Genomic DNA, 130,671 nt, shown 5'->3' on the forward strand with positions numbered 1-130,671 from the left:
AAGAAAGCCTTTCTTTACTCCTCGCCTCACATAACATTAGATCTTTATCGGATGATCTAAGAAATTTGGCCAGAATTGATCGGGGCCTGTCTCCCTGAACGGATCGCCGAACGGGAACACTGTGAGCTCGCTCGATTTCCAGCTTATGGCCTGTTATGTCAAGCAGACTCGGGAAGAGCCCATCCAGGAATTTCACCTTCTTCGTCCTCAGGAATTCCAACAATTCGGACGTTATTCCGCCGGTTACGATTCTCCAAATCCTCCAACTTCTCCCAGACGCTCTCCAAATCCACCTTGGTCGCTAGCGGATTAGCAGATAATTCCCTCTCCGGTGACTCCAGATAATCGATCCGTTTCTTGACATCCCCCACTCTTGTAACTAGCTCAGTGAATTTCGTCTGTATGGCAGTGATCGATTGACGTATTACAGCAAGATCCTCCAAGTCAGCAACGACCTTGTCGGCATTGCTGACATGTTCAGCAATTCTCGCCGAATTTTCCTCACTTCTCCGGCCACATCGGCTCAGGGGCATCAGCTTGAGCACATAAGTGTCTTTTAATGTCTCCAGAGCCCGAGGATTTTGAATTCTTTGACATATTGTCTTTCTAGAACAGTTAAGGAACAGGATGACATAGAAAGTAATAAAACTAGCAAAGTGCACAGAGCTCGACGTTCACATGTCCGAACCTCGCATGGCATCACGTAACTCCCCTATTTTAGGTCTTCTAACGTCATACAATAGCTGTGTGTGAGGAACAGACTGAAATCTTAAACATTATTCAATAAAAAATTATAATGTTGTGAATACTTATGGTGCATTCCAAACAACTCTGAATTTTCCCTCCTCCTACTTAAAAATAATGATTGGAATGCTGCTTGAAGTCAAGAGAAGCGTAATTTGATGCAATTTCCAAGATGACAACAACCAATGAGCGTAATGCCGCTGGGTTTTATAAAGCATAAAACAATCTTTTAAGGATTTTCACTGCACATGTATAAACATGCAATATGCAATAAATATAAATATAATTTTTGTGTATCAATGGCTACGTTTTCATATCTTTTTTTCTCGTAAAATAGCTACTAGATAGCCAGCTAGCTAGCATCTGGAAGACCGTGCATGCCAATATATTTGACGTATAGATCTGACCTTGACGTATGATGATTGACTGGAACATTGAGGATGGAAGTGGGAAATTTAAACTCGGGTATTCCCACCTCCAACTTCGTATGGAACTCTGCATTATTTGTTATAATAGTTAGAAGTGCAGCGCACTCAACACCATATGAGGAAACAGAGAAAAAAGAGTGCACAAATTTAGTTTCTCACATTTACTGGTGCTTAGGTAAGAATGGTTTTGTTTTATCTCAGTCAAAATGTGTGGTAAAATTCATCACATGATGGTAAATTTCCAGGTAACACAACCTCTGTTCATATCATACATGGGATATCATTCACAGTTTTAAAATGAGGTAGCAACAGCATTCAAAAACGTTTTACAGTTGTCATGAGCGGTGCAAGCAAATTTCACTTTCTGCTAGACAAGCAATAGATTTTCATCACGTGTTTCTAAAAATAGTCGTGTTTCACACATGCATCTTTATTTGGGTTGTATTTTCCCACTACATGGAGGAATCTAATGAAAGTCAGCTCTTTTTCCAACCCATTTTGCCTTCTATCGATTTCTATCGACAGCTCAATTTTCACATCTGAAGCTAAATTGTTCATGCAATCCCTGTATGCCATTTTACAATTCTCAAACAGATGAAACATTTGGGAGGAAAAGCGGGTAACTCAGACTGTGGTAGTGATCTGAATGCCATTGTGCCACATATTATAGTGTCCTCTGTTGGCTGCCCCCTGAATTGCTTTAGAAGCAGACATGAGGAGAGAGGTTCCTCTGTTTATGACACAAAACCACAGAATGGAATAGAGTTCCTTGGTCTGTTTTGGCGACCCTATTAATGATAGCATTTTTGGTGGTCAAAAGTTATGACTCATTAAGGGGGAGAGAAAGCGGGCAGCTCTTCACAAGCAGTTCCAGCTTCTTCCAGTAAGAAATCCAGCTTTGATGCATAATTTGCCCTGTAAAACATCTACACAAACAATCTATGATGTTTTGTGGGATACCTTGAACCTGCTTTTGTGTGCACCAGATTTATTTTCTCTTTAATTGTCATGCAGGTCTGTGCAGTCTGTGGTCAGGGACATCAAATTAAAGAATTAGAAAAAAGAAACATGCTTCGTAAACAAGTGTTTTGTCTAAATATGTGGGATTCTGTTTATTGTATATTAGAGCATTGACCTGTCAGTCCTTTCCCATGATCCATTCACCCGGGATATTTAATCACCAGTTTTTCAGCTCAAGCACTCTAGGTATGGATAATAGAGGGAAATGTGATTTCCCCTGCTGTGTGTGGCAGACTTATTGACTTTCTTATATGCTCAAGAATAATTAACTTACATTCTGAAGGTTTTTTGTCAAGCACTTTTAAAAGTGTGCCAGACAACTCTATCCAGAATAAATCAAGGACAAATCCTGCTATTTTACTGTGAGTTAGTTTCACTGCCTAAATAAATTGCGAGTTTTGTATCATTGTAATTTTGTTCTGCCCTGCTGTCATTCATGATGTGCGTAACACAGCACTACATAATTGAAAACCATGTGCTGCATCCCAGAAGGTCTTTCTCAGCAGATTCTGATGCTGTAAGCCCTTGACCAGCAGAGAATTAATAATTGTCACATGGGTTCCATTTGCTTCAGTCACCCTCTATTTGGAGCAAAAGATTTAACCCTTTTATTATTATAGTATTATATATCTATCAGCAAATACATTGCAGAAAAATCTTTTCAAATCAGTTAGACATGTAACATTGGTATGTGAATATGGGTTCTTTTCATTTAAGCCCTTTAATTAGCTATAAGCCTTTCACTATCAAACAATATGCAATTAGAATAATATGAAAATTGTTGTCTTACGCAAATTAAGCAAGCAATTGACAGTGAGAAGAATGTGTACCTTTTGGTGCATATGTAAAGTTGAAATCATGGTATGTGTTTTTCTATGAGTGTTAAAGGGATAGTTCTCTCATTATTTACTAACCCTCATGCTGTCCCAGATGTGTATGACTTTCTTTCATCTGCAGAACACAAAATGAAGATTTTTAGAAGAATATTTCAGCTCTGTAGGTCCATACAGTACAAGTGAATGGTGGCCAAAACTTTGAAGCTCCAAAAAGCGCATAAAGGCAGCATGAAATGAATCCATAAGACTCCAGTGGTTAAATCCATGTCTCCCGAAGCAATGATGTGGTGGTGAAACAGATCAATATCTAAGTCCTTTTTTACTATAAATCTCCACCTTTGACCAGCCATTACCAGTAGGTGGCGATACGCACAAAGAATGTGAATTGCCAAAAAACAAAATTAGTGGAGATTTATAGTAAAAAAAAAAATTTAAATATTGATTCTATAATATTGCTTCTGAAGACATGGATTTAACCACTGTAGTCTTATGGATTACTTTTATGCTACTTTTATGTTGTTTTTTGAGCTTCAAAGTTTTGGCCACCATTCACAGTTTATGGACCCACAGGGCTAGGGTGGCCAGACGTCTCGTTTGTCCCGGGACAGTCCCTTATTTAAGCACTTTTTCTAGTGTCCCAACTTATTCTGAAAAAAATCATGTTGTGTCTCGTATTTCCCCTCTCCTAAAATGTCTCTATTGCCTATGCGGCTTTCTCAGTCAGGTGAGTATTCTAATCAAAGGTAGCCAAGGATACGACTTGTAAAACCAATAAAATCACACATGTTATTTGAAGTACATGACTGGATTAAACTATCTAATCACAATCCCCTATCAGTAGACATCCAGTTAGTGAACTGATTGAAGAGTCAGTTTGAAAGAGCACACCGATGAAATTGTGGCTGGAAAAATGTCAAGGAAGCATGCATGTACATTTAATGAGGATCTTCAAAAAGAGTTTACATTTCTAAAAAAGGAGTCACAGACAGAGCCTAGTAAAGTGAGGTGTGAGATTTGTGGAGCTCGCTTTTCCATCACCCATGGAGGCCGCACCGACATCACGCAGCATGTTCATACAAAAAGGCATGTGGATGCTGCTAAAAGTAAGTGTGCCACACCAAGTGTTAATGATTTTTTTGTGAAGCAAATTTCAGAATCTGACAAGGTGCATGCAAGTGAAGGACTTTTTGCTTATCATTCTGTTGTGCACAGCCATAGCTTTGGTTGAAGCTGGTAACATGTGAACGGATGATTCCTTTTGTGCAGTCAGAAACTTTTCTTCAGCATCAGTGAATTACCTCCAAAATTGGAGCCGCTCTTTGGAGAACACAGGAAAACTTGAGTGGGCCCTACTGAAAGACATCCCAGAGTGGAAAGACATTCAGAGCATCCTCGAACTCTTCTATTCCAGAATTCCCGCTCTCAGTTTGACTGATGAAACCATGCACTTTGATGAGTGGGCTTGCATGAAAAACTTTGTCACTTGTCGCATCACTGAGTGGAACATGAACAAGATGGCCGTGTCTGAGAGATGGACAGATGTTTTTCGTGAACTGGAGAGCAAGACCATCAACTTCGGAATCTTAGCCAAGGTCGTGGAGTTTGTTTTATGCCTGCCTGGGACATCTGCATCTGTGGAGTGTGTATTCTCATTAATGAATGCAGTATGGACACCGGATAAATCTTGACTCAGTGTAACAGTCATGAAGGCAATGCTTTTCATACGTCTTAATTTTAGACTGGACTGCTCTGCATTTTATGATAAACTCTTGAATGACAAGACTGAGAAAAATTGCTGCCAGCGAAAAGTACAAAGTGACAACAGTTACAGATGCGGATGCACCCTCTACTACGCATTGATCTGCACCTAGGTAAGGATACGTCAGTTTCATTTTTGCTGGGAGGGGGCTGTCCCATTTTCCACAAGCAGGAATCAGATCACCCTACACAGAGCTGAGATATTCATCTAAAAATCTTTGTTTGTGTTCTGCAGAAGAAAGAAAGTCATACACATCTGGGATGGCATGAAGGTGAAAAACTAAGAATTTTAATTTTGGGGTAAACTATTCCTTTAGGTTACCCCATTCATTATACCAACATGATCATAGGGAAATCGACATGTTGCTTCTGAAAGCTGCCTTAAATTGAACCACATACTTCCGAATTACTGAAGCGCATCTACAGTCAGACATTTTTGCATCGATTCAACCATGAACACTTTTCCTTCTAGCGCTATTGATAGCACATTGTGAGAGCAACTTCTGAGACACGGGTTCTGGTCCCATAGGAACCAGGAAGTAATAAAGTAATAAATGAAAAATGTAACCTTCGATTCATGTCCACCATGGTTTATGTGAACATGAATCGAATGTTACATTTTCATTCTAAAATTACATTTTTACTCCACTGTTGGTTAGGTCTACGGTTGGGGTTTGTGTTAGGGCGTATGGTTAATAATTTATACATCCCTGTCAGGGGCGGATTATGACTAGCAATTTTATTTTCAGTAGTTCTGGCTCACACTGCTATATCTTTTCTAACTCATCTGAATGATGGAGTACGTTCCATTCATAAGTGATCATCCCTACACCCTATTTCCTACAAATGCTTTACCCTCCATTGTTAGAGCTTTGAAGGGCTGAAAGGTGTGGGGCTCAAAAATAGTGGTAATGTTTTGGGGAAATTCTGTTTGGAATGACCCTACAGCTTGGCTACCATTATTCTTCTTCCATCGAAAAGCCCTGTGAAGGCATCATTTAAGCCTTTTCAAAGTGTCAAAAAATCCTCTAGACTATATAACATTGACAGAATGTTAAAATGAGCAACGAGTCTGTTTTGGAATGTTCGTAATTTCAAACTTCAGCTGTCAAAACTTACAAGAACTTTAATCTGCTTTAAGATGCTCTCTTTTCTTTCTTTCTTTCTTTCTTTGTTTCTTTCTTTCTGTTAAACCTGTTAAAATGTCCAACTTCAAGCATTTAAAACTATTTTAAACTTTCAGTTTAAAAGGTTTTGCCAGACCAACGTTATAGTTTGTCTCAACAAACTTTACATATGTAGTTTAATCAATACTTTTGAACCACACAAAGTAAAATATCAATATTTTCTTTTTCCCAACTACCTAAGCCAAGTTGTTTTGTAATGTAGGGCAAACATGCAATTATAGTAATGAATAGTATAATAAACTTTTTTTTAGTTGTTTTTATGACAGCCCTTTTATACAAAGAATAAAGCTTAACCATTTAAAACATATCAAATAATAGTTAGAAAATTATATATTTTAAGCCTGTTTAAACCTATTTTTTCTACAAAAGAATGACATTTTAAGCATGTTGCTTGTGTGCTAGTGACCCCTCTGTGATTTTGAAAAATGTATGACATAATGTAAGAAATATTTAAGATTCCACACAATTTCGAGATCAGGAATCAAATAAGAAATTTGTGACATTAACTGTGTTAACTCATTTTGTACAAAAGGACAGGGTTTCTTTCATTAAATCCTTACACATGGATCATGATTATATCATAATCATTGGGTTTTGCACAAATTTTTCACTCAACTCAACTCTCTTTCAAAAACCACACTGGGTACATGGAGTTACAAAAAATAAAATCACATACATACAGTAAGAATACAACAAGTATTGAAAACCGACAAAGACAAGATAAGAGAAATTGACATAGTACAATTTATAATGCAATTAATTAAAAGCTAAGGAAAATAGATAAGGTTTTAAGGCCCCCTGGAAAGACACTAGAGATGGAGATGATTTCATGGCCAACGGAAGCTTGTTCCAAAGTCTAGGGGCTGCCACCGCAAAAGCTCTATCACCTTGAGTTTTAAGGCGAGATCGAGGAACCGACAGACACAGCTGATCACCAGTGCGGAGAGACCTTGAAGGTTGATGCAAACTTATTAAATCAGATATGTACTCTGGTGCTAGACCACTCAAACTGTTACGCTGATAATATAAATTGTACTGAAAAATAAACAATTAAATTAGGAAAAATGCAAAATAGAAATATTTGTGGACTCAAACTTCGGAAAATTACATCCATGCGCTTGTTTTTGTTTTTTGTTTTTTTTGGGGGGTGGGGGGGGGCACTCCATGTTAAAATGGATGCTGACCCCTGTTATACACGCATAATGAGATCTCACCAATATGTTCAGCTGATATAGAATGAGCAGATTGGGTTCAATTTTAAGTGTTTCCTCTGTCCTCTGGAAGCAATTAGCCCACTGCACAGTGAGCTCTCTAAAAGAGGTCACAGTAATTGCTAGGAGGTGGGTGATAAAAACGAAACCAGTTAAATTATTATAGCCATACAGGCACACGGTTTGCGACATCAGGTCTTCATCATTAAACTGCCTCTGTCGTTAACAGGGCCTGGGAGGGAGATTGTAGATTTAATATGGGTGTTATCTCCTTTGAAAACCCTACTGAGGCATGGATTGTATTTTAGATCGTATGGCGGTCCTCTTTTTCCTGGTGTTATAGATTCATTGTACATTCGTGTCTCATAAATTGAAGACGACTCGCTTTTTATGTCAATTCTGTCCAAGCCTTTCTGATGTTGAACGATATTCCTTATGAGTGAGTGAAGTTTTCTCGGCCCCAAAGTTAAAGCAATTTAGAGATTTCAATAGAAAGCCAAACAGAATGACAACGCAGGAAATGGGCTGAAAGCCTAAGGAGCAGATGTCATAATGGGATTTACCCATAGGCACATGACCAAAGGTTATACCCAATCAAATGCAAGTCTTTGCATTTTCTTCATTTGAATAAATAGATCAGAGCAAATTTACAGTATTCTGAACAGAACCTCAGTATTATTTCATCAGTATGCATATTTACAATGGATAGCGGAGTTTAATGATACAAAGCTAGTTTATCCATTAGCATTATATATGCTTTCTTCCTCAATCACAAGCCTGTAAAATGTTTATATCAGTCTGTGTTGTGCTCTGGTTCACAAATTGGTTCTCATGGGGAAATCTTTATCTAGCTGTTTATGAAATGCCATGCACTTTTCCATGTCTGGGTTTATGAGGCTTTTCCTGTTCTCTTGTAAATGGAGACATAAATCTTGTTATTCACTGAAATATTAACCAATTTCTATCAAACACCATTTATTCAATCCACAAATTGAGTCTATAAAATCTAAAAGCATTTTGATGCATTAGTGCTGCAGCAGAGCTGAGCAATTTTTTTTAACTTTCCAAAGATGAGCTTTGCAGTTTTAGTTTTATCAAGACCCATGCCAGATGTTATTGTTATGGATTAAATAAGCTCATTAGAGGGCTAATTGTCTTGTATAGAATCACTGTTCCCAACGGAGAATACTCCAGATGTGTGAGCTACAGTGGTTTTATTTCCTATGGTGTTCAGCTTGTCCTTAGTTTTGTGTTTAGAGAATTTGAAATTGTAAGTGCCTCAAAAACTGTCAGGACTTTGAGCTTGTGAATTCATGTGCTTGTTGCAGAGGAACTCCACCAGGCACAGTGTGCCACAGCATTACAGAGCATTTCATTGATCCGCTCACATTAAATATGTCCAACACCGTCTGCCTGACAACTGAAAAAATTTCACTCACAAAGACTCAGTTTGATCTCTCTTGCTTTTCCCAGAGACGTGTGCCATTTAAAATCACACAGCCTCTTTCATTATTCCGTTTTGAGATTCGCCTGTGACATCTACAGTATGTTTCCATATTATACAGGCGTCTGTTCGCTATCCCATACCTACACACTCTCACGGCGAAATTGTAAGTATTCATATGACTTTTCTAAATTTGGCAAATTCATATAATACTCGTATGAATTCGTGCGACTTTCACTACAGCCAATGTTGTCGCTGGACATCGTTTCCATCTAATATGTGACAAGTACTGTGATTTTGTCATACACAACAGATTTTTATCATGTTTACACACTCTAATATTATGCCTTTGGGTAAGGGCATAATATTAATAAGCATGTCCTTAATGCCTCGTGCTCAACTCATGCTTACTTCCGCATTAGACATCCGGGCATTTATACGTGATGAAATCGTACAAATTCATACAAACGAACTCATATGAAATAGCAATATGTCGTAAAATATGTACGAATTTTCATGAGACTCGGTTGCCTGTACTGCACTTATTTCCTGCTGGACAGGAGTTTCTTTAATCCATGACATTAAGTTCAGGCATACTGTTGCTAAAAGTATTTATTTGGTTTCTGTCAGCAGAAAATCTATTTTTTAACCTCAGAAACACCTTAAGTGGCAAGGTTCCCATTCCTTATAAATCATTAAATGTAATTCTTAAGCTGCGCAATTGAGAGATCTGCATTCTTTCAGTTTATATTTGCTTAATTTCACTGGTATTTGATTTAATCCTCATGTTTTGTTCACATTCTGAGAGACCATGTCTTTTTAATAGGCTATATCAAAAAAATGTACTTATTTAAGTATTGGGTTAATAATTCATGATTTTTCCTCATCTTATGAGAATCGATTATGGACAAACTTTTAACTTGACAACCTGCTTTAAAAGTCCTCCATGAAAAATTACCTTTACATTTCTTCAGTTTAGGGTCTTACAGACTCCAGATATAAAACATGATTAAATGCAATGAATTTTCACCTGCTAAGACAATCTGATTTTTATTTTTTATTTTTTTCTACAATGTGTTTTTACATTGGGTCAAACCCACAAACAGAAAAGAAAAAATATATATTTTCACATTTATGAACATTAGGCCTAACACAAGATTAAAGCTTTCATCATTCCTTTCCATTGGGCTTTGATTAGGTCAGAGGAAAAATACAATAATCTAATGGGAAAATGAGAGGTTAATATTGAAAATGAAATAATTATTTTTACATGTACATCATTGTGGTCTTTAGGACCACAATCATAAAGACAGTGAAGTCAGTCCCAACAGAGCATGAGGGTTAAGTATAAGCCTATACTATCACTGTGTAAATTTTTCAAGAGCATAATATTGAAAGTATAGTTGCAATGCTTCAACTCAATATTAATCAAGTAGTCTTTTAGTTCTTATTTCCTGCCACTATCTGGTTTTCTGTTCATCCCTCCGTTTGTACATTAAGACTCACTGTATATAAAAGAAGATTGTATTTTAAGCTTATGAGACAGTTTCACATCCTCAGGCTGTAATTCCCTTTTCATTTTAATCTCAACTCATGCAAAATGAAGAAAAAAAATTCACCCATCTAGAGAAAAAAAAAAAATGAAACAAGAAAAAAATGCATCAAGCATAGACTGCTGCCGATCGTAAGCAGTTTAATAGTCTTGACTTTTGTATAATTTCTTTAGATACTGTTGTTGCTAGGCTATGTGCAAGAACCACAAAAATAGCTGCAACAAGTAGTACATAAAAACACTAATAAACCTCTGGCATTTGTGAAGTTTACAACGTCTGCCAGAGAGAGTACGGGGTCTGTCTTCAAACTCATGTCAATGTCGCGGTTGGGGAGGCATGTGATAACTGTAGCCAAAGTGTTCCATATTTACAGCAGTGTTTGAATAATCCAAGGAAAGTGAAAACCAGTGTGTGTCATGGAGCAAACCGCAAGATTGGAGCTGACAGCTTCTCTGAGGTAGCGCCTCGGGGGAAATTGCGGAAAGTGCCACTAGTGGTCTGTTTGATAAATTGGAGGCCTTAAACCAACGCAACTGACGTGTGCCCAGTAGCCACTGTCAGAGGTGATTCAAACAGAGATTAAATGGTCTGATTACAGAGCAGAAAATGAACAAACTTTAATTAGGAGAACACAAGATTCTCCTGCTTTTCCTCTGCCCCAGCCCCCATGCTGTTAATCAATAATTGATCACTGTCATCTCTAAACCAACATCTCAGGACATATCGTGTAACTGTAGATACTCTCAAAGAATGTCTGATTCTAATGATCAGAGAACAACATGAAAGGCATGATATTTTCATTGACAAGCACGTGTTCTGTCAGATCGCATATGTCTGTGCAACAAAAGCATTTTAACTTACAGATTCTCAATGTCCATTATGAATACTATAAAATATTTACTATTTCCAGTAATGACAGTGCAGCTCCTATCTACTTGAATGGATAAAGACCAAAATCTCAAAAACGTTTGGTCAAGATTACTATCAAAGAACATATTTCAAGTCAGCAATAAAATCTGACAATACTGGAATCATAAATTGTGATCCTTTACCTCATATTATGCTAAAAAACTCAATTCTTCAGATAGCTAAGGCGCATTCTAGAATTGATTGACAGGTGATGTCTGTATCTAAAAGTTGATTGGCTCTTTTAACTGTAAGGTGGATCTTCCTTTCTACATTCATTGACAGTTGGGTGCTCAGAGCTCCTTGGTTGAGCGTTCCAATTTCTCCATTCATTTAAATAGAAGTGGCCCATCTCTGCTAAATAATCTCTGGTCCGTCTAAATCCACCAATCAGAACATTCATTTCAGACATGGATATTTGCTAACCGGTCATATTTTCCATTTCAGTAAGGGGCAGGATATTTCGAGCATCTAATGATGATGCACAAGCATCCCAGGAGTAACCATAATTTGCGCTGTAAATGTATTTCCTTGATAAACGTGTGTGTGTACACACTACTGGTCAAATGTTTTGAAACACTTACTTATTCTTTGTTTTTATTTTTTATTTTTTTATTCACATTTTAGAATAATAGTAAAGTCACCAAAACAATGGAATAACATCAATGGAACTATGGGAGTTATGTTGTGACTAAACAAAATCCAAAATAAATAAAAACTGTGTTATAAACTCAGCAAAAAAAGAAACGTCCTCTCATTTTCAACTGCTTTTATTTGCAGCAAACTTAACGTGTAAATATTTGTATGAACATAAAAAGATTCAACAACATAAACTGAACAAGTTTCACAGACATGTGACTAACAGAAATGGAATAATGTGTCCCTGAACAAAGGGGGGGGGGCGTCAAAATATAAAAATGTCAAAAGTAACAGTCAGTATCTGGTGTGGCCACCAGCTGCATTAAGTACTGCAGTGCATCTCCTCCTCATGGACTGCACCAGATTTGCCCGTTCTTGCTGTGAGATGTTACCTCACTCTTCCACCAAGGCATTTGCAAGTTCCCAGACATTTCTAGGGGGAATGGCCCTAGCCCTCACCCTCCGATCCAACGGATCCCAGACGTGCTCAATGGGATTGAGATCCGGGCTCTTCGCAGGCCATGGCAGAACACTGACATTCCTGTTTTGCAGTAAATCACGCACAGAACGAGCAGTATGGCTGGTGGCATTGTCATGCTGAAGGGTCATGTCAGGATGAGCCTGCAGGAAGGGTACAACATCAGGGAGGAGGATGTCTTCCCTGTAACGCACAGTGTTTAGATTGCCTGCAATGACAACAAGCTCAGTCCGATAATGCTGTGACACACCGCCCCAGACCATGACGGACCCTCCACCTCCAAATTGATCCCGCTCCACAGTACAGGCCTCGTGTAACGCTCATTCCTTCGACAATAAACGCGAGTCCGACCATCACCCCTGGTGAGACAAAACCGTGACTCATCAGTGAAGAGCACTTTTTGCCAGTCCTGTCTGGTCCAGCAAATGTGGGTTTGTGCCCATAGGCGACGTTGCTACCGGTGATGTCTGGTAAGGTCCTGCCTTACAACAGGCCTACAAGCCCTCAGTCCAGCATCTCTCAGCCTATTGCAGACAGTCTGAGCACTGATGGAGGGATTGTGCGTTCCTGGTGTAACTCGGGCAGTTGTTGTTGCCATCCTGTACCTGTCCCGCAGGTGTGATATTCGGATGTACCGATCCTGTGCAGGTGTTGTTACACGTGGTCTGCCACTGCGAGGATGATCAGCTGTTCTTCCTGTCTCCCTGTAGCGCTGTCTTAGGCGTCTCACAGTATGGACATTGCAATTTATTGCCCTGGCCACATCTGCAGTCCTCATGCCTCCATGCAGCATGCCTAAGGCATGTTCACGCAGATGAGCAGGGACCCTGGGCATCTTTCTTTTGGTGTTTTTCAGAGTCAATAGAAAGGTCTCTTTAGTGTTCTACGTTTTTATAACTGTGACCTTAAACATCTGTAAGCTGTTAGTGTCTTAACGACCGTGGTGCATGTTCATTGATTGTTTTGATTCACTGAACAATCATGGAAAACATTGTTTAAACCCTATACAATAAAGATCTGTAAAGTTATTTGGATTTTTACAAAATTATCTTTAAAATACAGTGTCCTGAAAAAGGGACATTTCTTTTTTTGCTGAGTTTATTTTAGCATCTTCAGAGTATTCACCCTTTGCCTAGAATTTACAGGCATGTACTCTTGACATTTTCTCAACTAACTTCTTGAGGTATCACCCTGGGATGCTTTTTAAACAGTACTGAAGGAGTTTCCATCTATGTTGGTCACTTATTGGCTGCTTTTCTTTATTATTTGGTCCAAGTCATCAATTTCAAAAACTGTTTTGTTTTTTTAATTTTTGTTTTATAATGAAATAAATTAATATGGTGGCACAATTATATTTTTGTCTACAAAACTAATTTCAAACATTTAAGCATACACCTTCAGATCAAAATATTTTTAAGATCATGAGAAACATTTCAGTCAAGTGGTTCAAAATTTTTGACTGGTAGTGTGTGTATATATATATATATACTGTATATACAGGGTTGGGAGGGTTACTTTTGAAATGTATTCCACTACAGATTACAGAATACATGCTGTAAAATGTAATTTGTAACGTATTCCGTTACATTACTCAAACTCAGTAACATATTCTAAATACTTTGGATTACTTCAGCACTGGTAGATTTTTTTTCATTTGATTTGACTATAAAAACTCTGCTAGTACAGTAAGACAAAATACACATGTAAAAAATACATTCTCTGAAAAACCTAAATATCTTATGCAGTGTTGTTTATAAAACAAGATCAATCAAACTGATCTTGTTTTAAGGATTTTTAGATATTTTTACAGGAAAACAATAAAAAAAAAAAAATATCAAGAATATGATTTTTGCCCTAATATCAAAGGTCTTACTAGAAAAAATTTATTATGATCTAACTTGAATTTTCTTGATAAAAAAATATAATCGTGCCTGGTAACATGTGCATGTAAAATGGCTAGAAATAGCATTTTAGCTTAGTGTAAAGCTGACAATTTACACAAGGTTTATTTCTATTTCTTCTGCTCCAAACTTACTTCTCTGTCTGCTCGTATGAATGTAACACATCATAAGAAAGTGTTTCACCGCTGTTCAAATGCACTTTGGATCACATCATTTATATGTATAAATGTTTTCCATCTGAAAGGACTAAATATTAAATGAAACAAATGACAATAAAATGCAAAGTAATCTCTTTAGTAATCAAAATACTTTTCGAATGTAACTGTATTGTAATTACCAATTATTTTAACTGTAACTGTAGTGGAATATAGTTATTTATATTTTGTATTTTAAAAACGTAATCCTGTTACATGTATTCCGTTACTCCCCAGCCCTGTATGTATATATATATATATGTGTATATATATATATATATATGTGTGTATGTATGCATATATATATATATATATATATATATATATACCACCGTCCACCATTCCATTTCGGCAGGTTTTGCGCTCCAGTGGCGGTCTCCCTGCCCCTGCACGCCCAGCTGTGGCACAAATCCGCCCCCAATGTGACGGTCTCAACGGGTCATGAGGACAAGCCTCTTCCTCCCCCGTCCCAGACTGTTCCGGGTGTGGTCACAAGGAGCCAGGTAAGTGCTTCGATGTCCCTGAACTCAGCATGGCCACAGCACGACGTGGCACCTCAGGCTCCGCCCCGACATGAGGCCCCACCCGCCGGTACGTCCGATGAGATTGTCCCCTTGGTCCCCCTTGCCCGGAGCTTGGACGCGTGGCTTGCACTTTCCAACCCGTCGCGATGGCTGGTCTGGACCATCCGACTCAGCTACGCGATTCAGAACACCGCTACCTTGCGCGCGGAAATTGCTATCCTCCTACGAAAGGGTGCGATAGAGCCTGTCCCTCCAGCCGAGTTGAAGAAGGGGTTTTACAGCCCCTACTTCATTGTACCGAAGAAAGACAGTGGGTTGCGGCCAAACTTGGACCTGCGAGTACTGAACCGGGTTTTACACAGACTCCTGTTCAAGATGCTAACGCAAAAATGCATTCTAGCGAGCGTCCGGCATCAAGATTGGTTAGCGGCAGTTGACCTGAAGGAGGCATACTTCCACGTCTCGATTCTACCTCAACACAGACCCTTCCTGCGGTTTGCATTCGAGGGTCAGGCGTATCAGTACATGGTCCTCCCTTTCGTCCTGTCCTTGTCCCCTCGCGTCTTCACGAAGGTCGCAGAGGCAGCCCTTGCCCCGTTAAGGGAAGTGGACATTCGCATCCTCAACTATCTCGACGACTGGCTAATCCTAGCTCACTCTCGGGATGTGTTGAGTGCGCACAGGGACCTGGTGCTCTCGCACCTCGACCGAATAGGGCTTCGGGTCAACTGGGAAAAGAGCAAGCTCCTCCCTGTTCAGAACATCCCTTTTCTCAGCTTGGAGTTGGACTCAGTCTCGATGACGGCGTGCCTCACAAACAAGCGTGCACAGTCGGTGCTGACCTGTTTGAAGGCGTTCAGACAGAAGACAGCGGTTCCACTGAAACTGTTTCAGATGCTCCTGGGGCATATGGCATCCTCAGCGGTGGCCACTCCGCTCGGGTTGATGCATATGAGACCACTTCAGCACTGGCTCCAGACTCGAGTCCCGAGATGGGCATGGTGCCGCGGGACACATCGCATGGCCATCACGCCTGTCTGTCGCCGCCTCTTCAGCCCTTGGACCAACCTCACATTTCTACGGGCAGTGTTTCCCTAGAGCAGGTCTCCAGGTGTGTCGTGGTTATGACAGAAACCTCCAAAACAGGCTGATGCAAAGTAGATGCAAAGCATAACTTTTAAATCATGATAATTAGCCAATTCTAATTGGGATCACATGGTTCATGTGGAAAAGAGATCAGGATTAGTCTATAAAGCAGATTTAAAGACAATGCTAGTGTGAAGGCCTAGGAGTTTGTTGATTATTTTGAACTGAGCTATAATGATAAAATCATTAATCATGAAAATGTTGAAAGGTCATGCCATTCATGAACTGCAAATAGAAAATTTACTGCACTAATAATATTACAGCCATACAGCTAAATACATACATTCATGTTTAGTAGTAGTACTGTATGTGTCTCTGGACTGTCATGTGTGATTTGCCTGATGGTATATAATGTCTTTGCTGCATAATAACTTGTGCAGCCACTTATTGTGATTTCACCAAGTAGGACACACCCCTGAATAAACATCCTTGGCTCCTCTCTTAACCTTATAGATTTTAAAGGTTAGGTTTTGGCTTTTGGTTTTCATTTTTATGAAAGGAAAAGGGCTATGTTTGTTTGACAGCAGTGCTGTTCCAGAAGTTATATAATGTTAGCGCAAACAGCTCTGGTGATGTAATTGCGCGTCTTCCCAAACCTCACACCAGCACCTAAAGGTTAATTTGCTCAGCCAGGCTGCTTGTGCCTCATCAGCTTTTCTGTAGCCCTGATGTTAAATGATGAAAACTTCCAGTGCCAAGTCAAACAAGAATTTTGAAGTTTACTCCTCTAGCTGGAGATAAGCATGTCTCACTGTCTCTGTTTTGATATTTAAATGTATTCCCCACTGAAAGATGATGTTTGACTGAACTGGGACAACCCAGGCTTGTTTAGAAGAGTTCTGGGAAGGACTTCTGGAAGTCACTCAAATAAATGGCATCATGTGCAATCTGCATATGCTTTAACTGACAGAAATTATGTTCCAGCGTGGATGGACAATAAAGGCTAAGGACTGCATGGTTGAATTTTCTTGTCAGTGTACAAGACTGGCCAACAATTTAAATGAATAATGGAGGAAATGTGACATTTGTGGCAAAATTAAGATTTTTGTGCATAAGCATCCTCCGCTGTTCATTGGTTGGAATGCACTGCAGTGTATGAGAGTAACATAGTCATTTTGTGGATATTTTGGACGTAAAACCTTATAACAAGAATGAGGTTGTTTTTCGGAGCTGACCTGAATTAATTATTGTTTGGCACATTTTTTTCTTCAGATATAACTCCTCAGCCAGCTGAACACAAGGTTTATTTTTACATCGGGAACAAAACAAATTTATTATGAATCAGTTTGGCATGCTGATATTGTGAGAGAATGGAGAGAGTGCTGTTTAACAACAAAATCTTGATATAAATCATGTTGTCTTCTGCCAGTATGTTCACTATAATTTTTGTTGCTTTGTTCTGTTTTCTGAAACACAGAAGAGTACCCCTGTCATAAAGAAAAAAATAATAATAAACAAAGTTACATAAAGGGTCTGGAAACCTCTATGTCTGACGGAGCTCATTTATTAAAGGAACAGTTCACACAAAAAATGTACCATCATGCTGTAAGACTTTCTTTCGTGGACCAAAAAAGGCATAATGTTAGTGACTGACTGCCTCAGTCACCATTTCAACTTAGTATTACCTAGTCAACCTAGTCAAATGAACAGTAGTACAATTAATTTTTGCAAACTGACTTTTATGTGCCACGTTTCATGTTTCGCTGCAGTTTACTGGTAAAATTAACTCTAGATGTGCTATAACAAGTGTACGTTTTATTAACTTTCACACAAGTCATGCCTACAATGGTTGATTATAACCACTGCTAAAAACACTGCTGTTATGAACACTTTTGAAACACTTTTACTATAATGTATCATTTGAAAAACCATACATTTTAACACTTGTATGACAGACCCACCTACATTTACACACTAATTCCAACCTGATTAACTTCCATGGTAGCTCACCACATAGAGTGTTGGACTTTGGACTTGGGAGACACAAGCAGACAAGTGAAACGGAAGTGTCATAGTGACTTGAAATTACGTGGTTTCCCTCTTGCAAAAAACTCAGGGATTTCCTCAATGTACCAGCGCATATATGCAAACGTGAAGGACAGTCACTATTTTACATTCGTTTGTACTGTATAAATGGGTATAGTTTACTTCTGTATGTGATTTTCCTACTGTACTTCCAGAAATGTTGAATTCTTTCCGCTGTGTTGACTTGTTGTTGGGCTCCATCCCATGATGTTTGTTATCCCTGTCTGTTACACGCACATGCACTCTTCAAACACACATCAGAACGGCGCTTATTTGTTTACATGACCACATTAAGCCGCGTCCTCTGAGAGAAACCTTGGTGTGTTAAACCGCTTTCTGTTATTCCCTTAAACGCCGTAAGGAAATCAGCGTTCTTGTTTACATGACGTTTCAGAACACCGCATTCTGCTAAAACCCTGGAATAAACCATTTCCTTAAGTGCATGTAAACGTGGTCATTGTATGAACAAAGATGCAATGAAATTGATTGGTGATGACCTAGGTTAACATTTCCTTTTGTGTTCCACCAACACACTCTCACGGAATCGTACGACTTTTCTAAATTTGGCTAATTCATATGATATCGTGAGACTGCACTCATTTGAATTCCTACGACTTTCACTACAGCCAACGACATCGCTGGACATCGTTTCCATCTAATACGTGACAATTACTTGCTTCTGTCACACACAGCAGCTTCCTATCATGTTTACACACTCTACCAATCATTTAAGTTTAGATAATGGGTTTGGGTAAGGGCATAATATTAATAAGTATGTCCTTAATGTCTCGTGCGTGGAACTCACGTGATGAAGTCATACGAGTTTATGCATCCAACATCATGCGAGACCATACGAAATAGCCAACTCGTAAATTATGTACGACTATTCATGAGATTGGGTTGGTTCCACAGAAGAAAGTCTTGTGGTTTTGGAACACATGTGGGTGAATAAATGATGACAGAATTTTAATTACTTTTCCTTTCCCTTTAATTATTATGATTTCACAGTAATAACAAATAACTTGAGTAACTCATTTTGGCAGAAACTGTTACCATGGTAAATGTTTAAAAGGGCACCCTATATATGATTCTTATTTATTTGTGTTCTGCTTTTCCCTTTTTTATATTTTTGCTGAGCTCATTTCCAAGCCATGGCCTGCAGCTAACATTTTGTGCAAATAAATAAATAAAAATGAAGATATCTTCCATCAGCCCTCTCAGGTGAATTATGCAACCATATTTCCATTAATCTGAAACATGTATGCTATTTTCCCATTGTAGCAGGTTTATTGTAGTTGAAGGGCATGGCCGTCACAATTACATTAATCCATACAAAATCCAGTGCCAGGACTTGTATTTGTTGCATGTGGTTTGCTAGGCAACATTTTCAACACTTTGGGCATACTGCTAAACAAGAAAAAAAAAAATCTACCTCTTTGAAAGTGGCGTCATTTTTTACCTGTCACTTTAGCTTTGTTCTTTCAAACTGGTGCTACAACACAAGGGATGGGTGCAGTAAAACACGCATCCATTTCCACATCGGATCAAGTAAGTAGATCTGAAACACAGGGGTGTCTCTGAAACACCTGTTAACAGCTCTGTTGTATCGCCTTTGGGGAGGAGGAACATCAATAATCCGCAGAATATCCTCAGGCAGATCTTTAAAATAACTAATTTAAAGGGGTGGAGTAGGAGAGGAGAGTGTGAGACAGGGCGGCTGATGAAGCTCTGGAGGGTGGGCCGCAGCGCTCCTTTCACGCTGATGGGAGATCGAGTCCCCAGCCATCTGCTTCTTGGCCCACTCCAGGGACGCCTGTCAAGCTGAATATGCTCAGCTATCAGAAAGTAAGACACTGTGGTAGCACTCCTCCTCTCCTGCCCTCTCGAAACCTACCGCTACAAACAACACAGGACTGCAGCGCGTGAAGCGAGTGATGGGTGACGTGACATTCGTGGTGGGGGTGGGTGACTACCTTGCCTTGGCAGGGCTCCATCAGATAGTCGCAGCCATAGAACTGCCAGGCACATCTGCTCACACCATTCATAAGAAGACATACCCACAGATGTACCACACAGGTACAGTGGTTTCTGTTATCTTTGCATGTATTTATCACATCAGCATACTCTTGCACTAGCTATAAATTGCAAGATTCAGCATTTTAAAAGCAATAACACCTTCAGTTTCTTTGTTACAAATTAATATTTGTGCTTTGGGTTTCTTAAAAGGAAGCAGGAAATGGTATAAATGCATTAAGGTTCCTTGGCTATTTTTTTTATAGGTATTATATATTTTCAACTATATAAAAAAATAAAGATTTGTCCAGGTTAAATACAAATTAAAGGTGCACTCAGTAACTTTTTGATCCTGTCATCTTGAACTTACAGTGATACCTAGTGATGTGGATGCAGCATCATTCAAAATCAACAGTTTTCAGTTACAGATGCCATTGTAGAAATTCACTATTCACAATCAGTCAAGTCGTCATTTTTATTTGTATAGCGCTTTTCACAACACACATCGTTTCAAAGCAGCTTTACAGGAAATCATGCATTAAAAAAAAAAAATAATAATTAATATCTGTAATGTCTTACAGTGATCATTGTGTAGTTTGATTAAATATGATTATAAAATATGTATAGAAATTAAATAATTAAATAATAATTGTATTTAGAACCACAGTGACCAAGCCAAAGGCGACTGTGGCATGGAACACAAAACTCCATAAGATGTTGGTTAATGGAGAAAAATAGCTGTGGGGGCCTGTTCACCTCTGGTTAACCAACATGAATATAATGCCAATATTAGTTATTTGTGTGCAGTGCAAGTCGTGGTTTTAAATTTGTAAATTAAGTAAGCGTTAAGGTCGAGTTTTATAAAAATACAAATAAAAGATTTTTTATTAACTGCAAGATTAATGACTAATGTCTTTGAAGTCCATCCTGGATTAACTGCAGAAGTTCACATAGTTGCATTGTCCTTTGTTAGTTGGCTGATGAAGGCTTTTGTTGGCAATTAATTGATAGTATATGTATTCCATTTCAAGAGTGTAGTCCATCAATAGACAAAGGTGAAGCAGGCAGAGATCAATGAGGTGCATCACAGTTTAACCGGCAAGTCATTTCGTTCAGGTTCGGTGGGGTCCATCGTAAATCCAAGGTTCAGGCAGTGGCATATAAAGTATCCAATGTCTTACAGTTGGAGTTGGCATCAGTTCATCCTCTGAAGTCAAAAAACTGAAGTGATGTCTGGCTGGCACCGGCTGTAGTTTATCGTCATCTCTCAGCGACACGTAGCAGTGGAGTGCGACACCAAGCAGGAACGGAGCTGGTTTTGGTAACCTCGGGATATGAATCAAATAGTATAATATTAGCGTAGATGCCATTCAATTAATCAGCCATGATTAATTTAATCCAAGAGTGAAAGTGTCCAATAACAAGATGGTTACTGAGATCAAGTGAGCAGTATGCAGCTGGTCATGTGATTCTAAAATGGCAGCCCCCATGAGGGCGCCCCTGCCCCATGTAGAATAAAACAGCTTTTATAAGGTTACTGATATGACTTGAGTCCTCATCTCATGTGAGTGGTCATGATTTTATAAATATTTGTGTTTCAAAATTATAATTAATTTTGTTATGAGTAAAACATTTTTTAATGGGGAAAAAATTACTGAGTGCAACATCTGTGGCATGCAATTGTTAAACTTGTCCCTCCAGTTGTAAAAACAAACAAAAAATGCATTACAGTAGTGCACCTACAAAAGGACCATATGTGACAAGGCATTCCGAAGGGTAAAATGTGAGGATCATAATTTTTTCAAAGCAATTTCATTTATTCTTGTATACAGAAATGTGTAATTTTAATCTGTAAAATTGTCTAAATCATATTTGCAAGTCAGTCCACTCGTCAGCCATCTTGAGAATGCCCCTGGGTAGCTATTTTAGATGCAAGCAGCATAAAGGTATAGCCCCCATATACTTGAATGGGTAAAGGCAGAAATCTTCAAAACGGTTGGTCTATATATAAAAGGAGACTGGCTCTTTTACCTATAAGGCAGGACTTTTCGACATCCGCCATAAAAAGCGCAACAGTGCCCGCCCATTTTTTTAGTTGTCGGGTTTCCGGAAGTATTTTTCCCATTCATTTCTCCCATAGACTTTTCATAAAATCCTTCATAAAAGAGTTCTAATTCATGAACCAAACCAACCAGCTCCAAGGTAAATCACAATATTACAAACTTCTTTTTTTTTTTAAGCAAATTTGTTTTTTTTTAATCGGACAAAAAGAGAAAGGTGCAATACTGAAATTACTGAAATAGAGATACTGACATTGAGAAATACAATCCCATGAAGCATTGCAAATGATGTAATCGAATATAAAAATATGGCAATATATAAAACTATTCATTTTGTGTTGTTGATTATAAGTATAGAAACAATATAGTTTGTTTATGTGAAATATTCCGATATATACAAATATATAAGTAGTTTGAGGGTGAAGGGAGACTCGTTTGTGTCTTTCACAGTGCGTCACGAGAGTGGGTGGTCGCTTCCGGGCTTGTCTGGAGGGCTTTCTTGACCGCTGTTCTCTGATTGGTGGATCTTTCTCTGCTGGACCATGGGTAGTGTAGTTGTTCACCAGGAATTCTTCTATTAAACATGATTTTTAAACAATGTAGTTGAAATAACGTGGACTGATGCTTCAACTGAAACATCTACCATCAATTAACAACCTCTGCGCTTACTGAAGGTCTGTCTTTAAAGGTTTGTATGTTAAAATCTGTAAAAATCAATTTGTCTATGGAAAGAAATGAATGGGATTTTTACTTCTGGAACCAGACTCTTGTGCTCTACAGGGCATTCTAATTTCTCCCATTCATTTTAATACAAGTGGTCTGTCTCGGGCTAAAAATTCTTTATTCATGAGTTCACCCACCCATATAATCGTTGAGTAATAAAGGGTAAATATATGTGGCTTGCTGTCCACAAAGGAGGGGCTCGAGGAAGAGGCTTGACTCAAAGCTGCTACTGTAATGTCAAGTCTTATGGCTATACTTTCGAAACCATGTGATTTTTAATGTACGAGTGCATGGTTAAGATAACACAGTGGATGGGGCTACCCAAAGTGCTGCTGCAAAATAGAAACTAAGCCTTTAATAAAATGTCTTGTTGCTTGTTAGGACAAAAACACAGATTCAATTGTATCAGATGTTACTTTATTGCATTATTTAGGACACTGTTTAAGGCAGTTATCTGCATGAGCTGAAGACATATTGGAAGTTGAACAGTATTTGTTAGAATGCATTTTGTATTTTGTATGATCTCTAATTATCCTTTCGCATTTAAATAAATTATATATATCCAAATCTGTACTGCTGTTGGCCTACAGTATTTGGTTCTTCCATTTGCAGTTGCAGTGGTTTCTCACCTGTTCCCTCCTCTGAGATGGTACATTTGAATTTCATTCCATCCATTTACCACCGATTGTGTGAATTTCTGCAAAAGACACACAGATTCAGTTCCTGCTGAATGTAAAAACTGCTATGCATGAACGAGCCAGACATAATACACTAATGGCTCTGTGTGGGTATGTGTGTGAGTGTGTGTCTCTCTTCTGGTGTATGTAAATCCCTAGAAGGAGCTGGACTTGTGATCAGCGTGTTAGTTTGGTTAAGTGTGGAAGCTGCAGAAAGCAAAAAAGCTATTCAAAGCAGGACTAGAGCAGAAGCATATCAGTATCCCAGCAGAAGTCTCAGTGCTGGTATCAGGGGAGTCTGTAATAAGAGCTCGCTTTCTGTGGGCTGATTAAAAGGCCTGTCACTCCATTAGCTTAACACTCACATAAATGTGCACACAAACTTAGTAATGGGCTGTAATAACATGTTGAGAAGACAGTCTTTCTGTATCGACATGACGGATGGTCTTTCCATCTGAGCATGTTCAAGCTGAGAGCCATGTGGCTGCTAAATATTACCATTACAGGATTTGGTTAGTGATGCAGGCAGCAGAAGCGAGTGGGGCGTTCTGCACATCTGTCGTACCCAGGGAACTCAGACTTGTAAACTCCATTAAGTGTTTGTGAGGGTAATAACTGATTCTTGTCTGATAAAGCAGAACTGCAGCCTTTCTCATCTTCTGCTTCTCGAACACAAACATGCCTCTGGTGTTCCAGTCCAGCAATTTTCAAAACAAAACAATACCACAGCAGGTAGTGCTGTCTGTGCCACCCATGTTCTCTGCCGCCCATCTTCAAAACCTTATGGGTTCTTACAGGTATTTGGATTATATCCTTTCATTTTCTCCCTGTCTTAAATATGGCTCTCGGCTATTTATTTTTGTAGGCTTCCCCCTTTTCTTCTCTGAGGAATTCCATTAAGATAATTACATCGAGGCTGTGCATCCTCACACCCCTACAAACATGTTTACTCCTGCGGGCCGCAGGTTATTGCAAACATTTTAAAATCAAATTATTAGAGTGATTGGCGGCCTGTGGAGGGATCGGCTGTTATCAAAGATCCCATTACACTCAGAGATACTAATTGTGTCTGAATCACAGGGGTACATGAACACCCAAATCACTGGCATCTGAGCTCCAATTCTGCATTCGTTTTAACAAACATTAGCTATTTAAGTATGAGGAAAAGGGAGTGTGATCAAATGCAAATGCATTTGTCCATTTCAAAGTGGACGAATGCAATTTTGTTGCCCTCCGAACCAATTTTACCCCAGGCTTGCCCATAAAAACACATTCACATTCTGGCTGGACATGATCAGAATAATTGTGTATTGCCTGACATTTATGTGCAAAAATGGTTTTAGAACCTCCGAATTATATCAATTTATTATACATGTGTTGATGAAAACATTGTTTAAATCCCACATGATGTTTTTGGACAAACTAACAAGGCCTTTCTTTCACTAGGCAGCCATGTTGTGTTTTCTAATGATGTTGCTCTGTGGACTTCTGAATACAAAATAAAGTGTAAATGTTGTTTAGAGCAGAACTCTTGTTCTCTGATTGAAGTTTGGGGCATATTAAATCCAGTAATTAGACATGCAGATATCTTCCCTGTAGAAAGCCTGTGGCTGTATTTCACGCTTAAACTAAGGGCAAATAAGATTTTGTTTATAGCATCCATAATTTGTATCCAGTTCAAAATTTGGATCCTATCTCTATGCACTGTAAATTTAACAGAAATAGAATTTGTAGAAATGCTACAATAAAAACCTGATACTTGGTTAACTGTGAGTTTACTGTACATCCAGCCTAATCTCATGAAAATTATACAACTGTTGCAAAATGTTTGCAATATGTCATTATGTGGTTCCTTTCATCTATAGCGGCAGTTCTAAGTTATCCACTTAGTGACACTAAAAACGAGTTCAATTGGATGAGGACAACGATTCTACGGTTAATGCTTTATCGAGTTTTAAATCCACAAACCAACCTGCCTACCCTAAACCTTAAACCTGAACCTAATCGATAGTGTCAAAAGCAAATGTGAGGTGGCACCTTAAGAATGACTTCACACTAGGCTGAGAGCTAGGTGGATAGGTCAGTCCTTCCACTGTTCCTTTTTAGCTAAGGCCAGGGGTACTGCTGTCTTAATCCCCTTTAAACACAGGACCACAATTAGAGGGATATAGAAGGATGATTCATCATAGTCGCGGGAGAAATATTTTCAATGTCAATGACTCTGGTTAACATTTGCAGGCCACACTTTGACGACCCACGGTTTTTCCAAAAGGTGTTTTCACAGATACCTGATTTATCCCTTACTAACTTAATCATAGGGGGGGATTTCAACTGCATTCTCGACCCCTATTTAGACAGATCATCCACTCAACGTGCCACCCCCCCCCTTCCCCCAAGACTGGAGACTTCCTTAACAATGGGGAGAGAATACTCCTTCCATTCGCAGGTCCACAACATATACATTTGCATAGATAATGTTTTAGTCGATATGAAACTGTTACCTCTTACTCTCAACGCTACCTACCATGATATCCTAATCTCTGACCACAGCCCTCTCACATTCACATTACAACTAACCAAAATTTCTCCAACCCAGCCGTTATGGCGGGCAGACCCCTACCTATTAAATGATACCAAATTTTGCGAATATTTGCGTGCACAACAAAATCATTTTTTGATATTAATGATCAACCAAATACACCCCCCTCGCTACTGTGGGACACTTTCAAAGCCTATCTACGAGGCTGCATAATCTCCTTTGAAGGAGCGAAAAAATAAACAAAATAAAGCTGCCCTGCAATGTCTAGAGAGACAGCTCACCCTATTGGATAACGAGAATGCTATAACACCCTCTTTAGAATTACACAAGAAAATATTAAATCTCATATATCAATACAATAAGATTACATCTGAAAGGTTTTCAAGATGTTTAATATATATTAGACAAAAATATTTTGAATTCGGTGACAAGCCCCACAAGCTGTTATCTAAAAGGTTACATAAACTCGAAAATGACCACACAGTTCACAGGATTAAATCGGAATAAGGCACGTACATGTTATCACCTAAAGAAATTAATAATCGCTTTAAACAATTTTATGTATCATTGTATACAAGCAAACCAAGCAAGGATTCCTCCATTATGGAGACTTTTTTAAAAGGTTGTAATTTACCAACACTAGATCAAGACGATAGTTAGCTTCTCGGGTCAGACTTAACGTTGGAAGAGTTAAACAAAACTATAAAGTCACTAAAAGGAGGTAAATTACCTGGTCCCAACGGAATTCCTAGCAAAATATATAAAACATTTAACAACTTACTTGCCTCCTACGTGCTCAGAATGTGTTCTGGGGGCTTTGGAGGAGGGAGGCCTCCCCCAGTCATTTAACGAGGCAGTAGTTACAGTCCTACCCAAGAAGGGCAAGGACCCAGAGGAGGCTGGGGGTACAGGCCAATTTCTCTTATTAACGTTGACCAAAAAATCCTAGCTAAGTCTCTTGCCAACAGACTTAATATGCTATTGGGGAAGCTAGTGAAAGCTGACCAGACCGGCTTTGTTTTGGGCCAGAGCTCCTTTAGTAATCTTTGTCACCTGTTCAAAATTCTTTACTCTTCTCAGACCAAACGTACTGATCTGGTGATTCTGTCCTTAGACACTGAAAAAGCATTTGACCAGGTGGAGTGGCCGTACTTGTTTGCTGTACTCTAGAAATTCGTTGTTGGAGAAAAATGTATCACTTGGATCAGAAATTTTTACAAAAACCCCAGGGCACATATACTTACAAACAGAATGCTGTCACCTTCTTTTGCTCTTCACAGAGGAACCCAACAGGGCTGTCCGCTCTCTCCCCTTCTTTTCGACCTGGCCATAGAAGCCCTGGCAGAAGCAAATCGCTCAAATGAAAAAATTCACAGGTTCTGTACTAAAACTACTGTTCAGAAAATCTCTTTGTATGTGGACGACATCTTGTTACATGTAACCAAACCCGCGTCGAGTATTCCCATAATCTTAGATGTTATTGAACAATTCAGATTATTCTCTTGTTATAGAATAAACCTAAACAAAAGTGAACTCATGCTGGTAGGGCTTAAAGATCTCTCTCAAATTTCTCAAGTTCCCTTTAAATTAAAGAAATATTCAGCTACCTCGGAATCGTTGTTACCAAATTGTTTAGCTCCCTACACGCATCCAATTACATCCCTTAGGGAAATTGCAAAAAAATATTTAGTTCTGGAGGACCCTTCCCATCTCGCTGATTGGTAGAGTCAACGCTATTAAGATGGTCTTTCTTCCACAACTGTCATATCTATTAAAACATCTCCCTCTATTCCTCCCAAAACCTTTTTCAAGCAATTACACTTAATTGTTTTGCCTTTTATCTGGAATTATAAAAAAACACCGGATCAAGCAAATGCACCTTTGTAAGACCAAAAGCGAGGGGGGCCTGGCACTCCCAAACGTCCGTTTCTATTACTGGGCTGCGAATCTGAGAATTATGACAATAATGTTAAATGATAGAAGTTGACAATGGGATTGGCTTAGGTTAGAACATGAGGAATGTTCCCCGTATGACATAGGTGCCATGATACTTTCACCTATACACTGTAAAAAACAAAACAATCTACAGAAGCAACCCTATCATTAGGGATCTAATCTGCATTTGGAAACAACTCAGAACTCACTTCAGGGTGGAGATGCTATCTCTATCATTTACATTTGGCAGATGCTTTTATCCAAAGCAACTTACAGTTCCAATCCCCCTGGAGCAACCTGGAGTTAAGTGCCTTACTCAAGGACACAATGGTGGTGGCTGTGGGGATTGAACCAACCTTTTGCTTACCAGTTTAGTGCTTTAGTCCACTACACCACCACCATTAATCAATGCTGTATAAATTCCAGACACTGCCTCATCCAATCTATCACTTCCCATAGCCGATAATCCCACATTTCCACCCACCCTACTAGACAAGGGCTTCAACCAATGGAAGCATGCATGTATTTGCACAGAAGGTGACCTCTGTATGGAGGGGAATTTTGTCTCCTTTGAAAAGATTCAGGAAAAATACAAACTCCACAGGAGTAATTTTTTTAGGTTTCTGCAATTCAGAAACTATGTACAGTCTCATTCAAAGAGTTTGTAACAGTTGACTCCTCCTGTCTAGATTGATGTCTTAAGGATCATTCTGGCAAAGAAAAAATAATTTCCTGAATATATAATACCCTTCAGTCCTCCCAATTACGATCTACATCCTCATTTAAGGCTGCTTGGGAGGAGGAACTAGGGATGGAGATTCCCAACGAGCTGTGGGCGGATAGCCTCGAGGAAATTAATCAATGCTGTATAAATTCCAGACACTGCCTCATCCAATTTAATATCTTGCACAGACTTCACTTCTCAAAAACTAAACTACAAAGTATCTTCCCAGATGTTTCTCTGATATGTGATAAATGCAGGGCTGCTGAAGCGACCCTACTTCACAGTTATGCACTTTTTTCCTAGCCTTCACGATTTCTGGCACAAGATTTTTAATGTCATCTCAGAAGTCGTCAGACATCCCATTGACCTGGACGAGTTTCTAATGGTGTTCGGGGTTCAGAGGCACCAGATTTGATTATTTAATGCTCAACAACAATTTCTTTCATACAACTTATTCTCCAATAAAGCATATTTGAAAAAAAGCAAATGTGAGGTGAAACGCAATTGTTTTTGAACCACATCATTTTGTGGTGATTTTAATGACACTTTCAACTCATGTGTCGACTGCTGGACACATCCATCCATCCATCAAATGATATTTTGTTCTATAGAACAAAGCTTGACAAATTGTATTCACCAGATGCACTTGGTGAATACAATGGATGAACTGCTGTAACAACTCGACTGATGGCAGTGAGGGGTCTTGACTGAGAGAATCTCTGAGCAGAGAGAAAAGTAGACATCAATGATTCAAATATGAGGGCCCATTCTACATTTATCCTCCCACGCTCTCTTATGGCCACACTCAGCTGAGCAGCGACACAAGGCCACAGAGATACATAGCAGGGAGCTGTAGCCAAAAAGAGCTCTCAAAGATGGTGTAACGTTGTTGGCTGCTGACAATGATGACAAAGACGAATATGACGTGGAGATGAAGAACCCAAGTGCAGTTTATTTACAAACGTGAACCAGTAACCCTGACTACAAAACAAAACATGAACATTGGCTTGACTATGGCTTGACTATGGCTTGACTATGGCTTGACTATGGCTTGACTATGGCTTGACTATGGCTTGACTATGGCTTGCCAAACACATCCCATCACATTCAATACTTCACAACTACACAATGGAAAACATGAGGCTTAAATACAAGACATGGGAGAACATAAACCAATGAACAAACAGAATTCATAACAAGCTAATTAAACATTAACCCAATGAAAACATGACACAAGAACATGGAGGGAAAACAGGAATCACATGACAAGGGAAACAGGAACATATGACATGAACCAAGAACTAGAATTTCAAAATAAAAGACATGAATCAACACAATACACGACAGATGGAGAGGAGGTGCTGACCATGAGCACGCTGTTATGGAGTGGACACTGAGATTAAGTGCATACTTACTGTTCCCTTATTCTTGGAAAAATCATCCCATGTTCTCATGCAGATGCGCTACAAAAATGTTGATGATTGAGAGGACCGTGCACAGATGATCAGATACTATAATTGTCACAGAATTGATGGTTATTATTTTTTGTTAAATCATGGTCCTGTTGAACTTTTATATGCTACAATAAATAAACACTGGATGTTTTTCCACAGATGAATTGATTTAACTCTCCTGGTTTTCTCTTATGGTTACACTGTTCTAGAGTTTCTTTGATAACCTGTCTGTCTCTTTCCTTGCACCTGTCTGTCAGAGGCTGATGACTCATTATTAGTACAAAGTGGAGCTTATTTTTTGTGCACTAGACCCTCCATTAAGAAATCATTTAAATGCCAACATAGTACATGAAAGTGCAAAGAGATGAGTCACAGCCACTGTTTCATGACAAGCTGACAGAATAATGATAACGTCTAAAAAGGAACTTCTTTAATGTTTCTCGGGGGAGTGACAAGAAACGATATTAAGAGTCTGTGGAGGTTTTCAATAAGAACTTGGATGGATGGTTATAAATTAGTTTAAATTTCAGGAGTGAAACTACCACAAGCAGACATCTCCCTCATGCATGATAAATAGACTATATCAAGCACTGATTTTTAAACAGGGTGCACTCCACATACCCCAGAGGGTTTTTGTTTTGTTTGGTTTTGTGTTTTGTTTTGTTTTTTGTTTTGTTTTGTTTTGTTTTGTCTTTACAATAAGGTTCCATTTGTTAACATTAGTTAACATCATTAGTTAACAGGAACTAACAAAGAACAATACTTATTAAGCATTTATTAATATTAGTTCAAGTTAATTTCAACATATACTAATACATTTTAAAATCAAAAGTTGTATTTGCTAACATTAGTTAAAGCACTATGAACTAACATGAATCAGCAATGTACAATTCTATTTTTATTAACAAATACTAAGAAAGATTAATAAATTCTGTAAAATAATTTTTCATTGTTTGTTCATGATACCTAATGCATTAACTAATGTTAACAAATGGAAACTTATTGTAAAGTGTTTTTTTGTTTTTTGTTTTGTGAAACATATTAAACAGAAATAATGACTTTGAAATACAGTTGTCAATATCATCAATAGTTTTGGTGTCAGTGAAGAGGACTTTTGGGCTTTCCTGATTGTCCTCCCCTGACAAAGTCCTGCAAGTAGGTGATCTTTCTATACTGATACATAATGAATTTTGGTGGTTAGGCAGTGTTCCTAACAATGTTTTTCTTTTTTCTTTTTTTTAAGTATTAAGAGATCTAAATGCATTTTCATTTTTCCTTTCCTTTATGTTACAAATGAAGATATGACAAAACTTATTCATTTTGTAAAGAGTGTGGTAAAAACCTCCAGAAGAATGTTTAGTCGCTCATGATTGATAGTTTGTGGGATTGTGTCATTATTTGTAGATTAAATTAGTGTTATTGTATGTCCAGTGAAAACATTGGAAAACACAGGTGACTCATTGTACACAATACGACTGACTGAATGGGAAGTGAACAAATCATGGAATTAATGGAAAATGACTATGCCACATCGTGGTAAAACAAAACCAATTTGAATGCTGAACAAAAGTGATTTATATTAGTGCTTGATGAATAGCTTAAATTAGTTTCTTAATTTATGTTAATTCATAGTCTCACGGTAATTCAAGTCTCCTGCCAAAACACAGATTTGATTAACAAACATTTAAATGATCATTTAGCCTAAATTATGCAATGAATGTCTTTGTTCCATTGTATTCTGCTTCTCTGCACTTTACTTGGCCACATCGACAGTATGTGTGCTGATAAATATTGCAGAGGGTTTTGTGGGTTATTGCGTACTGCGCTGAGCCAGGAGGACATTGCAGAAGGCTTTGGATAATTTACTGTGCCATAAAGGCAGCATGAGTGATTTTCCCTAGTATTTATTACCCCCACCCAGTGAATTGCCAAACCATTTCATTCAGTTTATTGCTTTATGCTAATGTACAAAAATTAAATTAAGTTGAGTTTATTTATTTGATTTTGAGTTTGTGCACTTTGTGATTTATTTGACTCTTAAAGAAATGGCACATGATGGAGAGCTAATAGCATTTGACACCTGGACATTAAATAGTACTCTAAGTTTCCAAGTAAAAATAAAATAAAAAGTTGCAAAATCTGAAAGTCATGTCTATTACACATCAATGAAAATATTATTATTTTAAATTCAACAAGAAATTATAATTGACCCTATTTATTTCTTAATACCAGTTCTTGTTCTTATTATGGACCATGCATTGGTGGGAGTTATTTCTAAGAAAAACATTTTTTCTTCGTAATCTTTTATCAAAATGTAATAACTTGCTCCGCCTTTGAAAAACTTTCAGTCACAAAGCCTTGTTGAATCTTCCTGGTTACTTCCGTAACCTCCATTCCCTGATGGAGGGAACGAGACGTTGTGTCGATGTAGTGACACTAGGGGTCACACTTGGGAGCCCCAAACACCTCTGATCTTTGAAAAAAGGCCAATGGGAATTGGTGAGTGGAATTTGCATGCCACTTTTATGCCCGGACATACGGGTATAAAAGGAGCTGGTATGCAACCACTCATTCAGGTTTTGTGCTGAGGAGCCGAGACAAAGTCCCGGTCATTTCAGCGGGTAGTTCAGTATTGTGGCAGGAGGGACACAACGTCTCATTCCCTCCATCAGAGAATGGAAGTTAAGAAAGTAACTAGGACGTTCCCTATCTGTTACTCACTCAATGTTGTGTCGATGTAGTGACACTAGGGGTCCCTATACGAAACGCCACAATAAGCTGAACTGTGTTACGTGGACTGGCAGTGTGTGACGGACAGACCGCTGTGTGCCTCGTAGCAAGCGCACCAGGCCGTCTCGTAATCTCCCCCAACGCTCTTATGAGCGTCAAACGGTCCTTCGGGAACAAGTCGAATGCCCAAAAAATAGGGACAGGCTAGCCCAGTCGTGGCCTCTTTTGCTCTCTTTTCTCCCCAAAAAGAGTGGAATTTGTTTACCGACTGGGGCCATAAGTGTCTACGTCGGGAGGGTGTCACTCCCAAGGGGAAGACACCGCGGAGACCACACCCCACCCAGGGGGGGGGTATTTTGAGTGGAAATACGTCACATGGTCTTACCGAGTCTTGTCGGAAGTATGTCATATGGAGAAGTCCCATGGTAGGTCCTACCCGAGACGGGAGGAACTCTACAAACATGGTGAACGTCCTCCCAAGGAAGACGCAGTTTACCAACAGGGAAACGATTTAGCGGCAGATATACATCACATGGGGCCACCTATGGAGAACCAGCACATGTGGAGCACCTACGCCAGTACAGGGCTTAGTTAGCACATGTACTGGGCTGGCAGTGAGTTTCTCCGCAAACTTGTCTGCCACAGGGCTAAGGAGGAAAGTCATCCAGGGATCACCACTTTGTGAACACTACTGGGAGTCAGCAGCACACGTCTTCACCTCAAAGGAGGGAAAGGCGCTATGCACAAGTGGTACACCCGGCCAGCTGTCCCAGAACTTACATGTTCGTACCTGACAAAACACGGATGAAACCAGCTCAACCCGGAGATTGTAGAACCTCGCAAAGGTGTTGGGTGTTGCCCAGCCCGCTGCTCTGCAGATGTCTGCTAGAGAGGCACCATTGGTCAGGGCCCAGGAGGCCGCCACACTCCTGGTAGAATGGGCCCGTAGCCCTGCCGGGGGTGGTACGTGCTGGGCGTGATATGCCATCACGATTGTGTCAATGACCCAATGGGTGATCCTCTGTTTGGAGACAATGCTTCCTTTCCGCTGTCCGCCAAAGCAGACAAAGAGCTGCTTGGAGTTTCTAAAGCGCTGCATACAATCCAAATAGATGCGTAAAGCGCACACCAGACACAGCAACGCCAAGGCTGGGTCTGCCTCCTCCTGGGGCAGCGCTTGCAGGTTCACCACCTGATCCCTAAATGGGGTCATGGGAACCTTGGGCACATAGCCCGGTCGGGTCTCAGGATCACGTGAGAGTAGCCCAGACCGAACTCCAGGCACGTTTCGCTGACAGAGAACGCTTGCAGGTCCCCTACCCTCTTGATGGAAGTGAGCGCAGTCAGGAGGACAGTCTTCAGAGTGCCTTTAGCTTGGCTGACTCCAACGGCTCGAAGGGAGCTCCCCGTAGTCCCCGAAGGACTATAGAGAGATCCCATGAGGGAATGAGGTGCGGTCTAGGGGGGGGTTCAACCTCCTAGCGCCTCTCAGGAACCTGATGATCAAATCGTGCTTCCCCAAATACATACCATCCACCGCATCGTGATGTACCGAAATGGCGGCTACATACACCTTCAAGGTTGAGGGGGACAGCCGCCCCTCCAACCTCTCCTGCAGGAAGGAAAGCACCAATCTGACTGCACATCTCTGGGGGTCTTTGCATCGGGAAGAACACCACAGCAGTACTGCCAAAAACTTGAGGCAGTTGATGTGCCAACGTAGCTGCAGGCCAGTCCAGGAGCCGGCAGCTGTGTGCCCGTTGCATACGGCACACCAGCCTGACTTGGAGGCGTCCGTCGTAACCACGACGCGCCTGGAGACCTGCTCTAGGGGAACCCCTGCCAGTAGAAATGCTAGGTCGTTCCAAGGGCTGAAGATGCGGCGACAGATCGGCGTGACGACCACGCGATGTGTCCCGCGGCACCATGCCCATCTCGGGACTTGAGTTCTTAAGCCAGTGCTGAAGTGGTCTCATATGCATCAACCCGAGTGGTGTGGCTACCGCTGAGGATGCCATATGCCCCAGGAGCCTCTGAAAGAGTTTCAGTGGAACCGCTATCTTCCGCCTGAACGCCTTCAGACAGTTCAGCACCGACTGTGTGCGCTCATTCGTGAGGCGTGCCATCATCAAGACTGAGTCCAACTCCAAGCCAAGAAAAGGGATGCTCTGAACCGGGGAGAGCTTGCTCTTTTCCCAGTTGACCCGAAGCCCCAGCCGGCTGAGGTGCCTGAGCACCAGGTCCCTGTATGCGCACAATAACTCTCGAGAGTGAGCTAGGATCAGCCAGTCATTGAGGTAGTTGAGTATGCGAATGCCCACTTCCCTTAGCGGGGCAAGGGCTGCCTCTGCGACCTTCGTGAAGACGCAAGGGGACAAGGACAGGCTGAAGGGGAGGACCTTGTACTGGTATGCCCAGCCCTCAAAAGCAAACTGCAGGAAGGGTCTGTGTCGAGGTAAAACCCGAGATGTGGAAGTATCACCACCGTGAACCAATCTTGATGCTGGATGCTCGCTAGAATGCGTTTTTGTGTCAGCATCTTGAACGGGAGTCTGTGCAAAGCCCGGTTCAGTACTCTCAGGTCCAAGATTGGCCGCAACCCATCGCCTTTCTTCGGTACGATGAAGTAGGGGCTGTAAAACCCCTTCTTCATCTCAGCCGGAGGGACAGGCTCTATCGCACCCTTCCATAGAAGGGTAGCGATTTCCGCACACAAGGTAGCGGCGTTCTCGCCCTTCACCGAGGTGAAGCGGACACCGCTGAACCTGGGCGGATGCCTGGCGAACTGAATCACATAGCCGAGTTGGACAGTCCGGATCAGCCATCACAACGGGTTGGAAAGTGTGAGCCACGCATCCAAGCTCCGGGCAATGGGGACCAAGGGGACAATCTCGTCGGACGTACCGGCGGGTGGGGCCTCATGGCGGGGCGGAGCCTGGAGCGCCACTCTCGCCATGCTGAGTCGAGGGACATTGAAGCACTTACCTGGCTCCTGATACCCATCATAGGATCAGTCTGGGAGGGGGGAGTAAGTATATCGTCCCCGCAGTCCTTCGGAACCATCCCCGTGAGGGCATGCTTGTGCCACAGCTGGGCGCGCAGGGGCAGGGGGGCCGCTGCTGGAGCACCAAACCTGCCGAAATGGAATGGTGGATGGTGGTCGTGATGACAGCCGTGTGCACTGGATATGTGACTCAGGGAACAAGAAAACCACTCTTTTGTTGAACTTTTGGGTACCACAGCCTCTTGGACATGTGGCGAATTTAAATGAAAACGAAACAAAAGATTCTCCTCCCGGCCATCCACCGGGGGATGGAGTGGTCTGTTCACCAGCTCCAGAGCAGCGGGTCTCCTCGTCCCTGGGTCACCCATCTCAGGGGCGCTTCGAAGCCTTTCTCGGGTTCTTGGCAGCTGGCCGTGAGACGGGTGGCATCTGCTTCCTGCGGTGGGCTCCACACCGGGGCCGGGCAGTGGGGGCGGGCTGCGGCGGAGCCGGTGCTGTTGCTGCAGGAGGACGCCCTTGGCGATGAGCAGACGGGGTGCGGGGTCTTGAGCACAGGATATGTTGAATGGCCTCCATCTGCTGCTTCACTGCCGAGAACTGCTGGGCAAAGTCCTTGACGGTGTCGCCGAACAGGCCAACCTGGGAGATGGGGGCGTCAAGGAACCGTGCCTTGTCAGCCTCTCTCATCTCGACCAGGTTGAGCCAGAGGTGGCATTCCTGGACCACCAGGGTGGACATTGCCTGCCCGAGAGACCACACCGTGACCTTCGTCACCCAGAGAGCAAGGCCGGTCACCGAGTGCAGTTCCTGCATCAATCCCGGGTTGTAACTACCCTCGTGCAGTTCTTTCAGTGCTTGGTGTACCTGCAGGAGAGCCATGGCCTGCAGGGTGGAGGCAGCTTGTCCAGCTTGTCCGTAGACCTTAGCCGTCAGAGACGATGTGTACCTATAGGCCCTGGACGGGATCTGCAGGCGCCCGTGCCAGGTGGTGGCACACTGCAGGCACAAGTGCACCGCGAGCGCCTTATCCACCTGGGGGATCCCTGAATATCCCCTGGCCGCCCCACCATCGAGGGTAGTGAGGGCGGGGGAGCTGAGAGACTGGGATCGGGTCGTAAAAGGTGCCCTCCACGATCTTGTCAGCTCCTCATGCACCTCCGGGAAGAAAGGAACCGGGGCCGGGCGTGGCCGTGAGTGGCGCTCCGAGCCGAGGAACCAATTGTCGAGCCGCGGGAGTTTAGGGGAGAGTGGAGGGTTCCACTCTAACCCGACACTCACGGCTGCCCAGGCAAGCATGTCGGCCAGCTCGACATCGGCCTGCAATTGGGTGACCGTACCCAAGGCAGGAAGCCCAGCCGAAGTCTCCGTGTTGGACTGAACGAGCCCGCTCTCCGATGCTGCGCTCGAGAGCTCATCGTATTCCCGGGCCCCGAATAAGAGGTCGAACTCACCCTGAGACGAGCTGGCGGCCTCATCCGAGTTCCCGACCGGGGCAGTCGAGCGTGCTGAGGAATGGGAGGTCCGTGGGGGGATATCTGGCGGAGGTGCTCCCATTGAGGTCCCCAAGTCGCCCCCAGTGCTGACCGCCGCGGCATCATACCCATAGGTAGAAGGACCGAGGCAGGGCAAGCCGCGACCGCAACGTTGCCATGGTCATGTTCTCGCAACGAGGACAAGACCCATCCACGAACGATATCTCCGCGTGGGCAGCACCCAGACATGTAAGACAACGATCGTGGCCGTCAGAAGTCGAGAGAAAACGACTGCAACCAGGAATAACACACAAACGGAAAGGCATCTTTAAAAAGACGTTCCGTGTGTGCCGCTCTTTTAGTGAAGAAAATATACTTTTTGTTGTTTGTTTGTTTCTGCCGAAGCACCCAGGGGCGTTCTCTGCACTGCACCAGTGCAAAGGGGGAGAGGCCGCTGAAATGCGCCGTAAGAATCCAGCAGAGGAGGTGAATGAAATCGCGGAGAATTCAGCTCAATGAATAGAACCGCTCGGCTCCGAAGAGAAAATCTGAATGAGTGGTTGCATACCAGCTCCTTTTATACCCGAATGTCCGGGGGAGTGGCATGCAAATTCCACTCGCCAATTCCCATTGGCCTTTTTTCAAAGATCAGAGGTGTTTGGGGCTCCCAAGAATGACCCCTAGTGTCACTACATCAACACAACGTCAAGTAAGTGACAGATAGGGAAATGCTGTTTCCCGGAACAACGTCAAATGACAGAAATCAAATGGATTGTGAAAGGCCTATCTTTGAGGCCTTTGATAAATATATAAATAAATGTGTGTGTACAACAATGCATTAATTTACAGAAATCTGCCTCTGACCTTTTCAGTGGTTAGTTTAAAAAGGGCCCTGCTTTAATTTAGTATCATCACATGGGCAATGTGAACAAATGTTTGGACTTATTCAATTAGACCTGCCACTGGTAGCAAAAATTTATATTATTTATCCATTTGCTGTTGGTCTGTTTCATCTCAGAATGTGATGATAAGTCAGCCAAGCACTTGAAGCCAAGCCATCAAAGAAAGCATTTATTTAAGGCCAGGGTTTTCAGCCAGGGGTCCATGAAGTTACTGCAGGTGGCATGGAATTATACATAAAACATATAGAAATTTCTGACAAAAATATAAAAAACAAATGTGATATATTTAAATAGGGGTGGTCCCTGGGTCAGAAAAGATTGATTGCTCCTGATTTAAGGCCCTGTTGGATAGGGTGGTAATGTGTAGAAAGCTAATAAAATAAGAAGTCCGCAGAGACCCTAAACAAGGATTTAAAACACAAGTGTTGTATAAAAGCAAACATATTAAGAGCCAAATAATTTACTGACCATTGAAGAGTTCCATATAAAAGCAATAATTAGACTTAATTTAGGTGCTCAGTTCTATTGCTCTATAGGTTTGAAAGATAAAATGAATAACGATTGTTCTGTAAATGAATACCTTTGTAAATACTGTACATTAATGCTGGTTCAAGATGAGCTACTTGTTAATACAAGAGACTGCCTACCCCCTAGTGGACATTGTGGAAGCATGCAAATCAGTTATTGCATTAAATAAAAGGATTTTCCTGGGACCTTTCTGTTAAACAGTACATTTTGAACTCTGTAACTTAATCTTAACTTAATTTAGGCTTAATGTAATTTAAGGAAGTATTTCTATAAAGGGTATACCAGACTCTCAGAAAACATGCTCTGAACAAGCTCAGACATTTAATCTTTTTACACAATTGCAAGAAAATCAACAGGATGTCTGAAAGAACCTAACAGGATGGAAAAAAGACCTAAAGTTAGCCACTGCACACTGAGGGATTGAGAGTTGGCTTAGATGAGGGTGTCAATTTTAAGTTAATTTTGATATTATTAAAAAGCATGCAGTAGATTTCTGTAAATCAGAAAGGACGGAATGTTTTTTTGGACAGAATAAATAAAACACAACAATGAATATAGCAAAACATCAGAGAATTCAAAAATGCATTGCTAATACTTACAGATGTTTGCACTGTTGTTTTCCCACCAAAAAGAAAATTTAAAAAAATGATGTCACTTCCTGGAGGTTGATATCATGAAGGAACTGACTTTTGTTATTTATAGGGATATAGCAATAGAGTAACAGGATGAAAAGTGATATTGTAGACTTAGGAAAAACCTATAAAATTAATGTCAATTAAAACAATATTTAACAAGAAAACATTTTATTTTTCTTAATTGCCAGATTTTCATAATAGAAGTTAGTGCACAGAACCTGGAGGCATGGCACATAGGGCCTAAACAAAACAATAACTAAAACTACAGAACACTACTTACAACATTCCAGACAAAAACAATAAAATCTAATGAGACTTTTAACCACCACTAAATCAGACAAATTGATGCAGAGTATTATGAATGAGCAGATTTATTTCTGTAGCTGTGAATTTCATTGTTTCACAAGCGTGTGTGTTTATTTCACCTCTCCCTGTTGGATTTCTCACAGGGAGGAGTGTTGCAACAGTCTACCATGTGCTGAATCAGCAAAATGGTAATGCAATGCAAAAGGTGTGACAATCTATACAGTACGGTCCGCTCAGTACAAGACTTCTTCTTTGATTAAACTGTGGCAGCCGGCAAGCTTTAAAAAAAATTGCAATATAAACAGAATGAACAAATCTAAAATAAATGGACAGTGTTCAGACACAGACTGGGTAAAGGGTCTAAATCAGTGTTTCTCAACCAAGGGGCCTGGGCCCACTTGGGCAATAATGTAACTTAAATAAAAGGCTAAAAATTGCTTATAGTTATGGAGTAGGCCTACAATATATTATCTCACTGTTCCTGAATCTGGCTTTAAATACGTTCTTGGACAGTTGGGGGCCTTGGAATCAGAAAGGTTGTTATCACTGATGTCTAAATAAAGAGTCAATAGAAAATGCTTTGAAACTTTTAAAATACTTTTCTTTCCAAAACCTCCAGCAATCCCTCTAAACGTGTACTCAGTTCAGTAGAATCTAGATGAGTTTTTAGTTTTGCACACCAGAGTACATTCTTTCATCTGTCACGTATTCCTCTGAACCTCCTGAGGCAAAGTTAACTAACAGAAGACTCATTTGCTGTGGATGGGAGGATCTGATCTGCGGCGGGAGGAGAGAAGAGTAGTCGTTTGTAAAAACTGCCAGAGTCAGTTTTTTTCTCAATTGGATACATTTCACAGAATCATTGACTCATTTCCTCAAACTACATACACAAAGCACATTATAAATAAAATACCACATTTCCAAAATCTTACACACACAAGGAAAAACTCACTATTTGCTGAAAAACTTTACCCACAGCAGTCAAAACTAAATTATCCAGTCAGAATCACACTCAAAGGAGTGTTTATGTTGCACACACTAAGCATCAGTTTACACACAGTGCTGCAAAAGATAACCCTTTCTCATATAAAATGAATTTTATTCAGATTGCAAAAAACAAAAAACAACAACACAAAACCATTGTCTGACACTCAATTTGCTGTATTTACTGCATACTCAGTTCTCAATGTATTTAATGTCCCCTTTTGAAAGAAAAACTTGGCCATGTACTGTAAAATGTTGCCAAAAAATGTTGATATCATTACAGTATTGGCCATAACCATATTGACAATTTGAGCTCCTTGATTTGGGGTGAACCGGCGATTCTTTTTCCAATATTTGATGGTCTTCTCTCAATTCTGTAGAGGTTGAAAAAGTTGGGTTTCCCAGACATAGGAAAGCAAAGTATTGTGCAAATATGAAATACTGCAAGAAATATCTGTAACCAACAACTTACACGTTCTCAGTTCGAAATGTCCTACTTATTCTGTAACAATTTAGATGAGGCAGCACTCTCTGTCCAGCTTCCCTAAAGCTCATGGTTTATGACACTATCTTTCACAGTAGCTCTCACTGTATCTCATTTGATATATTTCTGCATATTTGTCTTCCTCCACCACCTCATGCTCTTTGTTGTTCCATGGTTTTTATGTTTCAATGAGCAATTGTTTGACTTTTATATATTTGAGACAGCGAAGCATTCAATTTTGGTTGATTGTGTTTGCACGGGTGAGATGTGTTTGCCGAATTATCTCATTGAGTTTTGTTTGATTGACTCCTTTGGTTTTAGATTTGAAGCAGGTGTATTCACAATAACAATTGTGCTGGAATGCGAGTTGTGAGAAGAGTTTTGCAAAAAGAATGCGTGAGAACTGCAAATTGTGTGGAAGCAGGAAAAGTGTTAACCGTTTTGCATGACGGGTATACATTTCTGGCACATTAGCAAGAGAAATTGATGAATTGGTGAATTGTTTCAGTCACAGTGTGTTTCCAATTGCAAAAAAATTTAATGATGGCTACTTACAGCAGGGTGTCCATTTGTGATTAGACACCATCCATCACACGGACAAGGGGAACACATTTGGTGTGATGTTGAAAAATCAAATCAGCTCCTAATGATATCGCTCAAGGGGTCTTCCTCCTCATTTATAGATGTGCTTATCTTTTTGTTAATCTCACAGAATCCTCTCCCCATCCCATAAATGACATTAATTTTAATCAAACATGTTGCATACAAGCATCATGCTTACTTAACCTCTTTTAGGCCTCTCTTGCACTATAACTAAATTTTGCTATTAATTCAACAAGAACTATCAGACCATTCAAAATTATTTAATAGATAGCTTCAGCCTTAGGTGTGTGTGTGTGTGTGTGTGTGTGTGTGCGTGTGTGTGTGTGTGTGTGTGTGTGGGCAGGTTGCATTCAACACGTAACACAGCAATGGCGTCATAATAATATTTGCCTAATGAATTGCCATTGGTCTTCTTTCTTACAGATATTTGCATACTAAATTATTTAACTATATACATTTACTATAACTATGTACTGTAACTATAGATTACACTGCACACTGACTATATGACTACATTCACATCAGTGTATATTTTTGTGATGATGACCTTTTAAATGTGCTCATATCAGACATTAAACTGAATAGGCAATGCTCCTAAACTGAGCCACGTGTGAAAAACCCTCTACCCTGGCATGTTCATCACAAGTAAACAAATAGAGATCATGATAGCAAAACTAATCTGATTTTTGCTGTTCACACTGTCATCCAAACACAGAACTGTGTCGGATTTGGGCCAGATTGAGAGGCAGTGTGAATGTTGCCTATATGTTCATTAATTTGCATAGCCAACTGGAAACAAAGCGCATGCTGAATGGCATTGCGATAATGTTCGGATTTGGATAGTTTATTACAAGAGAGGAGAGCAGTGAGTGTGTGCTCCCTTTTCTTTTCCCACAGTATTTATCATCAAAGTTGTATAAAGTTGATTGGGTTGATTGTTTAATAGCTCCAGCTGAACATGTACAGTGCATGCTCTATAGGTACACTAAAATAATAGAATTAATTCTGCCTGCATTTAGTCAAAAAAGGCCAGAAAATTTAAACGAGTTAGACACCCCTGTGGTTTCCAAATTTGTTATGGGTTTATGAGATGGCCTGGATAAGTGTGAGACTCCCGGCCTGAATTTTTGCCCAAGTCTTGCCCTGGTCATGACAACAGAAAAGCAGCTCTGATGCATAATTTGATTTACACATAACCAACGCCACTATACTAAAAGCTAAGCTTCTTAACTTTAGCTTTGGTTAGCCTAATATTGTATTTTTGTTTAATGCATATTTTCTTTTCATTTTTTTTTTTTTTTTTTTTTTTTTTACAATTTATTTAGCATTTTGTTGTTATGGCAATTTTGTTAATTTTTTATGTAAATTATTGGTGGACCCTCATCAGTGCCTCTGCGGATTCACTGTGTTGACCCCTGTTTTTAAGGAATAGTTCACCCAAAAATGTAAATTCTCTCATAATTTACTCACCTCTCATGCCAACCCTGATGTGTTTGACTTTCTTTCTTTTGCAAAACACAAACAGTGATTTTTAGCTGAATATTTCAGCTCTGTAGGTCCATATAATGCAATAGAATGGTGAGTAGGATTTTAAAGGCACGAAACGCACAAAAAGGCAGTATAAACGTAATTCATACGACTTTAGTAGTTAAATCATGTCTTCAGAAGCTATGTGATAGGTGTGGGTGAGATCAGATCAGTTTTAAGTCCCTTTTTACTATAAATCTCCACTTTCACTTCTACATTCTTCTTCTTTTGTTTTTGCCGATTCACATTCTTCGTGTATATAGACACCTACTGATCAGGGCTGGTCAAAGGGGGAGATTTATAGTAATAAAGGACTTAAATATCTATCTGTTTTTCACCCATTATATCACTTCTGAAGACATGGATTAAACCCCTGGAGTGTTATGGATTAATTTTACACTGCCTTTATGTGCTTTTTGGAGCTTCAAAGTTTTGATCACCATTCATTTGCACTGAATGGACTAATGGAGCTGAGATATTCTTCTGAAAATCTTCATTTGTGTTCTGCAGAAGAAAGAAAGTCAGGGATGGCATGAGGGTGAGTAAATGATGAGAGAATTTTCATTTTTGGGTGAACTGTCCCTTTAATGCATTAAAAAGCACTTGCTGCAGTAGACGCAAGATGTCGCTGTAGTGTCACATTGTGCACTGACATCATGCGCGCTCTACCCTTCCCAGAATGCACTTCTGTGCTGCTAGCGCGGTTAGCCTTAGCTTACCGATCACATTCATTACTACAAATACGGTATCTGTAATTCTTTACTTTATAGTGGTCTGTCTAAACCGATATGCCTCCGAAAAAGCCAGCTCAAGCTACAGGCAATAAGAAAACCCAAGAGAAAAAGAAAGAGAAGATCATTGAGGTGAGATTTATTTAATTTAGGAACTCAAGCCGCATGCTGAACTCTGGGCCCTGTGCTCTGATTCACTCACTGACACATTTCGGCAAGATTTCATGATGTTAGCGTCTAAAATGAATGCGAGTTGCTGGATAATGCGTTATGTATTTGGCAAATAGAGCTAGGCAAAGATTTCCGTCTGTTATTGTCATCTTGATGAATGTTAAAGAGGAAATAAAGCTGTGAAACGAGCTAGCCACTGCTGCCAACAGCACACATTAAGGCTGTGTGCTAACATCTATTGATCTAACTGGAAAATATGATGGATATGTATTAAATAAGCGTTTGCTTTAAAACTTTAGTGAGGTGTCAGCTAAAAAGAGCCCGAAAAATAATCTGCGGACCTTTTTCATTATACAAAGGTTTCTGAACATCACAGTGCCTAATATGTCATATTAAGTTGTCATGAAAAGTGCAGCTTTTATGAAGAATTGGCTTTTATGAAACACAGTGGTGTAAAAAAAATTAATAGAGGATTAATTTTGGCCTCATTTTACAAGCATCACATATTATTGTGTTCTGCCTTATCAACTGATTATGTGACCTGTTGATTTCACCAGTTGTTTGCTGGACTGCTTTTATAAGAAGGCCTTATTAGTGTCATTGTCACTTAATCATTTCCTTCAGGATAAAACCTTTGGACTGAAAAACAAAAAGGGAGCTAAACAACAGAAGTTCATCAAAGCGGTCACACAGCAAGTCAAGTATGGACAGCAGAATGCACGGCAGGTAACATAACGCTGATGTCAGTGTTCTTATTTTAAGTTTCAAATCCCAAGACGGTGATCTGGAGTTCTGTGATGTTTTTTTGTTTTTGTTTTTTTTGTCTGTAGATTGCTGCCGAAGGTGAAAAGAACAAAAAGAAGGATGACAAGAAGAAGGAGCTGTCTGAGTTGAACGAGCTCTTTAAGCCAGTGGTGGGCGCTCAGAAAGTCAGCAAAGGTTACTGATGATGGATAAATTGAGAACTGAATGAGAGAGAAAAACTTATTTTAAACTTTTCTCCTAATCTATAGCCAGATGAGTGAGATGTAAATCGGGCAACCACTTGTTTATGTGGCATTAAAGGAATATTCTGGGTTCCATACAAGTTAAGCTCAATCAACAGCATTTGTGGCATAATGTTGATTACAAAAAAAAATTATGTTGACTCGTCTCTCCTTTTCTTGAAAAAAAAAAGAAAGAATCTGGGTTACAGTGAGGCACTTACAATGGAAGTGAATGGGGACAATTTTTGAAGGGTTTAAAGGCAGAGATGTGAATCTTATAATTTTATAAAAAGCACTTAAATTCATTCTTCTGTTAAAATTTGTGTATTATTTGAGCTGTCAAGTTGTTTAAATTGTCGTTTTTACAGTCGTTTTAGGGTTTGTGTTGACATAACATCATCATTGGCAATGAAGTTGTAAAATTGGCTATAACTTTACACAGAAAAGGTTTGTAAGCAATTTATCACTCTAAAATCATGTTTACACACACATTGTGTATGTCTTGTGACTATACTTGGCCCCTATTCACTTTAGGGCTGCAACTAACGATTATTTTGATAATTGAGTAATCTAACGATTATTGCAACGATTAATCATTAGCTCTCAACTGATTATTCAGCTTGTGCCCTGACTTAAAAGGTTGTATTAAATGTTCTTACTAACAATAAAGAGGACAAAGTCATCTTTTAAAAAATACTTCTAAATGACATTCACTGAATTAAAGGGAAAAAATACTTTTTATTAAGTTTAATTCAGTAAAGAAATTCACTGCAAAAAATCATATTGTTGTTGAATGTTAATTACTTTTGTCTTAGCTAGAGTTATGCAGATATGTGTTAAAGGAATAGTTCACACAAAAATAACAATTCTCTCATCATTTATGCCATCTTATATGTGCATGACTTTCTTCTGGGGAAAACAAATGAAGATTTTTAGAAGAATATCTTTGTAGGTCCATACAATGCAAGTGAATGGTGACCAGAACTTTGAAGCTCCAAAAAAGAAGGCTGTAAAAAAAAAAAAGTCATCTACAAGACTCCAGTGGTTAAATCCATATCTTCAGAAGCAATATGCTAGGAGTGGCTGAGAAACAGATCAATATTTAAGTCCTTTTTTACTATAAACGTCCACCTTTGACCAGCCCTGACCAGTAGGTGGCGATATGCATGAAGAATGTGCCAAAACACAAAAGAATGTGAAAGTGGAGATTTATAGTAAAAAAAAAAAAAGGACTTAAAATCGATCTGTTTCTCACCCACATCATATTGCTTCGAAAGGTATTGGTTTAACTGCTGGAGTCAAATTGGTTACTTTTTGGAGCTTCAGAGTTCTGGCCACCATTCACTTGCATTGCGTGGATGTACAGTGCTGAGAAATTCTTCTAAAAATCTTCATTTGTGTTCTGCAGAAGAATGAAAGTCATACACATCTGGGATGGCATAAAGGTGAGAAAATGAGAGAATTTTCATTTTTTGGGTCAACTTTTGCTTTATTGAATATTTTTTCATGTTGAAATCAAATCATTAACAGAGTTTTGTCCTGCTTTGGAATTATTATTACTCATCAGTATGTATTGTTTGATTTCTGAACGACACAGTTCTACTTTCAGTGACGATTTGATGTTACTTTTTTTGCTTTTCAGGTGTGGATCCCAAGTCAGTGCTGTGTGCTTTCTTCAAGCAAGGCCAGTGCACCAAAGGTGATAAATGTAAGTTCTCCCATGACCTCAGCTTGGAGAGAAAATGTGAGAAGAGAAGTGTGTATGTGGACGGCAGAGATGAAGACCTGGAGAAAGGTGAGTTCATTATTACTTTCATAAGGTAACAGTGTATTAGTGATCAACTGATTTGGGTTTATGAATAGCCCATACCAATTTCTAGAGTGCAGAGAGTTCAATATAATGCAGATAGATTGTTTATGTAGTTTTATCACAGCAAATGAGATGAACCATTGTTTTGCATATTATAATATTAAATATTTATCAAGTAATATTTACCTAAAGTTTACTGCAAAAATAAAATAACAATAGAAATAGTTTAAAATTTTGGGATTGTTACAAGTAAAGATTTTTTTAATTAACATTTCTGTGGCTGGTTGATTAATCAGTCTGGCTAATTAATAACTATATATATATATATATATATATATATATATATATTGGTCTGACTGATGTATTTGTTATATATTTGTATACTTATTTAATTTGCAAGGAGTTTTTTAATATGTAATCTAGTGGTTGACCGATACATCGTCGAGGCCAATAAATCAGCCGATATTCAGAATTTTCCGATTTGATTTTTTCCTTGAGGGCGCCGAGAATCTCTTGCTTGCACATGGAGGAGTCGTCTGAGACGTAAACAACCAATCAAAGTTTTTGTTGTTACGTGCCATCTCACTACTACAAAAATGAGACTGTGTGCAACACAGGTCCACATATCAGAACTGCGGCAGAGCTCATGATGTGAAAGTGCTCGCCTGTTTCATTCACTCTCTCTCTCTCTCCTCAACAGTTCCCTGTAACTTTTAATTTTCTTGTCTAATGATAAAAAGGCAATTTTCATACTTCTGTCATATACCGACTGCTAATAGGCAGATATCTCGTTTAAACAGAAGTTATTCATGAACCTCACAAGAATCCACCGTTTTCTTCCTGTCAAGCGCTCATAATGTCTCCCTCTGAAGTGTCTATCAGCCAGGATCAAAACTCAGTTCCTCTGATTTACAGATGTTGCATGACTGTCAGTTCAGGACAATCCAAGCAGGCGATCCAGGCTGCGTAAACTGTTTGCTGCTTGCAAATAAATAGCTAAAATTGGATGACTTAACAGAAATCTGAAGAAACTGCTATCTACCAATTAAAACACAATCTTATTTTTAGTTTTAGTATTAAGTTTTGTGTGACATTAAGTAAATATAGTGCTAAATAAGAGTTTATTCATTTTTTGTAATTTTTTTGTTTTTTGTTTTTGCAATTTTATATAAATGTTATTTACTATATTAAATTGTGTGGTATATCGGCATTATTTCGGCCTATCTGCCACCCTGCTCTCTCGATATCAGCATCGGCCATTAAAAAAACCCATATCTGTAGAACGACACTATTTTAATCATTGTATTATATAATTCAGTTTTTAACTTGCATTTTGATTTGGAAATTGCAGATACCATGGAAAATTGGGATGAAAAGAAACTTGAGGAAGTTGTGAACAAGAAACACGGAGAGGATGAAAAGAAGAAGGCAAAGACACAAATTGTAGGTTCTGGCGAGATTGATAATTTCAGACATCACACCAGGTCTGGGCGATAGGACGATGTTATTGGATATCGACAATATCTTACAAAGATCCCAGTGCCGATTGTGACACTAAATTGACAGACGATGATCGACAATATCGGGAAATGGCAAAACCATGGATCTGGGAAGTTAACAAATATCTTAAACAGTAGCCAGTGTGAGACTAGCACACGCCAAATGCGACGAGGCTGAATCCAGTTCACAAGCTCCTCGTCCAAATGTATCTCATGCGGGGGTAATTTTGCTCATCTGCCCGCAACAGGCAGACGACCTGTAAAATATCTCGAAGTGGCGAATGACAAGAAATGCTGTTAGTCACAAAGACACGCGCTTGAAGAAACACACTTTATTCTATTTTTAAGAACAGACAAAGAAAAGCCACCAATGCTTGTGTCTGATTCGCTGTTTGTTCAGAGGCGTGCAGCACGAGCCTTGTGGAACACACGCATGTTAAGTGTTTTTTTTTTCTTTTTCTCTCTCTGTTTCATTTGTCTGAAAAATGTTTGCTAGCATAATGTCATCTATGAGAATGCTGCAAATTATCTTCGATCATATTGGGAGGTGCTGTGATTTCAGTTCGCTTTATTTCCACGGACCAGTTCGCTGTTAACATGCATTGTGAACGCAACTCTGCAGGTTCAGTAATATATATCTTTATATTAATGAAACAAAGACAAAAGTGATTAAATTAAGACGCATTCATCGTTTCATTTTCTTTAGGCAGCATAAACTGTACTACCAAAACGCAATACAAACACAAATTCGATAAGAACACACATTTGGCAGCATTATTTTGGGAACACAAGGGAATTTATTAGGTTATTATTATAATTATCTTTACATTTATAATTGTCTTCAGTTCTTAATCTGTAGCCTATTAGTAATTTTCCACTTGTTGTCACTGACTGATACGTGCGTGATGGCAAATAGTGCCGTTGGAGACAGTAAATGTTTGGATTTGGGGAGGAGGTTAAATATGATTTTTTGAGCACTTTATTTTAATTGCCTTTTTTGTTTAGTTTGAAGTGCCATTTGAATTTAGAAATGTCTTTTGTTTTTCATGTTTCAATAAATGAATTATATTTTTTAAAGCAAAGTCAATAAAGCAAAAATATTCATGACCCTCAGCAGTGGGGTTGACGATATATTCGTATATTGCAATATTTTTGAAGGGGATTATCGATAAAATATTTTTTACATTTCGCCCAGCCCTACATCACACCTCCCTGTCCATCACTAAATGTTAAATAAATCATGATTAAGATCATCAGTATTTCTATCTTGACTTTAACATTAATGCAATGTTAACATTTCACAATAAGGTTCCATTTGTTAAAATTAGTTAATGCATTAGGTATCATGATCAGTGAACAATATATTTTTTACAACATTAATCTTTGTTAATGTTTATTAATTCATAGTGCATTAACTAATGTTAACAAACAACTTTTGATTTGATAAATGTATTAGTATATGTTGAAATTATCATTAATATTAATAAATGCTGTAAAATTATTGTTCATTGTTAATTCATGTTCAGTAATATTATAAATTACCAGTGCAGTTTTTATGGTTATGATTTTTTTAGTTCCCCTCGAAAAAAAACAATTAACAAATCTTCTGCATTTGTTTTTAAGGTGTGCAAGTATTTCCTTGACGCCATTGAAAACAACAAATACGGCTGGTTTTGGGTTTGTCCTGGGGGAGGTGACAACTGCATGTACCGCCACGCTCTTCCTGTGGGCTTCGTTCTGAAGAAGGACAAGAAGAAGGAAGAAAAGAATGAGGAGGAGATCTTGCTGGAGGATTTAATAGAGACTGAGGTGAGAGATGAGCAAAGGGACAAGTAAGAGTGTCTCACAGAGCAGCCTGTATTTGAGAGTCTTGAAACGGTGCCATCGATTTGATCTGATAGCATTTTTCAGAAGTTTTGTAAAGATCACCTGTCATTCTAGCGATCTGCCCTTGGACCAAACGTCACTCGAATTACTCTGGAAACATTCTTGGCCTGGAAGAAAAGGAAAAGGCAAGAGAAACTGGCTAAAGCAGAGCAGGACATGGAGAGAAAGAAAGCCGACTTCAAAGCTGGCAGGGCGTTTGGAGTGAGTAAATATGATGTCACTTGTAATATACTTTGTTTGCATTAACAGCAGCACAGTTCAGCTGAATTAAATGGGTGTTTTGACAGTGATGCCATGATTTACCAGTGAGTGGCAGTAAAGCTTTGGGATCAGGGCTAGCTGTTTTTACTGTAACCGGGTTCCTAAAAACTCTTTCATGTTGTTCATGTTGTCTGTAGCTTTAAATGGCACACATCTGTTTCATGGATTGCACTATAGGTCAGTGGAAGAGAAGTGTTCGAGTTCCGACCTGAGCTTGTTAACGATGACGATGAGGAGGCTGATGATACTCATTATGCTACAGATGATGATGATGACAATGAACTTTCTAATCAGGTATGAATATCTCCTGCTTTTTACCCAGAATACAACATCGTCCCATTAGCTTACAGACTAAACGAAACAACTAATTTTACTTAAGCATTTTACATGAAAATAACATCTTATTCTTAGTCATCTTATTTTCATTATTAAAGGAATATTCCAGGTTCAAAACAAGTTAAGCTCAATTGACAGCATTTGTGGCATAATATTGATTACCACAAAAAAATCTTGTCTCTCCTTTTCTTAAAAAAAAAAAAGCACAAATCTGTGTTAAAGTGAGGCATTTACAGTGGAAGTGAATGTGGCCAAATTGTGGAGGGTTTAAACAGAAATGTGAAGCTTATAATTTTATAAAAGCACTTACATTAATTCTTCTGTTAAAACTCATGTATTGTTTGAGCTGTAAAGCTGTAAAGGTGATTAAATTGTCATTTTTACAGCTGTTTTAGGGTTTGCTGACATTACATCGTCATGGCAATGAAGTTGTAAAATTGGTTATAAATTTACACAGAAAAGGTAGGTAATTTTATCACACTAAAATGATGTTTACACGCATATTGTTTGTCTTGTGGCTATAACATTCAAAAATTGACTTCCATTTAAGTGCCTCACTGGAACCAAGATTTGTGCTTTTATTTAAAGAAAAGGAGGGGAAGTCAAAATAAATTTTTGTGGTTATCAAAATTATGCCACAAATGCTGTCAGTTGTGCTTAACTTGTACTGAACCTGGAATATTCCTTTAATGTCTAGGCTGCATATGCACAGCATGCTCTTGATTTGTCTTGATATACCCTCCCCTTAGTCTTTCAGCCTCATTAATATGATTACATCTCCAGGTGGAGGATGTAGATGACGTTCAGGATATTGATATTGCTAGATTTATCCCTAAAGAAGTGGACAACGCAGGTATAACAGTGGCAGCAGCTGACCGGTTCACTGCCAGAGCTCCTCCCACAAATGACACGGATGGTAAAAGGCTTTTCAATATCTTCCATCATTCATGCAGAATTAATGTAATTCTTTAAACACAATTTATTTTTAGTTTTTTTTTTTTTTCATTTAACAAATTCTGACACCCCTAAAATATGTTCCTTTAAATATACATATATAAATATATTTTTGTAGTGAGGCCAGTGAAAATGTTGCAAGAGCAAGTAAAAATCGGGACCACTGGCCTGGCCGACAGAAATAATCCTCATAGTTGAGCCCTGTCAGTATTTCAGAAGGCAAGAACTTGTGTGTAGAAAGTGTGGTATAACTGCTCTTAAAATAAAAAAAGTGTAAATGTAACATTTCACAATATCTTTTGCCCTCTCTAGGGTTCTATATTTTATAGTGCTTTAGCCTTGTACCAACCTAAGAGTATCTTACCTCGTTCTTCCTGAACTAGAGTAATAATTCATGATTAGCAGCCCTCTACATTGCGAGTAAGTCACTCGCTTATGCAACAAAATTTTGCGCAATGCGACTAAAATATGTCTGTTATTAGCCACTGGCTAGTACATATTCAGATTTTACTCCCCAGAGTTGTGTAGTGGCGAAGCAGAACTTATGCACTGCGATCCATTTACTGAATAAGAAGCTGTCTATTAAGAAGCTGACTCAGCCTTGTCGTTTACTGCATTTTTTGTCTTGTAAATGCACACTCTGAAGTAAATTGACCTTATTTGGCTGCAGCTGCTTGAGTTCCCGCGGCGTTGTGTTCATACTGTCTCCATCGCTTTAGTTGAGCCGTGACATGCAATAATTACATTTACATTGCATTTAATGACGTCAACTCTGATTTTGCTTAAACTTTTCCATGGACTGTTTTCACAACATGCTTCATTTTAAAGCATGGGTAGAGACCAGTTACGGATGTCTGTTAGAAGGTAAAAGTGTTGCAAAACTCGAGAGCTTGTAGATTTGAATTTGATAATGTGTACAGTAAATATTTGTACAAGCACTTCACACTCATTATGCAAGTAAAAGTCCAAAGACAAGATCATGTCTCTTTTAAAATCCTTTCTGTTATTTACAGTCAGTTGGTGATCAAAAAGATAAAAATAAACATTTGTAATCATACATTGCACAATGAGGGAAAAACAACCTTGTAACTACTCTCTCTTTAATGTGCGCCTGAGATCTTCTATACCGAGGTAACATCTTCCACATTTTTTACTAAAGGAGAGAGTGTAACGTTCAACTAGCGTGTTACAACATTAAGTCACTGTTTGCGGATACCATACAAATGAATGGGGAGAGCCATACACCGATAACAAACTGTTGCAAAATTGTCCGTGTCTTCTCTTATAAAACATAAATGTTAGTGTAGTAAACTTCACACATGGTTTATTCCAAATCGATTGTTTAGTGCAGGGTTCCCCAATTAGTTTTCACCAAGGGCCAAATTCAGTCAACAATACAAAGTCAAGGGCCACGGCCCTCGATGTAATGACAAAGTGTTTGTGCTGCTGCTATTATTATTTTTATTATTATTTTTGTTGTTATTATTATTATTATTATTATTACTATTGTTATTTTTATTTAAAAACACATTATTTTATTAGCTATATTATATTTTTATACATTATGAAAAAGACAGTGAACCAGTGTTTTCTTAGCCTAATTTTAAAAATAATATATATGGATCATATTTTTGCATCATTTTATAATGTCAAATAAATTTTGTTATTAATGTGCACTATTCCACGTGTATTTGTTTCACAGTACCTTGTGTTATATTATCCAGGCATTAATCCAGACATTATAAAAAGAATAGTTAGCTTCTGGAGTAAACATGTTAAAGATTAGCGGATGGGCTCAATTCATTAAGTGATGAGCTCTTTAGTTTATTCAGCACATTGAAGGAAATTAACATCCTCCATAGACATCCATAAAAAATAAAAAAAATAAACTCTTGACTCATCGCCAGAATACCACCATAGTATATCTATGGGACTGCCACATTATGCTACTGTATTTTATGCTAAGCTTGTAGGTTCCATTGCTAGAAGGGCTCTGATGTGCGTTGTGCTCATTCAACCATAAACATTTGCTGGCAGAGCTGCCTGTTTTCTTAAAGAGAAAGTAACAACAATCAAGTGCTTTGTTTACTTATCAATGTAAACTTCATATAAATCGCACAAGTGCATATAAACAGACATGTAATGAAATTTAGTAATGTAGGTAGTGTCATAAATGTGTAAATAAATAAAGGCACAGTCATACATTATGAAATATTTTGACTTCAACAAATACTGTAAATATGGAAGGATTTGACAAATAGACTCTTTCAGCATCTATTATTTTTATAATACAGTTATTAAATAATTGTTATATGTGCATTCTATTCTCATTATTAGGTTCCAACCTTGTGAATATATTGTTAAATGTGTATGAAATTTCAAATAGTGACAACAGCTTGTATCTTTATTGAAAATGCAGTTTCATGACATCATATGAATTGATAGAATGTGAAATTTGTACAAAAATTTAAATGTGATTTAAAAAAAACATGAAATATGAAAATGAAATGTACAATCTCTCATACTGTATTGCGTAGTCATATATATATATAAAAACATGTATCTCCACTTTTTGCAATTTGTACTTTTTATCATAGACAGAATGCGCCTCATTATCTCTTCCTACTGTTTGAATTGTGCATCGAATTGACTAATGAAAAGATGTTTAATATTCTGTTTAACAAGTATCTCCATTAGCCTTGAGAAGTGTCCATCAAAACCGTGTATGTCCCGCCCTTACGTTTTGAAGAGCGTCAACTAATTTACCTCAGCTGTCCAGTTGAAGTGTAGCGAAGAGATTGCCTACCTCACGCTGGATCTGTGCTTTCCCTGACAACCAAAGCCATTCATGCACGCACAATGTCAGGTGGCTTTAAAAAGTAGACTATACCAGCCATATATGGTTGCCAGATTTCCATCTTTGCGAAACCGCGAGTGAAAGCTAATTTATGCGTTGGACCTGAAAACGTGTCTCGAAACCGAACTCTCCACTCAACAATCAGACTAGAAACCCTAATCATAAAACTGATTTTGATTTATGAATTTTGAAGAAAACCGTATATGTCCACGTTCGCTAACAAAAATCCATGTAAGTCCAATTAAAATATTGAACAGTTCACAAACAGATGTGTAATGATAGAATTCTGTTTATGGTGCTCAAGGTGACTGTTATTTTGGTTTTAGATAAAAGTTTTTCCATGCTCTTGAAAAATAACTTTTTGGAGATACATGCTCCTCATTAGACAGCGACTATATGTGAAGATGCCCGCTTCTCGATTTGCTTTTATTTCAGTTTTCAGTTGCATTAAGCTTTCATGTCATCAAAAGTCTGGTGAGTAAAAGCAAAAACTTACTAGCCAATGGCGACCATTTCCAATGTGTCCGTAGAGGGTTATCAGTTATCATCTATAAATGGCATTCTTTGTAACATGCTGATGTCCCGCTGATCTCTGTTGTGGTTCTGTTCTTCTTATAGACAATAAATTGAGCGAGGCCTCAGGCGGCCCTATGGAGAATGGAGAACACAGCCAGGATGAAACACTGGAGGACGGGGCCGAGGAGGAGTCAGAGGCAGTGCCAGTGGATGAAAACCTCTTCACCGGGGAGGACCTAGACGAACTGGAGGAGGAACTTAACACACTGGACCTAGACGAGTAAAGACTGGGACTACTGCATCATTCATGAACTACACAGGGCTTGAAGTGAATGACAATATTTTCACAAATAACTACGACCAAAATTGCCATGTCAGAAACAACAGCTCTGCCTGCGATATGCACCCTCATCACTCGAGGTGTCCCGGGAAGCTACAGGAGAGAATGGAGTACATACGTCTCGTGTTCTTTCTCAAATTTTATGATTTAAGTTTTCCCTTTTTTTTCTACCCCAATAAAGCACAGTCATGTGAGGGTCTTCCATTTAGATCTGTCTGGTTCCATGTGGTTCTACAGCAGGAACATAGTCAAAATATTGATTAGGCTATTGATTTGATACTTCTGCATTCTCTCGAAATAAGACTTGATTTAATGATCATCTTCGTAAGATCATGCTACTGAAATAACAAAGCAAAATTTAGAATTTCCCTCTTCAAGCACTCTTGGAATTGGGTTCCCCCCACTCTTCTGGTGAAATGAAATGTTGCTTTAATGAATACAAAGAATTCATTCTGTGGAATCATTTCAGTTTTTAAAATGTAACCAAATGCATGCCTGTATCAGGATCAGAATGTAAATGGCGAATAAGTGTGACGCTGACTTTCAAGTGTTCAATAATCAGTTGATGAGATTGAGGTATCGAATGTGAAATCTCTTGGATGCAGATGTGGCATCTGGCCTTACAGAAGGAGATATAGGAAAATACATCATTGCTAGTAAGATTTTATGTTTTGGAGTGCTTTTGGGAAGCTTCAGAGAGCAAAAGATGAGCTTGAAAGATGAACTAGTAATGTGTCTTTCCTTTTATATTTAAATGTTTTAAACTGCCTTCCCACCAACACACCACAAAAAATTGTAAATAAAAGGATATCAGATACTGATTTTGAGTTGATGCCTAATTAACATTTAGAATTGAGAGTGGGTCATTTAAGACTTTAAGTGCTGTTTAGTAGTCAAAAGAATTTTTTGCCTTGCATCTCAATTTAAAGGGAATTATTAAAACGTTTTGGCTGTAACTATTTTTGGTGCATTGGAATATCTGTGTTTTGTGGGAGACCCTTGTAAGTGTAAACATGCCTCACTCTTTTTTTCAGTGGTGAGCTTGGCACCTCAAAGCAGACAATTGTTTGTTATAAGATAATATTTTAGTAATGTACTGATCATCATACAACCTTTAACAGATGTTTAGAAATAGCAACGGACCATAAAGTTTCTTAACGTAGCACTACTCCACTACTTGCTTAACTTGGGCTGTTGAGAGATGCCTGACCTGCAGAGAAATGATCAGAGGACTGGCATTTCCTACGATCTGAACGAGAAAGTACCCTTCCCCTCTGCTCGTTCATATGAATAGATGGGTCCTTATTTTGAATGGAACGACTGTATAGATTGAACAAGATTCCCACAGTCATGGAACACCTGGGACCAATTTTACAATAGCATTTTCCTGAAAAAGTCATGGACATTTCTGTTGTGTGTATACATTTTTCTAGTAATGCTCTACTCAAGCATAGTGAGGTCTGAGTTAAGAGTGAATTTCTAGTTTAGGTGGGTTCTTTTAAATGTAGATTGGTGATTGTTCAAGAGTGAGTTTCTATAAAAAAAGCCCAGCCATGACTGGAAAAAAAGTGAATATTTTTTTTAGGCAGCGGTAAATAGCGATAGAATAACTAAATCACTGCAGGAAATTAACCTTTATTTTTTTCTTTTTATAAATAGTATTAAAGGAAATATTAAAAGTGGAGGAGGGGAAACATGAAAGGAAATGGGACAAAATGGCGGAATCGAACCCGGGTCCACACAAGAAAATCACATATGAACTGTCATTACACCCCATGTGTAAGGTGGCCGATTGCACCACCTTTAGTGAGCCGCTGGCGCCCCCCTTTACATGGCACCCCTATGCATTGCATACCTTGCATATATGGTTTTTGCGCCTCTGGCTACAGACATGTACTATCCTCACATTTGCCTCCTTTTAAAAGTTATTTCGGTAACATTTTACAATAAGGTTGCATTTGTTAACATTAATCAACAACAGTAGTTAACATGAACTAACAATGAACAATACTTTTTTAGCCTTATTAATCTTGGTTAATGTATGTTACAACATATACTAATACATTTTTAAAATCAAAAGTTGTATTTAACATTAGTTAATACACTTTGAACTAACATGAATTAACAATGAACAATTTTATTTTTATTAACTAAAATTAATAAATGCTGTACAAAATATATTGTTAATTGTTTGTTCATGGTACCAAATGCATTAACTAATGTTAATGAATGGAACCTTAATGTAAAGTGATACCGTTATTTCTTTTAACAGTGTACATGAAATGTACTAGCTGTAAAACAATAAAAAGCAGAAAAGACTATACAGGACATTTGCTGACCCTTCAAGTTGCACAATGTTGTGGTCAGTTTTCTATTGGTTAATAATGGAATCATTTGATTTGTGGATATTTGAGTATATCCTAAAATAAATGAAATTAGTCCTAAAACCCACTGGGGCTCTAAAACCCTTAAGATCTATAAGTCCAAACTCATGTGGTAATCTTAGATAGGATAGATATTAATGCCCATCTGTTCCTCATATAATTAATTCTTACCGCATCTGTCTATTTTGAAAGATCTAGCAGGGTGTATTCAGAGTTTTTTTTACTAAAGGAATAACACTCCACTTTTCACCATTGAGTCACATGGCTTGAAACAAAGCCAGTGTCAACACATTTTGAAACCTGCAGCCTATGTTGTCAGTGGCCAGAAGGCTGACAAAGCATTCAAAGAAAACCTCCAGATTATATCATAACACAGAATAATAATTAAAAAAAAAAATAATAATTCTCACAAAAGAAGGGGGCTTAAGATTAAATAAAATCTTATTTCATATTAACTTCCCTTAATGAAGGGAAATGTTAAAAGGGCAATTGTTTTCCTGTATTACAACAACAGTGTGAATCTGGATCAAGTAAAGATTGAGAGAAATTATGTTAAAGGAATAAATGAAAATTCTCTCATTTACTCACCTTCTTGCTGTCCCAGATGTGGATGACTTTCTTTATTCTGCAGAACACAAACGAAGATTTTTAGAAGAATATTTCAGCTCTGTATGTCCACAGAATGCAAGTAAATGGTGACCAAAATTTTGAAGCTCAAAAATCACATAAAGGCAGCATAAAAGTAATCCATACAACTCCAATGGTTTAATCAATGTCTTGATAGTACAAGATGATAGGTGTGGGTGAGAAACAGATAAATATTTAAGCCCTTTTTTAAAATTCAATCTCCACTTTCACGTTCTCATTTTTTGTTTGTTTTTGGCAATTCAGATTCTTTGTGCATATCACCACCTACTGAGTAGGGAGGAGAATTTATAGTAAAAAAGGACTTAAATATTGATCTGTTTCTCATCCACACCTGTCATATCACTTCTGAAGATATGGATTTAACCACTGGAGTCTACTTTTATCTTTGAAAAAAGGATGAATATTTTAATGGAATATGACAAAAATTGTTCAAAGTGAAGAACACCCTTTAGAAGTATACCAGAGTACTTAGTATGTTAATTAGAAGATCACCAGGCAAACATGATTGTTCTGTCACTCTATGTCACATGGTCCCAAAAGCCCCTTTGACCACATGTATTACCAGTCAGCTCTAAAACAAAAGTGACTTTGTTCCCGAGAATGCCATCTGTGTTCCAATGTGCCACTGGTGCCTTTCATTTCCACAGGAAATGCAAGCTTTTCAAACCAGTTACAATAATAATATGTTTTCCCCATCTAATTTAATGAGTGGCTACTTAGTGTTTAGGGTTAAAACTGTTACTTAACTGAGATAAGCCAAACATAAAAATCACCCAGTGTTTTCTCTTTGTGACGAGCCTATTACCTCTCAATAAGAGACCCAGGGGGATTTACACAGTGCATTCTTGTAGTACATACCTCACCACTGCGTGAGTCACTGACAGACATGAATAAAATATGAATAAAATACCCTCAGGTTCTGAATAGTGATTAGCCACAGCTATCTTGACCTTGTAGATAAAGTCTGGTTCAAGGACCCGTACTGATAAAAAGGTGACAGCTAGTTCCATCTGTTATTTTTGTAGATTTTTTTGTGTATATAGTATATTTGTGTAATGATGCATAACATTTAATTATAGTTATAACATTATGTAAAATTTGGGTCTTAAAGGTGGACTCAGTAATTTAATAAAAGGCTGGTTACTGCAATTAAGCCAGTAGTATTCGGCTGGTCATGTGATCCTAACATGGCAGCCCCCACGAGGTGATCCTCTCCGTGTAGAATAAAACAGCTTTTATAAAGTTACTGATAACTGGAGTCTTCATCTGATGTGAACGGTCATGATTATATATGTTTAAAAATGACTATTTGTTTCTTTAGGAGTAAAACTTTTTAATGAATAAAAATTGCTGTGTGCCTTTAAACAAGCCCTGGTCTATTCACTGAAAACCAACTTGAAGGAATATTCTGGGTTCAATATAAGTTAAGCTCAATTGACAGCATTTGTGGCATAATATTGATTACCACAAAAATTTGTTTGACTCGTCCCTCCTTTATCTTTAAAAAAAGCAAAAATCTGGGTTACAGTGAGTCATTTACAATGGAAGTGAATGGAGGCCAATTTTCGAATGTTAAAATACTCACTTTTTCAAAAGTATAGCCACAGAACATAAACAATATGCCTGTAAACATGATTTTAGTGTGATAAAATCACTTACTAACCTTTTCTGTGTAAAGTTATAGCCAATTTTGCAACTTTGTTGCATGACGATGTTATGTCAACAAACCCTAAAATGACTGTAAAAATGACAATTTAAACAACTTTACTGCTCAACTAATACACAAGGTTTAACAGAAGAATTAATGTAAGTGTTTTTATAAAAATTATAAACTTAACATTTCTGCCTTTAAAGCCTCCAAAAATGGGTCCCATTCACTTCCATTGTAAGTGCCTCACTGTAACCTCGATTTTTGCTTTTTTTTAAAAGAAAAGGAGGGACGAGTCGAAATTAGTTTTTGTGCAAATCAACATTATGCCACAAATACTGTCGATTTATCTTAACTTGTGCTGAACCCGGAATATTCCTTTAAGTGCTGTCTTGGAATATTTTGCCTTTTTAAACACAGGGTGGTGCTGTTTCACTACAGCACATATGACCTGCTCGAGTTCATAAAATGAATTCCTCTTCTCTGGGATCACAACTTTTGCGGCATTTTAAAATATTCAGCCGCAAGCCATTACCAACTCACCCATGCCCATTTAAGTCATGCAGGCGACGCCCACCGATAAACGCTCCGCTGCGGAAATCTCGCATGACGTCACCGTGACGTTTCAGTCGCTTGGTTTATTTTCACTTCCTGCACAGTGGGACATCCCGCTGTTGCTTCATCCCAGTTGGACTGCATCAGTTCTGTGTCCTATTTTAGAGGTTTGCTTTTATTTTACAGGATAACTAGAAACGGATGGGCTGTATTGCAATAATGTAGGAGACATTTCCTACAAATTGTTATCGTGCTAGTGTTTGCGGTGATTTAAACTTATTTTGTGTATATTATGGAGTGTGGCATCTGTGCGGATCTTTTGTGCTGCTGCTGATCTAGACATCCACCCACAAACACAGGCGCGAGCTCCGTCTATTCTGAAACTCTACAGACCTCAGAGATACGAAACATGGGCGAACATCTCTTCTTCTTTTGGGCGCTAGTGGCTCTTATCTACTTCAAGCAAACAGTTTCATTTAATCTGGACATTAGCAAACCCTCCGTTTTCTCTGGACCCCCAGGAAGTTACTTTGGATTTTCTGTGGCTTTCTTCAACCCTGACAACAAACAGTGAGTAAAGTTGTATCCCAAATACCTAGACAGACACGCATTTTAGACATCATAGAATCGTGCTGATGGTTAGAAACTGTACAAACTCTTGGGTATCATAAGCGCGTTGATGCCCAACATTGCTGTTTGAGACATATCCATTGACTGTTCTTTAGCTCTAGAGCAGTGGTTCTCAGCTGCTTTTGCTTCTGGACCTAGATTTTACATTGGACATCAAGTGGCAACCCAACACAGTAAAAAACGTATTCTGTGGATTTAGTGTAGCCTGGGTCACATTCTCTTTTGTCTTGCATAATTTTATGTTTTTTAAATAAAAGGGCATGTATCAAGTGACATATATTATTATTATTATTTTATTGTATTTTTTTTTTTTTTGTTTGTTTTTTTTTTTTGCTGATGTGGACAACAAAAGATACAGGAAGTTTTCCTGATCCCTTTTAAAAGTTGATGAGCCTATTTATTTATTATCCAATTTATTTTCTAATATCAAACGTCATTCAAACAGAACTTATCCAGTAGTGGACAAAAATATTGGCACCCATGGTAAATATGAGCAAAGAAGGCTATGAAAAAAAAAAATCTGCGTTGTTTATCCTTTTGATCCTTCATTCAAAAAATTCACAAATATCTATCCTTTAATTGAAGTAAAACAGTTTAAAGAGGGGAAATATCTTATTATTAAATAAATATTTTTCTCCAAAACACGTTGGCCACGATTATTGACACCCCTAGAAATTCTTATGAGTAAAATATATCTGAAGTATATTCCCATTCATATTTTACATTTTTTTTAGTGCACCTGGATGACTAGGAACATGAAATTGTTCAGCCATGACTTCCTGTTTCACAGGGGTATAAATATGAAGTAACACACAGGCCAAATTCCCTTAATCATCAATCACAGTGGGTTGCACAAAATGGGAAGTGGCTATAAGAAAATAGCCAAAGCATTGAAAATGCCCATTTCCACCATCAGGGTAATAATTAACAATTTCCAATCAACTGGAGATCTTAAGAATCTGCTTGGAAAAGGACGTGTGTCTATATTGTCTCCACGCACAGTGAGGAGGATAGTTCAAGTGGCCAAAGAATCGCCAAGGTCCACAGCTGGAGAATTGCAGAAATAAGTTGGGTCTTAGGGTCAGAAAGTCTTTAAAAAATGTATCAGACATCACCTACATCACCACAAGTTGTTTGTGAGGGTTTCAAGAAAAAAAGACTCTTCCCTCATACAACAACAAACTCAAGTGTCTTCAGTTTGCCGGACACTACTGGAACTTCAAATGCAACGGGTTCTATGGTCAGATGAAACAAAAAAAGAGATTTTTGGCAGCAGACACCAGAGATGGGTTTGGCGCACACAGAATGAAGTAGTACCCAATGCCCATGGTTAAATGTGGTGCTGGATCTTTAATGTTGTGGGGCTGTTTTTCTGCCAGAGGACCTGGACATCTTGTTTGGATACATGGCATCATGGACTCTATCAAATACCAACAGATAAAAAATCAAAACCTGACTGCCTCTGCCAGAAAGCTTAAAATGGGCCCTGGTTGGATCTTCCAGCAGGACAATGATCCAAAACAAACATCAAAATAAACACAAAAATGGTTCACTGACCACAAAATCAAGGTTCTGCCATGGCCATCCCAGTCCCCTGACCTGAACCCCATAGAAAATGTGTGGGGTGAACTGAAGAGGAGAGTCCACCAACATGGACCTCTGAATTTGAAGGATCTGGAGAGATTCTGTATGGAGGAATGGTCTCAGATCCCTTGCCAGGTAATCTCCAACCTCATTAGGCATTAGAGCTGTTATCTTGGCAAAGAGAGGATGCACAAAGTATTGAAGAAAAGGGTGTCAATAATTATGGCCAATGTGTTTTTGAGAAAAATATTTATTTAATAATGAGATATTTCTCCTGTTTCAATTGTTTTACTTCAATTAAAGGTTAGATTTTTTTTGAATGAAAGATTAAAAGGCTAAACGATGCAGATTTCTTTCACAGCCTTTTTTGCGCATATTTACCAAGGGTGCCAATATTTTTGGCCACTACTATATTACACAGGAGGACAACTTTCTCCTGTTTCTTGGCCTTATATTTACAGTGTAATGCCACAGAAGCACAGGAAAGGCCATGGATGGCTCCTCATTACTTTTGTTAGGTCAGTGTAGTTAGTCTTTATAAATAAATAATTATATAAATACAAATAAATAAATAAAAAATTGTAGCCTAAACACATTTAGAAACTCTAACTACAACTGCCACATTTGTCACAAAATAAAATTAATAAAAAAAAAAAAAATAGGTTCAATAGATTCCACTTAATAGATTATTAACTGTTTATACCACAGGTCTGTTGAATGCTTGATTCTGATTGGTTGACATACATTCTATGGTGTGCAATTATTTTTCAAGTAAACACACGGCTATGAAGTAGTTCCAGGTCTTGACTGAATAATGGTTCCATTATACTTCGGCAAATTATTTCAGTTCTTTCAAAGAGCCCTACAGGCAAAATAGTACACAACAAAATAACAAATTAAAACAAAGTCATTGGTTAAAGTAAATCGGTTAAGAACATCAAAACACTGTCTAAAATATCCTACATTTATTTAAATTTCAGTTAAAAAGAGCCCTCGCGCTCCCTCGTCTCCCCCGCACTTACATACGCTCACACACACACATACTCGCGCGCTCACACACATACGCTCGCACTCGCACACACACACAACCTTTTTACTTCAGTGCTGAAAAGCAGCGCATCCTCTGTTGTTCTAAAGTGACGTTTTCGAATTAGCAACGAAGGCTTGAGCTGTATTAAAGCTAGATACACTTGATCAATACAACAGTTTCTATATTATCTGAAATATCTGTGTGAAAAACCCTCACGCTCCCCCTATCTCACACACACTCCCACACTCGTGGACACACATTATATGCGTAACGCACACACTTAAGGCCCAAACATACTCATGAGAGAAAAAGAGTCGTTATGTCAGCCACTACTGCATCTCAGTAGGGATGAAAAAAGTTATTAAGGTTTACAACGGGAATATGGTGACACGCATTTTGGCGATTTTGAAGCGGTGTTACTTCTGATGAGAGCTGCAAAAAAAAAAGGTAATCCCAGAAGCGATCTCTCTCATTTTCTCAGTTTCTCTCTTTCGATCCCTCAAATACAAACTCACACACACACACACGTACAAACACACTACCTTATTTCTCCAGTAAGTGCTCCAGTAAAGCAGCGCAAGCCTCGCGATCTTCCGTTGCTACTTCTAAAGTGATGTTTTCGAACTAGCAACGATGGCTCGGACTGTATCAAAACAAGATGCTGAATCTGTGGCTAAAGAAAGTAGTTCCTCTCATAATAGTGTTTTAGGGACGAAAACCAGAAAATGTCTCGAGATAAAACCCTGAACGATGTCTTAAGGTGTGGTAACTGTGGTATAAGTGGAATAATTGACTCCGGCTGTTAAATTGTTTAAAAATAATGCACACCAGAGGTGTAACGGCCCCATTATCACCTCGGGTGTGCATTATTTTTAAACAATTAAATGGTCTGTCATCAATTATTCCTTACACAAATTTTTTTCAAAATACAACAGGTACTGTTACTATTGTAAAATCATGATACATTTTAGTAGGAGTGATGATTTGTAATTTGAAAAACCTTTATTTTGGCAGATGCACAATTTTGTGTCTTTTCCTAGTCAGTGTTTACAGAGGCAGGGCTGTCTAGCTGTTTGAGAGGTTTGATATCATCTTTATTACTAGAAAATTCTCACTAGAATTAAAATGGGTTGCATCAGTTTTGTGGTCTGCGGCATGATATCGAGGGAAGCCTGGGCCGACATTTCGCCTGGGCTGTTGAAAAATTTCAATGGACCGACCACTTGAGAAACACTTCTCTAGAAGAATAATGAAGTAACTATGTTGCAAAAGACAAATAGCAGTCTGTTGTAAGATGGTTACTTTGTTTCACACATGAAGGCTTTGTGAAGATGTAACTTTAGTTACAGTGTTGTAAATTAATTATGTTTTTTAAAGTGTAAATAAAATTTTTTTCCCTTGTATTGCAGTTTTGGAGACTGTTGGAACAGCTCCTTTAAGGACAGGCTGCTCAAGTTTATTTTACTTTAGTTATTTTTGGTCACACCTTAATTCAGTGTCTGTGTTACAGTGTATTTCTTTAAATAAGTTCAAAGTAACATAAATGAACAGTTAAATTACAGTTCAACTGTTTTGCATGTAAATATACATTGTTTCTATTTATTACTGTAGTTGTTAATTTTTGGAACATCTTGCTTAATATGTGTAACAGACACTGTAAAATAAAGTGTCATCCTTTTAATTTATTCTCTACCCTCTGATTACAGATTAAACATACTGGTGGGTGCCCCCCGAGCCAACACTTCAGATCAGACTCCCTCAGCAGTCACAGAGAGGGGTGCTGTCTTCAGCTGTCCCTGGCAAAAAAGCGGCACATGCACACAGATTGAGTTTGACAGCTCTGGTAAGCATAGCAGTGTGTTTTCATCCATTATAGTGTAATTGCTTCTCCGCCTTGCTGTTATTTAAAGCTTTTTAAGTGTATAAATTCACATTACATGCTAGTGGAAGAGGTATCAGGGTTGTTATGGGACCTATGCCTATGGCTTACAATGATTTATTAGGTCATGTGTCAGCTTTGCTCTACATATTTTCAATAGATGGAAGAAACATAACAGAGGAGGGAGCCTGGGATTGTGTCAAGCTCATCTAGTGCAATTGTTGTCACAGAGCGTCGTTTTGAATTCACATGCTTGGCAATGACCTACAATGACACTTGTTTTAAAAGAGCAGACAGACAAGGGGGTTGCTTCATTCTTCACAAAATGTAGTCTTGGCCTGCTAACTGGTCTGCAAATGTACATAGGGGATTTTGGTTTGATGATTGTTTCTTTTGTAATAGCAGGCTATATTTATTTAAGAATTGTCCACAAAATGTATGCTGTTCAAGAAGGGTTTGAATAAACTCGTTTTTATTTTTTTTAATAAACAGTTTTTTATATAAGAGCTAAATGCATAGTGTTGTATTGAAAGTATCTCCATCACACTACTACACCTTCATATTGAAGGCTTCTGAAAGCATAAGCAACCTTAACTGTAACAGGATTTTGTTTAGTCTTCCATTTCTATGAGGTGAATATATGTGCCAGCTTGTGCCATATCTCATTGGCATTCAGTGGTGTTTTTAGGCTGGGCTGACCTGATTTTCCCTGCAAGCTGGATTGTTACAAGAGCAGTACCAGGCTAAAATAAAAAAGGTCTTCATCTCAGTGTGCTAAAGAGTTCTCACCAACTACTCCTCTATGTGTCCTTTTCACCCTTAAAGAAATGATTTGTAATAGAACCATGCAGTGGCACCAATTAGTATATGGACACAACATTTTGGCCTAAAATTTATGTCAAACATATGTCAAAAAATATCACAATATATCAAACCAAGTGGCATTTGCAAACAAATGACGCTAGATCTTTTCTCAGAACTATATTCACTTTGACATTTTTTAAATGACTTTTTACCACAGGCGGTTCTAGACCCTATAAAGTGTGCTTTTTTTTTTTTTTTTCTCCTTTTTCTCCAATTTGGAATGCCCAATTCCCAACCTGCTTTTAAGTCCTCGTGGTCACGTAGTGATTTGCCTCAATCTGGGTGGCGGAGGACAAATCCCAGCTGCCTCCACGTCTGAGACCGTCAACCCGTGCATCTTATCACGTGGCTTGTTTAGCGCGTTGCCACGGAGGCATAGCACGTGTGGAGGCTTCACGCCATCCATCGCTGCCTCCACGCTCAACTCACCACGTGCCCCACCGAGAACGAACCACATTATAGCGACCACGAGGAGGTTACCCCATGTGACTCTACCCTCCATAGCAACCGGGCCAATTTGTTTGCTTAGGAGACCTGGCTGGAGTCACACAGCACGCCCTGGGATTCTAACTAGCGAACTCCAGGGGTGGTAGCCAGCATCTTTACCACTGAGCTACCCAGGCCCCAAAGTCTGCGTTTTTAGTTGAGCACAAAATCACATATTTTGAAGAATGATTGAACCTCTGTTTTCAACATAATGAAAGTGAATAGTTGACAGTCTGTAACTGTGTGTGAGGAACGGATCACAATTTAAGCTGTTATTCACTGATAATATTTCCCTTTGCCGCAACTCTCAAATCTCATTCACTGTTGCTTGTATTCAAATATGTTGCATGAAGACATGTTGTGCCAGTTTTGACATCAATTATGCCAAAGGCTGTTGGTCACGTGACTGATTACATCGCAGCAAGTTTGATTATGTGTAAGTGCAGATGCAATTTTATAGCTTTAGCGAAGGGGAAGATTTTTTGTGAATTAGGGATGGGCATTTTCAAGTAAAATTTTTTAGTCGAGTACTCTAACCCACAAAAAAAAATGTATGGCTATACTTTTGAAAAAGTATTTTCACATTCAAAAATTGGCCCCATTCACTTCCATAGTAAGTGCCTCTCTGAAAAACAGATTTTTGCGTTTTTTTTAAAGAAAAGGAGGGGCAAGTCAAAATAAATATTTTTTGGTAATCAATATAATGCCACAAATGCTGTTAAGCTTAATTTGTATTGAACCCGGAATATTCCTTTGTTTAAAATAACAAGTATGACACATAAAGTACTTGAAATGAATGTTTTGGTGTACTTGCAAACATACCAAGAATGGTTTCCAAATAGGTTAACTTCAATGCTTTTCTTTTTGAGAAAAAAAAAAGAAAAGAAATTAAATGAACAGTATGGCTAATAAAAATGTAACAAATAGGCTAATAAAAATTGGGGGAATAAAAAAAGATTTTAAAATAACAACAAAAACACTTGCACTCAAACAGTGCTTTCATAGAAACCAATACTGACTTCATTAGAGTAATGCACATATATAAACTCTGAGTCTACATAAAGCTATCACATTTATTTGTGTTTTTATTCAGAAATGTTTTTTTTATAAAATGCGTCCTGCCTGTTTTCAGAGATTTAACGCACACACACATACTGGTCTGATAAGCTTCCGAGTTTCTGGTACTGCTTTGCATTTTCTTACCAACTTAAAAGCAGATCCTCATCAAATGTGCAAAGGAAAATCATTTTTGATTTTCCAGTAGTGTTTTTTATAGTCCACTAGCTGGTGCAGAATGATTACTTGATTAGATGATTACTTGCACACAAATTTTCATATGCTGATAAAACAAAGCTGTCAAATGACAGAATACTTTGAATATAGCGCACACATCTTATAGACTATGGCTGTACTACCATAAAAACCACCATCCACTTTCATTGGATGAAAAACAACAACCAACCTTTTGCAAAACATCTTTTGTGTTCCATGTAATAAAAAAAATAAAGGTGAAGGTGTTTTGAACAACATGAGGGTGAGTTAATATTTACAGAACATTCACTTTTTCGGTGAACTACTCCTTTAAGTGTTCAAATGCTTGTTGGCACCACTGTATCTTCCACTGACCTTCAAGATACTTTAGATTTCAGTTGTCTTTTTCTTCAGTTGTAGTTTCAGTACTAGAATATTGTTTATAGCTGATATTTAACAGTTACTATTGCATGAAAGATGCTTAAACATTCTTCTGTTTAGTACTGTTTACTCATGCATAACCTTGTCCTGACATGTTTTTATTGTAAAAGATGTGGCTTTACAATAGTGTTCTCTGTTCTGGCTGACCCGCTGACTCTGAGGAGCAGGCACAGTCTAGATTACAGCAAAATGGCAAAATACGAGATGGAAAGCACTGCATTCATGCGGAACCAGCATGGTTATACAACTGTGTTTCCATTGGGCATCTGAAACGCCAGCCTCCCTTATGTGTTGTTTGGCAATAATTAAGTACTTAATTCTAGTAAAGCCTGGGTGTTGTTGACTAGCTGGATGACTGTGTTGACCACGGCAAACATTGGGAAATTCCCAGATCAGTAATACAGACAGATGAACAGCTGGCGCTTACTGAGGCTGAGACTGTGGCTAAGATGAACCAACGCTGCAGGGAGGGACTAAAGATCTGTTAGACAAAATGCGTGTGCGTGGATGAAGTGTAAAGCCCTGAACAGATCAGCAAACAGCTCTGTGAGTGTGAACATGTGGACTTCACATACTGCTCTCAAAACTCAACCTCAATATATTCTTAAAAATATTAAGTAAGTAATAGTTTACCCCAAAAAATGAAAATTCTCTCATCATTTAGGCTACTTAACGTCATGTTGTTTCAGACCCATTTGCTGTTTTGTGTGGAACTCAGAAAGAGAATTTTGAAGAATCTTCTTCACGCAGGTCTTTTCCATGCAATGACAGTTTATGATGACCATGTAGTCAAACTCAAAAATCACCATCAAAGTACTCCATACACTCCATACTTGTACACTATATTCCAAGTGTTCTAACGGTTTGACGTCATGAAGAATGGGTATGGCCACTATACATGCAATAATCAATGATATTTGATTATTTTGACTGCTGGATTTGATTTGAGATCAGAGGAATTATCAGTGAATAAAGAATTCAATTTCAGTCTGTTCCTCATACAAAACGTATTTATGGCTTCAGGCTTGGAATACAGTGTGATTTGGAGCTTCAAAATTTTGGCACCCATTCATTTGGATTGTATGGACCAAAAGAGCTGAGAAATTCTTCTAAAAATCTAATTTGTGTTCTGCTGAAGAAAGAAAGTCACACACATCTGGGATGGCATGAGGGTGTCAGTGATGAGAGAATTTTCATTTTTGGGTGAACTATTCCTTTAAGGTGAATTTTAGATGGAGGTTTTAATAAGTAAAACATACCTCCCTAACCTAAAACTTTACCCTTAACCTAACCAATAGTGTCCGAAAAGATAAATGAGAGTTTAACAAATCAGACATCATTACCCTTAACCAGCACCTAACCCTAACTGATAGAGTTTTAAAATGCAAATTCAAAATAGAAAAACACATTAACTGAAGCAAACATTTCATTTTTTATCGCTTCTATGCCACTTTCAATTTAGTGTGTCTTTGGCTGGACTCAAACTGCGGCCATCGATCCTAAAGTCCAACGCGCAATCAGATGAGCTACCAAGTAAACTAAAGACATAGGAATAAGTGTGTATATGTAGGTGGATCTGTAATACAAGTGTTAAAATGTTTCGTTTTTTAAATCATGCGTTAAAGTAAAAGTGTTTTGATATCATAACATAGTAATAGAGTGAAAAATATGTTTTTATAAAATCAAATCAGCAATTGTACTCATGAATTGTGTGACAAAGATTCACAGTTGTTGTCACGCCTCTAGTGTACATTTCTCAAGGAAACTGCAACGAAACATAGAGAGCAGCACATAGTTTGCAAAAATGTATATAGAGTAACATTCAGTCTATAAGACCAGGTTGTTGGAATGACATGAGGATGAGTAAAAAATGACAGAACTTTAGATGGATTTTTTAAATTATGATTCAAATTGTGAATAAAAAATATCCACATTTTAAAAACTTTCAAAGTGCAGATATTATAGAATTGTGGAATGATTTAATTAAAATGTACTGTATATGAATTCTCTCTACGTTGGAGCACTTCATAGTCAGGTAAGCTGTCACGTCACAGAAGGATGAACAGTCCAGAGCTTCCATGTGACCATGTCAAAAAAGATTTGAATTTACAAGCCTTGCCTCATAACCTGTCTCATTAATGTCTATACAAATTAGCTGTGCTTATTACCAGCTGAACTGAAAAGCAAGAAAGGTAGTGTGTGATATTGAACATGTCATGAATAGATTCAGCTGTCAGTGGTCGTGACCATAGATTGAACTTCATAAGGTTCAATCATGAGAGCGAGAGAGAGAGAGAGAGAGAGAGAGAGAGAGAGAGAGAGAGTGAAGCGTATCAACTCAACTTCATATTTGCACAAAAGTATTTCCTTTATGAACTGATGCTTCTGTCACGTCATCCTTTTGAAATCAATTGGAATTAGAGGAACATGGCAGTGGATGAGATTGAAGTGATAGGAAGAGCAGAGCAGTCCACTACAAAGGGCTTGATGGCAGGCTTATGAATCTAATTAACTGACTTTAGAAGTTATATTTCCGTCCCTCCTCCCTTCATTTATTTTTTCTCTCCCCTTCCCCCTTTCCTCTGTCTTCCCCATCACAGATGACAGGAAAAATTCCAAAGGACAACCAATGGAGTTTAAGTCCAATCAATGGTTTGGGGCTACAGTGCGTTCCTCTGGGGACCATATACTGGTCAGTCATTTAGAAGTTTACTCTAAAATTAAATTGTACAGGGCTCAACAATAAAGATTTTTTTTTTCTTTTTTCTGCTTGCTATGTTGGACCAGTAGCTAAAGGAAAAGTACACCCAAAAATGAAAATTCTTTCATTATTTACTCACCCTCAAGATACACTATATTGCCAAAAGTATTCGCTCACCCATCCAAATAATTGAATTCAGGTGTTCCAATCACTTCCATTGCCACAGGTGTATAAAATGAAGCACCTAGGCATGCAGACTGCTTCTACAAACATTTGTGAAAGAATGGGCCGCTCACAGGAGCTCAGTGAATTCCAGCGTGGTACTGTGATAGGATGCCACCTGTGCAACAAGTCCAGTCGTGAAATTTCCTCGCTACTAAATATTCCACAGTCAACTGTCAGTGGGATTATAACAAAGTGGAAGCGATTGGGAATGACAGCAACTCAGCCACGAAGTGGTAGGCCACGTAAAATGACAGAGCGGGGTCAGCGGATGCTGAGGCGCATAGTGCGCAGAGGTCGCCAACTTTCTGCAGAGTCAATCGCTACAGACCTCCAAAGTTCATGTGGCCTTCAGATTAGCTCAAGAACAGTGCGTAGAGAGCTTCATGGAATGGGTTTCCATGGCCGAGCAACTGCATCCAAGCCATACATCACCAAGTGCAATGCAAAGTGTCGGATGCAGTGGTGTAAAGCACGCCGCCACTGGACTCTAGAGCAGTGGAGACGCGTTCTCTGGAGTGACGAATCACGCTTCTCCATCTGGCAATCTGATGGACGAGTCTGGGTTTGGCGGTTGCCAGGAGAACGGTACTTGTCTGACTGCATTGTGCCAACTGTGAAATTTGGTGGAGGGGGGATTATGATGTGGGGTTGTTTTTCAGGAGCTGGGCTTGGCCCCTTAGTTCCAGTGAAAGGAACTCTGAATGCTTCAGCATACCAAGAGATTTTGGACAATTCCATGCTCCCAACTTTGTGGGAACAGTTTGGGGATGGCCCCTTCCTGTTCCAACATGACTGCGCACCAGTGCACAAAGCAAGGTCCATAAAGACATGGATGAGCGAGTTTCGTGTGGAAGAACTTGACTGGCCTGCACAGAGTCCTGACCTCAACTCGATAGAGCACCTTTGGGATGAATTAGAGCGAAGACTGCGAGCCAGGCCTTCTCGTCCAACATCAGTGTCTGACCTCACAAATGCGCTTCTGGAAGAATGGGCAAAAATTCCCATAAACACACTCCTAAACCTTGTGGAAAGCCTTCCCAGAAGAGTTGAAGCTGTTATAGCTGCAAAGGGTGGGCCGACGTCATATTAAACCCTATGGATTGAGAATGGGATGTCACTTAAATTCATATGCGTCTAAAGGCAGATGAGCGAATACTTTTGGCAATATAGTGTATGTATGACTTTCTTTCTTCACCAGAACACATCTGAAGAAAAATAGAAAAATATCTTTGCTCAGTAGGCCCTTAAAATGCAAGTGAATGGATATTTCTCTTTTGAAGCTCCAAAAATCACAGACAGTCAGCATAAAAATCATCCATACGACTCTAGCGGTTAAGTTAATATCTTCTAAAGAGATACAATCTCTTTTGGTGTGAAAAAAATGAATATTTAAGTACTTTTAATCACTTCCGTTAGGCTTCACGAAAGGTTGGAGTCCAAGCGGTCTCTCGTGTGATGTATTCCGTTGCCATGATACAGACGTAATCTCACATTCTTCACTCGGTTGAGACATCCAGGAAAAGCAAATAAATGAAACAATGCGATTACGTCACACACATACCGCTGCAGAATGGAAGCATGATTTAGAGTTAACTTTAATGTTAACTTTAATTAACTTTAAAGTTCTTTTTTGCACCAAAAGTAATCGTGTCACTTTAGAAGACATTAATTTAACAGCTGCTGTCGTATGGATGATTTTTATGCTGACTGTCTGTGATTTTTGGATCTTCAAAAGAGAAATCTCCATTCACTTGCATTTTAAGGGCCTACTGAGCTAAAATATTTTCTATTTTTCTTCAAATGTGTTCTGGTGAAGAAAGAAAGTCTTACACACTTGGGACATCATGTGGGTTAGTAAATAATGAGAGAAATTTCATTTTTGGGTAACTATCCCTTTAGGAATTTTACTTGATTTGGTAAAACTTTTAGGCTATTGCTTGGACCATCCTTATTGTCAAGCCATGTTGCCCATTAGAATAATTTTATCACTATAAAGCAAGTCTTAAGTCTAAATGATCTAACAAGTCTAAATTATGTCGGTAAACATTTTCTGACATACTGTTCAATATGGAACTGATTTTCAGATGTTGCTCTGCACAGTTACATTTACAGAGAACATGTTTGTTTGTCACTTACTGATCTGCACTTACATAGTTTTTTCTCTTTGCAGGCATGTGCTCCTCTGTACCAGTGGAGTACATATGGATTAGAAGAGAGAGAGCCTGTCGGAACATGTTACCTGAAGAAAGGCAATAGCATTGTGGAATATTCACCCTGCCGCTCTAGTATGTACATGATCACCACGGTTTACCTCACCTCAGACTAGCTCATGCCCTTATTGGGTCATATCTAGTAGCCTCCCTCAGAAATGTCTTAAGTAATTATATGGGATATGGCTTAGTTAGGTATCATATTAGTCATGTTTTGTCTCTCTCTCATTCTCTTATGCACACATGGTTTTAAGACTTGTCTGAGTTAATATGTTCCTGGTAGGCAGTGTGCCAGCTGTGATAGGGTAATGACAGTTCCTCTGTCTGAAGTTTGTGTTCCTGTTTCTTGCTTTTTGCACATTAAGACTTCCTTAAAACGATTTCTGCTTGTCTTGAATATATGAATGTCTTTCAATATTTCTGTCCAGCCTCAAACTCACCTGAGGGACAAGGCTTTTGTCAAGCAGGTTTCAGTGCTGACTTTGTGAAGGTATCATTTTAATCATTTTGTCTCTGTATATATTATTTTTTTTCTTATTTTATTTTAGTGTGCACAAAAAATGTGTGTGATTACATTTGGGACACGTGATGCTTAACTATTAGAGAAAGAGACTATTAATAACATTACTGACCTTCTTGTACAGGTACAGTACATATCTTCTCATATACAGTATATACACTGGTGTCCAAAAGTCTGAGTCCTCTTTGAAAATCATTAGTTCAAAATCTAATTTAAACCTGGAAATGAGTATGTTTTAACATGATGGCATAAAATGAATTAGAAATATTATTCTTATCAAATAAGCATAATTCATGTCATATTGACCATAACTCTATTGTATGAAATGTCAGATTTCTTGCTTCCCTTGAAGTGCACAAGATGCTCTTTGGAACATTGACAAATCATGCTGGAATGACATGGATCATCAAGTTTTGCACAACTTGTCATAGCCGATTGAGTGCATGTTGTGATGTGCAAAATACTACGAAATTCTAACAATGTGTAGAAGCATTGTGGTTCATGTTGTATTTTTTTATAACACTCATATTGCTGTTTTAACCCTGCGGTTTATGGTTAAGTTATAGCTTAGTGTTTAAACTTAAAACATGTTTTCTTGTCTCCTTCAGAAGAATCGGGTTGTTATTGGAGGACCCGGAAGCTTTTATTGGCAAGGTAAACTGGTTTATTTCATTATCCCTCTGTGGATTTGGCACTGAAAGGCATTGTGGTAAAAAGGGGAAACAACAATGTGCTCTGTCAGGACGTTTTGTGACTAAAAGAATTTCTGCTGTTTCTTGCTTACAGGGCAAGTTCAAATACAGCATGCACACACAAAACAGGCCACTGAATGTTTGCACTACATCGCCTTTCTCAGAGGAGAGGGAGCTGTGTTTGAGTCAATAAATAAGGCAGAATCATATGCTGTCTCTTGTAGTGGAGATGTGGCTGCGGTTTTGCTGAAATAGTATTTTGTGTGTTGCAATGTATAATGCTGTAATGGTTGTTTACTGAGTCACAGTACTTTTATGACCTCTTAGGGTGGGGTCACATTAGGAACCGTGCCCAGAAAATGCATTTAATTTCGAACACATCTTTCACTAATTTTATGACCTGCGGTGCACATTTTTAAAAGTTCATTTTAAAAGCATTATTAATAGCCGTTTCTTTTTACTGCATTTTGTTTTTCTGCTGAGTCGTTTTTCCTGCGGGTATGATAATTATACACACCAGTGTGGGTAAAATGGTCTCTTAAATGTGAATCTCAGCGTGAGATGGTGTTATAGATAAAAAGATTTATTGTTGGCTAATTTTAGTGTTAAAGTTCAATGGAGTAAATCACTGAAGAATTCTTGTGTTTAGAAAGGACCTATGATGAAAAGAAATAGGTTTTGCACAACAGTGAGATTAATTGATAACTTAAAGGCATTGTATGGCACATGTCAATATGTATAGCATGTTGGGGAAGCTACATGCCAAGCTACACTAATTTAAAGTAGCAAAACTGCAGTCAAGCTGTCTGCTTGAGAGAGAGAGAGAAGTTAGCTACATTACAAGGTACTAGCAAAAAGAACAGCATTGTAGTTATTTAAGAGGGTATCTCTTGTTATTTTTTTATGAAATAATGTTTGGATTACATATTTTTTTGCATTGTGTTAAACAGCAGTTTTAAACAGTAACTAATTTATTTTTCTTCAAAAAGGTGTCAAAATGTGACACTTGGACATCTTGGAACATTGCTTGATTACTCTGATTTTACTCAGTTTCACAGTATTTAGTTAATTGAATTTAATCATTCAAAGGAACTGGTTGACTTAACAGCACACAGGGTTGTAAAGCTGTGTGACATAAAAACTGTAGCGTTTTGTTATGTTACTTCAGAAAATGACTTGCTGGAATAGCTACACTGTTTTGAAAACAGCTGAGCTACCGTCAAGCTACTGACAATGTATTTATGTTAGTGCCATCATGACTTTTAGTTAGTTACTCCCCAACACTGATGTCAAGGAAGTCTAAAGATTAGAGACCATAAAAAGAACAACAAAATGCATATACAACCTTATTTATAATCTGTAATAACATATTTCAGAAGGATGTAATAATTTGATGTTTTGGAAATAGGGCTGCCAATCGATTAAAATGTTTAATCGAATTAATTACAAGACAAGCCGATTATATAAGCGAATGAATCGCATACATCATTATTTGCTGAGAAAGGCCCCCAAATAAAGATAATGCATATAAAAAAAATGATAATAATTTAAATATTTATAAATAGAATATGTAGGGCAGATAATAAATATATAATACAGATTGAAATTCAGTTTGAAATAAATTGCTTTATTGTGGCAGATAAGTAAAGCATTGATTAGACGATTCAAAATGTGGCTTAAGAACTCAAGATATTGTTTGTTTTATTCTCATTTTATTGAACAAGCCTACAGTTGACATCAATCTGTTTTGCACTGAGTTTGTAAATCTGTCCTGTTCTCACAGTAAGTGTTTTTGCATTCCATCTGCGCTATTTTTATTTGTCGCTGTATGTACATGTTCATGCCTCAGACGGACATGTTTAGAGCATCTCACTGGTATTAAGCATCATAAACGCAGAATTTTTATTATGGTGTGTCAAGTTAAACGTAGTAGAAACTTTGAAAATCGCGTCTCATGATTCCTGTATTCTGTTGTGTTTCGCCCACCAGTTGTGATTCCCCCTAAGTAAGCGGTTCGCATTCTGTGGCTGCGTTGCTTGTGAGGTTTGTTGAGGCACGCTGCCATCTATTGACGTGACTCGTAAAAACAGATGTACTTCAAGCTTGAATTGCTCATATGGTAGGAGAATCCGTACTTTTATTATGGAATTTGGGTACGTGTCGGGGGCATGATTAATTGTTTGTTTTTTTTATGCGCTATTTTTTTATTTAATGAATCGCACTAAATGAACGCGTTAAATGGACAGTGCTATTTAAAATACTTTTTAGTTATGATGTGTATCTGTCTGCATACTGTATGATGGCAATGAATTTAGAAATTCTCAAATTCAAAATTAATCTTTCTGGTTTAAGAATTTTACCTGCCCATTTCTTTCATATGTATTTGTAATAGAAAAGTCTGTATTTGTGCAGATGATATTTGTGCTATTTCATAAACCGTTTTTTTTCTTTCCAGGTCAGCTGATCTCAGATGACATCACTGAGGTCATCAGCAGATACAATAGGGAGTTTTTTTCTCCTTACAGTAACCAGTTATCAACCAAATCAGCTGGGGCTCAGTATGATGACAGTTATTTGGGTAAGTCTATTTGCGTCTTTATGTTGTCTCCTAAAACTTGTAATTATGTTTTTGTGCTGATTATATTCGCCATAGTTACCTAAAAATCAGGTGAATCATACGGCAGATGATTCTCTTTTAGGTTACTCAGTGGCTGTTGGTGATTTTAATGATGACGGTGAAGATGGTAAGAGTTGTATCTTTAATCATTTCAATAGGTCATCAGTTTATTTTAGTTAAAAAGCACTATGAAAATGATGATACTAAGAAATGTTAAAGATGGCATATTTCATATTTCATTCTTTTTCTGTTTGAGCAGGTCATGTGGAAGGGCTCGTCCTTTTTTATTTTTTATATTTATTTAATTATCGTTATGTAAGGGATAATCCAAGGCTAGGTGTGCGTTAAATGGTTTTAATCACGACGTGGAGGCAAAGAACCACCTGACGTGAAGTGGATCTTTTAAAAATCTTGTTACGCACACCTAGTCATGGATTATCCCACTTATACCATGGCCACTTGCCAGCATTGATTAGTTACAGCTGTCATTGATTTTTACACTGCAAATTTTGACTGGAAGAATAACTTCCAGAATAACTTTATCTACAGGTCGTTTGATCTAGTTCTTAATCAGACACAGAGATGGTGCAATTATATCACAGTTTTTTGAGTCCAAACACTCTTTAAAAACTGTTAATTTAAATACTCAATCCAGAAATAATAAAAAGCCACATAATGTAGAAGGGTTGTCACTCCTCAGAACATGTAATATTTAATTTCTATTATTTGTCATTTTCACACTGAGGAAAAACCGTCGTTGCTGACGTGACGGTTGTAGTACTTACTGCAGCACTTGTTGCACTTACTGTTCACGATGAGGAGAAAATCATCCAAAACACTGTAATCCTGCAGACTTTGACCTCTGAAACATACATATGGTATCCATTAAGGCTGCACAATTGATTAAATTAAGGATAAAATCATGAAATGACCTTGCTCCCTGCTCTGAGACTATATTCGTGTCCGGAGGTCATTTGAACAGAGGCATAAAACTTTCACAATGACTTATTACTAAGGACAGCAGAATAGGCACATTAATATAGAACATTGATTAAAACTGACTGGAACTACTTGTGCATTAAACAGTTTTAACACATGCATTCCATCCAATCAGAATTGAGTATTCGAACAGACCATAGTATAAATCAGTAATGAACTTTGATTTGCTACTTGCTATTGCTAGTCGGTTCCAGGTGGTATTAGAGGGCGGACATTCTCATTCTAGAAAACATTTGATTGGACAAAAATCTGTGTAGTGCAAGATGAGTGATTTATATTTTTGGTCCATTCTCCTGGGAGATAAAGATTGTAAATTTGACATGTGTTTGTCTGCTAAAGGTTAAGATTTGTCAACTGTTAGGAGTACACTAGGTTATAAATGGCTTCAAATCTAATAGACGTACTAAAAGCCACAAAACACCAATTTTGATTTCATGGGGCCTTAAGGGTCACATGCCATTCTATTCCACAAGTTCTTAAACCCGTCGTGCAGACAGTAAAGTAAACGGACATTTTGCGCAGCACACACTGGCACACACTGGCTACTCCTGCCAACAAGCGGTTTTGAACGTTCGTTTCAACGAGTCCAGAGTATACAGCCTCAAGCCGTTGCGACATTGTCATGATGACATGACATTGCACGTTTCCGGTGTAGACAGGATGTCAGTGCCTTGATACAGCAGACCTGCTCCAGATACCAGACCCTATAATTTCTTATTTAAACTGCATTAAGGGAATTACTTAACTCTGGTTGTTCTCTGCAATGGGATAAAAGCTTCACTGCTGAATGAAGGTGTTGTTTCCAACTTATTTCCCATTTTTTCTGCTTTTAGATTACATCACAGGAGTTCCTAGAGGGGAAAAGGCTCTCGGTTATGTGAGTTCAGTACTTTTTTTGGTCATGATAAAAATGTATTGAAGTAATCCAATCCTTCCACAAACAGCTTGCATGAGTCTAGCTCTGATTTTGTCTTGTTAGGTCAACATTTTCAGCGGGAAGAACATGGAGTCTATGTATAATTTCACAGGCACACAGGTGAGCATTAAAAGAACTGTTCCCACCTCCTTCGTCAAGTGTTACGCTGATCCTCAGACATCAAAATATGTGTCATACGACAGGATAAAAGCACAGCTGAGTAGGCTTGCCTCTGAGCAGCCGCAGGTCACATGGCACGGCCATGTTATGCCATGCAGTGTCCCTTGTGGGTATGACCCAGCTCTGTTCGACATTTGTTTACCATAAGAGAGTTCATGTCCTAAACCCACTCCAGCATCTGAAAGCTATTGACGACAGTGTCACAGACACATAACGTTGGAGGTAGAGTGAGAAAGAGGAAGGGAGGAAGAGGTGTGGAATCGACAGCCCAGGGTTTTTGGCTGATTGTGATTTCTACTGTACTGAGTAGGGCTGGGCGATATGGCCAAAAATATTATCACAATATGTTCTTTTTTCATACTGTTCGATATTGATAGTTATCACGATATACATTTCACCCATTAATCGAGGAGGAAATGCATTCCACATGTTTGTTAGACCTCAAGAATGAATGCAAACATAACTTGTTTGTTTACAAGTAAACCCCAGATGGTAAGCTATCTTTAAAGTATACTCCGTGTAGGATTTAATCCTACATAAGGTGTGTGACCTCTTTTCGATGAGATTTCGCCAATTTCATTGTCTTCAGCGGACGTTTGACTCCACTAAAATACTTTCTTGTGACGCGCCACACTCCTGCTCAGTAGGTGGCAGTAATGCAACATAAGCTGGATTGCAAACCACAAATAACCATCACAAGAAGAAGAAACACTTTCTTGCCTGTGACAGCGCTAATGATAATAAAAAATGTTTAACTAAATAGTACATAAATAAACAGCAATGGTGTTGATGTCGGAGTTGCTGTTGTGTTCAGTCGGTAGCTGTATTGCATTGTCAGTGCTGTTGTTAGTAAAATACGATTCGGATGCTTTATTCTGCTTTCCTCGCAGTCACTCTTTGATCAGGAGATGAATTCACCGGTGGGAAGAAATACACGGACACAGAATTTCACAAGCAGTTTTCGATTTATTAAAAGCAAGCAAGGGGTTTATATGGTTCTTGTCACACAAGGCTGGTTACACCCATTACCTTGAACTTTCTCAATCCTCCATATATGGGGTTGTTTCCTCTTGCTTACAGCAGTACATTCTTGTCGAGTACATTTTGTGATCAAGACAGTGCCGAAAACATACAAAGCAGAAAAGCAAGCATCAAGGTCACATTGTTCCATCTGAGGCCTCTTTCTCACAGCTGTCTTGTTCGGTACAAAACAATTTCATATTAACCGAATAGCTAGCTAGCGGCTACCAAGCCTCATTGCCGGTTTGCACGACAGCAGAGCGAAGTAGACGCAAACCTGCAAATACTTCCTAACAGGCTGATTTCATGACTGTGGTTCAGTTAGGTAGTTGTGTGTAACTTTGCTGAACTGCTTGTGTTTTTTGCGACACGTATCTGATCCAATCTTCTAGATGTAGAACATAAGCTAAATATTGAAAATTACTCAAGTGTTTCATCAATATAGTTTTTTTTCTATAAATATCGATATCATTTTATCGCCTAGCCCCAGTACTCAGTCATCAATCAATCAATTTAAATTTATTTATAGAGCACAATAAAAGCAACAGTAGTTGACCACTGTGCTGTACAACCATAATAAAAGAAATATCACAAAAATACATCACATAAATACATCACCAAAGTACATCAATACAGCTATGCTGTACAAACCGCAATGTAAGATAAAGAGGTACATAAAAACACATATATAAGTTTACACCTTTGGACTCTAAGGACAATCGTAAGCCTGCGCAAAAAAAAAAAAAGTTTTTAACTTTGATTTAAATTCTGATTCTGTCTACATTTCTTTAAGGGATATTTAGTTTAGGACAGTTTTGGACCGGCAATGGCAAAAGCACGTTCACCCTTCGACTTTAATCTAGACCTAGGAACCATCAATAATCTCTGATCAGAAGACCTTAGACGTCTAACAGATGTATTTGCACTCAGAAGGTCAGAGAGGTAATTCGGCGCCAGTCCATTCAAGGCTTTAAAAACATAAAGTAGAATTTTAAAATCAATTCTGTATCGGACTGGCAACCAGTGTATAGACAATAAGACAGGAGTAATGTGTTCATATTTCCGATTACAAGTCAAAAGTGTAGCAGCTGCATTTTGAACAGTTTGTAAACAATTAATATATGATTGGTTTATCCCTATATAAAGTGAATTGCAGTAGTCGAGTTGAGATGAAACAAAAGCACGCATCACTCTCTCAAACTCTACAAATGATTAAAAAACAAACTCTTAACCTTAGCTAGGAGCCTTAAGTGAAAAAAGCTAGATTTAGACTACTGCATTTATCTGTTTGTCAAATTTCAATGCAGAATCGAATATGACACCAACATTTTCCACAGAGGGTTTAACGTAAGATGCCAAATCTCCCAAATCATAATTTTTGCAGCCTGAGATGCCTGAAAGTTATCAATAGATAATCATGCTGGATTCAACAAGCTTTAACAGAGATTAATGGGTTAGAGGTAGACTAATATATCGAAAAATTTTGCAACATTTTTCACACACACACACACACACACACACACACACACACACACACACATATATATATATATATATATATATATATATATATATATATATATATATATACACACATGCACACACACACACACACCGATCAGCCACAACATTAAAACCACCTGCCTAATATTGTGTAGGTCCCCCATTTTTCTAGAACATTTTGAACGTTCTATACATTGATTTTAAAAACTATCAGCTGATTAATCGGTTTTCGGCTTTTCCACCACCTTAGTTATTGTATCGGCAAAATCCACTATCAGTCGACCTCTAGAATGAGTCCAGTTTGAAGTCTAGATCTAGGAGGCACCCAGGGGAATTATTCAAACTGACAGCTAGAGGATACATGGTGTATCTGTGACCATATCAGTATCAGCCAATATCAGTCTTTTTTATTTTATTACTATCAGCAACCGTCTAATTGGTCGAATTTGAAAATCTGGCCCATTTTTTTTTTTTTTTTTTTAAACAGGATAGGATGGCAGCTTACAAAAGTACTAAAAAGTTATCCATAATTTCTGCTGTACAGAATAATGTTTTGAGTGTATCATTTCTGTACGATTAGCATCACCAAATGGAACAGATAGCCTCCCCCCAAACTCACGCCATTTGTTTAGCCAGTTAGTATGTTTACATGCACTTTAAAAGTTTGATTTTAGTTGGACTAAACAATATGTCTTTTTTAAAATGTCATGTAAGCACTTAGTCTGACTGAAATCGATTTTTGCAAAGTTGGACTAACAGACCTAGATAATGCAATTGTAGCTTTTCTTCATCTAGGATGAATACATGTTAATCGTATCTCAAATGGATCTGCATTTTGCTCGTGTTTCGAATGACAGAGGAGATGCACGACGTGCATTTAACCCACTGTATTTGACGTCCTTCAAATATTCGATTACACATTGTGTCATGTATACTTAGATGAAGACTGTCGCTTGTCTATGCAAAAACTGATGTAGCTCTATTATTACTCTATTATAATTGTGCATGTTAACACACTGAATGTTTCTATGTCATGCTTAAACACAGCTATGTTTTTATTGTGTCAGAGAGTTTACACTTTTCATATTGAATGAATCAGTGATTCAGTGACCTTTATACTGATATATAAGCACTGAAGCAGGGCACAGAGCTGGGCATGAAGCTGCAAGTGTCATAGTATCACATTCAATAATTGCAGGTTGCTGTTTTCAGACTAATACCATTAGTTAGGCTATATGTTTTGTAAAGAAAACAACTGATGGGTTTGTAATTTCAAAGTATAGTCATGGTACATTAGGGATGCACCAATACAGAAATTATGTCCGCTATGAGTAATTCAGGTTTTTTGTTTTGTTTTGTTTTGAAACAGTGTTCTCACTAAAGCTTAAGTCTAGTCATATCTAAAGTCTTTTTCTCTCTCAAACCTAGATGGCTGCTTACTTTGGTCATTCTGTAGCAGCTGTTGACATCAATAATGATAGGTAAGTAATGTTCTACACTCTGCTATTTAATGTTTTAGAGGTTGATGATTGCTACACAGACCACAGTGTCCTCTTCTGAATTCTTTGACATCCTTGTTTCCTGGATACACACAATGCCAATTCATGGACTTTTGGACTTTTTAAATGATACTCTTCTTTGCAGTTACTTTGTGGCAAGTTAACCTACCTTGAATTTATGCACAGCAATGTCTGAGAGCTCCTACTGGCTGCATTTCAAAACATTTGCAGAAAAATGAGACTTGAGCATTGTGCAACATTGAAGATAACATTCCCTACATTTCCCCAACAAGTTGCTCTGTGTCTGAACTTGTTGGCCATTTTTGTGTACAGAAAGGGCCCTCTTTTAATCATGAGCTTAAAAGTTAGTTCTGATATCTTTTTCAGTACTTTTGTGTTTATTACTATTAGTTTGAAAAGTATTCAACAGGTCTCTGCTAGAAATGCCAGCATGAATTTCCGTGCTGGTTTGGAAGTGGTAATGCTGGTTTTTGATTACTTTTTTATTTTTTTTCTGGTGAAGCTGGTTGACCAAGGAAGTCTTGCTAGTTTAGCTGGTTAACCTAGCAACCTGGAGATTAGTGAACTGCACACATATTTATTTTATTTTATTTTATTTTTTATTTTTTTTGAAGAGAAAAAAAGGAACAGACTTTTTAACAACTTAGTTGTAACAACAACAAAAAAAAAAAAAATGTGTAGTGTAAGGCCTGTTTGTCTTTGACATTTCATTCAGGTCCGTGTCAGTTCTGAATACTAGTTGGAATAGGGCGGAACCTTTGCAATGTGTCCGGGGTTATTACACTGATGCACACAACAGTGATTCAGTGTCAGTGATAGAGAAGGGACTTCTTAACCATATTTTGTGTTGTCAGTGAAGCCTCAGTGTCTCCCTGGTGCGGTGTTGCGCTTCCGTACTACAGGACAATTTGGATACAGTATCATTACGTGGACAGTGCCTGTGCTAAAAGCAAAACAAGAGGTTCTCTGCAAGCACTTCTCATGTGGAGTTCAAAACGGCACGAATCATGTGAATGCGACTTCGCAATTGCTGTAGCAAAGTGGATAGCCGTGATTAATATTAAGGAGGATGAGAATTTATACGATTTATTGCCCATTCCAATAAATACTCAACCTATCTATGGGAGTTCTTTCAGTTAGTCAACCTCCCATTTAGACTTTGGGAAATGCTTAATGTTACCTGAATAGGTACTATTTTAGTGCATATGTCTTTATATTGTGGAATAATTTGTTTGGAAAATGTTAATAAAACATTGTTACATATTGTTTTCTTTTCTAATTAGGCTTTCTAAATGCATTTTGACTGGAAAAGAAGTGTATATATAGAGTAAAATTTAAAGGAATATTCCAGGTTCAATACAAGTTAAGCTCAATCGACAGCATTTGTGGCATAATGTTGATTACCACAAAAATTTACTTTGACTTGCCCCTCCTTTTCTTTAAAAAAGAAATAAAAAAATCTGGTTTGCAGTGAGGCACTTACAATGGAAGTGAATGGGGAACATTATATAGCAACAAGACATAAACAACATGCGTGTAAACATTTTAGTGTGATAAAGTCGCTTACTAACCGAAGAGTTTTAACAGAAGAATTAATTTAAGTGTTTTTATAAAAATTATAAGCTTCACATTTCTGCCTTTAAACCCTCCATAAATTGGCCCCCATTCACTTCCATTGTAAGTGCCTCACTGTAACCCAGATTCTTTCTTTTTTAAAGAAAAGGAGGGATGAGTCAAAATAATTTTTTGTTGTAATCAACATTATGCCACAAATGCTGTTGATTGAGCTTAACTTGTATTGAACCCAGAATATTCTTTTTAAGCACTTTCAAAATCTGTGTTTAATCGTGATGAACTATGAAAAATTATGCAATTAATTGTGATTTAAATATTTTAATTGACTGACAGCATATAGCCAGTGATCACATTCAGTGGTCACCATGCATTTTCATTGTATAGAAAGAAAAAAAAATGGCTTTGACATTTCAGTAATAACTATTTTTGTTTTTGACTGAGAAAGTTTCAAAGTGACAAAGCACATGATCTGTGAAAGGTGCGTCTCGATTAGACTGACCACATTTAGACGTGAATCTCTGCCACAGAGTTCTAGACAAACACTTTTCAATTGAGTAACTTAATAATAAAAATAATAAAGATCTTTAAAAAAAAAAAAAACACATTTGATTAATTGTGTAAATAATGTAAATAATTTTATTTACATAAAATGTCCAAATCCACTTGGCTTAAAAATAGGGCTGAAATTAACGATTATTTTGATAATGAATTAATCTAACGATTATTAGAACGATTATTCCACTATTCGGCGGTTAAGCAATGAGTAATCATTAGCTCTTAACCGATTTATTCAGCTTGTGCCCCGGTTGTATTAAACTTACTTACAATAAAGAGGACAAAGTCATCTTTTAAAAATACCTCTAAATGACATTCACTGAATTAAAGGGAAAAAATACTTTTTATTAATTTTAATTCAGTAAAGAAATTCACTGCAAAAAATCATATTATCATCAAATGTTTTTGTCTAGTTTTCCATTTACAATTGTCTAAAAATCCTTAAATCAAGATACATTTACTTGAGAAGCAACATATAAGATATTTAGACTTGCTTTAAGAGAATGTATCTTAAATATAAGTGTATTTTGTATATAAGTGTATTTTTTCACTTGGTTATACTTTACTGCGAGTGCAGTAAAGACAAAATATACTTATAAATATACTTAAGAGAGAAGTGGCAGCTCCAGCTCCACTTATTTCACAATGAGAGTGCTTCTGTATTTACTTATTTTGTATTTTTGCATTATAATTCCCTCATACTTGTTGATCTACATCACCTGAAGCTGTTTGGAAAGTTTAGAGTTCATCTGGACTGTGAGCTGTTTTCTTCCTCTCCTCAGTCAGGTGCGAACTGCAGTGCTGCTCTCTTGCATCATCATTAGAGTTTAATGTGATTTCATGTTACATTAAATGAGATCAAACGACTATTCGACAATGAAAATTGTTGTCGACAATTTTGTGTTGTCGACGTTGTCGATAACGTTGACTAATCGTTTCAGCCCTACTCAAAAATCTGAGAGGGCACATGCTGATCTTTTCAGCAGGGTAAACCTTGTATTTTCCCTAACAGGATGATGGATCTGTTGGTTGGGGCTCCTCTGTTTATGGACCGTGGCTCAGATGGGAAACTGAGGGAGGTTGGCCAGGTGTATGTCTACCTCGGCAAAGGGGGCTTCACCTTCAACAGTGTCATCAAACTCACTGGCTCCGAGATTTATGCTCGATATGGAAGCTCCATCAGCAGCGTGGGAGACCTCAACATGGATGGATATAATGGTGCTATTTTGTCTCGTCTCACTCTATGTACTGTATCTGTATGCTTTTCAAACAAACATAACAGGAAGTCTGTCCAGCCCTGATCTCTTATGTGCCCACGATGACTTGTATATATATGGTCAAATACGATCATGGTTTTGTGCTGTTTCCACTGTTGCAGACTTCCGTGCCCTATCATGCGGAACAGTAATCTTGACTCATGAGCTGTGACAGTACTATCACAGTGTTCAGATGTAACAACAATACTAGTCATTGTTGTTGCATGATAACCATGACTTGACCAGTTCTATATTTAATCCCTCCATTCTTTCTCAGATGTGGCCATTGCTGCACCATATGGAGGGCAGTTCCACCGCGGCCTGGTGTATATACATAACGGGCGTCCCGCAGGGCCAAATCCTATAGCCTCTCAAGTTCTGGAGGGGACGTGGGCATCTGCTTCAATGCCTTCCAGTTTTGGTTACGCCATGCACGGAGGCACTGATGTGGATCAGAATGGATACCCTGGTTAAATTACAACACTCACATCCTCTTTTACACACACACATACACTTTGAATTTGCTGAAACTGAATAGATCCTGTCTTTCTCTTGCTTTGCTTCTCTAGACCTGATTGTTGGGGTGTTTGGAGCTGACAAAGCTGTTCTGTACAGGTACAGTTCACTCATGTCTCACTTTGAAGTCACACATGCATTTGATAGATTTTATGATCAGGGCCGGATAAGCTATTAAAAGTATTCTCATTTCAGCAGCATTTAATTTGCTTTATGTGCAAGTAGTGAAAGCAATTACAGCCTGTATTAAAGGGGAAAAAACATTGTGGAACATTCCCATATACACTTGGAAGACCACCAGACACTGATTGACATTCATACTACACATATGTGTAAGGGAAAATGTACATTTACTCAGTCACTAAAGCAAAATAAAGCAAGGTGCATCAGGATCTTATGTTCAACTTATTACACAGCTACTTAAAGGAATAGTTCACCCAAAAATGAAAATTCTCTCATCATTTACTCACCCTTATGCATCCCAGATCTGTATGCCTTTCTTTCATCTGCTGAAGATTTTTAGAATGATTTCTCTGCTCTTTTGTCCATACAATGCAAGTGAATGGGTGCCAAAATTTTGAAGCTCCAAAATCCACATAAAGGCAACATAAAAGTAATCCATAAGACTCCAGTTGTTAAATCAATGTCTTCAGAAGTGATATAATAGGTGTGGGTGAGAAACAGATCAATATTTAAATCCTTTTTTAATAAATTCTCTTCCCTGCTCAGTCAATCTCCACTTTAACTTTCACATTCTTCTTCTTGTGTTTTTGGTGATTCACATTCTTCATGCATATCATGAGGAAGTGTTCTATCTATACATCATCACATCTAAAATGGCAGAAAGGTAATTCCTGCCCTTTTTGTGTGTCCCCAGGGCTCGTCCGGTCATCAATGTGAACACCACACTAGATATTAGCCCACAGATCCTGAACCCTGAGGACAAGAGCTGCACATTACCTGGAACAACCACTACAGTGTCCTGGTGAGTTTGTGTTCTTTCATCACACTGCTCTCTCCAAACATCTTTAAAATTAAACTTTGTCAAACCTTGTTTGTGCATAGTCAAAATGTCTGAGGGGCATTCATTGTGCTCCTGTCAAAACCAGACAAGTTGATTGTGACAAAAGTAGAGGTGGACCAATATATTGGTTTTTTCAATTAATCGATGGCCATAGTTGCTTTTTGGAACTGTCGGTTTTCTATCTATGCCGAAGTTACCTGTATTTTCCCGCCGTGTTCCTCTGTGGCCAGCGTTGGAGCAGGGCTGGATGTAGGCATTGGCAGGGTTGGGCTGAGCCCAAACAAACATGAGTCTTGCCCACCCAATCAAACAGTTTGGAGACATGGTTTTAAATAAAAAAAATTTTTTCAATTTGTACATTGGTTAAAAGCAATATGGGGCGGGCTGTGTGTCGCAAGCAGTAAGGGTGGGCTGTAGAATGCCCAACCAATCACAGAACAGCACAGGAAATGTGTAGTGTTTTTCTATTTTTGACATTGGCCAAAAGCAACGACACACTCAAGAAGCGGCTGCTGTAAACCAGAGAGTCCGAGACATCATGCGAGCAAGAATGGTAATAAGAGATATTTTTGTGCAATGCATAGGTTTTTATTGCCCATAAAGAAGCCTGGTGCTGTCTCAGTGTGCAGTGACCATATGGCTGCTGTTAATGTATCACAGGCTCTCTCTTATCAAATATCTCCCTGACTCCCTCCCACCACATCAGCTCCCCAAAATCACGCTGCGGGTGTTTGTGAAATACTGAACTTGAATTATAAAGTAGAGGTCTGCACGGAATGGATTTTCAGACCAGCTCCGGTGAGATTCTGTCCCACTCCCGCAAAAAAATATGCCGCTCCCACCTGCAACTTTCACATTTTGTTCCGCTCCCACCCGCAAGCCTGCAGGTAGTGGTCTGCGCACATTTTTCCTCTAATCCGGTCCGGTCCTCTAAGATTCTGTCCTGATCCGGTATCAGGTTTTTTTTTTTTTTTTAAACAATTACCACCCGAAAAAAAAAAAAAATGGAAAGAGAGAGAGAAAAAAAACCCACACGTTTTGTTATCACTCTAACATTGCGAAATATCTGATTGACCTTTGGCTGATTTCAAAGTTTTGTTTGTACCTTTCTTTAATAAAGCATTAACATCCATAGCACTTTCCACTGCATGGAGCACAAGGAATAATATGTATGAATTAGCCACCTACCCTGCACCTGTACATAGTTTATTTTTTGTTGGTCTTGCGCAAGAGATGTATAACACGAATAACACTCTGTACCTTAAATACATTAAATAAATTTGAGGAACATCTATTTTGTTATTTAGATATTTATATTTTGCGGGAGTCCCGCGAGTCATTTATTTCTCCTGCTCCCACGCACACATCATCCTGCGCCGCACTCTGTTGTACCGGGTCCCATTGATTCCACGGCCAGTATTAGCTGATAGTACCATACGTGATCATGATTCATAGCTGGATACAGTGTTTTGCAGGACGTGCACTTCTGTTTCCCCTGTTGTTAATTTGGTGTCGATGAGAGATGCTGTCTGTCTCCTCCTGTCTTACATCTCTTTTATATAAAAATGTTTACAGTGTTGTGATTATTGTTTGCCATTGCGCTTTAAACTACTTGTTTGCCATGACAATAACCTTTGGTGCTTACATTGCATCAAAATTCCTGTATTCCCTAAATTACATAAATATTTTCACTTGTAAAAATATCAATATCTTTTACTTCCCTGCAAAGGCCATACTCATTAACTAACACTGAAACTGAGAAAAATGGCTTGAATTATTTTGATGTGGATTTTGTAGTTACTGCGTTTTCACACAATGGTTACTCTGAATTTCAGCAAATGAGACAAACGCATCTGTCTCAGGACAGATCATAAGAGACCTGTTTCATTCCTAACTCTATTTTGCATTTTGCCTTTGTGGGGCAGTATCATTGCTTATTACATTTCTGTCAAACAGAAAGAATCGTCATCATTTAATATTATATAATTACTTCAAGCAGTTCCCATCTGTGTCAAATTTTATGTTCTTAATCTTGATCTCTCCATTTAATATATTTCCTATCACTCCATCCTTATTTTCCTCCTCTATTATTTCTCTCTACTACATCCTTGCATTTGTGGGGACTCTGATTTGTCTTTGTAATTTGCTTTCTGTAATTCTAATTACTCTGAAAGTGTAAAGTTGTCAGGGCCCACTTCAATCTTATGATTATATACAATGTTTATCAGTTTATTTATTTCAGTATTTTTTAATATGGATAATAAGTGTAAAATATAGTTATATTGGGCCTTTTGATCTTGACAATTATGCCATGTCACACCAATTAAAGACATTAAATTAGTAGTCTGAGTAAACCCCCCCAATCCCAAATGCCCACCTATAATATCCCCCAGCCCACCCTAGCATAGCTGGCAGGAGCTGGCCCTGCGCTGGAGGATTCTACCACGACTACAAGGAAACATGAAATCATGTCTCCGACTTCATATCTTGTGAATAATAATAATAAGATATATATTTTTGGGTGAAATCTGTTGAAATATATATATTGCACAATAAACTGCACCAGGGGTTTTATTCATTTTGGACTCTTGTAGCCTCTATATCTGTGCCTGTCCTAGTAAGGAAAGGCTAAGAAAGTTTTCTTTAACATTCTAATGGCTGATTAATTGGTTATCAGCCTTTTTCACCACGTTATTCATTGCTATCGGCAATATCCCCTATCGGTCGGGTCAACAAAAGGCAGTAATACCTTGTCTTAAACAGGCAGAAAAATGCCCTTTTTTGTAGAAACAGCTGTTAAAATATGTCGGTGTAATTTCTTACAGGTAAAATGTGTAATTTCTGCGCCACTAGCTTCACCAAATGGAATTGCAAAAATGGACTGTTTTCCCGAGCACTCCCACTGCCTGCAAATTGGTGGGACAGAAAGATAGTCCCACCCCAAACTCAAGCCACTGGATGTTTTTTTTATTTTTTTTTTTATTTTATTTTTTTTTTATTTTTTTTAAATGACACTTTTCAAGGGAAATCAACCAAATGGCTGACTTATGGTTTTCTCTGCACATTAAGCTGAGATAGGAGAAAGTCTTTTAACACTGAACAAAATTACACAATTCACCTTTAAATTGAAAATAGAATTAATTTGGTTGTCATCATCAGTAACATCTTTTTGATACCTTTCTTGACTTGAATATCATGGAAATTACTATGCATTTACACAATTCTTTCTAATGTATTCTCTTAGCTTCACTGTGAAATACTGTCTGAAGGCAAGTGGCAAGGGAGCCCCATCCTCTCTTCGTAAGTACTTAGTCTTTCTAAATGCAAATTATTAAAATGTTTGAAATTTGAGTGAGTGGATCCTTTTATTTAAAGTAGCACATGGTGGTTGTAAATGGAGCCCTACTGTTGCGGTGAATGTTATGAGCACCACTGTAGGGGGAAAGCAGAGCTCAATGTGTCAGCCCTCAGTGTGTTTGGAGCCGGACATACGGCACAGAGCCGTTAAAAGCCCAGCGTCCGGTGCTCTCAAAAGTCTTCACAGGGATCTCACAGTCTGGGGTGTAATGGCTACCAGACCTACAGCCTACTTTTCACAGACTGTGATGCCAATTCATTATTTCTCTCCACCCTTTGAAGTTCCTCTACAGTTGTGCCCAAAAGTTTGCATACCCTGGCAGAAATTGTGAAATTTTGGCATTGATTTTGAAAATATGACTGATCATGCAAAAAACTGTCTTTTGTTTAAGGATAGTGATCATATGAAGCCATTTATTATCACATAGTTGTTTGGCTCCTTTTTAAATCATAATGATAACAGAAATCACCCAAATGGCCCTGATCAAAAGTTTACATACCCTTGAATGTTTGGCCTTGTTACAGACACACAAGGTGACACACACAGGTTTAAATGGCAATTAAAGGTTAATTTCCCACACCTGTGGCTTTTTAAATTGCAATTAGTGTCTGTGTATAAATAGTCAATGAATTTGTTAGCTCTCACGTGGATGTACTGAGCAGGCTAGATACTGAGCCATAGGGAGCAGAAAAGAACTGTCAAAAGACCTGCGTAACAAGGTAATGGAACTTTATAAAGATGGAAAAGGATATAAAAAGATATCCTAAGCCTTGAAAATGCCAGTCAGTACTGTTCAATCACTTATTAAGAAATGGAAAATTCGGGGATCTCTTGATACCAAGCTAAGGTCAGGTAGACCAAGAAAGATTTCAGCCACAACTGCCAGAAGAATTGTTTGGGATACAAAGAAAAACCAACAGGTAACCTCAGGAGAAATACAGGCTGATAGCTGATCGAGATATATATATATATATATATATATACACATACATACATACATACATACACTATATTGCCTAAAGTATTCACTCACCCATCCAAATAATTGAATTCAGGTGTTCCAATCACTTCCATGGCCACAGGTGTATAAAATGAAGCATCTAGGCATGCAGACTGCTTCTACAAACATTTGTGAAAGAATGGGCCGCTCTCAGGAGCTCAGTGAATTCCAGTGTGGTACTGTGATAGGATGCCACCTGTGCAACAAGTCCAGTCGTGAAATTTCCTCGCTACTAAATATTCCACAGTCAACTGTCAGTGGTATTATAACAAAGTGGAAACGATTGGGAATGACAGCAACTCAGCCACGAAGTGGTAGGCCACGTAAAATGACAGAGCGGGGTCAGCGGATGCTGAGGCGCATAGTGCGCAGAGGTCGCCAACTTTCTGCAGAGTCAATCGCTACAGACCTCCAAAGTTCATGTGGCCTTCAGATTAGCTCAAGAACAGTGCGTAGAGAGCTTCATGGAATGGGTTTCCATGGCCGAGCAAATGCATCCAAGCCATACATCACCAAGTGCAATGCAAAGCGTCGGATGCAGTGGTGTAAAGCACACCGCCACTGGACTCTAGAGCAGTGGAGACGCGTTCTCTGGAGTGACGAATCACGCTTGTCCATCTGGCAATCTGATGGACGAGTCTGGGTTTGGCGGTTGCCAGGAGAACGGTACTTGTCTGACTGCATTGTGCCAACTGTGAAGTTTGGTGGAGGGGGGATTATGGTGTGGGGTTGTTTTTCAGGAGCTGGGCTTGTCCCCTTAGTTCCAGTGAAAGGAACTCTGAATGCTTCAGCATACCAAGAGATTTTGGACAATTCCATGCTCCCAACTTTGTGGGAACAGTTTGGGGATGGCCCCTTCCTGTTCCAACATGACTGCGCACCAGTGCACAAAGCAAGGTCCATAAAGACATGGATGAGCGAGTTTGGTGTGAAAGAACTTGACTGGCCTGCACAGAGTCCTGACCTCAACCCGAAAGAGCACCTTGGGGATGAATTAGAGCGAAGACTGCGAGCCAGGCCTTCTCGTCCAACATCAGTGTCTGACCTCACAAATGCGCTTCTGGAAGAATGGTCAAAAATTCCCATAAACACACTCCTAAACCTTGTGGAAAGCCTTCCCTGAAGAGTTGAAGCTGTTATAGCTGCAAAGGGTGGGCCGACGTCATATTAAACCCTATGGATTAAGAATGGGATGTCACTTAAGTTCATATGCGTCTAAAGGCAGATGAGCGAATACTTTTGGCAATATAGTGTATATACATACATATACACACTCTACTGGTCAAAAGTTTTGAAACACTTAACATTCTTTATTATAATTGTTTTTACATTTTAGAATAATATTAAAGTCATTAAAACTATGGAATAACATAAATGGAACTATGGGAATTATGTTGTGACTAAACAAAATCCAAAATAAATCTAAACTGTGTTATATTTTAGCATCTTCAAAGTAGTCACCCTTTGCCTAGAATTTACAGACATGTACTCTTGACATTTTCTCAACTAACTTCTTGAGGTATCACCCTGGGATGCTTTTTAAACAGTATTGAAGGAGTTTCCATCTATGTTGGGCACTTATTGGCTGCTTTTCTTTATTATTTGGTCCAAGTCATCAATTTCAAAAACTTTTTTATTTTTTTATTATTACATTTTAGTTTTATAATGAAATAAATTAATATGGTGGTACAATTATATTTTTGTCTACAAAACTAATTTCAAACATTTAAGCATACGCCTTCAGATCATGAGAAACATTTCAGTCAAGTGTTTCAAATCTTTTGACCAGTGCGCTCATAAAATGTGACGTCACCCATAGCAACGAGGTCAACTCCACCTTACTCTTAAATTAAGATTTCCTTAGTAAAACTTGCTCTTAGCAGTTTTGTGAAAAGCTTTTAAGGAAAAACTCTTAGCTAGGAACTCTTTGGAGAGCTCCTAATGGTAAGATAAAAATCTTTGTGAATATGGGCCCTGATGCTTACAGTTGCAAAGCACAAAGTAAGTGTGTTTTGATTTGAGAAAAAAGGTTGATCATTTCCGGTAGATGAATTTTTATAACCCAGAACTGTGAAAACAAAATGACTAGCTAGTACTTCGAGTCTTTTTAAAACTGAACAAATTATATATATATATATATATATACATACTTAGTGACCACTTTATTAGGTACACCTCTACACGAACATATTTATGTGATTTAGCCAATCGTGTGGCAGCAGTGCAAAGCATAAAATCATGCAGATACAGGTCAGGAGCTTCAGTTAATGTTCACATCAACCATCAGAATGGGGAAAAATGTGATCTCAGTGATTTAGATCGTGGCATGATTGTTGGTGCCAGACGGGCTGGTTTGAGTATTTCTGTAACTGCTGATCTCCTGGATTTTCACACACAGCAGTCTCTAGAGTTTACTCAGAATGGTGCCAAAAACAAAAAATATTCAGTGAGCGGCAGTTCTGCAGATCGAAATGCCTTGATATGAGAGGTCAACGGAGAATGGCTCAAGTCAAGCCAAGTCAGAACACGAATCATTTCAAAGCAGCTTTACAGAAAATCATGCTTTAACAGACAATGTAATAGACTGTAATATCTATAAAGTTTCAAAGGGCCAGTTCCCCTCTGGCTAAACAGCATGAATATTATGCCAATATTAGTTATTTGTGTGCAGTGCAAGTCATGGTTTAAAATTTGTAAACTAAGTAAGTGTTAAGGGCCAGTGTTTATACAAAGATTTTGTATGAACTGTAAGATTGACTAATGTCTTTGAAGTCCATCCTGGATTAACTGCAGAAGTTCACATAGTTGCATTGTCCTTTGTTAGTTGGCTGATGAAGTCTTTTATTGGCAATTAATTGAAAGCTATGTATTCCATTTCAAGAGTGTAGTCCATCAATAGACAAAGGTGATGCAGGAAGAGATCAGTGAGGTGCATCGCAGTTCAACCGGCAGGTCATTTCGGTGAGGTTCGGTGGGACCTAACTAAAGCAGCCTAATTGTGAGTTGATGGATAAATTAGGTGTATGCCTGGCTAAATAGAAGAGTCTTTAGTCCAGACTTAAATTGAGTGAGTGTGTCTGTGTCCCGAACAGTGTTAGGGAGACTATTCCATAGTTTAGGAGCCAAATAAGAAAAGGATCTACCTCCTTTTGTGGATTTTGATATTTTAGGAACTACTAACAGGCCAGAATTTTGTGATCGTGATGGAATATAGCGAGACAGAAGGTCACTTAAATAATGTGTAGCTAGACCATTCAAATCTTTGTATGTAGTTAACAGAATTTTAAAATTAATACGAAATTAAACAGGTAGCCAATGTAACGACGATATAATGGGGCTAATATGATCATATTTCTTGGTTCTAGACAGCACACTAGCAGCTGCATTTTGAACCAATTGAAGTTTATTTATTGAACTTGCAGTACATCTTCTCAGTAATGCATTACAATAATCTAGTCTTGAGGTCATGAACGCATTAATTTGTTTTTCGGCATCAGCAACAGAGAGCATGTGTCGTAACTTAGCAATATTTCTGAGGTGGAAGAATACTGTTCTATAAACATTGGAAATTGTATTTTGAAAGGTCAGATTGGTATCAAATATAACACCTAATTCTTTGCTGTAGAAGACGACGTAACAGTACATCCATCGAGAGTCAAATTATACTGTATTTTAGTGGCTAATTTTTAGAGGTTTTTGGTCCAGTAATCAGTACCTCCGTTTTGTCGGTATTGAGTAGAAGGATATTTCTGGCTATCCAGTCTTTAATTTTATTGATACACTCTGCTAATTTGGAGAATTGTGAAATTTCGTCGGGTTTAGAAGAAATATAAAGTTGTGTATCATCGACATAACAGTGGAAACTTATTCTCCCAGGGGAAGCATATATAAGGAGAAAAGTAGAGGCCCTAAAACTGATCCCTGTGGCACTCCATACTTAACTTTTGTTTGATTTGACAATTCTTCATTTACACATACAAAAGTGGTAGTGGTCTGATAAATAGGACCTAAACCATGCTAATGCAAGTCCAGTAATGCCAACATTATTCTCCAGCCTATTCAAGAGATGTCATGATCTATCATGTCTAAGGCAGCACTAAGATCTAAAAGCACTAGACGAGAAATGCAGCCGCGATCAGATGATAAGAGCAAATAATTTGTAATTCTGATAAGTGCAGTCTCTGTACTGTGATGGGGCCTAAATCCTGACTAAAATTGTTCATATATACCATTTCTCTGTAGAAATGAACATGGTTGGGATGACACTACCTTTTCTAGTATTTTCGACATAAATGGGAGATTTGAAATCGGTCTATAATTAGCCAATTCTCCAGGATCAAGCTGTGGCTTCCTAATAAGCGGTTTGATAACTGCCATTGTAAAGTTTCTTGGGACATGTCCTAAGGATAGTGAGTTAATAATATTAAGAAGAGGTTCTAAGATTACAGAGAATACCTCTTTTAAGAGCTTAGTTGGTATTGGATCTAACATACATTTGGCTTTTGATTTTTTTTTAATACATTTTGTTAGCTCTTCGTGACCCATGACAGCGAAGGATTGAATTTACTCATGAGGAAATTTATGAGCCTGTTTTCTGAGGTACAGGGACAGTTGATTGCATAATTCCAAATTTATTTCTGATGATTTCTATTTTATCAGTAAAGAAATTCATGAAGTCATTACTAGGAATATCTGGTTCAGTCGATGCTTTATTCCTAACCAATTTTGCCACAGTACTGAATAAACACCTTGGATTGTTGTGGTTATTTTCTATGAGTTTGCTTTAATATACTGACCTGGCAGCTTTTAGTGCCTGTCTGTAGCTACAATCACTATCTATTAGCAGCCATGTCACCCTGCAGCTCTCGCCTGGTTGCCCACTAAAGCTAAGCAGGGTTGAGCCTGGCCAGTACCTGGATAGGAGAACTACTAGGGGAAACTAAGGTTGCTGCTGGAAGTGGTATTAGGGAGGCCAGCAAGGGGTGCTCACCCTGTGGTCTGTGTGGGTCCTAATGCCCCAGTATAGTGACTATACACTATACTGTAAAAAAGCACCATCTTTCGGATGAGATGTTAAACCAAGGTCCTGACACTCTGTGGTCATTAAAAATCCCAAGGCATTTCTCGTAAAAAGTAGGGGTATAACCCTGGTGTCCTGGCCAAAATTCCCCCTATTGACCCTTATCTATCATGGCCTCCTAATAATCTCCATCCTTGAATTGGCTACATCACTCTACTCTGCTCTCCTCTCCACCAATAGCTAGTGTGTGGTGAGTGTTCTGGCGCAATATGGCTGCTGTCGCGTCATCCAGGTAGATGCTGCACACTGGTGGTTGTTGAGGAGATTCCCTCAATATTACGTAAAGCGCTTTGAGTGCCTAGAAAAGCGCTATATAAATGTAAGTAATTATTATCCTTCCATGCACCGTGAAATACCTCTAATTTTGTATTCTTCCATTTGCGCTCCATTTTCCGAGCTACACTCTTGATAGCATGTGTGATCACTGTACCATGTTGCGAGGCTTTTTTCTTTAATTTTCTTTAATGGAAGGGGGGCAACACTATCAAGAGTGCTAGAGAAGACTGTATTTATATTTTCTGTAATTACATCAAGTTCTTCTAGACTTTGGGCTTACTGAGTATGTTAGACAATTCTGGAAGATTATTAGTGAAGCTATCTTTAGTGGTCGAAAGAATAGTTCTACCTGAACGTTAGCATGGTGTAGACTGAGTGACATTAGCTGATCGCAGCAAATAAGAGACGAGGTAATAATCCGAGATGTCATCGCTCTGCTGTAGAATTTCTATAGTATCAACATCAACTCCATATGACAATTAAATCTAGCATATGATTATGGCGATGAGTTGGTCCTGTCACATTTTGTCTGACTCTAAGAGTGTTGAGAATATCAATAAATGCTAATCCCAATGTGTTATTTCCGTTATCAATGTGAATGTTGAAGTCACCAACAATTAAAGCTCTATCAACAGTTACTACAAGATCTAATAGAAAATTAGCAAATTCACCAAGGAAATCTGAGTACAGTCGGGTGATCTATGTACTGTAGCAAGGGCAAAAGACGACAGAGATTTTTTTTTATTTATATCTGATGGTCACATTAAGCATTATTAGTTCAAAGGACTTAAACTTATATCCTGTCCTCTGAGTAACACCAAAAACTTCACTGTAAATTGTAGCAACACCTCCTCGACACTTCAGACGAGGCTCATGTTTATAACAATAACCTGGGGAAGTAGATTCATTTAAACTAATATATTCATCCAGTTTAAGCCAGGTTTCAGTCAAACAGAGCACATCCAAACTATGATCTGTAATCATTTAATTTACAATTAGTGCTTTGCTTTAAAGAGATCTAATGTTTAGTAGCCCTACCTTTATATTATGTTTATCTTCAATTTGTTTTATTTATTTATTTATTTTCAAGTTTGACCTTAATTTTTTTCGAAATGATTTAGTGAGGGGTATGTGTTTGGTAGTTCAGGGAACAGACAGTCTCTATATGATATCTAGGTGATACAGTGTCTGTGTTGTAGTTTATGTGACCTGTGTGACGTCTCAAGACAGCTAGCAGATGTTCAGATTAACCAGTTTGTCTGCTTCCTGACCTTCGGCCCCAGATGGTCAAATACTATCATTATTAAGACTATGAGCCAAATTACTAGGGTGGAGAGCGGCATCTTCCCTGGAGAGATGGAGTCCGTCTCTCTTTAGCAGGTCAGGTCTACCCCAAAAACTCTTCCAATTATCTATAAATCCTATGCTATTCTCCGGACACCAGTCAGACATCCAGCTGTTCAGTGACACTACTATAAACCTCATCACCACGATGAGCAGGGAAGGGGCCAGAGCATGTTACAGAGTCTGATATCGTTTTTGCAAGTTCACACACCTCTTGAACATTATCTTTAGTGATCCTCGACTGGCGAAGCAGGACATCGTTAGTGCCAACATAAATAACAATTTTAGAAAATCTACGTTTAGTATTAGCCTGCACTTGTTTATTTGATCTGATGTCAGACGCTCGCCCTGAAAATGCATTTAACAATGGTGGCTGGAGTCTCTATTTCCATGTTCCTTACAATAGAATCACCTATGACCAAGGCTCTTTCAAAATGATTCTCAGTGGTGCATCACTGAGTGGGGAGAATCGATTGGAAACCCTAACAGGAGCGGGAGAGTGGTGTCGCTTTGCTGAGCGAGTATTCTGCTGAGAGGTCACCCAAATGCCCTGCTGCAGGGGCTCTACCGCCGGAAACAAAGTGTGTGTGTTGCTCGCTTTACTACCCGCATCCAAAACCGTACCTACCAGCTTCTCTTTCTCACTAATCTCCACTAGCGTTCACGTGCGTGTCTCTAACTCCTTAACCTTCTCCATCAGCCTGACTAATTCCTTAGATTTATCACATGTAAATCCCTTACTGCTGACGGAAGAAGCTATAGTAAACATGTGGCATGCAATGCAGGAAGAAATAACATGAGCGGATGCCATGACTTACCGCAATTGTTTGTTGTTGTTGTTATGGATGTTCTTGAGTGGTGACATCAGTTGATGGGGTTCCTGATCAGCAGAGGTTTGAGACTGATGCAATAATCCTTGTAAAACACAGTGGAGAAAACTAATCCACGCAGTCGAGATGCGAGATGTAGACAAGCGGAGAAAAAAAGAAAGAAAAAAGAGAGAAAAGCCGAAGCACGCGGTTCGAGCTGACAGAAAGGATACAGTAACTCAGATAACCCCTCTGTACAATTGTAGTGAGCAGAATATAGACCACGTTGGGTTCCACTTCTGTCAGCCAAGAACAGAAAGCTGAGGCTGCAGTGGTCACAGGCTCACCAAAACTGGACAGTTAAAGAATGAAAAAACATAGCATGATCTGATAAATCTCGATTTCTCCTGAGGTGCACAAGATGATAGACCCAGAAGTGGAACCTAACATGGTCTTCTGCTGTTGTAGCAGCAAAACTACCAATTTTTATAACAGATTAGTCAATCGGTTGTTTGAACGACTAGGCGGTGTTAAGGATAATAATGTATAATTAGGCTCTGTTGTGGTCACGTGACCCCGATCAAACACGTTTCAGAGGGATATACGGACACTAAGTGCAGCACTTCAACATGGTAACTTCAAAGTAAGAGAAGAAAGAAATAAGAAAGGTTCCAATACAGAGTGGCACAAAACTGCTTAAGCTAATCCTGAATGCAGATTGATGCACTTCAATGCAACCAGAGCACTTTGGAGTCTCAGGGTGATCCTCGCTGCACATTCAAAAGTGCAGAACTGCAAGATAATGATGGGGGTACACATCTAGTTCACAACATTAAGCAGTTTAATCCTTTTTTTATTGCAATTATTTATTTGAGCAGTGTCAGACAGAATCAGCAAAAAAACTTTAATCTCTCGAAAGCACCTTACAAATGCAGGAACATAACTCATAGCAGAGGTTTAATGTCCAACAGTGATCTTCTTGTAATGTATTGTTGATTCGGTGCATAAATTGACAAAACTTTAAGCATTAAAGTGACGAGACTTCTTCCAGAAGATTTTACTGTTCTGACTATTATTCACTTTCAAGCACAGCAAGCTATAATCACGCAAAAGAAGATTGGTCCCTCAATTAATTTGAGAATTGCGTCTCCCATTAAAACTACCACTACTCGATTAGTCGACCACCGTGGCACATCCCTAGTCTGAACCTGTAGTAAGTGTGTTGTAAGACAAGACACGTAATATTAACTTTAAGGCACCACTGGAAAACTTGGAGCTAAAGATGGCTGAATTTTTTTTCAGAGCATCACAGCTCTTAAAGGTTTCAGGGTGAACTACTTGTGTTTTAAACAGTTTCATTTGCAGAGTATATTTCTCTGGCATGTTTCCTGTTAATTGGCTTTTTCTTTTAAAGGATCTATGTTTTGTGTAAAAAATTTAAATAACTCTCTCATTTGGTGTGACTTGTACTTTTCTGATTATTTGTGCTGTCTCTAATTCAATTACAATTTGCATGGAAAACTGACCTGGAAAACCCTATACTAGATTTTCAGGTGGATCTGACTCTGGACCGCCTCAAACACAAGGGAGCCATCAAACGAGTGTTGTTCCTCCACAACAAGATGTCTCATTATCCAAAGAACATGACTGTCTCCAACAGCCAGGGACCAGCCTGTGAGGAGCTTAAGGCTTATTTAATAGTGAGTGAATCCATTGATATGTATGCATTTGGCAGATGTTTTGATTCGAAGCGGCTTTCAAGGTATACATTTTATCAGTACGTGTTTTTCCATCTACTAGTTGAGCTGCAGGAACACACAATTCATTTCTGCTGGTCACTAAGCGTGTTCATGACAGTGTTGCTCTTTAAAATAGTTCTGCTGTATTTGGCCAGCTAAAGGAGTGCTGATGCTTTTATGTCATAAAATATGTGTTTGGGCTGTTTAAAGCTGTGTGTTGGCAGATAGCCCAGATGTTTGGCACTGGAAAATGCTGTTATTTTGTTTTTAAATAAGAACAATGTGTTACAGAGCTAAAGAAGGGATGACCTGGAAAGCCAAAGCTCTCTTTCCTGGACATAAAAGAGCATGTTGTAGAGGGTATAAGCTGCACTGAAATTCCCCAGCCTTGAGCTCACTGACACAGAGGCCTTGTTTCTGTGTTGTGCTCTCTCTCTCTCTCTCTCTCTCTCTATCTCTCTCTCTCTCTCTCTCTCTCTCTCTCTTTACAGGATGACTCAGAATTCAGGGATAAGATCACACCCATTGCAGTCTTTATGGAGTACAGCTTGGATTACAAAACAGCAGCAGATAAAACCGGCCTGTTGCCCATCCTTGACCAGTCCACCCCTACAAATATTACTAAGCAGGTATGAACATGTGTATCTGAATATACTCATGGGTGGGGAAATTATGGGGGGAGGTTATAAACTCCAGAAATTCTCAGGATTGAGTGGAATGGATGACCATGGAGTAGATAAAGTCTACCAATTTACAGCTTTCATGAGATATTTTTTTCCCATGTTCTTTTTTTTTTTTTTTTTTTTTTTTAATCAGGGTTCCCACAGTCATGGAAAAACTGGAAATATCAGAGAATTTTATATTGTTTCCCAAAATGTATGCTTTGCTCTTAGATATTCTGTTGGCCAGATGTTGCTCTTTTGTAGAATAAAACTTTAAAAAAGCTAAAGTGATATCCAATTTGTAAGTACATTTTTCTTTTGAAAATAAACAATGAGGTTGGTTCTTGAACCATTTCACAAATTGCTCTGATTAATTAGTAAATCAGTCCAGATTGACCCTTCACTAAGCTCCGCCCCCCCTTGGTTACAGTCACTTGCTCTGACAATTCTGCAGAACTCCCCATAGGAATGAATGGGAGATTGCCGTGAATGGCTAGTTTTTTTTTTTGCAAAATATTCTCATAAATGAAATGGATAATATTCTTAAGTGGGCTGGAATGAAGAGACATTGTGAGGCATCTGATGTTTTTTGTAACAGAAATTGTTAAATTACACAGTAATTTGATTGAAAACTGCAGAGGCTGTGAATCAGAATGTAACAGGGTTCAATGGAAAGGAGGCGGGAACCAAACGAAGCATCAAAGTAATATTTTTAATGAGACATTAAAACATAAAGACAAAACATAAACACATACAGGGCAGCTGCCTGTAGCTCTCTCTCTCCCGAACTGCCGCATCTCGTTGCACTTATCCTTCTCCTCGGCTGATTAGCCCAATTGGGGGCTCCTCCTTGTCGCACAGAATAAAGAAAAATGATTATCACAGTCACTTGAAAAGAGAAAAGCATAATTTGATTATTACACTCCTGATAACATTAAAGTGAACAGAACTGCTCATAACATCTCATAACACACTCATTTTGATGCTGTGAACTGTTTATTTACTATCGCCTTTACTAAAACCTGAATCAATCTTTAATTAATATTCAGTTACAAGTTTTAATTTACCTTGGAGCAAATGTAGGTGTCCTCGCTGATGTCATTTATGCTCAGTTGGGAGTGAGGACTGACATAGTCCATAGTATGCTCTTTTTGACATTTATGTAAAGTTTTTTTGTTTTTTTAAGAAAGAAAAACAATGCATGTATCCTCTCTGGGTATCTTGTTTCACTATTACAAATGACCCAGCAACAACGTGTTTTACTTTTTTTTTTAGATTATTTTGATAAAATCCCACTTAAAACAACTCAAACACACATTACTCCCATAGGCTGTCATTGGAAAATTGCAAATGCATGTCAGAGTAATGGCAGCCCGGCAACAATTGCTAAGACAGGATTGGTCAGAAATGCTTTTAAGGCGGGGCTTAGTGAAGGGTCAATTTGAATGCTTTTCAATATCCTTATTCACTTCTTAAAAACAACTAGAAAAGTAATGGGAATTTATTGGTCAAAAAGTGTGAGAACCCTGAACTAGGCATTATATAATAAATCGGACACTCAAAAGCTAAAATGTGCCACTAACAATGATTTCTGTGTGGATTTACTTAAACATTCATGGTTAAACAACATCAGCATGAGATAATAAATAGAAACTGACTTCAGTTTCCCATTCCTATTCCTTGTGATTTTCCAGGCCCACCTATTACTGGATTGTGGAGATGACAATATTTGCAAGCCAGACTTAAAACTGTCTGTTGTGAGGTGAGTCATTTGTTCATCAGAGCCCTATTTTCCACTGTATTGTCTGGCTGTGTGGAGTTGTTTAACTTTGTGTGTCTGTGCGCATGATGCCATTTTGTGCTCCAGTGATCAGAAACAGATCTACATAGGTGATGATAACCCCCTGACCCTAGAGGTCACAGCAGAGAACGGAGGAGAGGGTGCATATGAGGCTGACCTTACCGTCACCTTACCATCTCAGGCAGATTTTATTGGGGTGGTGCGGAACAGTGAGGTGAGCAGCTCCACAAGATCTAGGCATTAGATGTGTTAACATGAGACTGGTGTGATAAAATTGTTCACCAACATTGTCTGTGCTTTACCCAATCTTTCATTACAATCCTGGTACATCCTGTAACTTTCATGGTATACCAGAAAGAGACTATCAGTACAATACTGTTTGTGTTCACCAAAGAAGTTCTGTTGATAACGCATAACTAAATATTTTCATCTGCCAAGAGAAGTAGTCCCAACGCTAAAAGGATTAAATCACTGTACTGCTTAAATAGCACATTTTTGAATGAAAGTATTTGTTGAATTGCTTTAAATACAAGCTTTACATTTTCGCTTTTAAACCCTTTGGAATTCCTTGCCTTATAGACTTCCATTGTAAGTGCAGTACTGTACACACAGTTTTGTCTTGTTTTTACAAACTGAAGGACGAGTCAAAATTATTTTCAGTGATAATCAACAGCATGAAACCAGTGCTATAAATAGAGCTTAACTTTCACAGCTTTTTCTTAGTGTTTTTTTTTTTCTTTGTATATGTAGTAAAGTCATTTAAGATTGTTTGAGGATTCATTTGTTATTTATGGATCTCAGACATTGTCTAGACTGTCCTGTGCCTTCAAGAAAGAAAATCAGACCAGACTGGTGGTGTGTGATCTAGGGAACCCAATGAAAGGAGGCACTAAGGTGACCAACAGCTTTTCCAAGCGAAATATCTGCACATTTACTTCTATACATAGTTTCTTTTATTTTTATTTTCTGTAACATATAAATTCTGCACATTATTTGTTTGCAAAATTCTCTTATTTCATAGATAACTGCAGGATTGCGCTTCAGCGTACATCAACTCTCTGAACAGGACACAGAAGTCAAGTTTGACTTGCAGATACAAAGGTACTAGACTCTTTAAACCCTATTTGCTATTATCACAAAAATCTAGTTGATAAGGGATGGCTTTAGACCCCAGATTTGCTTTGGAATGCTAATTACAAAAGATTTTGCACAATGGGGCCATTCTCTCTCAAAACTGAGGAAATGTCTACCAGTTTCTGAAGCAACAGTGCCACCCTCTGCTCGATTGTGCAAGTTAATGATTGTTGTCCTTTTGCTTTCAGCTCAAATCAGTTCAGTAAAACCAGTAATTTGGTCTCCATCGTCACAAAGCTTGCTGTGCTGGCCAGAGTGGAACTGCGAGGGTAGGGTTCTAAAAAGTGTTTAAAAAATAAAATAAAAAAAATAGCATGTTGTTAACAAGTTGCTTAAGGACTACAGCTACCAGGAGCATATGTGTACGTACTTGATAGCAACTTGTTAGCAGTTTTTTTTACTTAAAAAAAGAACAGCAGGTTCAAAATTCACATTTGTGGTATGACTGTGTGTACTTAATGTTAACTAAACAAAATGTTTAAAACATGAAAAGTCTCTTCAGGTCATTTTAACCATTTTAAATTCTAAACTGCCACTATAAAAACCCATTGGAAATTCCAGAGGGAATGTGTGGCGAATTAGCCTTCTGGGTTGGTTTACAGATTGACGCCATGGCTGAAGAGCTCTATAGATTATGACCCCTTTAAAGGAATAGTTCAACCAAAAATGAAAACTCTCTAATCATTGACTCGCCTTCATGCCATCCCAGATCACTTTTTTTTTTTCTTTTTCTGCAGAACACAAATGAAGATTCTTAGAAAGAAAATTCAGTTCTGTAGGTTCTCACAATGCAAGTGAATGGTGGCCAGAACTCTGAAGGTCCAAATATCACATAAAGGCATCATAAAAGTAATCCGTATGACTTCAGTGGTTTAATCAATCTCTTCTGAAGTGACCCAAAGGGTACTGTGTGAGAACAAACCAAAATATAAATAATTTTTCACTGTTCATCTTGCCATTGCAGTCTCTTGGCACGATCATGATTTCAAGCTTGATTACAGTTCCTAGTGCTTGACACGTGCAGTTCACTAGATGGCGCTAAGAAGTGTAATTGAACTTGAAATCATGATCTCCAAGGAGACATGGATTCAACCACTGGTGTTGTATGGATTACTTGAATGATGCCTTTATGTGATATTTGGATCTTCAGAGTTCTGGCCACCATTCACTTGCATTGTGAGGACCTACAGAGCTGAAATATTCTTATAATAATCTTAATGTGTGTTCTGCAGAAGAAAGAAAGTCAAACACATCTGTGATGGCATGAGGGTGAGTAAATGATGAGAGAATATTCATTTTTGGGAGAACTATCATTTTAAGTCTGAGTATTGTCTGTCCTGCTGTAGGGTGTCTGCTCCAGAGCAGGTGTTTTTACCCATCGCTAACTGGGAGCCAAAAGAGCATCCTGTTTTGGAGGACGACATTGGACCTCTTGTTCAGCACATCTATGAGGTTGAAAATGCACTGAAGATCATTAATTAAAATACATTATATTCAATATCAGACTTCTGCAGTGTACAGTGTACAACTGAGCCCCTACTTAGAGTTGTTACATTGAAATGTTCTTTATCCTAGCTTCGGAATAAAGGACCCAGTACATTCAGTAAGGCCATTTTGGACGTGCAGTGGCCCTACAGATTCAACAATGGCTCTCTGCTCTACATCACCAAGTTTGAAGTGGATGGAAACATGAATTGCAGCTCTAACAGGGAGATCAACCCTCTTAATGTCACTGTATGTATCCCACAATATAAACAACAACAAAAGCACTACAGCATTGTTTGTATACCCACAGTGAAATCACATTTGTCCTCAACCCCATTTACATGTGGTAATTTTGTCTCGTTGTGCATCATTTTTGGTTTTAATGTGAAGGGACGAATTAGTTGCCGCTGGAAACTTCTGTCAAACCTGGTTAGGGCACAGTGAAACATCCGTCTTGGGTGGTCCGGTCACAAGTGCACAGCACTAAATACAGCTGTGAATGCTGTCCAAAACGTTTCATGATCGGCAAACCATATCTGGAGGTTGTCAGTAATATGGCCACATTCGAGTTCTGTTGTGAACGGCAGATGCGTTCTTATGCATCTCTGACAACACAAAGAGAAATTACGTAATCTTTGGTGGACTTTTAGCAAGGGCCTGTTCGAGGGATGCCAGAAGAATAGTTGCTGGTGCGAGGGAAGACGCCGCTTTTATATCCTTAGGATATGATTGGCAGGCCTAGATGAACAAACTCCTCCCAAACTTATGTTTGGAATATAATTTCACTGGTTCATATAGTCCTGGAGGGCATTAAGTTTAACGTATTTGGTGTGCTGTCCATAATGGAGGGGCTCGAGCACAAGACTGGGCTTGAGCACTAAAATCCCCCAAAAAATGAAGGGGCTTGAGATCCCCCCAAAAAGATTTAAAATAACTTATGGACAGCACTCCGTACACAGCTTTAATGAAAAAGGCTGTGATGGTGTATAACACTTGTAATTACATTTTACCATTAATTCCTCCCCCAAAGAGTGTATCTAGGTGATTCGAGCCATGCAAACGCTGAGAAACCCTGGATAAAGGCCTGCTTTGGGAGCATCGACAACAGAAATTACATCATCTTTGTTGAACTTTTAGCAAGGCTGTGAATAAGCAGGTGTTCTTCAACAATGAACATGGACGCTGCTGAAAAAAAAATAGCTCACGCAACATGTTCAGTGTCCGTCTTTCTGTTTGCTGAACAACAAAAATGATGTAGTTTTTGTGTGCGGCATACAACATTGAGGGGGAAGGTCACAAGTGATCCAGACACAAGTGATCACTAAAGACGCATCGGTGCGAATGGCAATGCATCACAGCTGTCCACGAATGTTGATACCATGTCTGAACAGGGTCTTTGTGGTTTGTGTGAAACAGGCATAATATTCCAGAGATTAAATATGCTTTTTCATTTACCTAGCATTCCAGAATACTTGACAAAAATGAGACTTTTACCAGTGGAGACAGGGCAGAGGATAGGAACAGACACAGTGTCCACCGCAGAGATGTGGAGGACAAACAAGGCGAGGAGAACTTGGAGATACTGGTATAGTTGCACCTTTTAACAGTTGCCATCTGACAGTCACCACAGAACGGTTTTGTACTAAATTAATGTAACAATTATTCATTTATTGAGTTTGTCATGGTTTTCACACCCTCAAAACAATCATAAGAACAATTGTTAGTGTAGACATCAACCAGAGCAGTAATATATGACATTGACGTGTCCATTACACCAGTGTGCTTGAATATAAGTCCAATTGTTTGTGTGCATCTGCACAGGATTGCGGGACTGCAGAGTGTCAGGAGATAAAGTGTTGGGTTGGACGTCTGGAGAAAGGCCAGAGTGCTATTCTATTTATTTACTCCAGACTCACCGTGAGCACATTTCTCAAGGTGAAATCATTATTCTTTTGACTTGATGTGTAGTTATTCCTCTTTAAAGATGTAAAGATCTTATACATCCAATTTTCGCTCCTCAAATGCTATACACAACAATGTCTTTCTTTCCCTTTCAGGCTAAGAGTCAAAACAAATCATATACTGTTCAATCCTCTGCCTCCTTCAGTGTCGTAGAGATGCCTTATAAAAATTTGCATTCTGAGTTCCCAACCAACAAAACTTCAGTAAGTATGCAATCTTCAAATAATCATGAATTTAAAGGGGACACATCATGGAAAACAGTATTTTCCTTTGTCTTTTTTAAATAAAAGTTTTATGTAATATGTAGACATACAGTAATGATCCCAACGTAGAGCTCCCTCACTTTTGATCTAAGAACTACACAACCTGGTCTCATAGAATGAACATTATATACATTTTTGCAAACTGTAATGAAGAACGTAATTTCAGTTTTGCAAAAACGTTGCAATGCTCACGTAAATTTTGACCATCTATATTTGCATAGCAACGCATATTCAGTATTCAGCAAACTCCATATAAGGCATGTCGGAGCCGTTGTTGCTAATTTCACATGAAAAGGCTAGCCAGTGGACCCTTTTCACTTTTATGTATTTGGAAAGCAGAAGTAAACTATAGCAGGGTTAACGGTAAATGTGAGACCACAGGAAAAAAAATTTGTATTCCCATTTGCTTCAAAAGCAAATGAAAAACAATCATGTACTATATATTGTGTTTCCATGACTTTCCAAATGAGGAAATAAATAAATAAATGGATTAGGGCAGTCAGAAGAGAGAATAATGCCAAATTTACTTTTGCTACCTCAGCAGCTGTATTTGCAACCCCATTGCAGCAGTGTTGATAAGTTCTTTTTTTAAATATTGTCAGGGTAATACAACAAAGAATAGTGTTATAAATTTACACTAAATATTGAATTATAGATTTATGCTTCTAAATTAAGCCGGAATTGTGTCATCACAATCTGTGATTTTAAAAAAATTAAGTGTTTTTTATATAGAAGTCTTAAAAGTACAGTAGCAAAAACAGTCTGTTTAATTCTAAAATTGTCATGAAAAACTAAATGACAAAACATTTCTACACTGGACCTGTGCTTGTCATGACTTTGTGAAACATGATGATGTTAGTTTTGTGTGGTAGTGTTTGACAGATGCTGTATTTACCGAGGGGCATCTGTGTCATGATCTCTCTTTTATCTGTCCTCCAGGCCTCTCTGAAGGTGATCTGGGTGAATTCAGAGCTCACTCAGCCTGTTCCTGGTTGGGTGGTGGCTTTGGCAGTACTGGCTGGACTGTTGCTCCTGGCTCTGCTCATCTTCGTAATGTACAAGGTAAACAACTGTACACACTTGTTATACTAATTGATTGATAGCCGCTTTCTCAGCACAATAGGGGTATAATCCACAAATAGGGAAGGCTTGGGTACTATGTGTATACCATAATATCTGTTTATCTACAGAATCAGTAGTATCTACTAATGCAATACACAGAAGCCGAAATAAGTCCTACTCTTAAAAAAAAAAAAAAAAAAAAAAACCTAGTCAAGCAATTAAAGCAATGAAAAATGCATGTTTCATCTTCCTATCTCTCCTCCACAGCTGGGCTTCTTCAAACGTGTGCGGCCGCCCCAGGACGATAGCACAGAAAAAGAGCAGCTACAGCCTCAGGAGAACGGAGACAGAAACACAGAAGCCTAAGATCTTCATTTTACCAGTATATCACAGTGCCAGCACAATAATGCCACATCTGCAGGAGTATGCCAGACTCACAGGCTAAGAGCACTCATGCACTGATGCTGATGAGAATGCAATACATCCATTAGAACTCTTTCACCTTTGCCACTCACTTCCTTAAATCTGTGGACATCCAGACAGCCCTGATGGGTGAGGCGGCGGTTGTCATTGGAATGGTACACAGAGCTGTGGTGTTTTTGAATAATGTGATGTTGTGTTAATAAGACTAAAGCCCTGTGCCAACCCCTTTTCCTCGGTAGCTTTTCTTTTCTTTAACTGCACTGAGACAAGATTTGATTTTAACAGTGGGGCGTAGAGATTAATACATTTAAATCTTTGTTTACAAATAATAATATAATACTAATGGTAATGAACTTGATATATTTTAAATGTCTTAACTTCTCATATGATTACATTTAATTCTGGGGTAAAGTATTTAACAATTTGGTACATTGTTAGATTGCTGGGTCTTGGTCTTCTGTGGGAGAGTCTTTTATTTTATATTATTTAGTGCAAAATTCCAGCTGTTTGTGGCATCTCCAGGAATTTGGGGTTTCAGTTCTTGTTTTCTTTGCAGTTGTTTCACTTTGTTTTTGCAGTTGGGATAAGGACTCTGATTTACTATTTGTGCTGTAGCGATGTTATTTTGAGAAAATATTCTTGTTTGTCTACTGTAAACATTGTTTCAAAGCAGAGGCTGTGATTAGTTAGATTTGTATCATAAAAAAGAAAACATCTTTGCACAATAGAGCAAAATACTGAAACCACCTTTACAATTTTTTAATTCACCTTTATTTTTAAGATTCCCTTTGGTCACAAACCTAATCTAAGAGAAAGTCATTTTTTCACAATTAAATAAAACCTACCTTGTTCTGAAAGATCTATTTTACCTGATGGTTCCATTCGATGGTGGATTAAATGTTATTTTGCAGAATTAAATTCTGAAGTCATTAATTGACCAGGAATGAACAAAATAGTTTGACAATGTAAAAACATAATTTTGTAATTTTACCAATCTGGAATGAGGCTGGAATCCTTGGGAACAATATTGGCAACATTGAACATTTTTCTTTTTTGCTGTTCTTTACTTAAAAAATATTTTTTGACTGATGTTTATTTGATTGTCTGGCTTAAAGGGTGCTGTTCATAGTTATTTGTCTTAATTTTAACTGCAAATATACTACAATATACAACCCACCATACTGAAAACATAACCTGCATTGACGTTGCTATATTATAGTAATGCTGCTGCCCATGTGAATTTTCCCATCTTGGATTGCCACAAGTATGTTGTCTAAATGAAAATTTGTATACATTTATAATTCAAAATCATTCATTTTGCACAGATAAATGATCCAAAAAATGTTTTTTTTTTTTCTGATAAACAATATTGTTTGTAAAAAAGTTTGTAAAAATAGAACATATTCATAGTAACAAAAATATGTATTTTAGAGAATCTACAATTTGTTAAAAAAACAAAATCACTGTCTCTTTATTTTTGCCTAGTCCTATTTTCCTTAATTCAACAATAAGTTGTTAAAGCTTCCATAATTCAAATAAAGAAATATACAGATGTAGTTTGGATTTTGTGTCTCATTCATCAACATGGTCGGTACTAATACTTCGGGTTTATTCGTCCATGGCATGAATTTAGTTTATAACTTTTTAGTGTCTAAAGTTCCTGCTACCTAACAACACTTTTCTAATCTGCGATGATTGACCTCACAAGATTTATGTAACTGTTATCACGCATCTAGTTAATGAATAACCCAATGCATATTTTCAATTTCCAAGTGGCTCCAATGCTTTTGTCCTTGGAAAAAAGTATTCAAATAAAGCAAAAGAGCAGAAAATGAGATTAAGTTTTGTGCTTGCCTTAAACACATGTAAAATGAAGAGATTTAGAATGTACGTTGGATTTTTATCATTTATTGTAAAAACTAAAGTTTGTGTGCATTGTACATTATTACAATTATGTATTTTGTGCATCTGTCAGTAAGAAGCTCAGATCACTGCCTGGTTCATATTCTGTGGTTTGCTTTCCCCTGAGAAAGAAATCAACAAACTGTTACTGTGCAATCTTTGGCATTATTATTTTCTCTCTGTGTATTCTGTATGTGTGCATGAACAGGAATCTCTACATTACTTCTGGAATAGTCGTGCTTTAGTGCACCCAAGTAGGGTGGCCTTGTTTCCCTCCACTAAGAGCATACAGCCTTCTCTAAGAGCCTGAGATGAACAGTATAGAGTATAAGTGCTCAACTACCTCTAGATTAATCACACTAGTGAAGAATACAGTGAACTGGATATTCTTAACATACCAGCACACATGGTGTGTCCGGCTCCTCATGGAACTGGATAATTCTCTGCTCACGTGTTTCCTGTAAAATGCAAAATCAAATCTGCATTTATAAAAACCGCAATTGTAAGGGACACCTAAAAACATTAAAGCGTGTATCTTGAAAGTGTGTTTCATTAAGTCAAGTCAGGTTTATTTGTATAGCGCATCTTCACAATGCATACTGTTTCAAAGCAGAAGAGTGCTTCCTTGGAGCTGTGTTGTGCATGGTTAGCTGCACATACCCCCATATGTTTGCTGTTGGGATCAGCATCCAGATAGTGAGGGTTAATGTTAAATGGCACAAGACCAATGGCAGCAAAAGTGGGTGGATAAACGATGGGCATGTCATTAGTGGTATTGATGCTGACGGTGGAGACATTGGTGCCTGCACTTGATCCCATGTAAGGTATTCCATCCTATGAGGAAAAAAAATCATGCATACATTACAGGTAATTTGACTACAGCTTTTTTAGATTTTGATAAAACATTGTCTAAAATTGCACATCCACTCACATCTAATACTCTCTTCCTGATCTCAGTTACCAAATTGTTGTCATAGAGAGCTTTCAGCAGGCGGAAAGTGTTCCCGCCACCTAATGGACACAAAAATAAGCATCAGGTTTGCCTTAGTATTGTCACCTATGCCACGAATAGTATGAAAGAGAAGTCTCCACACTGAATAATTAAATAAATTAGGTGTCTACGGGTCCAAAAACACCACATTAAAAATCTGGGACTCATCAGAAAGTTTTAGGATTTAAAATAAAATGACTAAAATGAAAATTTGTTGTGTTAAAGAAAATAAAATTTGGGTTTAAGTTAGATTCTGCACTACTTAAAGGTCACTAATAAAATGTAAGCAGATTTGTAACACCATGTTGACTTTGCAAAAGGTCAGAGTTCTTGCTTCCTTTGAAGCGCAGAAGATGCTCTTTGAAACATTCTCAGATCAAGCTGTAACAACATGGATCATCAGGTTTGATAAAATTAGAAAATAATGCAGTATAGTTAATTTTCACTAGTGGTCCCAGACATTTGAATGCCACTGTGTATCAGAAAGACATGTTTTCATGCTGTTTAATCTCAGTATATGTGAGCGAAATCCCTCCATACCAATGAATATTCCTTCAGCTTTCCTGACCGCCTCCATAGGGTCTGGTGTCTCATGGACACTGTCCACCTCATAGCCTGGAAGAACATTCAGAAGAGCACAACAGAAATGAAGGAAAACATTGCACTCATAACACATGTGTCAAAATGAGCTATGAAACAAACCCAATGTCTTGAACTTGTCTCTAGCAGTCTTGGTATAGGCATCTCGATCATGCAGAGCATACGGGACAAACAGGATCCTCTTTACTCCCCTTTTGAAAAAAAACAGAAACTATGAACTACGTTATACTCACTTATGTAGATTAGTTGTAGATTAGATTAGATAATATTTTTATTCCACAAACAGTTTCTTATTATACTTATAAACACTTATATACACAGCATAACTTATGTGTAATTCTAATGGACTGTTTAAGTTCTTATCCAGAGAAAACACCAAAATAATAAGATAATTAAAAAAATGCAGGTTTTATGATTGTACTTGCTAAATATTTAAATAGTAATAATAATAACAGCTAAGGCTGCAGAATTAACATCTGAACAACATTTATAGTAACTTACTTTCCAAAGAAGTCCTGTATCTGCTGCTGACAGTGTTGAAGATATCCTCCACCATGAAGTGTGGAGTTAGATACCAACAGCAGTCTTTTGTTCATGGTCATTTCTCAACTGTCTCAGAAATGTAGAAGTACACCAGCAGACAGTCAGCTCAGCACGTGACCAGCGCTTCTTTTTGCTGACAACACATTCTCTCATCAGTCTGCTTTACCTTTGGTCTGACAGTTTCACTCTAATTATTATTCAGAGATGATAAGACCTTCAAATGAAGCTTTGATAAGAAACAACGCAGCAAAATCGCCAAATTAAATTTACAGAGACAACAGAGGCAGAAAAACGGTTCAGTGCCACTATATCAGGATCCTCTAAAACACGTGAGACCGTTTTTAGAATGTTGACATGTATTATGACGTGAACTTCATATCAAAATAAAAGTCTGGAGGCCTCACCTAAGACGAGCTAAAGATATTGTTATTTGTATATTTATATTCTCTTTATATCTTTACATTAATCATTATCCACATTAAATAATAATTTATTTTAAACAACCCCTAATAATAATGGGATGCTGTGATTTTACAGGTGTCGTAAACACTAGCACAGATGGGTAAAGTAAATTTAGAAAATGAAAAAAAAAAAAGAAGAAAAAAATTACAAAAAAAAAAAAAAGTCTCAAGAGGTCGCATTTGTTGGCCGCATACGTCATCGAGTCTGTCTCGTTTCAGTAAAGTGTGTAGTACCAGAGACTGTTTAGCAAAGACGGGCCACTTATATTTAAATTAATGGAGAAATTGGAACGCTCAACCAGGGCGCTCTAGCACCAAACGGTCAACGGATGTAGAAAAGAAGTCCGGCCTTACAGGTAAAAGAGCCAATCACCTTTTAGATAAAGGTATTGTCACGTTGTCAATAAACTTTAGAACGCGCATGCGCATTATCTGTACAAGCCGGGAAAATTGCGTTTAAGCAATATGAGGTAAAGAAGCACAGCTTATGATTCCAATATTATCACATTTTATTGCTGATTTGAAATATGTTCTTTGATCGTTGACCAACCATTTTTTTCTCTCTCTCTCTCTCTCTCTCTCTCCCCTTTTTCTCCCCAATTTGGAATGCCCGATCCCCAATGCACTCTAAATCCTCATGGTGGTGTAGTGACTCACCTCAATCCGGGTGGCAGAGGACAAATCTCAGTTGCCTCTGCATCTGAGACCATCAATCTGCACATTTTATCACGTGGCTTGTTAAGCACATTACTGCGGAGACATACTGTAGCTTATAGTCTGTTCTCCACAGCATCCACACACAACTCACCACGCGCACCACCGAGAGCGAACCACATTATTGCGACCACAAGGAGGTTACCCAATGTGACTCTGCCCTCCCTAGCAACCAGGCCAATTTGGTTGCTTAGGAGACCTGGCTGGAGTCACTCAGCACGCCCTGGATTCGAACTCGCGACTCCAGGGGTGGTAGTCAGCATATTTACTCGCTGAGCTACCCAGGCCCCTGACCAATTGTTTTTAAGATTTCGGTCTTTCTCCATTCAAGTATATAGGAGCTGCACTGGCATGACTGAAAATAGTAAATATTTTATAGTATTCATAACGGACATTGAGAATCTGTAAGTGTTCCAAAGATGGCCGACAGTTGACTGACTTGCTAGAAAGACTTTGGCAGGACACTCTGGATGTGACCTTTCACGGGAGGATGCATGAGGTGTATCCTTCGTGGGCACTCACAACCCACAATTCTTTGCTTCAATTGAAATGAACATAATTTGTCGGAAGAAAATGCTGTCACAGGCTGTCAGTAGGTGGCTGGCACAGACCCAACACTTACAGTGCTGTATTAATATATTACAATATATATTAATATATACAAGTATGATATAAGTATTATATTAATATATACATATTATTTAACTTTAATATTTGTAGTATTTTAAATATTCAGGTATTGCAAAATAATTGCAAAATTAGCTGCAAAAATAAAGGGCATCTTGTGGAGCACTTGCTTCTGTTTCACACATGACAATAAAAGACTGAGCACAAACTGGTCCTGAATAAATTATTTAATCAATTACAAAAATGACAATTGTGCTTGTGCATTGTGGGATTTAAATGTATCCAAGTGGCTCGAGTGTTTTGACTACGTTCACCAAAATTCGTTCAGATTCATTTAATGATTCGTTCAGTGACCATTTCTGGTGATGCCACCTGGTGATGTCTTGTGTGAAATGAGTTAGTCACTGAATCAACGATCAAAACAAATCTTTATCCTTTAAAATTGGTATGTCTACAGACCTAAAAAAAGAGACTTTAGTAGAGATTTTAAGCATTATAAGAACAAAACAAATCTATCATTTCCCTACAGTTTGTGAGCTGCTGAGCATGACTTTTATCAAAAGACAACAATAATAGTCTTATAATAATTATAATTAATGTCCGTACATTTTCATGTATAAAAAGCGTGTCTACATATCTATTGACTTCATTAAAATGCTGTAAGTGTTCTAAGAACACAGCAGATCTATCTTATTTCCTACAGTTTGTCGAATGCACACCAACATAGAGTTAAAAAACAGGAGATGATATTAAAAATAGCTTTACATATTTAATACAGATCTAGTAATTTACTTAAACTGGCAAAAAGAACCTATCAAACTATTACCTCACAAACATAATGTAAAAAGCATGACTTCATGAAGACTCATGCGCTGATATAAACTCCACTTACAATGTGTGCTTAAATGAAGGATTGTCCTTTGTTTTTTTTTCTGCAGTGCATTTCACGTAATGCTGCCACTCAAGAATGATATGCTGATAAATAACTCTCATTTGTGTGTTCCTCATCTCTAGATTAATAATTTAGATGAACACCAATGCCGACAAAAAACATGGATAAATGAGCATTGTTGAAAGCAACTTTGTAGAAATGGAGCTGGGTTGATTAGACTCTCTGACTAACAGCCTATTACATAATGGTTGTTTCGGCTCATGAAACTCACCTGTGATTGGCTGGATGGTCGCTCAATCAGCCCAAAATAACAAAACACAAAGAATACCACATACTAATCCACCATTTGGACTCGGTATGAGTTTAGCTTGGAAAAGTGCGGGGGACAAAAATCACCTTTTTAAAGAATGCGGGGGACGTGTCCCCCATGTCTGCTACGCCCTTGGAGACAGCTATTGTGTGCATTTTCATGAGCTTACCAACTTTAACTTTTTGTTATTCTAGGACAGGGCTACTCAATTTTGGAAAGGTGAGGGGCCACAAAGTTGGATCCCTGTACCCTCAAGGGCCACACTCTTAATTTTTAGGATTATATATATATATATATATATATATATATATATATATATATATATATATACTGTATACTGTAACATTTTTATAGTAAGAATGTTGGAATAGTTCATATAGTGGATAGTTCACCTAAAAATTACCTCATAATTTTCATAAAACTTCATGCCATCCCAAATGTGTATAACTTTCTTCTGCTGAAGACAAATGATGATTATTTAGAAAAAAATATCTCAGCTCTGTGGATGAGAGACAGATCAGTATTTAAGTGCTTGACTTTTTTACTATAAACCTCCACTTTCACTTTCAGATGTAAAAAGTTAAACTAAACAAGCGCTACATGTGGCTTACAGAAGTGAAAGTGAAAGTGGAGATTTATAGTAAAAAAGGACTTGATCTGTTTCTCATCCACACCTATCATATAACTTCTGAAGACAGATTTAACCACTGGAGTCATATAGATTACTTTTATGCTGCCTTTAGGTGCTTTTTGGAGCTTTAAAGTTCTGGCCACCGTTCACTTGCATTGTGTGGACCTAAAGAGCTGAGATATTTTCTAAAAATCTTAATTTGTGTTCAGCAGAAGAAAGAAAGTCATACGCATCTGGGATGGCATGAGGGTGAGGAAATGATGAGAGAATTTTAATTTTTGGGTGAATTATCCCATTTGTTGATTTTTTTTTTTTTTTTTTTTTTTTTTTTTTTTTTAAATAAGGGGTGTAACAGTTCGATTTTCTGATAAAGATCAGTTCTGTTGTCACTGTGATTGTCAGCTAACAAACACCATGACTGTCAGAGGTGGAAAGTAATGAATTACAACTACTCTCGTTACAGTACTTGAGTACAAGTATATATAAATAATAGTACTTTTACATGTAGTTGAGTTGATTAAAAATGAAGTATTCAACTTCACTACAATTATTTTTCAGCACAATTACAAAGTACAAAAAAATACATACGATTTCTGAATTGTTGGGAAGTTATAAGTGCTAAATCTGTTTATAAACTAAAATGTGCATGACGGAACCCCGCAGGACACAGCATCATGAGCACAGCAACTTGCATAAACTGACTTTCTGCCCTGTCACTATACAAGAACTGTAATACTGTGATTTTCTGCATATTTCATTTTATTCTGAAAAGGAGCCGTTCATTCAGGTACGAGGGAACCGTCTGAACACGTTTAACCACTGATCAAACTTCACTTGTTTTTAAAGTAGGCAATGTTTTAACTTTGTCAAACATTAACACAATGTAGTTTGACATATATGTGGGGATATCTAGTTTACTTACTACTATATGTCTAAAACAAACTTTTAAATATCTTAGAAAGATACAATGCCAATAGTGTCGGAAATTATCAGGGACTCCAAAATTAACAAAAATATCCCGAAATTCAAAATATGGAGGCAAAAAATGCCCACACAACAAGTTCCCGTGTTTTATTAATAATATCTGATATAGTTACAATTGCATACATTGCGATATTCTTTTGACTTTTCACTGAACATTATTTTTTTTTTCCCCTCCGTCTGGTTCCTCACATCATCGTGCACACAGACAGTCTCTCTGCTTCTATAAATCCACATCAGTTCGGTATTGTACTCTCACATTAAATTCTGTAACCGTTCACCACTCTTGTTCAGAATAAACTGTCCTAGTGGGTAACACTCTCACTCACTGTGCTGTACTGTACTTCTCTGCCCTGTGCTGCTGTTTATCTGTCTGACAAGACTAGAGGCCAAAAGTGCACAAGTAGGGTAGGTATGAGAAATCACAAAACATAATGTAACCAAATGCTATAATTTACTTAATAGCCTAATAATATCTTAATATGTTACATAACCATAATGTTAATTAAGACTTTATTATTACAACTGTAATACAATTATACATATACAGAACAACCACTTTTAGTGTTTGAATCAATCATGTCTCTCACTAAACACTGTGTGAAATGTTTATTTTTGCCTTATTTTATTCAGTTGGCATGTAGGAGTTGATAACAGTTTGCTTAATAATCTCGTTCCATATCTGGATAATTGCTGCAACATCATAGAGGATAAATTTCCTCCTCTATGATATTACATAATATTCGTTTTGTACAGTATGTTAACTTAATAGCCAAAATACTTGGACATACATAAATGAGAATAAACCTGAAATAGGAATGTGTTTCAGTCACAATGCACATTATGTAGTTTACAGATGATTTAGAGACATTTAGAATGTTACAAATGGCTATTTCTATTTAAATAAATGTATTCTTCAAATTTTCTGTTTGTCCAAGAATCCTCTTGCAGCAATGCAGGTCTTTGGCATTTAGAAGCTGCTAGTTTAGGACCTGAGGAGTCTGCTTCTCAAACTAGACTGTGATTTACTTGTCTTTTTGTTGTGAATCTGGGCTGTCCACTTCCTTCTGTATCCTGGTTAGAGATTATTTTTTCAAAACAGTAATGCATGAATAGCTTTCATCTCTCTAAAACAATAGACTTGAGGAGAAAATAGAATTTCAAGTGAAATGTGTTTCTTTTTGCCTATTTTTAAAACCAAAATTTGACTCGCAAGTGTAAAGCAACTTGTAAGAACTCAATACTTCAGCAAATGTGGAAAAAGAAAACACTATATTGTGATTTCCGCATTGTAGCGCAAACATTTTCAATTGTTCTAATAATAAGAACATTTTCTTGTGTACCAAATTAGCACTTTAGAATGCTTTTGTAAGGAATAGGTGACACAGTATACTGTATGTTTGCCATCACGGGTAAAGAAAAAATTGAATAAATACCACAGACAATTATTTCAAACTGTAATAATACTTGCCAATTAATGATTTTGGCAGTATTTTTGATCAACTTAATGCATCCTTGGTGAAAGGAAGTTTCTTTCAAGAACAAAAATGTCTTTGTGTTCTAAAAATGGAAGCGTATATACTATATATAATATAATTTTCATAAAGTAACTTGTAATTACTTGAGTAGTTTTTCAGCAAACTACTTATTTACTCTTACTTGAGTCATAATATTTCTTAGTACTTCAACTTCTACTCAAGTGAATTATTTCTTCAGTAGCAGTACTTTTACTTAATGACTGTTCAACATCACCGCCTTAGCGTTTTGCACCGAAGTAGATCACTAAAAAGCATACATCTCAACGCCGTCAGAGCGGGAAAACTGCTATTTTTTCCTGCAAATACTGTTGTCATGATGAGTACATATCTCTGATGAGCTATTCAAGACATTGGACAGATTTGCGCCATGTTGAGTAACTCTCAAGTGAGATTGGGAGCGTGCATGTTTGATTGACAGACCTTGCGTGAGTGCTCATGCGCAGACCAACCGCCTTTCTCATAACATCAGCCATGCTCAGATTATTTGTTGTTTTTATGTATTTATTTGTAACATCCTCTTGCAGTTGAATTCACTCTCTAATGTGATTCAGCAATGTACAGAACTAGCGTAAATCCTCAAGAAAATGGACACCTCACAATTCATACAGATTTGATAGGATAGACAGATAAAATGAGCTGTACAAAATATATTTCTGATGATGATATCCTTCGAGGGCTGGTTGTTGGGTAGGGTCCTGTCTAGAAGGGATCCCACTCTCGTGAACTTCTCGCGCATGCGCATTCGGTTAAGATGCTTTCGCTTGTGCTGTTTTGCTCGCATCTCAGCATTTTAATGATATAAAGCATTAGAAACTTCAATAATATCAATTATTATTATTATTATTATTATTAAGAAATCCTGTTGTCCTCTTGAAATCTCATATAGCATCCCATGTTTCTAGGATACAGTAATATTTTGAAAAAAGTTAATGTTAAGGCACATTTAATTTAATTCTTAGATTCTGTTATTGTGACTTAATTGATATTAATAGTAATTCATGAATTCAAAAGTTTGTTTGTGTTGGGAAAAAAACTAGCTGCTGTTTAAAGACGTTTATCTCTTTTAGCACTGGAAATTCAAAACAAATCTTGTGGAGATTGTTTGTGTTCTGCAGCTCGCGCTCCTTTCCAGTCGAATCGCAAAGAAATTTGTTTGCATTTGTGTCCCCACTCAAGATATACGTCCACTGAAGTGCGGATGCAATATTTGTTTATTAAAATAGAAAGCCGCATCTGAGTGCATCTGGACTTCTTATACATGAGGTGAAATTGTTACCACTTGACTCATGAGTTGAGCTGATTGAATCATTGATCATGACCGAAAGTAGCAGACATAGAGCTAAGTTTAGCAAATTTATTATGTGAAATGTTTATTTTAGAGCTGGAATTGATCATCAAAACTGACTGTTCATCAAAACGGACCATTTAAAATAATCTTTTACCAGCGCTCATCGTTGCTGTGCGACTTCAAGTTAACGCCGTGTAAGAATCTCGCGAGATTGACGAGAGAAGGAGTTGAGGCTGTGTCAATAACTCCTTGACTTTTCCCTATGCCTCTAGTAGACATTCAGTTATATGAAGAAAAGCATAACACATATGTTATAAAGTTTAGCAGCACAACAATATATTGATCGAACATACTATAGCGCAGTGCAAATTTATACAGATGGCTCAAAGGATCCAGATTCTGGAATTACAGCAGCAGCGGTTTTCATACCCCATTTTAAAGTTAAAATTTCAAAAAGAATCTGATCATATTTCTGTATTAAATTAATAGCAATATTCCTAGCACTTAATTGGTTAGAAGAAGTACAACCAGTGATATGTACAGACTTGCTTTCAGCTATCAATTGTTTGTCAAGTGGAATATCTGTAGCAAGACAAGATTTGATATATGAAGTGATGCAGAGTCTATTTAGAATAAGACAATCTGGACTTATAGTAAACTTTTTGTGGGTACCATCACATATGGGTGTAAAAGGAAACGAGGAGGCAGACCATCTGGCTAAGCAGGCTTTGAAACATTCACAAATTGACATGAAAGTGTCTTTAAGTAAAACAGAAGTAAAAGGATTAATAGCGAATGAAATTAGAAAGATACGGCAGAATGAGTGGGATAGTAGAACTAAAGGTAGACATTTGCATCACATTCAAGAAAAAGTTGGTCTAGAAAGAAGAAAATTTGGAAACAGGAAAGAGGATGTTTTAATTTCCAGAATGCGTATTGGACATTGTACATTAAATAAGTGTTTGAACAGAACAGGGAAACATAAAAATGGTAAATGTGATGAATGTGGTCAAGAAGAATCAGCAGAACATGTAATTATAACATGTGATGCATATGAAAGAGCAAGATTTCATCTAACTCAAGCTTTAAGATCTCTGGGAGTAAATAATGTGTCACTTCAGGTTTTGTTAGGAAATGGCCCAAAGCAATCAAGAATTATATTATTACTTAAAAGATACAAGATTGATCAATAGAAAATAAGATACGTTTTTGTGTGTGTGTGTGTGTGTGTGTGTGTTCCCAACTTCCCAACTATTTTAGCGCTCCACACTCCAATCCAGGAGGTGGCGGGAATGCACCGCCATAAAACAGGAAGAAGAAAGTAGCGCAGTTTGAGGACGTACCGGAAGTTAAATTGTCACGTGTTTGATGCGTAACTGAAAACGCGGAATCGCTCTACCAGACTGCTCAAATTTCTTAGAAGTGAAAAGTTAACAGATAGTTTCTGAATCAGACTAAAATGGATGGAGCAAGTCTTGATAGTTTAATCTTGGAACTGCACAGCATCCAAGCCGTGAAGTTTGGGACGTTTCAGCTAAAAAGTGGACTCATTTCGCCGATATATTTTGATCTTCGAATAATAGTTTCATATCCTGCGTTAATGAATCAGGTAAAAGCACGTGTTCACTTTGGATAACCGTTCAGTGTCCACAGATAATGAAGAAACTGAGTAATTGCTGTTGTGCCTTAATGCCAACAGTGTATTATGATCATACATCATTTGTCGAGTTATACTGCCCACCCCATAAAATTTTTTTTTGTAAAACAAATTGGTAAATTCCCTGCTTAGCTCGATGTCATTTTTTTTTTTTTATGTTATTGTTTCTGAACAGACGGCAGATCTTCTTCATAAATGTGCTGCGGAAGCAGGGGTCCAGTTTGATTGTGTGTGTGGTGTCCCTTACACAGCTCTTCCTTTGGCCACAATCATCTGCTCTACCAATAAATATCCAATGCTTTTACGGCGAAAGGAGGCAAAAGACTATGGTAAATTGTAGAAATGTAACTAGGCTCCAACAGTTATGTTGCTGTTGATATTGTACAGTTCATTTGATCTGTCTAGGCACTAATTTTTTTGAACACTGAAGTCACACTTAAAAATGTATGAAAGTAATTGCATTATATAATCAAACCAAGTGGAATGTATTTAATGTATTTTTTTAAATGGCAGAAGCACACTTTTCAAACAAGATTTCAGAAGAAGCAGCTTGTTCGGTTTTAAATTATAAAGCAATTTATATATTCTGTTCAAAAATAATTTGTAAACTCTCTGGTTTTCAATTTTAGTGAAACATGTCCATAGTTAAATTAATAGTTCAATCAAAAAGGATAATTCTCTCATTTACTCACCCTTATGCCACCCCAGATGTGTACGACTTACTTTCTTCTGCAGAACACAAAGATTTTTCTTAGAACATCTCTGTACAATGCAAGTGAATAGTGGCCAGAACTTTGAAGCTCCATAAAGGCAGCATAAAAGTAATTCGTAGCACTCCAGTGGTTTAATCCATATGTGGGTGAAAAACAGATCAATATTTAAGTCCTTTTTTACTATAAATTCTCTTCCCTGCCTAGTAGGTGGTGATATGCACAAAGAGTCCAAATCGCCAAAAACAAAAGAAAAATGTTAAAGTGGACATTTATAGTGAAGAAACATTTGAATAACATTTATTCAAAATCAAAGTATTGGTGTTTTAATTAAAAAACAAGAAAATAGACTTAATCTGTGGTGTGTTATTTTAAGTTATCATGACATGAATAGTATTAAAATATGTAATATCAAAATGTGTTTGTACATGGGTTTAAATAAAAGGTGATCTATCTATCTATCACTATAGCACAATATGTTTGCCATATTTGTAAAACACTAAACATTCAAATTAGGACAAGTAAGTTTCAAGAAGATTTAAACTTGCTTAATGCTGAAGGTTAAAGTCTCAGCCTCAGACTTTATGCCCATGGAATACCCACACACCATTCATCATAAACATGATGCATTTTGCAGCACAATAGCAAGAGCTAGCGGAAAGTCCATTCTGATTGGTTAGCTGCAAGGAATCTCTTGTGAGACAGGAGAGCACAGGTTTTTATCAGTTCATCAGGTAACAGTTTTGTTTAAAATTTATTTCAATGAATCTTTGAAAGAAATTTGAAGCATATTATGTGATTATTTGAATGGGCTACCACTTTGTTGCACGCCTATAATTAAAAATAATCTAATTATATATAAAACTTTAAAAAATCACTTTTAAGCCAGTTCAGAGCAAATACATAATTATCAAGATTATCGTCTATTGGCTAAAAAATATAGAGATATCATTTTTGTTGCCATATTGCCGAGCCCTAGTCTGAATGCTCCCTGAACCACTGTATCAATCATTTTATTTACAAATAGTTTATTAATGCTATATTTTCTGGTGTGATTTACAATATGAAACTTGCATTAACTTTCATATTCCCCAGGAACAAAACGTCTTATCGAGGGAACTATCCACCCTGGTGAGAGATGCTTGATTTTAGAGGATGTAGTAACCAGTGGAAGCAGTGTTCTCGAAACCGCTGTGGTGCTTGAGAAGGAAGGCCTGAAGATCACAGATGCTGTTGTTTTGCTGGACAGAGAGCAGGGTGGCAGTGCCAAGCTAGCTGAGAATGGCATCACACTACACTCAGTCATTTCTGTCTCCAGACTTCTGGATGTGTTACTTCAAGCTGGCCGAATTGACATGGCCACTTCTCAGAATGTAGAGAGGTTTGTTCGAGAAAATAACACTTGCAGACCAAAGCAGAATGGCTCCTCTGTTCCGAAAAAGAGGTGTAAGGAGCTCGGCTATGGATCTCGTGCTGGGTTGCCTGACACACACCCTCTTGCTGCTCGGCTGCTGAAGATCATGGAGGAAAAAAAAAGCAATCTGTGTGTGTCTGCAGATGTGACTAGTTCTGAAGAGTTGCTGGAGTTGGCTTTGATGTTGGGTCCAGTGATTTGCGTGTTAAAGACTCACGTGGACATCTTGCAGGACTTCACTGCAGATGTCGCCGGCAAACTTAAAGAGTTAGCTATAAAGCACAACTTCCTTATTTTTGAGGATCGCAAGTTTGCAGACATTGGGAACACAGTTAAGCACCAGTATGAGGGTAGGTGTTGGGACTTGATCTTGTGATTTTTAAAAGTAAAGGCATAGTTGACCCAAAAATGAAAAATCTGTCATCATTTACTCCCCCCTCATGTTGTGCCAAACCCGTTTGTGAAACACAAGGAGATGTTAGGCAGAATGTTAGACTCAGTCACCATTTACTTTCATTGTAAGGGAAAAAGATTCAATGAAAGTGGATTTGGACTGATGCTTACATTCTGCCTAACATTTACTTGTGTGTTCCATATATGGGTTTGGAACAACTTGGGGGGGGGGGAATGACAACATTTTCATTTTTGCGAATTATCCCTTAAGTCGTAAGGAAAATGGTATACAGTGTCCCAAGAATGTTTGTACGTGCGTGTATTATTAAATGTTACTTTTTAATGCTGCACAAACATTTCTATTACAAATAATCTACAAAGCCTTTTTTTAATTTTTTTTATATAAAGGTGGTCTCTATCGGATCTCATCATGGGCACACATCATTAATGCCCATGCATTGCCAGGTCCGGGTGTGCTGCAGGGTCTCGGTGCCGTTGGCAAGCCTTTGGGTCACGGCTGTTTGCTCATTGCTCAGATGAGCTCTCAGGGTTCCCTAGCAACAGGGGATTACACTCAAGCAGTGGTATACCTTTTCTGTGAAGAATTAGCACAGAACACTGTTCTCACTTCCAAAAAATATTATTTTAATTGCAATATTTATAGATGTTCTTTTATTGCAACAAGCACTCAGTTCTTTACGACTGAATGTTCCAATTTTGTAGGATAGTGATGTCCATTTTGCTAATTTGTTTATTCCTTGAAGTTTAGTTCTTCATGACTTTTTATTTGCTCTGTAATGATATAATCAAGCCATTTATTTGAGTTGATTGAAATGCTTTTTAGGTGAAGATGGCTGAAGACCACTCTGATTTTGTGTTTGGATTTATAAGTGGATCAAAGATCAGTGAAAATCCTGGTCTGGTTCACATGACCCCAGGAGTGCAAATGGAGACAGGAGGTATGTTCTTCTATCCACACAGTGTTGGCATTAGCTTTCCTTTCTGTCTTCTAACAAAAAGGAGTCCAGTTAAAGATGAGGTGAATGTGTTGCGACAGAAATGCTACTCTTAACTGTACTGTATTGTACTGTACCAATAAAATATTTCGTATTTTATTTTAAATATGCACCTTTTTTAGAGATTAGATTATTATTAATGTATCTTTATTTGGTTGTTTATCATTTGTTCTCCAGGGGATGGACTTGGACAGCAGTATTCAAGTCCAGAAGAAGTGATTTTCTCAAAAGGCTCCGATGTCATAATTGTGGGACGGGGTATTCTTGCCAGCTCAGATCGGCTCAGAGCTGCAGGAGAATACAGGAAGGCAGGCTGGGAGGCTTATCTGAAAAGACTGTCACAGGCCAGCTAATACATTTTGGGACCAGTTGAGGCATGTCTAACTTATTCGGTTTATAGTCTGATCATTCTTTCCACATTAAATTTATTTTTTGCCTTTATCATCACCCTGTCAACAAGAACCCGATTCAGATTTGTTTTTGTACACATGGCAATAAAAGCTCAAATAATTTCAACGGTATTAATATTTTTAATGCATTTTTTTTTTTTAAAGTGAAATGATACCAGAATTTACGGTAATGAAAGTGCGACTTAATGTGAAGAATAAAAGACTGTTATACTTTGTAATAATAGTTAAATAGAGGAGACCAGGACTAGATGTTGTCACACAGGGAAGTTGTCAGGGCAATATCTCAATGCCCTGGGATATAGAATTTAAGTCTAAAGTCCAGCTGCACAAATGTTTGTTTTCTCTAGCAGTATTTTGTGTGTTGGTTTTACATACCTAGTGCAAAACTCAGCTATATAATGTAGGTATTTCAACCAAATTGTTTGATCTTTGTTCTTAGGACAAGAGTTTTTGCATAAATGTCTTGAGGCAAGTTGTCACATTTGTTTTACCTTTTTTTTTTTTTTTTTTTTTTTTTTTTTTTACAATTGATTGTTTACAATATCTTTTAGCCAAAACAGTGTTTATTGCTGAAAACCATTAAGTAGCCTAACATTGTTTATTTAATGGTATTGTTACAGCTTACCTCATGTAGAGTGACAACATGCTGTCTGTGCTTTAAACGAATCACAGTCATTAAGGTATTGCCAACCTTGTTTGTTTTTTCACAGTTCAATAAATGACAAATATTCTTTGGAAGCCTCTTTACTTTCGTCATGTCCCATAAAAACCAGAAGGGGGCAGACGCATACTAGCTGTTTTATGGTTATAACTCTGCCAGGTAACTGTCAAATTAGGCATATTAGCTGAAAAAACAAAAACAAAATACAATTGCTACAATTTAATATCAAGCTGAAAGTGTAAATGAGGGATATTAGTCAGAAAATTCTTAACGGGTCTTCCAAAGATTATGCTCATAAATGCAGAGCAGGCCTACAGGGCCTTGACATTTCATTTCCTCCTTTGTCATTGCCCTACTTCCTCTTTTCATTGATAATTGGGTTGTTGAGGTTTAACATCTAGCACTGACTGACAGCAGTATCCTGCAGTATAACAGGCTGTTCTGCATTGAAAACTATTTTAAGCAGCATTTTTCTCATTCTTGTTGGCCTCATTTTAATAGACTAAATAAAATATATTTTTACTTCTAAAAAAAAAAATTCTTTGTCACTGGGGGACTTGAGTGAACTGATAAAAAAGGTGATTCAAAATTGTGAAAACAAATGGTGATCAGTTACAGCAGCTAAATTATACCTTCCCTTATTCATATAGAGCCAGTCCTTAATTTTAACCAAAAATCTTGATGTTGAAAAAGAGTACATGTTGTTTGTCAACTACTATAAAGCAGAAACATGAATTTATTTTGTTATTTTTTTGACAAATTAGCCTACTACTTGTTCAGTCTGCATATGCAGCAAATGTTGCATGGAGGATTTGTTACTTTATAACATGTAATAATTCGTTTATTTTCATTCAGCATTATGCATTCAGCTGTAAGAGTGGATTTTTTTCTCTCTCGGTGAACATGAACATGAAACATGAAGTCCGTTTGCACAGAGCGACCTGATTGACATAATAGAGAGAAGTAATCTACTCTGGCCCTCCCATTTGACTCCCTGTGTCAATATTGGATGAGAGGAAAGCTCCGTGTGACAGGTGTCCACGACAGAGTTCCGCGCGCTACACAGACAGCACAGATCGATGTATTTACCCGCGTGCAACTGACTATATGCACCAACGTTATAAAGCCTCGTGAGAGATGAGAGGTAAGTTGAATTTGTCTGCTCTGTGTGACGAACTCAGTTAAACATTATCAAATGTTTTGTTTTGTTAGTTAAATCAAATAGCGTTACCCAAGTTTAAACCCGACTTGGAATAATTTGAACGATGATTTAAATCTTACTGCTATTGTTCTTCTGTTGTTCTCAGTTGTCTTAAAGGGAAAAGGACAAGTCATCTTCCGAGACATAATGGATTAATCAGTATGAAGGATGGATCTTTTGTGTTTTCTGTACTTGTCTCACGTTGAGCCTCACGCACAATACCTGAAGATGAAAAAGGTTTTGTTCGTTCGGCTCGCGTTAC

The 130,671-nt window shown here is 38.1% G+C and overlaps 4 protein-coding genes and 1 long non-coding RNA gene across 5 annotated transcripts in view; 4 read left to right on the top strand and 1 right to left on the bottom strand.

Moving 5' to 3' along the window:
- The first annotated feature begins 43,981 nt into the window (after nt 1–43,981).
- zc3h15 (zinc finger CCCH-type containing 15) lies at nt 43,982–56,459 on the top strand. The gene is made up of 10 exons (XM_051710038.1): nt 43,982–44,157; nt 44,821–44,922; nt 45,027–45,135; nt 46,825–46,977; nt 48,344–48,435; nt 50,115–50,300; nt 50,433–50,579; nt 50,817–50,933; nt 51,759–51,891; nt 55,405–56,459. Exons 1-10 carry the CDS (start codon nt 44,083–44,085, stop codon nt 55,584–55,586), a joined length of 1,296 nt encoding a protein of 431 aa, XP_051565998.1. The 5' UTR covers nt 43,982–44,082; the 3' UTR covers nt 55,587–56,459.
- A 4,524-nt stretch (nt 56,460–60,983) lies between these two features.
- On the top strand, nt 60,984–113,025 carry LOC127447863 (integrin alpha-V-like). The gene is made up of 30 exons (XM_051710012.1): nt 60,984–61,447; nt 65,828–65,964; nt 71,643–71,734; nt 74,139–74,253; nt 74,607–74,668; nt 75,307–75,352; nt 77,846–77,968; nt 78,090–78,134; nt 79,840–79,883; nt 79,986–80,042; nt 84,054–84,106; nt 87,288–87,493; nt 87,809–88,000; nt 88,101–88,146; nt 88,925–89,032; nt 92,316–92,371; nt 102,484–102,638; nt 103,169–103,306; nt 105,034–105,101; nt 105,207–105,354; nt 105,942–106,034; nt 106,162–106,241; nt 106,463–106,543; nt 107,621–107,726; nt 107,850–108,008; nt 109,219–109,344; nt 109,581–109,694; nt 109,817–109,924; nt 110,924–111,046; nt 111,314–113,025. The coding sequence occupies exons 1-30, from the start codon at nt 61,287–61,289 to the stop codon at nt 111,410–111,412; spliced, it is 3,141 nt and encodes a 1,046-aa protein (XP_051565972.1). The 5' UTR covers nt 60,984–61,286; the 3' UTR covers nt 111,413–113,025.
- A 314-nt stretch (nt 113,026–113,339) lies between these two features.
- Nucleotides 113,340–115,847, bottom strand: si:dkey-69o16.5 (Alpha-aspartyl dipeptidase-like). The gene is made up of 8 exons (XM_051710065.1): nt 115,464–115,847; nt 115,065–115,153; nt 114,903–114,977; nt 114,303–114,382; nt 114,032–114,205; nt 113,770–113,829; nt 113,595–113,677; nt 113,340–113,493 (listed from the first exon to the last, which is right to left on the bottom strand). Exons 1-8 carry the CDS (start codon nt 115,562–115,564, stop codon nt 113,421–113,423), a joined length of 735 nt encoding a protein of 244 aa, XP_051566025.1. The 5' UTR covers nt 115,565–115,847; the 3' UTR covers nt 113,340–113,420.
- An 8,468-nt stretch (nt 115,848–124,315) lies between these two features.
- umps (uridine monophosphate synthetase) lies at nt 124,316–129,083 on the top strand. The gene is made up of 6 exons (XM_051710036.1): nt 124,316–124,556; nt 124,780–124,933; nt 126,410–127,078; nt 127,530–127,705; nt 127,966–128,080; nt 128,315–129,083. The coding sequence occupies exons 1-6, from the start codon at nt 124,407–124,409 to the stop codon at nt 128,488–128,490; spliced, it is 1,440 nt and encodes a 479-aa protein (XP_051565996.1). The 5' UTR covers nt 124,316–124,406; the 3' UTR covers nt 128,491–129,083.
- A 919-nt stretch (nt 129,084–130,002) lies between these two features.
- Nucleotides 130,003–130,671, top strand: part of LOC127447901 (uncharacterized) — an 837-nt gene continuing 168 nt past the window's right edge. Inside the window, exons 1-2 of the long non-coding RNA XR_007898433.1 lie at nt 130,003–130,352; nt 130,516–130,671. The exon at nt 130,516–130,671 is cut by the window's right edge and continues 168 nt beyond it. This is a non-coding gene — a long non-coding RNA (uncharacterized LOC127447901). The remainder of the gene's footprint in view (nt 130,353–130,515) is intronic.

Source organism: Myxocyprinus asiaticus, chromosome 11 (assembly GCF_019703515.2).
Source record: "Myxocyprinus asiaticus isolate MX2 ecotype Aquarium Trade chromosome 11, UBuf_Myxa_2, whole genome shotgun sequence".
Classification (NCBI taxonomy): domain Eukaryota; kingdom Metazoa; phylum Chordata; class Actinopteri; order Cypriniformes; family Catostomidae; genus Myxocyprinus; species Myxocyprinus asiaticus.

Coding starts and splice junctions, on each gene's coding strand:
- si:dkey-69o16.5 (XM_051710065.1), bottom strand. CDS start 115,564: ATGACCATGAACAAAAGACTGCTGTTGGTATCTAACTCCACACTTCAT. Junction 115,154..115,463: donor ATACAGGACTTCTTTGGAAA/GTAAGTTACTAT, acceptor TTTTTTCAAAAG/GGGAGTAAAGAGGATCCTGT. Junction 114,978..115,064: donor AGACAAGTTCAAGACATTGG/GTTTGTTTCATA, acceptor ATGTTCTTCCAG/GCTATGAGGTGGACAGTGTC.
- zc3h15 (XM_051710038.1), top strand. CDS start 44,083: ATGCCTCCGAAAAAGCCAGCTCAAGCTACAGGCAATAAGAAAACCCAA. Junction 44,923..45,026: donor GACAGCAGAATGCACGGCAG/GTAACATAACGC, acceptor TTTTGTCTGTAG/ATTGCTGCCGAAGGTGAAAA. Junction 50,934..51,758: donor ACAATGAACTTTCTAATCAG/GTATGAATATCT, acceptor TTACATCTCCAG/GTGGAGGATGTAGATGACGT.
- umps (XM_051710036.1), top strand. CDS start 124,407: ATGGATGGAGCAAGTCTTGATAGTTTAATCTTGGAACTGCACAGCATC. Junction 124,934..126,409: donor AAAGGAGGCAAAAGACTATG/GTAAATTGTAGA, acceptor CATATTCCCCAG/GAACAAAACGTCTTATCGAG. Junction 127,706..127,965: donor GGGATTACACTCAAGCAGTG/GTATACCTTTTC, acceptor AATGCTTTTTAG/GTGAAGATGGCTGAAGACCA.
- LOC127447863 (XM_051710012.1), top strand. CDS start 61,287: ATGGGCGAACATCTCTTCTTCTTTTGGGCGCTAGTGGCTCTTATCTAC. Junction 109,695..109,816: donor CCGTGAGCACATTTCTCAAG/GTGAAATCATTA, acceptor TTTCCCTTTCAG/GCTAAGAGTCAAAACAAATC. Junction 111,047..111,313: donor TCATCTTCGTAATGTACAAG/GTAAACAACTGT, acceptor TCTCCTCCACAG/CTGGGCTTCTTCAAACGTGT.